Genomic DNA, 144179 nt, shown 5'->3' with positions numbered 1-144179 from the left:
ATGTATTGATAGCTTTGGGTAGCAATTTTTTTTTAAAGTTTAGTTACTAAATGTGGTCTAATTTATCAAAAAACATCTTACTGCCATATGTATCTGTATTTGCACTAATTTTGTCAAACCTCTTGATCGTTTCACTAGTTTTCTACTTTTTCTACCTTTGCTTACTTTTGGTTAGAAGCAGTAATAATGAGAAGTGAGCACAAACAAAACTCTGAGTGCATGAAGAGCGTTATAAAAAGCAGTGGGGGGAAAGCTAAATATTGGCTGTGTGACTCCATACTGATCACTCCTGTGAATGTAGGCCTTTGTCTTTTTCTTCACCAGCATGTGGTCATAATTGAATTGTAAACAACACCCACCATGTTATTATTTACTGCGCTATGCTGCTCAAACCATTCAAGCAGCCACAGCCTCTGCCACCGGAGCGGATCTCTGAGTCACTTTGACGTGTTACCTAAAAGGCAGTGAAAACAATAAATGGCCAGCTCATCCATAAGTCATGGCATTTGGTGCAGCACCGGTGCATCCAACAAAAAGGGGCTTTATGAATGGCACCAAGTCTGTGAATGATAACGGTCATTAATATGTCCATTGAGGGTCACCACATTCATGCCACATATCAAATCCCCTTTGAATGAGATCAGTTCCCTCCTGTCAGAGCCCATTAGATCCATCCCACAGCCCCAGTGGCCAGCTGACAGGGGAGAAACCCTAGCCCCAGCCTAGCACCATTAGCATTAGAAAATGAGCAATCAGCTGGAATGAAGCGCAAGAGGAGGGGGGGGACTCGTCTCAACTTTAGTAATGATACTCGGCAGATACTACGCAAAATGTAACACCGTGTCAGAGAGGCATTGTGCTCTACAAACAACCAAAAGAGTCTACTGCATTTATGTGTTAACTACCATTTTTATTCGTTTTAGAACTTTTTTTAAATTCAAATGTTTGAAGTTAAAACATCCCTGAGTTCACTGCAGGCCTTGTGGTTGGCTGCGCCTCTTCTAAAGGCTGCAGAATTCAACTACTTCCCCTCCACTGAAAATGTTCCAGATGCTCATAGAAAATTGTGTTGAACCTCTTTGACTTTGTGAAATAATTGAGTTAAAACACTCGATAAAACATTAATTAGCTTAGCAGTCTGGAGCAGATAACATAGATAAAACCCTATGTAATTCATATTGATTAGAATATGCACATTGAGCGTAACCTCTTAAGACAAGTTTTCCTTATTAAATGGACACAAAGCCGAGGTCATTATTCGTACAAAGAAAGATCGCTTTAGATTTTATCTTTTCACATAAAAAGGTTTGATTGGATTTCTTTCTGAGGAAGCTGCACAATCTATTTTATTCTAGTTTGATTGTATTACCTCTTAATTAGTTTGTATATTGAGTAGAACAGGCCTTATTGATTTGAGGTGCATTCATTTGCATTGCAAAAATCCCCTTTAATCCAATATAATCTCATCCTTACTCAAACGCAGCAGACTGCATCTTTGAGTCACTTTATTCCTGTTTGCTTTCCAGCTCCTGTTTTTGGCTTCTCTCTGGGTTAATAGAACCTCTCGGTAGAAATTAGAGATTGCTTTCTGTGTTTGGAAAATCATTTTCCTAAATTTGGCTGTTTATTTAAAGGTAGTTACACTCAATTTCTGTGTATTTCATGTGGGGAATTGCATGTTGTGTGTGGTAATTTATACGTCGAGCATAATAACAAGCTGTAGTATTTTCATGTGGCTGTGTTGTGGGGTTTAATTTCGAGCTGTTTCAGTGAATGATTGGCGCTTGTAGGTGTTGTCTGTAAATCTGCTGCTGAACACCCGCGGAGCCCACGGAGCTGTGTCACGCAGAAATCAACATTGGAGGCGTCAAATCCCTCCCACCCGTCCAGCGCACAGCAGCAGGCTTAACAATTCTCTGTAATTAACCTCACCTGAACTTTAATGGCCCACCTCCGGGACCGAGGGCCCCGGCTGTGTAAAATTACTGTCGCACATGGAGCCAAGGGGGAGCCCTGCTGCGGCGGGTGTGTTCTACTCAGACAGCTGAAAGGGAAATGCACCCCTGTGTAACACCTAATACCACCAACACGACGTCAGTGCGCTCACAGACGTTTTGGGGGTGGAGAGGTGGGGGCTGGCTGTTTCGAGATGCTCGAGCACAGAAAATGCATCTGAGCATCTGAAAGTATCGGGGAGATAGAGTTTTATTTTATTGTTTTAGTCAGTGCTACAAAGTCATTGCTGCACTGTTTCTGTTCCTGTACATGGCACTCTTTTATTTTACTGTTCAGCTGTGGTGATGATTCAGGTTATGCTAACTATCCAGTTCTACTTCTTTTTTGTTTAAAAATGCAATTTCTGCTATAGTCAGAAACATAATATGAATCTCTTCACATATGTCTAAAGAAATTTTCAGAAACATTTTTTTATTGAATCACACCATGTCAATTAGCTTTTCATAGATGCAAGAGAGATGTTTACTTATTTCTTTATATTACATATATCTGTATTTTTAGAAATATTTAACCAGTGATAGTTAATCAACAAAAGTTATTCATCAGTGCCCCCCTTAACTCCTAGACTGATATGAGGGTAAAAAGAAATCAACACTGACTGTTGGTTGGAGACAGACCATGCCATCTTTATGTCAAAGACACTCACTGTTGTGGTCTTGGAAGGACAGTCATTACTGACACACCTGCAAGACGTTGCGTGTCAGAAAAATGCCAATATTCTGCAGATCATCAGTCAGTGCTACCATTTTTATGGTGTGAGGCTACAGGCACTGAAGACTTCTGCTCAAACTCACAGGTTTACACATGTAAAGTGTACCCATGGATTTAATTTCCAATACAGCAATTTTTAATTACATTTTACTAAAAATATATATATACATATGATGTGACAATATGGATTATGTTATACTTAATCAACTATATTTGACACTGTATGAGAGCAGTAGTAATAACAGAGCACCCAGTGTGTCCTGCTCAACGACACTTCACCAGACCAGATCAAAATCTTGTGGTTGAAGTCCTGCTGCTCTCTCTATCACCTTCTGTGAGCCACTTCAGTAGTACTCATACAACAGCTGCGTGCAGCTACCGAAACGTCTGGCAGTGTTAACATGTGCATGCTGAACACTGATCTGAATCCTGTGTGTGGCACGTCTGAGCCCTGGGCTTTGGCGGAGCAGACGGGTGGGGCGCAGGGTAGATTTCTGATGGATACAGTGAGTCTGAAGTCATCCAGTTGCCCCGTGGTACGCTGGAGGCAGCTTTCCGGCAGGGATGTTCTCAGTGTGTGTGTGTGTGTGTGTGTATGTGTGTGTTCATATGACCAGGGGCTGAAAAGCACACAGAGGGGTGAGTCACAGCCACTATCCCAGGATCAAACACTTCAAGTGGGCTCTGAGTTTACCATCAGGCCTGAAGTTTTATCAGCACTGTGGTCCTCTGCCATGGCTCAGTGACATAGTGATATGGACAGTGAGAAGGCTCCAAACCCTCTACGTAGCTGAGTCATTTAAACTTTTACTTCATTGTGTTGCATCACGTTAGAGTTGTTCCAGATGGCAGCCAAACATTTTATACGAGTGTGTTTCCTGCAGTTTGCTTTGTTTGGTCTTATACAAGGCCATATTGAATTTTAGTTTTTTGTGTCTTGTTTACAGCATAATACTGTAATTCAGTAAGCATAGATAATATGATAATCTAGCGGGATTACAACAAAAATGCTGATGGAAAATTATGTATAAATTAGAATGTTTAATTCTCAACTTCTATTCGGTTTTTTAACTTCAATTAAAGTACACTAAAATCTGTAAGAAAAGACAGACATATGAGATTTTTTTTTTTCGCTTTTTGTCACTCGTGTCATTCGAGGTGGTATTTTAAAATACTTAAAGCCTGCAGATTAACATAAATTGATTTGCTGGTGGGCAGCAGCGGAGACAGCTCCGTCATACACATCAGCAGTATATGCAAAGTGACAGCCTGACAGGTCTGCACACACAGACACACACACACACACACACACACACACACACACACACACACACTGTGAGCCCCTCTCACCTCACCCACTGGCTGCTGTAATATCCCCCGAGCTGCTATCTGTCTGCCACTTGTATGAAGGATAAAGAGACAGGATGTGGGGTGGAGGGGCTCGGGCCTATGACTGAATGCACCATCAATGGGCTTATTTTCATTACAGCCAAACAAATGTGTCACCCCAATCATCACACGGCTGATTTTATCCTTCTGTTACTGTAGCTCCACAAGCATTTCCTTTTGTGAGCGCTCGCTCCTGATAATCCTGCCCCGACAAAGGGGCCATGTGCCACCACAGAGTTCCATGACCAAAAATGTAAAACTAGTCGTTTCCACTTACATACTTTCTCAGTGATATCATACATAATGAAAGAGTGTTTGCAAGCACTTTTGCCTGTTAAGTAATTCCTGTAATCCCATCTGTTGCAATAACAGGTATTTAGAGGTAAAAACTTACTGGAATTCACTTGTTTATGCAGATTGTATGAGTTAGAATTAAGTAGTTATTTAAAACGAACATCAATTTACTCCACAATATTCTTCGATAGCTTAAAGAGTGATCTTCCAGATCAAATCAAATGTTCAAATGCAAGAGTTAAAGGATACATTTTCCGCTGTAGATGAAACAGTTATATGTCATCACACAAATTAACTGAGCAGTGTGAGTGTAACTCACAGAGGCACAGCTCTCTGTGGGACGGGGCCTCAGTGCTTTCAGCCAGGCCTCCTAAACCTGAGAAACTCTTTTATTCCACCCTTCACTTGCAGACTGACTCCAGCTTTACTGAGCTGGCCAGTCGTAAATAGGACTGGGTGTCTTTTTTCTTGCTGCCTCGGCTGTACCAGACTGGGCTATGGGGTAACCTTACCAGGTGAAAATAGTATTAATTGCTGGTCTAAAATCCACACAGCAGCAGGTCTGCTGCATGGCGGCCTCTGTTGTTAATTTCTCACATCTGGAGGGCAGAATGAAATATTCATTACAAGAATAAAACTTCACCATACCTTTCTAACACAAGAAGGACCTTGTTAGTCAGTTGTCTTGATTAATAACTTTTTTGCATGACATGTTAGGTGATAAATATGATATTGACAGTGGTATAGTATAAAAAGCTTCCAGTGGCCACTTTGTCCTGTTTAGCTGAACTGTCGCACTGGACAGATAAATGATAAATGAATAAAATAAATCAACATTTAATCACAGTTAATTCTTATTGTTGTAAGTGCTGCTGTATTATTCACAACTGTCTTTCACAACTGAGTTCTCATCAGACTTTAAATTAATGATAAATCTGATATTTAAAAAAAACTTGTGCTGTTGTTACTGCTGCTGTTATTCTAATAATTGGCATTTTAAGTAAATTCTGACAATGAGTGATGATGTCATCACCACATTAGTTTGCTTTATTTATTACTTATACATTATTTATTCAGCAGTTTTTATTAGAGATAATAGCATCAGTATATCAGTATGACATTTGTATTTTTGTCTCTGTGTTTTGTTAAAGTTGAAAAGCATAAGCATATTAAGCATATTAAATTGGGTTTAAGTAGGATGCAGAGTTTTCATATATGTATCTATATATGGTTTACCCGTGTGTGTGTGTGTGTTTGGAGAAACAATATTATATAATATAATTAATTGTCACACATTTCTTGTCAGCAAGCTAAAAGCAAAGCAGACCGTCACTGACATCCTTTTTACAAAATGGTGACTCACTTGTACTTCCACCCTGCCAACTTGACTGACTTTTAGCAAAGATGGGTCAAGCATCGATCCAAGGTGGGGTTAGTGAAGGTGATGGAGGAAACGCTCAGAGAAACAAACTGACCCTCAACGGCCCCTGTAACTGAGAAATTCAGTGTCATGACCCCAGTGGCTTCTGTCACAGCAGGTGCTTCTCCTCAGATGTGTAACTGAGCCACAGCGTAAGGATACACAGAGATATGATACTGTTGTGCGTCAATAATTGGACACGGGTGTATTTGTGTTACTGACAGCTTCATATGCACTTAATTCAGCGATGCATAATGCAGACTGTCACTTGACATGGCAAAAGATATATTCGGGATCAGATTCAATATATATTGCTCTCTTTGTAAGGTTATGAAACACAGCTGAAATGTTTGAGCCAATGCATCACCTCCATGAGTGACGCGTGCCTCAGGTCTGCCGTGCTATCCTTCTGAAGCGGGTATCAAGTGAGCACTTACTTGCAACCATGAGGAATGTGGCACTGTGGTGTCCGGCAGACTGCGGAGTCTGGAGGAATGTGCCAGAGTATAATCTGCTCTCCCCTGTCGCAAGTTCCCCCTCAAAGGAACCTGTTAGGCCTTTTCACCGGCGTGTAAATACACAAACAGTTTGTTTGTCAAAGTCTGGGATAACCCATGTTCCAGTTTTTCTTTGAGCTCTTACTGAAATTGCAGGAAAACCGTAACAACAAATGACACTCTTTTGTGTTGTTAAAAATAACAGGGCCATCAGTGTGTGAGTAAGGCTGCAGTGATGCTGCAATAAAAGCTGCAGGATAAACAGCCACAAGAAGGTGCTTCTAACAGGGAGAAAACACAAGTGCTAAATAGTGAGACAAACGCCATCCTTTGTTATTTCACAATTTAAACAAAATATTGCAGGAACCCAATATATGTACAGTATAATATGTACGAGTGTGCAATCATGTAATAAATAATGTAGCCAGATGCTTGTCTTTACTACTTAAGCAGTGCTATGTAAAAACCTAACATTAGACATGAATAAATCAAGAGGGACTTTCAAAAGTCAGGTTGATTTCTGGAGGACAGTGACAGGTTAATGAAACATTACTTGAGCCATTAATCTGCTTTTGTTGTATTTCAGTTTATTGATTCATTGATTGGTATTATTCATTTACTTATTTTGTTTCCTTTGCGTGGATGGAGTTTAGGTTTTAAGACTGTGTTATTTGATTTCATGTTACATGTTTCCTGTCTTTTGACGTCTTGGGACAATGTTGGAATTACAAGTTATACAATGCAGGTATCTACTGTATCAGATAACCTGCTAAACTAAAAATAAATGAATAAGTTAGTAAATATATCCCACTGTATATTCCTTCATGTTTATAGACAAGAAAGACATATTTTAAATGTACAAATTGTGGATTTGCTGCAGCAAATTTTTAAACTTTCCGCAATTTAATAAGATTTTGATCTTTTCATACTGGTTCACCTGTGGCTTGATATAAGGATGGCCCCACACTCTCTGAATGGACACATCTATAATGCGCTACAACCATACTGTGACAGCTACACCTGTGCATTCATGCCCACAGCCTTTTCCTCTGTGCCTAAACACAAGCCTGGATTTTAAAGTCTTTATTTGCACAGATAATTTCTATTTGTTGTCTCTGACTTTAAGTATCCAGATCTCTGAATGCTGCTAAGCCTCCTGTCATTACTTGTCGCTTGAGGGACGCTGTGATTTATCGACAAGGTAAACAGCTTATGAATGAGGCCTAAGCTTTAGTTATACAGTTTACAACATTTGAGTAACCACGGGAGGTTTATGTATACACACTTTCTCAAGGCTACTGTTAGGGGAGAGAATGAGGCTGCCAGCCTCATCTCATGTCGAGGTAAATTCCTCAATGTCTTAATTGTAAGCCCGTAAGATTAATTCTGCATGCACAGTCGCTTGTGTAAACGTTTCAGGGTGACACTGAGACATTTTTAAACAAGGTTCAAACAGCGTGAAGAGTGACGGCAACTATTTACACCAGTACCTGCAGCTTTTTCTGGGTCACGGCCTTGTCTCTGAAGCTGAACGTCCTGACCATAACTCAGGGGGAACTGAAGTACAAAATTAAATGCAAAATTGTAACACTTTCAGGAGAATTTAACAGTTTTTTGTACTAGCTCCTGTAATGAACTGTGTATGAACATTTTTTTTGTCATTTTGGACATTTCATTAAGCAGATATCCTGTTGTCCTGCAGCAAATATTAATCGCTTTCAGAAATTATAAATCTTTTAAAACACTTTTGAATCGTAAGCACCATCTTACTTTGAAGACAGCAATAGGTGCTGTACTGGGTAAAGAACAATAGTGTTGGTAATACGCAAGTAAAAAATTTAGGTGCACTTCAAGGATTTTGCCAGTCATCAAATGAAAATAAAAACAAAGACTCAATCACCGTTAAACATGTTTTAGTAAAGGATTTTTGTCTATTATATTCCTTTCAGACTTCCACCTTGGACATTACAATTAAACTGGGCAATCTGAGTTTTTCATTTTGAAGATCTTTCTTTTTCTCAGCTGCTTATATTTAATGCATCGATTTGTGAAAGGAAGAACTTGCTGTAAAAGAGAAATACAGTGTATGTAGTTGTTTTTGCTCCATTGCTCAGTGTGTAACCCGCATGTGTTAAAGTGCCTAAGGTAAGGCAGAGACTGCTATTGGCTAATGATTGACCAGTTAGAGCTTTTTCCATGTGCACATGGGAAGCAGACTCACAGACATGCAGCAGAGAAAAAAAGCAATCACAAAACAGAAATGGATAAAATATACCTGAAAGACAAAGAAACATAATTTAAAAAGTTTGGTGTTGTAGGAGTGTCAAAAGTGCACATGATGTGGACACAGCTATTATGCAGAGTATTCAATAAATTATAAGGGAGTACTTGTTTGTTTTTCTGATTTGTTAACAGTTAAAGGTTGAAAATCCTAATACTCTTGTGTGGGGATTGATATTTCTCTCGTTGTCTGCTAATGTGTAAATATAATGCTATTTTGCACCAGTCCCTGCTGATACCACATCTATCTGCTCACAGGCGTCACTGAATTCTTGCACATATTTAAACACAGCTATTGTAAAAATGGCCCTCTTCCTGTTGTTGTTTTGTGGAGACTTGATTTTATTCAAGCCTCAGGAAGTGGAATAATTTCAATGCAGATGTTTTTCACTGTAAACAGCCGTAGCAATCTGGGGGGAGTCAGAGGATGAAAGCGGGAGCCTGGGAGAGTGAGGAGTGTTTTCCAGAGGTGGAAAGCGTACTGAAATATTAAGCTCAAGTGGCAGTGGTGTAGCTTCATTTGAGTTCTAATTAAAACAAAGTAAGAGAATTTGTCTACAACCAACAAAGTTGCATAATTCAAAACTTGATCCTGTGAAATGTCAGCTTGCTAACAGGCAAAGGCTTGTGAATGGCCCTAACCGACCAGGCTGAAGTCTACAATGTTTATCCCAAAAAATGTTAACTTTGTCAATCATATTTTACATTTGTGATTTGAATATTTGATATGAGGTTCTAAGCAACGATGGCAACATGTTGCGCACATTGAACCTTATAATTCTGTCAATCATGCATTGCAAAGCTTAAAGATGTGCCTGCTGTGGCTTTTATGGGTTTATGCTAATGATATTGATACATCCATTCACTGGCTTTATGAAAATGTTCACCTTTTGGACTTGCAGACCTCATGGACTACAGTCCTACATACTTTGACATGTCAAGTCTGAGATGGCTGAATTGCAATAAATTGCAAGTAATTATATCATTGAAGTCTGGTGAGGTCTGCACCCCAAGTGGACTCTCTGGAAGTCTGCAGAGAGTGAAATGTGGGCTTGAACAACCCTCTGCACAAGCTTCTCAGGAACCTGACAGCAAGATCTGCGAGTCTGCAGGGGCAATGAAAAACCTGGACATTTTGATGCAGCTAATAAGTTGAATGTGCTGGATCAGTCTTGAGTAAGCTTTATTCTTACTGTCAGTACGGACAAGTTCAACTTGACAAGCTGATCAACAAATTTCAAAACCAACGTGCCGCCGAATGTAAATAGTGTTTTATGTTCATATCAGTAATAAGAAAAAAAGAACTTTATGGGCAGCTTTAAGTGAAGCACAGTTGGTGGCTCTTGTAAAATGAAAAATGATGCAGGCTTGTTTAAGATTAAGCTGGAGTCCAAAGCCATTTTTATGTGCTGAGGTGTTGTGGTTAAATCAACAAGCACTAACCAATACGTTGGCCTAGTGCAAACAGAGCAGCAGACTCATATGATTAATGAGCTGGCATGATGTAACTACGGGAGGAAATAGGTTAGTGCACCTGGTTGTTTACACAGTTTTTCATTCGCGTAGAAAAATGCTGTGTGGAGGGAGCAAAAAAAAAAAAAAAAAAAAAATTTTAAATCAGCCAGTACTCGGAACTGTAAATTTTTTGAATAGCTAAATGATTGAGTTTCTGCTAATCCTGGCACTGCCTTCTCAATAAATGTCACTCTTTTTGACAGAAATATAGCTTATAGGTCATGGCCTACTGGTGTTCTGTGTAACACTCACAGACACACACACACACACACACACACATACACACTGTTTGTTTCTAGTGGTGTGCAAACACACATGAACAGTTGTGGAAGATATGCATCCCTTGACATGCTACCCCGTGCTGTGAAGATGCATGGTGTTAAACCGCCGGCTAATATCGCGCTGTCATATATTGCTTTGTTTTTGTCTTCGTCAGTGGCCATCAAAAGGTCAGGGAGGTGACATGAAGTTGTAAAATGGCCTGAGTGAGAGTGACCTATGGCTGCCTGAGCATCCCTAATGCAATGGTGAGGCCCGCAGGCCTTGCCTGCCAATACCGGGCTGATTATAACGAATCAGGTCCCTCTTAACACAATAATGTGATCAATTTCTCATTCCACTGAATAAATAACATGGCAGATAGGGAGCTCTGTGTGACCTGCCGTTAACCCCTTGCCTCATTATTCATATCCCTGCCTGAAAAGATAGGGGGGCAGAGGCAAGGAGAGAAAGGAAGAAACAGGTCAATTTGAGCTAATTATTGCTTAGACAGAGCTGCTTTGCTAAATGCTACTGATTGGATGAATGTCCTGGGACTTTTTTATGACATCTGCTGTGAGTAAGGCCAGTGAAGCCCAGGACCTGTTTTCTTTCCTTTGACGATTTAAAATGGGCGACAGATGCTTTACTGTTCCCCAGTTAGTGGTAGCACTAGCCCACACATAGATCCACAGCAGCAGTAACAGAATAACACAATAAGCTCGCTTTGACTGCTTTCTCCCTGCTGGGTGCTTGTTCTGTCCCGCTACCTGCTTCACCAGGTTTGCCAATAAGTAGCAACACGAGCACTGCTAATGGAATCGTAATTAGCCCTGTCAGTCCTGCATCATACATAACAAGACTCTTCCCCGACACATTTGAGCTCCATAAATCTGGACACGTCTACATTTACTTCAGGTAGGTAGTTACCCTTGAATCTTTGTTCCGGACTCAGTAATAGAACCTAGTTTGAGTAGGCAGGATTTCTCTGCATTGTAATCAGAGGCCCTGCGCATGTGGCAGGGCCCATGTTGGAGCATACGACACTCCAAGGCGAAGCTTTGAGCTTTACACGATACCCAGTCGAGCTCGACCAGGAGGATGTGGCACGGTCATTGCTCTTCATTTATTTACCTGTGGGTTCTTTTTTTTTCTTTTTTTTGTCACAGCCCCATTCTGAGTCTGTGTGCGCTTCACCTGACACCCAATATCTAGACCTATTGCTTTCATCTCCTCAAGTATTGGTCTTCACTTATCTCACTCTCATCATCTAACTTTAATCAAGTAAATGGATGCATTTAAATGTTGCTAATTTCACTTTGGTAATTGCCTGTGTTTAATTGGGTTTGATCAAAAGAGCATTTTAACTAATTTGAAGTTACCGGTGCAAAGTTCCCCAAAGTCAGTGCACATCTATAAAGACCTTGACATGAAAAACAACCTTAAACCTCTGGCTGTATTGCATTTTTGCTGCGAGGCCCTGGAGTGGCTTAAAAAGGCAGTCACCCCACGGATTGATCACAGATTTTATGTTGTGTTTAACAATAAATATTCAACATTCTCACAATGTGCCAGTCACAAATATCATGTCAGCTCTTAAAATCAAATGAAAATGTACATTTTGGTTATGATTGTGAACTGGTGAAAGCATGGAGTATATGTATTATGTATGTTTTTCTCATTTCATATTGGACTTAATCTCATCATGCAAAATCACACCAGATGTCTGCATCCTACCACTTTATATCCAGCTCTCTACAGTAGATCCCTCTTTTCTCTCTGTTCACACACAGACCTGATGGCCTTAGCATCTGGCCGAATGGCTGAATCTCTCTATATCTCGCTCAGTCGACCTTTCTTTCTTCACTTTTCCATTTCCATATCAGTCTGCGTAATTCTGAACTATGTAAAAAGCCTGAGTGACGGTGAAGAGGCCCCACACAATTTTATTTAAGTCATTACAGTTCCTGTGAGCATATCAGGGGATGTTTGGTGGGGGGGGGGTCAGTTCCGCATGAGAGGACTTCCTCCTCAGCAGGCAGTGTTTAAAGAAGAGCAACAGGTGGCTGCTGGCAGAGGGAACCTGAGGCTAAGTGGATGTCAAAGTGGAATTGCGGCTGAATCACGGCTATTTATTTGACCCTCCTCACATCTGCACTCTTCCCCTCTGAGTAGGAAGAGATGGGAGGGGAGACGAGCAGAGGGGCATTTTGTTCAGCTCCTCTCCACGAATTAATGTGGGGCTGGGGGATGTCTGGGGGGTAGGGGAATAAGGGAAATTGTACATGGTATTAATTACAGCCCTGTGTTCACATGGCTTCTCCCGCTATGTGTTTGTGTATGGAAGTAACATCATGTGCGCACAACATGAAGAGGGTCAGCGGGATGGAGGTGTTTTTCCACGTGGCGAGTGAACACATCCTATTAATCCACTGCCGTCTACATCAAGCCGATTGACCTGCAATGAGTTGAATTAGGGTTTTTTTTCTTTCTTTTTTTTTATCAGGAAAAGAGCAGATGTGAGAAGAAGAGTTTCTTTCCTCAAGCAGATCTCTCTCTCTTTTCTAAAAGAAAACATCTAAAAATAATTATGATAAACAATACACATAAGTTATGAATTAAAAAAACACAACACATCTAGAAATATAAATTTTAATTCTGGAATTTAATTTACTGTGATTATGGATCTAGTTTCGAAATCATAAATTATAAGTGAAATTGTGACTCAAGTGTCAACTTGAAACCTTCGCTTTACAGGGCTGCTTAATTTTATATTTGTGTCTCTTTTCAGTTTCCAAAACTGATTTGCGGTATTATGTGGTATTTTATTAAAGAAAATAAAGAAAAGATTAATGAGGGACTCATCATGTGACAAGAAGTGAACGCAGCACGGACATATCAACAGCCTTCCAGCTGACATGGAAAACACGTTAGCAAACCATTGCCTAATTATAAATCCAGTAGTTATGGAGCAACATTGGCATTCATTTGGAGTCATGTTTTGGCTGCTTCTTTTTCTTCATTTTTTGGTCTCTACCAACACCCGTGGGAAGTATCTGGCACATTAACTGCTGAATGCTCCACGTTCACCAGCTAGTGACTGACTGTATCTTCTTTTTTGTTTCTGAAAACAGGGTTAGGGTTAGGGTTAGCCTAAACGAAACAGTAAAGTTGCAAGCCGGCATTCACACAACACCTTCTGAGCTCGCAGACGTTCTAAACACCACTCCACCCACTCTGATGGTTATTGGCAGTGAAAAGAGAACAGTGGCCAGGTCTGCGCAGGATCCCTGTGTGTCTTTCCTGCTGGCCTCAGTTTTTCCATGTTGTTATCAACCCAGCTGATAATGCAGAGCTCCGGGCTCTTTTTCTCAGGACCCACAGCACACTGCCACACATTCTGATGGCATGACACAGACCTTCACCACAGAGCCCCTCTGTCTGAAGCAGAGCACACTGCCAGGCTGAGGCCCGCAGCTGGTTTGCATATTGGTGAAGGGCTCTGCCAGTCTGACCACTATTACTGATATCTGAGGATGCGCATGTGACTGCCACCCTGGTTGCAGGGTTCAAGAACTTCTGAAAATGCTGAAAAATACTTTTAAATAAGCAGACAAGTGGAAGGACTTGGATCAGGTGCAGATTATTGCAGTAATATGGTAGGAATTAAATAAAATGTGAGTAAATTTTATGTGTATATATATATATATATATAATGAGAGGAACTGTATTACAGAAAAAACTGTTTCTATTTACATCTCATTTGCATTTTTCATTTTTATGTGGATCAAATCACTTTAATTTAGTTTACTGTGAAATCATTTTAATAATTTATAGATGCTATGTAGATGCGTTGTGACTGCTAGTTAAAAAAATTTGTACCAGTATTTTTGGTCAAGTGTAGCAATATTTTGCTTTTTTGGTGAAAAGAATGGTGATTGCTACATTTTCGTGTGTACCACATGGGTTGGCATGACAACCAATACATAACTGCACAACACATCTTGGACCAATCAGACGGCTTGGTTGAATCAGATTACTTTGTTGAAAACAGTTCTCGTAAAAAATGTGAGGCATTACAGCACAGCTCAGACGTATAAGCACATTATGGCTGGGTTATTTGAGACTGTAATCTGAATATTCTTTGCTATGATTTATATGAGCAAAATCAAGAGTTTTAAAGGGGCATGTTTATAGATAATAGAAAATGTATTAACTTGGTTTGTATTTAATTTAATGTTTTTCTCATATGATTAGAATTAAAGAATGCAGAAGAATGTGCTTTACTGTCTATGACTAACTGGTTATTGATTATATGGTTAAAGTAATATATATATATAGTGACTATTTAATTGCAGAATTAACAGTGTTAATGAATCATTCTCCACTGCTACGGCCCACTGCCTTCCCCTGTGTCTGTAACTAAGTGGGAGGTAGTGCCCAGACTGAGGCACAGTAAAGTTTATTAAACACATCAGCTGCTTTGCAGCAGACCATTACTGAAATGCTATATTCCAGCAATAAGAGATCAACAAATAGGTCTGGGAAATAACAAGCAAGGGGACTTTGGTCTTTTAAACCAGAGAGCATTATGCAAACTTTGAAGGAGGAATTTATTAAATCTCTTACAACAACTAAGGGGCTCTATATTTAACTTTGCCAGAGCACTTCGGACAAGTATTGGCTATGGTTTCCAATTGGCTCTGAGAGCAGTCTGGTGGCTGCAAGGCAAACTTCTGGAGTCCCCGTTTCTTAAAATGAAACAGCTGCATAGTGTGACACACTGAGAGCAGTGGGGCGTAGGGAGGAGGAGTTTTCATGAATGAAGTCAGTGGGAGGGGGAGGAGAGCGGAAGCTATCTCGGGGCTGCATACTACTACGTAGGTGTGTCATTAAAATGGGGGAGGTGGGTTTGGGGGGCATGCAAAGTATGGGTGTGGACTCAGACATGGGTCATATAAGTTCAGTTTGATTCATAGTACAAGAGGGGAAATGGTGTTGTTGTTTACACTGGCTCAGGGTGCACAGCAACCCACTGTGTAATTTGTAGTGTAGTTTGCACAGATCTGCCCCCAGGGAGCCATGAGAGGCTGTCCTACATCGGCTGTTCCCCCGTCTGCCAGAGCCCTGCATGTCCCTGCACTGCACAGCCGACAGAGACAGAACAGAGCACCACTTGGACCACGCAAAGGGATATTAAAGTCCAACGCTTAAATTAAACTTCAGAGTTTCACTTTAGATGAACCTCCAAAGCTATCTAGCAGCCCTCTTGCACTCTGTGCCAGAACAATATCTGTATAATTAATAACCACAGGAAAAAAGAGAGCGAAATCCACTTTGCCAAGGCAAACCAGAGCCATGTGTATGACCGTATGGAGCACACACACATTGTTTGGATTGGTGAGACAAAAAATGCACTATAAAATACTTCCTGCTGAATCTGTGGAAAATTGTGGAGAGAAGCAACACGTTCTTTACGTCTACCTGTCCAATCAGCGTTGGGTAGCTGGGCGGGGATGGCATCCAGCTGGTGTTGGAGTATGAGTCACAATCACAACCAACCCAGTCTGGTGTGGCAGGATGCTGGTTGTCCAATATAATACTCTGTATTATCGAGAGCTTTCCTTCAGGCAAAAACTCCAATTCATGTGAAAACAAACATCTATACATCCGCTGTGGGTCACACAGTACTTTTAACTCATTCTGATTTAGACTTGTTCATGTGGTTTCATATACCAGAACCAAATTATTTTAACTCAGATCTCTTGATCAAGCTGGAAGCTCACAAGTAATTTCTTTGCACCTTTGGATTCCTGCAAATACACAGCCTCTCTCTGAAAGATGCCAAAATTCAACTTAAGTCCTAATGCAGGACTTCAGCAATGGTTACATCTGCATAACATATGCCAACAGTATTTTACAGTGGCGTGAGTGCATAGCTTACATTTTTAGGATGGGTGGTCTCAGTGGTATTTTAAACCATTATTTTTATTAACCCTGGCATTCTTTGCACCCTGCTTGATGCCCCTTTCTTCCTTAATTTCTGTTTTTTAAGCATCTTGTTATTTAGCTCACTTGCATACCTCTTGTTTTGTTGCTGCTTTTAATCATTTTAATATGTAAAAAAAAAAAAATTAAGCTTAAATTATACCCTTCAAATGCACTGAGCTACACATGAACCTTCTCACCCCAACCATGTGTATAAGATGCTTGTGCCGTTCTTGTGGGTGTGTGGCTATCTACCTCACACCCCTCCTTGAGCTCTCCTGATCAATATGGTGAGCCAGTGGTCATCATCACTCACTATGAACTGACAAACACAAGTGCATGTGTATGTATGTTCTCAATCACATACACACACATGAAGTGACCTTTTAAACCTCCGTATCTTTTAAAGTAAGCAACAGGACATAACCCAAAGAGCAAATAATCCATCTGGCTTTGATTAATGGATTTTACATCCATTTTCACACCCGTACAATGCCCCTGTATGAATTTTATCAGAGTACAGTGACAAATAGCAGTTCTGTTCTCTGCTAAGAGCCCTCATTGTTCCTCTAACGAGGACTCATGCAGATGTCACCGCCTCGGTCAGGCTGCCCAGTGACTTGTTTAGAAAATATAAATGTAACGGCCTGTAGTCTGACATCATTGTCTTAGCAATATAGATGCCTATTTTGTCAGCACATAATCGGTATAAATGTATGACTTGATACTATTTTGCCAGAGCATAATATCCTGGCTGTTTGTGCGGTTGTGGTGCAATAGTGCATGTGTTTTCTCATCAAATAAAATGTCAGCATTTTCTTTAAATAAAAGATGTAACTAACATGACTTTGCTAGTGTTATTCCATTCTAGATGCAGACATACCACAGCGCCCAAATACTTAAATTAAATTGCATGTGTGCATTTAGTTGGCATCCTCTCAGCGTTCATTTGGAAAGCTGCAGAGTTAGGCATGGCGCTGTCTGTACCATACACAGAGTCTGTTGTCTGTAATATCAGTAGGCTATGAAGCATTGATCAGGATGGCATGACTGGCTCATGGACCTGGGTGTCCTGGCACTGAATTATGCAGCTTTTTCCTCTGAGGCCCTGTATCTTACAGGCCCTGTCATTGAAGATGCCCTCTCGTCTCATCTCTCACTGACACATGGAAATGTTCTCAAGTAAGAGTTTACATCACTCTGAGAGGCTCAGTGATGAGTTTTTTACAATGGTAAACTGCCTGGCCTAAGTGGCGTGCGTCTCCCTCTGAGTATGTCTCCTGACTGTCCTCCTAATGACTCAGAAAATATGCACACCGCTCCATTTATGGGCAGTAAAAACAGTCATCCAGCCGCATGCTAACAGACTGTGAAGAGTGCCATAAAAACTGTCTCCGTCATATTCAGTTACAGCATAGTGCAGACTGGCAGCTCAACTGGCTATCATAACATCCAGGAGGACCGTCACTGAGCTCGGCGGTACCTCTCTGCTCATCACAAGCAGCCAAACATGAAGTAAAACAGCAGGCGTGCCCTCCCCTGCTACTGAGGGTGACATGAACTAGCAGCCCTGCACATAGGAAGTGACATAAACAAGCAGGCCCCAGAGAGGAGGGCCATCAGTGGTGATGATGAGCGACTCTTTGGATGCTCCATGACATGTGTGGCTGCAGCAGAGAGGGGGTGAAGGGAGCAGAGGAGGGAGGCACCGGGTGTAGGAGGGAGGAGGTTGGTGGTGAAGGCGGGTGTAAGCGGTGAAAGTGTGTGCACGACTGCATTATCCGCCTGATTTAGTTATGACAGCTGGTGCCCAAGAGGAACCCAGCAGTAGGGGATAGGATCGCCCAGGCTGCAGACAAATGATGATGAAGAGATCACTTTAAAGAACAATCTCCATAATATTTCATGCTCACTCGGCAGCTCCCAGGCAGCCCAGGCTGCAAGGCTAACTGCTCTATCAATTGATTTGATTCACTGCAGCAGCTACTCCTCGCACATAGTATTTCAAATAAATGACACAGCAGATAGGAATGATATCTACATCAATATTAACCATGAAAAGAACTAATGGATGCTGGCTGCAATTTGCACTATATCCTGAGTAATGCATGGGAGGCAGAAGGCAGGTGATGGAAGAGTCATAACTCAGGCTTTTCCTGTCTGCCCCAAGGCACAAGAGGATACAATTTGACCTACTCCCATCCCACCCAACACAAATATACAAGCTACATCTTTCCTCCTCCCAAGGCAACCATTTGTTTTTTTATTTATAAAGCACATTATGGCAAACTAGCCTAAACTAAACCATCTCTCAGGCTTGTGGAACACAAAAGCAGTTTATCAGATAAATCACCCTTGACCAGTTAGCTATTAGAGTAGCCAGGAAGTGGAGCCTGGGCACGTATGGTGCTTATAATGATAGCATAGTTGCCTTTTATTAATGCGTGGACATGATGCATGCTCCTGTGTTGCAGTGGTTTAACATGGCTCAGGACTCTTTAACCTGATCCTGCTTACTAACCTGCTGTATTATGAATTCAGATCAGGTACAGGGATAGATATACAGATTATTCCTGATAAAGAAGACCACAGAGGCTTTCCATACAGGGGCCATTACTGTTAGACCAAGGTAGGATGCATGTCATAGTTCATGTTATAAATTTGTTCAATAGCTATAAAAATGTGCTAATTAATTAATTCATTAATTATGTTAATTGATTTATTCATTTTTTTTATTCACCTTAGATAATTTTTGTTTTAATTACCATACACACAAGACAGAATATGTATTGTAAGACACATCTATAAGGTGTTTTATTCATTGCACAGATGACATATATTTAGGCGGCAACTCTTGTGTAAAGGTGATGCCAGAACATTCATTAGCATGGATGATGTTCACTGAGTAGCTACTGATCACTCCTGTCTCTGATATCTGACCCCTGCCCTAGAAAGAAGAGACCTCACAATAGGTTGGTGATTAATCACAGAGCTTGTGAGAATGTGTAGGGTTTCCATCAGTGATACATAATGAATGTCATAATAATACTAGCATCTCTGATTGCTCAGGTCGGCAAGTGGTGGGCGTGTGTGGTGCAGGGGTGGGGGTGAAGGGTGGTAGGGAGTTTGAGGTTTATGTGTGTGCATTTGGGGGCAGTAGGAGGGAGGCTGCGCCTTAGTCCAGGCCCCCACTACTGAGCAGTCTGCTAATGAGTCCACTAGAGACCCACCCAATACCTTTGATTGTGATGCCATGGAAGAGAGGGGAGCAGTGCAATCTTTAGCTGGATTAAGTATCTCTTAAAGAGATCTACTTCCAGCCACAATGTTATCAACCCTTGAGTGTGTATTAATTAGGCCTATTGCAGAGGCGAAGCGGACGAATTTGCAGTATTCCCTCTACTCTTCAGTAGACACAAATACACACACGAGCACACTTGCAGAGTAATAAATTCACGTGATAGCCTCTTACAGAAATTCACTCCTGTCGAAACACAAGCCTCCTGTGCTGTGCAGTAGTACAGTTTATTTTAAAAATAAACATGTGTTGTTGTAAACATATTGTTGTTGTGTGTTTAATCTGACACCCCATTACATACCCTCCTACATGTTACATCCACACATCTGTATGCATGTTTTGGTATTGTATACATCATCTTGTTCTCATTAGTTGTGCTTTTGATAAGAAGTGGTGCATCATGTGCACACTAGGCAATAGTTGATTGACTGTGGGCCGATAATACCGTTTAGCCCCACTTAGAGTGGCCTGGCTTTGATGTGAGTACATATTTCCTGCTAAAGTGGTTGTTAGAATTGCAAACATTCACTGACTCATCATTAAGGAGGACTGACATTGTTGTGGTTCACTTCCCTTTTTCTTATCTCTTACATGTATTTCCTGGATGTGAAATCCACCATTTCCCCCTTCCCTGCAAGTCATCAAGAAAATGTCTGGTAACTTGCAGGCAGGTATGTTGTTTACCTTGTTACCCGGTATGACTAAAACCCTTCAACATATGCTTACAGAAGGTATTGCACAAAGCATCGATATTCAATCCAGTTAACCCCCCCGCCCCCCCACCCCAACTCCCATCTCAATCATAACCCGGATGTTTAAGTACCATGTCCAACTGGTATGTTTTGACTTGGTTTAAGTGGTGTTTAATGACAGTGGACTGGCTATTCTGTTCCGGAGCTGTGTTAAGAGTTTCTAATCAAACGTTCTGCTCCATCAATAATGCAGTGCCTGGGATCCCATGGAGGACTTAATTGTGGGTGTAGGGCTGATAGGGAGAGCCTTGGCTAGGGGTGTCTCGTTGCACTCTTTAATTAGAGACCCCCGTCATGTCAAGAGTAGGAGCCCTGGGTGTTTACTATGCAGCAACGTGCCCAGTACTATTTTGGCAAGAATCCTACTGTAACACTGCCATCAGCTATTGTTCATTGCTGGCTCTGCCTGGAAGAGCCAGCAATGAAGAGCCAGGTGGGCAGAGGGGCAAGAAAGAAAGAAGCAAATAAAGAAAGTGCACAAATGTATACTCTCTCCCACCACATGCTTGCTACAGTTATTGAGTTTTACTCTTTTATAATTTTTATATACTTTGAGTCAAGGCATTAATTTTTTGATATACCTTTGAAACACTTGGCCATAGCTAAAACTATTATTTTGCAACAAATGTTAAATACAACAAGACATTTCCTCAACATGTTAATAGTGTTGTTATTATGCGACTAATAAATAGCAACTATCAGTGATAAAACATTTTGATCGGCGATCAGCATTACCTGGTACTGATCCAGGCAATCAGTGATTGGCCCCCAAAATCCTGATTTGAGTACCCTTAAAATTATTAAAACAAGGATGCTCCAAAGAGACATTTGTAATATCTCTTCTTCTGAGGGTGTCTGGTCCAGATGTGTGTGTGTTTTTTGTCTGTCATGGTTATTAGAGCAATTATTGATAACAAGCAAACATTCCACTTCTGGAGTCCCATCTTTGTGTTTCTTATAAAATCAATATGACCCCCTGGCCCTTAGGTTCTATCCAAAAGAAAAATGACAGAACGAATTTGCTGTATGATGGATGATGGCAGCTTTATGTGGCTCATGTAATGGAGCTGATGATAAGGAGCTGAGTGGACTTTTAATTAGGAAGCTTCTCTTATGTTGATGGGGATTATTGCGTTGTTTGAAATGGTGACCTAGCTTCATTGAATTGGAAATCCTGCTCCACTGAAATGAGTGACAGAAAAATTGGAAGCAAAATGAGGGAAAATGGAACGACATGGTGGTTATTGAATCCTTCACTTTTAATATGTCCTACACCGAAACTTGTCCTGATTGTAGCTGACCTGATGTTCAGATGAAATGCAGAGATATTTGCAGTGAGAAAAGTAAAACAGCAAATTACATAATTTGTGTGTTATAAAGCAGTCCAAATCTTCTCACTTTTGACCTGGTGGCTGTAGATGCTGCGATCCATCTTAATAATGTTTACAAGCAGTAAAGTGGTCAAGATAGAGAGCTGCAGAAGAAGATATCATTCTGTGTCTAATCATTCCATCAAGCCACGATCTGCCTTGTGTTTGTGGGGTGTTGGAGGTGGAGGGAGACCCTGGCCAAACATCAGGTGTCACATTCAGCGCCAATGAATGGACAATGGCTATCCATCAATCTTCCATGCCAGCTTGTCTCACAGCCTGAAACCAACTACAATGTCCATCTCAAAGCAATTTGATCCCTTCAGCTGACTCATTCATCAGCCTGACCTCATTTGCAATCCAGACTGTTTTCCTGAAGAGAGAAGACTTGGATTCAAACGAGAGGATGAGTGCAAAATATTGAATTTGAGGAAGCCAGTGACCAGTAGTCCAAAATATTGCTTGGAGCACAGTAGGTGAGCGATGGTCTTTATCTCAGTACCATGGTGGCTCATTTATTTAGATGATGGATTGTTTATCAGTCAGCCCAAACAGACACGCATCTGAGTAGCTGGAGGGAAGTTTAGAGGGCTTTTATTCAGTGGCGCTGTATCACAACCATGTACATCCCCTTCAGCCAACTGACCTCGTCGGGTCATCAGGACTTAAGTAAGAGTGAAAGTCGCTTTAAATGGAGCGAGGCTCCCAGGGACCCCGCCTTGACTGAGCAGCAGCTGCTGCTGGCCGTTGACTATTACTTTTCCAGGGGCTGACTTTGATGTTTTAACAATCCATACATATTGATTCAGACTGATAATAAACAATTTGATTAGCCTCTTTCTATAGGCTGTCATTTCAATCACTTTCAGAGCTCCAATGGAGTGGAAGTGAGGGGCTGTGGACGGAGGGAGGGATGAGGGGAGGGCAACAGAGATGGAGAGACAGGGAGAGAAGCCAAAGCTGAAAGAGAAGGTGGAGGCTAGAACCCCTCCTTGGACAGAAAAAGGAATCCAGCCCTGATTAGGCCTCTGCCTTTGGTGAATTGGACAAGACAGCTGAGCTGCCAGGTTATTAACTCCCTCAGAAAATTCTCAGCCCTCTCTCAGGCCAGCCTGAATACTGCGATCTGGATCGATAAGCAATCTCCGGTGTGTACCAAATGCCTGCTGGATTCATTTGTCTCCCAGCACCCTCTCCCTCCACTGGACAATACACCTGCACAACTGAGGCCCCTCCACCCCCATGCTTCTCCTCCTCCCCCCCTTCTTCCCTGTGTGCTGTTCAGACTCTCTTTCCTCTCCCTCTTTCTTCACCACTCTCCCTTCCTCACCTCTCTCACATTCATTCACTGGAGTCTCTGTCACTTTTTAAATAATGACCCTGGGGCTGAAGGAACAACTGCCTACCTCTATTTCATCACAGTGAGACCCTCTCCTGCAGGCCTGGGTGACCAAGCTGTCTGGGGGGGAGAGAGACAGAGAGACTGAAAGAGAGCGAGAGAGAGGAGCAGTAGAAGGGGGTTTGCCCACGGCAATGGGGAAGGTGGGGGCCGCAGCAGCATCATGACTGACAGAAGCACAGATGTCACCATCAGAGCTCAATCTAAGCATATAAATGACCAGCTCATGGCAACTTTCTTGTAAACACGAAAAAAAACAAAGTAGATGTTCTGATTTTATGGTTGCTATCGTACACACAGAATAAACATCTAAAGGCATGCTAGGTGCTCATTGTGTGACATTGTGCATTACTTCCTTTCTATTTGTCTTTATTATTGAGCTGTTTTGTGCTTCCAGTGTGGGAGATTGTTGATTCCAGTGAGAATATGTAGCTCCTCTGAGGAAGCAGCACTGTGCTGAGAACTGTGTTCTGAACCATATACTTTAATGTGATCAAGTTCAGCAGCCAGCCAGAGTTGCCAATATTGTCCATTTCTATCACACATTTAGCTCTCAAAGAAAGCAGCTTCACTCATGCACAGAGCTCCCTTACACTCAAATCAAGCCTTTCTTTGTGAAGGAGAAGTAAAGATGGATTTACATAGTGATTGTGTTTGCTGATTTGGCAGGGCTTCAGCTGATAACTTTCAGTGATTTGCTGCAGCATTGATCTCCCAGATAGATTTATTGATGTGGGTAGGTGGCTGAAGGTGGGGGGTTGTGTTGGTGGGAGAGGAGGTGGGGGTGCTGCCGAGGTGATATGGGGAGAAAATAGTAGATAGCCACTCAAGTGAGGTGGACAGTGGATGAGCTTGATGTTACCTGCCTTAGCTTGTTGGCAGGGTTTTTCCCCCAAAGGAGTTAAAAACCATGTTGTTTCTTATAGCTCATTTCTGGGGTATGTCTTTTCTATTGTCTTTCTATTGTCTCTGTGTGGCTGCAGCGTTGCAAACCCAGAGGGAATTGTCTGTCAGCATACAATAAAGGCAAGGCCTGCAACTGAGGACTCCATTTCTCAGGGCTAATTGTCAGAGACAATGCATGCTACTGAAAACAGCCTATGAAGGATAAACCTGGCGGATGTTTAGATTTTCTTATCACTCTAATCTCTCATGGAGCAAAATCAAACTTGGAGCTACAGAGATGCTTACAAGCAGCGAGACAGAAAACAAAACCTGTGAGGGAAATGCAGTTATTAAAAGGAGCTCTGTAAATATTTTGGAGGCCTTTAATGTAACAAATAGAAAAACACTCATAGATTGCTGTCCATAGGCAGGGATGTGGGACAGACCAAACAGGAAGTGCCTTAAAAATGTATGCTGGAGTTTTTAATCAGTCAAAGATGGCTTACTCATCAAGGGTTGATTGCAATGGAACAGTTTTGGTTCATAATGTTTTTTCCTTTGAAAGATCACAGGCTGCGATATCATCAAAGAAAATTTGTAATGATGTCATTTGTCTGATAACATGATACAGAAAAACAGATCTTTTGATTGGTGTAATTGTAGTCCTGCGTAATTGTAGTCCTGTGTAACCACAGCATAATCCCTGACATGTGATGAGTCTCATTCCCAAGTAAGCACCTTTCACCCAATGCTGTTCTCTGTGAATACAGCTAGCTTTGTACCTTTACCAACCATTTTAAACCATTTTAAACTCCTCTGTAACTCTATCCCAGCATGCACTTTTTTCATTAGCATCTTTTTCCCATGCTTTTTCAAGGTCATTTGTAATGTGGAATCTATAAAATTCTCAATGAAGAAAGTTATTTGAATTCTTAGATTTTAATGGCTGAGCTTAAAAATTCCCATTTCAGACCTGCAGTTTTAAAATGATCCTACAATGTGTATGTCAGCAGATGAAATTACTGAGGGTAATTGCTCTCACACCATGCCTCCCTCCCTCTCTGTCTCTCTCTAACACACACTTACAGTACAGACACACATACCTTGCACTCTCTCGGGTACATTTTTTCATATTCATTTATGAATGAAAGTGTATTTATTGCAGATAATCTTCAGTCTCCTTGAAAGTTTGTTGTTTGACTCTGTTGAACAGTTGAACTGAATTCGTTTCTCATTCAATACCTCACAAAAGGCTTTAAAACTGTTTCCTCTAATCTGACACCCCTATCAGCAAGGCGATATCATCTCTTAATGACTTCCAAAATGGTTACAGCAATAAAACTATTTTCTGCGGTGTGGTTCAGGTTTAGTTGTGTTGAGAAAGAAAGCAATTTGGTTAGAGGTAGGGAAAGCTAATGATTTAGGTTCAAATAATGATGTGGTTAGGGTTGTTTTGTAGGAAGGACAGTCTTAGTTTTAAGAATGATATGAATGAATTTTTGGATATAGCCTATGTTAGAGAGTAGTAGATTATTCCTTTAATGTGATATGTAAGGCAAGAAAACTGCATCTGGTTCACAGGTGTTGAGAGTCTTGTTCCTTGTGGTTACCCTAGATGAAGACACCCCCCACCCCCAATTCTCTTCTTCTCTTCCTCTTCCTCTTCCTCTCTCTCTCTTATTGTCCTCTTTTGACAGTGACGGTAATGTGTGAGTAGGTGAGCCGCCCTCAGGGCTCTGTACATCCATGTCCACCTCAATATAAATCAGCACTTGTCATCACAGTCTCATATCACACGCACTGATCTCACGTCCCCTCCACAAACGTGCAGGTTCTCGCTTGTTGTTCGATACCGTCCGAGGCGCCAGTGGCCACAGCATTAAACCTGTCCAGTCTCACCGGCAGTGTCTCCCTCTTTCTGCATCGCTTTGTTTTCTCCCTCCTAGACCTGTAGGTGCTGCCACATGGTGAAGTTAAGCAGATGTGACTGCATTAGATTCAGCCCGGACAGCAGCACACCTCTGCTGCCCTGAATGCATTCTATAATTATCTGGCACACCTTGTATCAGGAAGCCAGCTTGTGTCAAAAGTGCAAGTGAAAGCTAGGGTCACTGTCAGGAAAATGAGTCTGATAGTGACAAGAGCCAAAGCAGCTGCAGAAGAATCAAATAAGATTTAGATTGTGTCTGACTGCAACAGTACCATGTTGGCTGTCTTTTGAGCCACTGCACGTTGAATTTTTACTGTAAAGTATGTCTGACATTGTGTTTTGGTTTTGTACTGTGATATCCTGCTGACGACATTGTATCAAGACAGTTACTACTGTGTGTGTGTGTCTGTGTGGGTGTGTATGTATGTGGTGTGTGTGTGTGTGTGGGTGTGTGTGTGTGTTAACCTTCAAAGATTAGATGCTAACACACACTAACCTGAGAGCACTAAATAACAGATGAGAAAAAAAAAATCATGTCATGTAAATCTGTCCTCCTCATTCGATTGCAAATCCAAGCACATGGTTTACAAACAGGTTGGTAAGCTGTCACGCTGTCGGGAATTGCATATAACATCTACCATGTTCATCATCTTTGGGATGAAAGTCATTAGGCCTCATCCTACAGGGGCAACAACTGTTGTCATGATATATTTCAGTCTCGGTCAAAGTCAAAGTGCTGGGTGGACCACCATTTTGCCATCCTTGTAGCCTAGCAGCTAGCACAGTTAAAAACATTTCATTACTTCATCTAATGATGGTGTAATACACAATTTGTGTTGTGTTATATGATTAATGAGTACAGTTACTGAAAACTGTGGCTTTTGATGTGTTGTTCAAGTTAAAAAGTGTGCATGTATTTTGACTTTTACTGCACTGTCTGGATGGAATAAATTTAAATACAGTTAATTTCAAAATATCAACCCAGCACACATAAGGAATAACTATCTGTTGTACTGGAGATGCATATATCATCTATATTAAAATTCTTTATCAAGAATTAGAATTCATTCAATGCATTAGAGATTATTTGATAAAGGAGGAGCAGCTGCCTTGGCCTGGATTCATCCAGCCACTCTGATTGTGGCCACTGATTGATTTTTAAGTTAGGAAGAGGCAATCAGTAAATACCACCCAATCAGGGGCCAAGAGCATAGAAAAGATTAGACAATTTGCAGTAATCAATGAAAATATTCTCTGATTTGTAGGCACTCAATTACTGCCATAAATCAGGCATCGTAGCACACAAGTTAGTTTGCAATAAAACAAAGGCGAGCGACAGGCAAACTATAAGAGATGAATTAAAGGTCCAGAGGAGGAAGTGCAGACTGGCGTTGTAATGAGACAGAATTACAGGCCTCAGATTCCAGCTTGCTTCCCTTGCAGACGTTGTCAGCAACTAATGGGCTGCACCGAGAGCTCCTATCTGTCATCCTGCTTCCTGTCCACATATTTACGCACTTATTTATCGCCTTGATGCAATATCATCATTTTTTAATGTTAAACACCCTTCACTCCCAATAAACAGACTTCTCCAGTGCACAGGATATTTCCCTTGGCAAGTCACCTCTAATTTACATTTGAGAGGGCTGCCATTCTGGACCTTGGTCTTAGTATAAACAAAGGTGATACTATATCATATTGGGTGACAACATTTTTATGTTCTTTTTTTTTTTCTTTTTGTATCAGGAGTGTAATTGACATAGCGATACCAGGGCAGGGCAGCCTTATGGTTTGAGGGGCCATCACATCGCCAACAGGCTACAATTTCTTTCAGCTACAGAATGGTCCATAAACAAGAAAACACCAAATTCATAACCTCATCCATCCCTTGGTTAAGACTATTTGCTGAACTGTAGACAGTAAATGCCTCATTTTTTTGCCCCCCCCACACCTTGTTCTCACAGAGGATGTTTCTGCTTAGGATGCTTCATGCTGTCTTGGCAGGGAGTCGAAGCCCCTGCATTCATACTTAATGGACTGACTAGACAGATGATCCTGACAGCGACCCACGCAAGTGCTTTTGATTCTATCATCCACCATGGGGTCGGGCTGCTTTATCAGAGGAATTACCTAAAGTGCCTCTTATTTCATCATCCAGAATGTCAACGGACGGCCTTCTTTTAATTTATACACATCCCAAACAATCACAGCATCATACATCAGACAACTGCTGCTGAAAAAAATCGTTGTTCAGAGTCCAGGCCAGGTGCAGAGTCATTAACCCATGCCATGGTTTTGAGAGCAAGGTCATTATGGAACACTCCTGCAACGTTTGTCTGAGAGCAGCTTTTGTTATTTGACCTCTTCCCTATAACACTGTCTACACAGACGGAAGCATTCATTGATAAACACATTTCCTCCTCCCCCGGGGCAACTACGAAGGGTCAGGGAATGTATTTTTCAACTATAACCCACCTCAGTTCAGCATCATACATCTTTAATAGTTAACTGAATTAGACTCACTTTTTTCCCTCAAGACTTCCTGAAGTGTGGTTGCTTTTGATTGTACCATCCTTTATCAAAGTTTTTTCCTCACTGTTTCTAAGAGTTCACTCCTTAAGAGGATATGATATAAGACAAGGGAAATACTTGTTACAAGTCCTCGCTGTAGCCCACTTGGAGTAGCAAGTGGCGGTTTACAATAGGTTAGATTGTATCAGATGGGTGTTCGGTCATGTAAAAGTCTACAAAATTTGTTACTTTTTAAATCAAGTTTGAAAAAATCTAAGTAATGCATAATTAATTAGAATTTTAAAATTGAAATAATTTAATTCAGTTTTTTAATGACCTGCTCTCACTTCATAACTTGTCAAATGTCAGATCACTGTGCTGTTCACGCTTCACATTTTTCCGTCTTGTAACCGGGAATCTTTAAATCATTGTAGGTTGCGCACAATGTGATGAATCAGCAACAGGGGGTCACTCATTGCAAGATCTGTCACCTGGAGGATTCCAACAGTCTGTCTTTTTTCCAAACTACCTTCTGTCACAAAAAAAAAAAAAAAAAAAAAAACAGATGGGAGAAATGAGGCAAGAAATTAGTTGTTTTGCAGTGATTTCAGCAAAAAAAAACAAACAAGGAAGACAAGAAAGAGAATATGGATTGTAGAGTTGGAGGTAAATAAATATTTTTGCAATGAAGTTCAGCAGGGACAACAAGGTTGCAAACACTGAAAGGTTTTTTTGCATGGTTCTCCAACTTGTCCCCAAAACGACCAGATACTTGCCTGCATGATATCTTTTGGCTGTCATTGGTGAGCGCTTGGATCACTTTTTTGAACGGCTCACACACAGCAATCGGCTCTCATGGAAGTGAACGCAAATTTGCCTCCGACCAGGGGCTTTTGTCAGCAATCTCCCAAAACTGTCTGCAAGTGTAAAAAAATCTGAACCAAGTCCTGTAATGTGAGTCTGGCATGATGCTCTGTTCTCCCTTCGAATCATATAACTGCTTTTATACAAGACAGCTTATCATAGAGTCATGTAACTTCAGCAAGAAACATGAACGGAAACATGGACAAGTATATATATATATACATATATGTAACTATATCACACATAGTGCAACAACACTATGACATGTGAATTGATCATGTGGGTAGAGGCATGTGCTGGTACAGTACTGACTGCTCTGACTTTGCTTACCCTTGGAAAGCTTTCTGCTCCCTATGATCCAACATCTGAAGAGCTGATAAAAACCCCTCAGTTGCCTCAAAGCAGCTGTGAGGCTTAACATTGTCAAAAAGGGGGTTTTATTTCCCTACCGTTTCGACCTCCTGTGTATATTTTATTGAGCCGTTCTCATCCCACAGCGGTGCGCGGCAGCCATAAGCTGCCGAAAATGTATTTTGAGGCTCATTAACACAGGACGTGCATGCTTGGAACATGTTGCATCCTTTTTCAGAGACACTTGTGAAAGAGTGTGAAGGCGATGACGGGGAGCTCAGAAATCGTTGTTTTTGATATTCAGTGAGCTTTTCATCTTTTTTTTTTCTGCTGCAACACCACATGAGAGGATTAGGGAAGTTAATGAATTATCCACACAGGGGCCAAGACAGTATGTGCAAGCTGCACTATCCCACGTCTCATAACATGGAGCTGTTTGAATTTATTGAACTGAGGGCTGAATTTTCCCACACTGATCTGCCCCAGTTCAAGATTATACCCAGTCCCCTCTCTCTGTAATCAAGATGACAATGTGAACGTCTTCTTAATCTTTGTAAGTCAGAAATTTCATTAAACTCACTGAGAGTGAAAGTTGACTGCATAGTGTAACCTCACTACTTACTCTTCAAGTTGCCTTATGTCTGCAAAAGTTTCTGTGATCAAATCAGGTTCTTAAAGTGTGTGTCTGTGTTGGTGGGGGCTGGAGATGGTGGCTCCCCCTGGGCAGCCAATCTTGGAAATTGTATGCTTCTGAACTTCTGTTAAGTGAAAACAGTCCACAAAAGTGAAATATCACCTTAAGACGTCGCCACTCGTCACTGGCGTCTGTTTGCTCAACCCTCAGAGGCAGCCCAGTATCAAATGCACCAGCACAAATGATAATAACACAGCAAGACCTTTCTATTTTTCCAAATTAGGTTGAGCCTCAGATCAGTGCCCTTGAGGCCAGCACAAAGGCTTTAATTCTTCCCCAAAGATTTTTCTCTTCAGTTTTCTATCATATAAAGCAAATATCAAAAATGTGATTTGAATCCTGGAAAAAATTAAAGCTGAAGGGCACCAGAAGGAGGATCAGTGTAGTGTGGTGGATGACAACACGCCGCCTCACTTGTCCCTGTTTTACAGGCATTGATTGAGTCTGTTTAGCTCAGTCTTAGATGGCTACACTGTGAGGCAAAGCCTGGAGACCTTGTGCCCACAGTCACAGAGCTGCAGACCAAACTGCTTCAGGGGTTAATTGAAGTCCCTCGAGTGACTCAAGTGCCCTCTCTTTAATGGGTCGACCCATAAAACGACGTATTTCTTAACAGCAGAGGGAAAAAATGTATCCTGTTATGGTCCTTTTTCTCATCATTTGTACTCTTGAAAGTGGGACTCGGATATGGCTGGACTTGAAAACACTTAACTTCCTGAACCTGAATAACAAAAGAAACATCTTGAATAGGGTTAGGCTGGTAACTGTCTCTTGTTTCCTGTGATTTTTTTTTTCTCTGTTACCACAAGTATTTCTTTAATAAGGCCAAGTAGATGGTCCTCACTCAAAGGTCTGAGCAACCATTTGTGAGAACAGCTGAATACCTGAGCAGCCTGGGAAAATCATGGTGAAACTTGACCAGGACTCTTATTTCCCTAAAAAGTTTAACCATTTAGTATACACTTGATTGCTGTCTTTTTGAGAGTTAAATGACAAGTTTGATAACAATTTTATGGCTGTGTTTAAAGTACAGAGCTAGATTTGGAATGCAGTTAGCATAGCTGAGCTTTCAGTCTCGAAGCAATCTCTGTGCTAAGCAAGGACACAGCCGCAAAAGTAGTCTACCAGCACCTCTAAAGCTTACTAATCAACACATGCTATGTCATTTGTTCAATTCATACACAAACATAAATTGAATGTAAAAACAATAATGTGTCTTGTAACGGAAATTTCAAGCAACTATTTCGACAGTTGACTGCCGTGGCTTCCGGATGCAAGTGACCTTTTTTTTAAAAAAAAAAAATGACAGACAGCTTAGGCATCACGGTGGTGCAGTGGATAGCACTGTTGCCTCATAGCAAGAGGGTTCCAGGTTCGAATCCTGGTCTGGGCTCTTATGTGTGGAGTTTGCATGTTCTCCCTGTGCTTGTGTGGGTTTTCTCCAGGTACTCCGGCTTCCTCCCACAATCCCAAAAACATGCACATTAGGTTAATTGGCTACTCTGCATTGCATTGGGTGTCAGCCCTGTGATTGACTGGTGAGGGTGCACACTGCCTCTCACCCATAGTCCGCTGGGATAGGCTCCAGCCCTCCCGCGACCCTGACAGACAAGCAGTATAGAAAATGGATAGATGGACAGACAGCTCATCAGATGAGTAAAATTGGAGTGTAAAATTAAAAGACCATGATTGGCTCATATGGCTAGTTACCTACAGCATTAACTAGCTACTTTGCTTTGTGTTGTATAAAGAGGTTTATTATTTCTATAGTGAAACATTTCAAGAATACTGATGCTTTACTTCAGTTCACATGGTATCAACACCCTGGACAACTTGATGGTCTGTAAGTTGATTCATAAAGATATATGTAAGTATACATTTTCAGATCTATTATTTTATTAATATAAATAATTTTAGACAATAATAAATCCAAGACATAGACGATGTTGTTTTTGTCTGCTGCATTGCCAAACATATGTACAGACATGTGATGGTGCAGGTTGATCCAAACAAGATCTTTTTATTCTCTTTTTATTATCTCTCCCAGACCTCACCCTCTATTGGATTCTGTGGGTACAGTGAGTGTAGCCCAATGATTACTCACCCTGCTGTAACCAACATGGGCCTACAGACTGAACTGGACCAGCTAAGAGTTAGCCACCACAGCCCACTTACTTCCTCACAATTCAACCCACCTTAGCAGAGGAGTAGCCTTAGCTGAGCAGCAGCTGCCTTGACTTGATTCAGTTTAGCTCAGCACATCTTTCTGTGTACTTTTCCTCCTTTTAGCGTTGATGAATAATTGTTACCATGGGGTGATTGGTGATGTATAGGCTGCCTCCAAAACGTCACCAACCTCCAGCTCAGCCACTCACAGAATCCAGTTGTAACAGGAAAATTCAAATACTTTCTATTTAAATTGATTTTCAGTGGAAAAAAAGTGGTTTAGGGGGTTAGTTACTTAATGTTAAGTGTTACTGTATGACACAACATGTGTGTCCAGTTTCACATTTCACTTAAAGGTTAAAAACGTGCACTGGGAAAATGTGAGGTAAATACTGTTCCGTAATGAAGCCTGGCTTTGCAGTGTCAACACATTTTACACAGCCCCACCATCTATCAGATTCAATCAACAGTGAATCCCTTTGCTACACTGAATCAGAGTATCTGCAAATGAAATCTTTAAACATCTTAAATCTTTAAAAACTAATTTGCTTAATGTCTTACCATTCCCGATTAAAAGCTCTGTCTGCAATTATATTAGGCCAGTGATTACCATGTTCCATGATTTACCTTGCAACTGTGTAGTGAATGTGTGCATCTCCTTGTGTTTATGCGTGTTGTGTATGTTCCTATTAATGCAAGTTATGCGTTAAAGTGGTGAATCATTGTGTGAGAATGTACTTGCAAGTGTATGTGTGTGTGTGTGTGTTTAGTGGGATGTTAGAGAAGAACAAGATGGTGAGAGATGATTTTATTGACCTGCATTCAGAATGCCTTCCTTGCATCTCTGTCATTTGTTGGAAGACAATCTTGCCATTGATTTGTAAAAATGCTTGAAAATAAAATGAGAGTCTCTCATCCCACTTAATCAAGAGAGCATATTGATCAGGTTTCTAATGAAGGATCATTCAGATAGGGTGGAGAAGAATACGCCCGCGTATCATATCATGTCAAGTAGTAATAGGATGTCTTTATCTGAAGATTCCCGGATATCAGTAAAAGCAAACCCTCTACATCTTCATAATGGAAACCAGCTTTGCTGTCTCATTATCTAATGTTCTCTGCTTAAAGGGATATTTCAAATATAATATGCTGTGAAAATAAAAGCAAAGCCCCAAATTTTCTGTTAAGGTTTCATTTGATCTCAAAATCAGTAGAAGTTTGCCCATCTTTTTTTTATCACTAAACTGTGATATTAGAAGACTGAATCAGTATGACCGACAATCTATGTTGCCCCAAATGCTAAAGAACATTTTTTTGACAATATACCACATGGTCTCATACTGTACATGTGGTGCAGGCCTGGACTGAAGACCCACCACCAGCTCATTCATTGTCTTTAACTCTCAAGCCTTCATGCAAAAACCTGGATGCTAACCACACTTGTAACGGACTTATTTAGCTCTATTTGATCAAGGAATTCATTTTGTTCACAATTTAAGCATGTTCCAGTAAAATCTAAAGCACCAAATATGAAATGCTTACAACACCAGCTTTAGCAATTAAAATGCTAACAGACAATAAAATATTGCTTATAATAAGCACTTCTAGTGTTAGGAGCTAGAATTAGGGCTAGATTGATTATGATACATTTTGTTATTTCTGACCGAGGTGGATTATAGGTGCCAGAGCCATGCTCAACCTGCTGAGCAACACTATTCTGCTACCAGAACCTGCCTCAGAACAGTCTAATGCTGTACTGTGAGTATGACATGGAGTAAACGTCTTGGCAGCAGGGTGGCCATTACACTGAGCAAACTGGGTGACCTTCGTCTTACAAAACAGAATTATGGACTCATCACTTTTTCTGTTTGTTTCTAACATCTTCTCACATGTCCTTGTAACCCCACTGTTGGCACTCTTACCCAAAGTTTAAATCTGTAATGCATTTCCCATAAAGGCCAAAAGAGTCATTCACACCTAATGGTGGCACGTTAAAACGCAGTAAGCACAGCCTCCAGGGGTCCATATACTACCCAGAGTGCACTGACCACCGCAACGGCATCCAGAAGGGCACTGTGTTGTGATCAAAAGACAGCAGTGGGGATGGGAGACCAGAATCAGCTCTCCTTATGGCTGTGAGACATCCATTTGAGCATTTTTAATATGTGTATCCTATTAGGCAGTTTAAGTGCTTTTTGATAATTGTGCTTTGTACTTTTACAGCACTTCAGTCTATTCCCAGTTCAATTTCCTCTTTTATCGGACATTTGAAATATTGATCTCTGACAGATAAAAGCAAACACCATAATCTCACTCGGGTGAGCTGGTGAGTGAGTGAGCGCGCAGTGCGAGGGGAATACACCGGGGACCAGTCGCTCCTCCAGCCCCTCTCTCTTTTATTACCTTTATTTGTCAACAGTATTTGCTTACTGCTCTGGGATGTTTATGTAGAGCACCTGCACACTGATGGGTGGTTGATATGACCATCTCTCCCAGCCCCCCCCCCCCCCCCCCCCTTCCACACCTACAACCCCTACCCCACACCCAGTCTTTCTGCCAGCCCACCCGTCTCCTCCCTTTCCATCAACCTCCCCATGACATTTTGCAAAATGCAGCGCAGGGGCTCCCGAGGTGCTTCTGATGATTGCTGCTGCTTAAACTGCTGTCACTGCTGTCAGGATAACAGTGATTTATCTCCATAGCACTTTATGGAAGTTAGTGTTTTCTGTTAACCTCAGCCCTGAATACTGCTTGGTGCTAGCTTGCAGTCACATTAACCTGAATCAATCACATCTTGATTTTTCCATAAAAGAAAAACCCTCTGTAAATAACACTCAAACGATTGGTGCATTGAATACACTAAGCCCAATAGTAGCCCTGCTGAGCTTTGGCTGATGCGCAGATATCATTGTTACCTGTTTTCAGTATCCTCATGCCAACGCAGGGATTTGATGCTTTGACTTGTGAGCATAATTTCTTCAAATGGAGCAACGCTTAATACCAGTACTGCCAAGAGACACGCACTGAACCTGTGGTGTAAAGTGGAGAAGCATGAAAAAAAAAAAGTTTGAAATCACAATCTTGCAGCAGTGAAACAATAATGCACATTGATTGTGTATGAAGCAGTATTTTCTTTGGTCTGGGCTGAATCTGTTCAGTTTTAGATGGCAGGTCCCTCTTGAGATAATAGAAAGGGCTGTTTTGATGTTTAAAGCATTGCTAATCTCCTAAAGCCTCAGACTACTCATCCCACTGCATATTTTCAGGCCTGTCAGTTTGAGTGGGAATGCAAGAGAATGGTCCTCTGAGCAAATGTATTTTTTTTTTGCCTATTTTTCCCTTTTTAGCTTGGCAGACACTATTTGAGATTTACTGCAAACATTTGACCACCAGCCTGGTGTATTGACTGCATTTGACAAGCGTAATCCTTTTCTTCTTTCCAGTCACTTCCATTCTGCGATCAATCAGAGCATCAATGCCCTGTAGGCTGCTATGAAGTGCAGACGCAGTGTTCGATCATGAGCCAGGCACCTTGTGGACTTTCACTATAATATAGTGATTGATTCATCTTCAAAGATATCTTAAGTGGTAGGCTGGGCACGGTATATAATGCCTTTTGTTGACTGCAGCCTTTTCCTTTACCCAGCTTGCAATCCTTTAAAACAGCAACACAAGCACACACATCAAAACTTAGCCCAAGACAAATACACTGCTTTTTCATGTGATTCATTGCCACTCGCTCCTTGAATTTCTCTTGTGGGACGGAACGTTGATTTGAAAAATGATAAAGTGTCAAGTATGGTACAAAAAGAAAATACACTTTGAATCCCTTTGAAATTTACCATCACTTTCCTGTTTGAAAATTGCTAATTTCAACCCGAATCGCAATTGAAAACTGTTCCATAATAATCTGGCAGTAACCCTGTACTTTAAGGGAAAGTTTCACGAGACCTATACTTTGAAAAAACACAGAATAAGGCCAAATAATAGACTTTCAGGTTGCAGTGGAGACCAGACCAAACCCATAGGTCTGCAATAGCTTTTATGTCTATTTGAGTTAGTGTGTGTTCAGGTCTGGTTTACTTATTTCAGCTGTGATACTCTTGATCAACACTGTGACCTGAAGTATAATGCCACAAACCAAAAAGCTGCTACTTCTGCAGTCAGCGAAGTGGGAAATGAGGATGGAATATGTTTCCTAGCATGATCCAGAGGTTTGGGTGAAGGGTCACAAAACCTGCTCTTTGTCAACAAGATGAGCTCATTAAAAAGCTCAGTCCATAGAAAACGAAGACAGCATTGCGCTCACATGATACAGCTGTAACGTGAACACTTTTTCTCTTACTGATATGTTCATGTTCATTTGGAAGAGGTGTGAGTGTGTGTGCTGGGGGTGGTGATGGGAGTGGGAGAGCAGTTGCATTGCAGAAGTATTAAAGGAAGTGTAGTAATTACAGCAGAGGCAGTGTCAGTGACCTCTAGATTGCACTATCTTGTCTCCTTTGTGCCTGCCTTTGCAGCCCGCCTCATTGAGTGAAATTGTATCTTTTCACTTTGGCTCTCTTAAAAATGTGCATGGTATTGGGAACCAGTGAGGCGTGATGGTTTTTTTTTTTTTTTTTTTTCTTATGCCTTGTCTCCACCTCCTCCTCTCCACTCCTCCCTCCAGCCTCCCCCAGCTGCCCCGCTCCTCCATCCTCACTGTCTTACTGGGAGGTATTTCATGAACAGCTGGGTCCCGGGAGAGGAGAGGTTAGTGAAAGAGGCGCACTGTGTATAATTCAATGATTATCAGGTGTGTGTGTGTGTGTGTGTTTATATATGTGTGCGTGTGTGTGCATGTGTGTGGCCCTCCCCCTCTATTGGCAGGTGTCAGGTGACGGGCAGGCCATGTCACTGGCTGTCAGCTGGCTTTCTGTTGGAGCCGTCACACTGTTCACAACATTACCATAAGCTGATGAGGAACGTTCAAGCCTGTCTCTGCGCACACACTCTGATCTGAAGCTCTGATGTCACACGGGAGACTCAGGCCATGTCAACACCAAAGCACATTAATCGGAAAACCCATCTTTTTTACCCCCTTTTGGGCCTTCATTCACTCCATCACAGGGAATCAAACTTATCCAGAGTAGATCAATTTTGAAAATTTTGGCATCATGTCATTGTATGATTGTGACTTTCAACCTTCCCTTGGTACTTCCTATGGTAGTATACTTGTTATTATGTACAGCATTCTGTGATCACTTGTTTTGTATGCTAATGTAGTTGATAACACAATATCAGACAACTGCAAAAATATAAAGTACTGCTCATAAACTACTATTTTGGCTAACGTGGTTATTATTTATGGCTCCTGATCAAATATTTATTTTAGGCCTTCTTGACTGATTGACAACAGACACTAAGTCAATTTAAAAAATAGCATATATTATATGTTTAGCTCTAACAAAACAAATAAGTAACAGCAGAGAACAGCAACTGTTTTGATAATCAGTTTATCATTTTAATCATTTTTCAAGCAAAAACTTTCAACTTCATTTTCTGTTTTCACTTTTTCCAAAGTGATTAGTTGGTGGTTGCAGGTTTTAATCATTTCAAATTGAAAATCTGAGCACATCTGATCTGACTCTCTGACTCTCAGTTAAGCACAAGTTAGCCTCCAAACTTTGCTCACTAAACTCCACACGCTCGATTATCGTGTGTAAACACAGAACAAATCTGCCCATTACTATCCTTTGTAATGGGCAGATTGGTTCAGAGGGGGTTCAAAGACAGTCTCACATTAGTGCTACCTTTAGCATGCTAATAGCTATTCTTCTCCTCAGTGGAGATCCTGTTTGAGATGGAAAGGACATGTGAACCGTGCTGTACTGTCAACATGCTGGGCCCAGAGGAGGAGAGGAGAGCTGACACCAACAATAGCCAGGGATCTTTAAACCCAACAGCTCTCCTTTCATTTCTCCTCTTTTCCTTATCTTAGCTGCTACAGTGATTTGAGAGCTGGTTCTCAATGGCTGTGTGCTTTAATAACCTCCTATGTCAAGTATATATATCACAAACATGCAAAGAAATAAATATAAAAAGAAAGAAATAGAACTGACTTTATGTATGCGCTTCATTTTTTACACTACCAATTTTTTACAGAAGTCACACTGCCAAAATCTGAATTCTATGGTATGTATTTTGTACAGTAAATCTGAAATTAATGCCATCTCGTAATTCAAATATTAACACAATTTCTAAATGCACAAAACTGTCTTTAACAGTAACCCATGAAAGGATTCATTAAACTTTCACTGTGGTCTGTTTGTAAGAAGAGCACATTCTCCTTCCAAGGGTGATTAATGCCTCTAAAACCACATCAGGCACTTTTGAGGCTAAATGGCACACACAAAAAAGAATTTGTGTAAGTTTTAAAGGGGGCATGGCTAGTGTTAGCTCTGATCGATAGCATTAGCTGTGACAAAATACATAAAAAAGGGAATCAATGCTAATAAAGTGAGCTCAGCCTTGCAAGAAAGCCTCCGCCTCCTCCATTCACCTCCAGATTGTTGTCCACCTTGTCCAGTCTTATGAGAGACATGGTCAACCATCAGTGACACAAGGACCAGGTCAGGGATCACATCTATTAACAGTTATTAATGGCCAGGTTCCAGCAGAGCAGCAGCAAATGAAAAGAAAACAATGACAAAAACCCTCTTTTCAAATTAGAAAAAGGAAGTAAATATAAAACTGTGATACAGTGCATTGAAACCAATGAGAAACAGTGTTTCAACACATGTTCACTACAAAAGTGTTTTGCAAAATTAACAGTTGTCTACAGACCTGATTATTCTTTACAAATCATACAAATCTTTACATAAAAGAAGTAAAATAACAATATAATCGCAAAACAGCTGTAGAAAAGTGTACTGCACATTGATGAATGTTCCATCTGCTTGTCATGGTGTTATTCTAGTGCTAACAACAGGAACTTCATTCTACATACCTGCGCTAACCTCCGCACTGTAACCACGTCTCCCCCTCTTAAGTCTCAAGCATGTGTTAAACTGGGAGAACACTTGACTGCATGACTGTGTTCTTAAAAATATCTTGCCAGCTTGCCCAGAAAAGCACAGAGTCATTGTATGCGTCAAAAGAAGTTTTATGTTTAGAAGGAAACTGAAAAGCCAGAAACTGTGCTGGTAATGTGAATCCAGAAAAGAAAGCTTGGTTTGCTCTTACACAAGTCAATGTGGATACACTCTCATTAATGTAAAGCAACCTGTGGAGCTTTTCCATAAAAAATATATTTAATAATGTTTTGAAGAAATACAGTTTCATCTCATTTAGTTTTTTGTCATTTAAGTATTCAATGAAATATTAAGTCTTATGTAACCATATGGTGTTTGGTGTCTAGTTTACATGTGCATAGTACAGTCCTACAAGGACTGCACACAGAGGTCGAGTTACACAAGGTCTGTTTGATTTAATCTACATTCATGGAAAAATGTTCGAGGAAATGAAATGAACTCTACTTGTTTTCATAACACTGAAACTTGTGATTTTACATAACTGGAGAGCAGGTGAACCTTAAAGCTTGTTATAACTTCAGTTTCATCATGCTTAAATACAATTTTTATAGTAGGTTAATTTTTTTAACCATGACAAGATTGCAGATAGCAATTTCTTACATTTGACATGTGGTTTGATATAATATCAAAGCAAGAAAACAAAGAAATAACAGCATCAGTAATAACATCTTTCTGGTAACATCATGTATTCCAGCTCCATCTAGAAGCAACATATCCAAGGAAAAGACAAAAACTGGCTAAAATTATGACCATAACTGTATGTGTATGCATGTGTGAGTGTGTGTGTCATTACCACACAAAAAAAACGTACATCCCGGATGTGTCTGTGTATTCATGTGAGCACTGTCTGATTGTGATCTGGAGCACAGCGCCCCACAGTGGCCCAGGTGGGAACGGTGAGCTTCACTGCATGAGCCTCTGCTTCAAGGTGGACAGCATATTTACATAAAGGTGCAACTCCTTTGCGCCTGTGATTATCAACACTGTTTATCATTTGATCAGCTATGATTGATGCTATGTTAATACAAATTCAACTTAGCGTATTTTCCCTGCCAAGGGACCCATGAAGAGGTTCAATTACAGAGCAATCTCATTAATTCGAGAGCTTGTTACGAAGAGAGGACAGCAGGCTTTCTTTTTTTTTTTTTAATTCTGGAATGCAGATGTGGAAGGGACATAATTAGTAGATAAGAGTCCTAATTGGATCCTGCTGTGTGGCTGCAGAGGGTGTAGCACTCACTATGTTTTACAAGTTCCACGGTGTGGAAGTACACTTTTTTATAGCCTGCTCACACACACGCACCATCCGTCACAGACAAAGTGGGAGGGGGGGTCTTTTGTGGTACTGTAAGTGAGACTGTCGCTCCAGACGTATGGTACTTGATAAACTTTGCCCTTGGTAGTGTGACAGTTTTAAAGTACTTGTATTTTATGAATTTTATTTACATTTAATAGAAGTATGATTTGTTTGGTTAAGTTGATTGACATGAGCAAAGTGAAAGGAAGCCCAGTACAGACTCAAGAGGACATGTTTCTTTTTTGTTTTTTTTGGTTGACTAAGAATGCAGGGTGAAAACATCAAACGTTCCCATGCATTGGCTTCACAGCACTGCTGTAACGTTTTTATGACACAGGTTCTTTTTCCTGGCCTTCTCTCCTTGGTCATGTAAAATGTCAGCGAGGTGGAGGGCTGAGCGAAGCCACAGGGCCGCTCCACAGAGGCATATCAAAAGACAGACCACCCTTGGTCCAGCACAAATAGCCAGCTTCATTGCCCTCGTTAGATGGCCGTGTTATTTAAGCACGCCTGTCTCTTGGCATCTGTGGGGGAACCTGCTATGTAGAGACTGTGCAACGCATCCGCCCTTCTCTTAGGGCAGATACAAGCCTGTCAGTACTCATCACAGTGGTCCACCCACGTGTGGAACTCCCACACTCACCTCCCCTTCTGTTAGGAGAGAGTGCTGTGCAGCAGACTAAAGGCTCAGGTCCAGCAGTGGCACAGCAGGATGGGGAGGCAGGAGTACTGGGGGGAGGAGGCTGCAGCTGGGTGTGGAGGGGGGGTGTAACCCAGGCTCTGGGTGGCGGATCTCCCCCAGCTGTGCCCATCTGAGGGGAAAAGCGGCCCAGAGGAAGCTCCATTAGTTCCAGGGGCAGCCCTGAGTAGCTGATGGCAGCAACAGAGCAGAAACACACTCTCCCTCTCTCCTAGCATTGGCAACCCTCCACACTCAATTACTTCTCTGGGAAAGAGGTCTATGGACAATGAACACAGCCTCTAGAGCTCTGATTCATACTTTACACAAGTTCTTCATGTTCTCGATGAAACAAGCTTTGGGAAAAAGGTGCGTTGGAATTGTACCTGAGTCTTGCTTCTAGTGTGGCCAAGGCCCTGAGAGCGTTTTATAGCATGTTACTCTTCGATGCAGGCTGCTGACTGTGAACAGTGTCAAGCTTGTACGTCGTTCCAACTATTGTATCAGCAGAAAAGCAATCAGTAGAGAAAGTCTTACCACATGTCATGTCTACACAACATGGACGAGTAGAAGCTGAACTGGAAGTATCTGATGACTTTGTTCTGCCTTCTGTAATGCATTGTCTTTATAATGAAGCTGATCCAGGATCAGGATAGCTGTATTAAGTGTGAAGCAGCTCTATAATACTTTTTTGTCCAAGCATTTGAACAAAAGCTGGAGCCAGAGAACAAAAGTTGTGCAGGACACTTTTATAGAGAAGGATCGTGTTAACATCAAAGTCAGACATGCTCTCAGGAGCTCCTCCCCGCCCTGAGTGCTTCAACAGAGGTTGATTCATTCACATCGGGGTGTTTTTACTAAAATGGAACAGAAATGAAAATCTGTGTTTTGGAAGACGAGACTCAGTTCTCAGGGAGGAAAAAGAACATCAGAAAGAGCCAGTTGGCAAATGAGGCGTTGGTTGCCTACTGACCCATATCGCTGTTAATTACACATGTAGTTTGTCTCTCACACCTCCAGTTCTTACAGTGAGGCCACTTCCCCCATAAAAATGAACAAGGACACAGATTTGTGTCAGCTCCGTGCCCTCTCTGTGACACACTCTTATCTCGTGTCTGTCTGTTCACCGGGGAGATGCTGTTTTATGTGACAGTGACATTTGAGAACATGTTTCCTTCATGGTAAATATAATTTTTTTTAACCTGACGTTCATGATTCATTCCTGTTTTTCTTGAAAGAAGGACATTTTGGAAGTCTCTGTGCGTGCAGCAGAAATTGATTAATTGTTTCAGTACTTTACATGCAACCAGCATTATGTCAACATCTTGGTTTTCACAGATCAGGTTTTCTAAACTCTATCCTTGTATTCCTTTGAAGGCAGAACACTTAAGTCATCTCCCCCATCTTCCTGGTTTTATTTGTCTGTTGCTCCTTTTTTGTAGCTGATACCACCTACTTTGGCTTTGTGTCTGTGTCTCCATGTTAACTTGGTTTGTGTGTGTTTGTTTATGTGTCTCGTAAGTCTTGGCCAAGCAATCTTGGCCTGGTTGCCTGCTGTGCTGTCTGTCATTCTTGCTTCCATTGACATTCAGACTGAGCAGCTGTGGCTCTTCATGTTTTTCAATTAGACATCACTTCAAACCAGCCTGTTTGGAATTTAAAGGGCTCGCTCCTTGTTTACACGCCCTGGGAACACAGGGAATAAAAATCTGTGGAGAGGTTTTTTTTTTTCTGGAAAAATATAGAGGATAAATATGTAGACTTTTCTTGTGTGTGTGACCTTGTACTGTACTCAACTTAGCACCTGTGATTTTTGTGTACGGGAAGACATTGTGATCCTTTGGCTAGAGTGAAAGAGAGTGAGATTCACATGAATTCAGCAGCAGTTGAAGGCCTGCTCTGTTAATGGAAAACAAATGCACAAGATATGGGATTATATTTTGAAAGGGTAGTAGCAGTAGATAATCAGGCTCAGGCTCATCTCAACAGGTGTTCCCTGTAGGCTCTGGGAAAACAGCAGAGAGACCCAGAGGTTGAACTAAATAACCCAAAAGGGCTTGCATTTTTCCAATCACAACAGAGGTGTCATTCACGTCCCCGTCACCAGGCGTGACCTGGACCCAGACTGAGCCCTGAGGAGACACGGTATTGATCCGCACAGCCAAGAAAGCCAGCTGCCATTAAAGCCATGACAGTGGAACTGTACAGCATCGATCGGCAGCTCCGTGGCCCCACCATATTATTTATAGAGGAGAGCTCAATCCACTACTCTCTTATGTCTGATAATTGATGGCAAGTGGGGCCTTGCTTCCTACCCTGACCCCGACAAACTGAAAGTCAGATGGATTACATCTAACACAATTATGATTGATATTATCAGATTACACCATGCACGACAAGGCATGCTGGGCGAGCCGAGCTGAGGTATTCACTCTTTTGAGTTGTCTCGCTTAATTCCTCCAGTGGGAAAAATGTCTGTGGTGAAGGCATGATGGTGCATGTGGTTGTGTACAGTGTGTGAGTGCGGGTAAGTAATGAGTTGGTGCACTTGTAAGAGACCCCAAAAAATAAATAAATCTCATAAATAAACCTTATCAGCTTTTAAGGATGGAGGATATCCAACATCCCATGTATCCCATATCCGTAAAGCTCCTGCAAAAGATGCACGTTACCACTGTCATGTAAACAGGGATAATAGAGTTTCTACCTTCTCTCTCCTGCAGAAGGTGTGAAAATATCCTTGCGGTTAACTTTGCTTGACTCAAGTAAATTAATCGGTTTGCTGAAATCTATGTTGGTGCATTCCCTCATTGATTTATTTCCACCACATTTATATGAGCTTCCCAAGTGTTCCCAAGTGTAATGATTGGATTGGGCACTTCACATTTTCTTCCACCTCAATACATTAACATTGTTTTATGGTTTTGTGGGTTTCCTTTTCTTTTGGAAACAACACTTCCTCTGTCTTTTGTCTGTCATGAGAGTCGTATTTAAATAATGAAATCTTTCACTTGTTACATCATTTTCTAATGGTACTCTTTCAAATTCACAAGGATAAATATACTGCAGATTCTGCTCTGACAATATTAGTTTAAACTGGAGTCAACTGTGAAGGAACACAGTTTCTCACAGGCAGAACCTGAAGCTGACACATAATTTAGCATGTTTTTTACTTGCAGTTAAAGTTGGCTTATGTCTGCGTGCATGTGTGAGCGAGCTTGTCCATGCTCATTCGCCTAACTATGAAACCTCTATTTTAGACAAGGCAGGCTCAAAGTGCCACATTCAGAAAGCTGCTGCAGCGTCTGGCACAGACCCTTCCTGTTCCATCAATGACCAGCTTACTGTTGTGTTATTATTATGTGGTTCACTTGCATTTTTCCTCTAATCCAATTACCCTGGCTGACTATAATGCAATTTAGGCATTGTTTATTATTCAATTACAGGACATATCTCTCTTTCTCAAACATGCAATGCTTGCCCTTAAAGCCCCTCTTTATGGTTCAGAAGTCTCTGTGTTCTGTGGAGATCATCATGATCGGGAATTGAATTAACGTGACAGAAGGGTTAGCTCCTTATGATACTTAAACTGTAACGAGAAACTCGTTAAAATTCATTTTCTACTCTGATTAGATTTAGTGCTATCATCAGTGCTTCACAGATATGTCTGTTCTTCATTCATATTTGAGAGGGGGAAAAGGCATAAATCTCACAAATTGGTTCCTGTCTCCTCTTGTTTAAACGATGGAGATTTATGGCTCGGCCACAGCACAAGGTCTCAACCACTTGCCTGTCCTCAACATCAACTTCATAAATATACCAACAAAAATGTTTCACTCTCCAATAGTCACAGCAATTGTACCAAATTAAATTAAATCTGCATCTGTCTCCTGTTAGATTTTTATGTCCAATTAATTAGCAAAACTAACATTGTTAGATTAGATACTGAGAGTGTGTGTATTGCACAGCACTTGGCTAAATGTCTGCTTAGTGTTTTAGTAGAAAAGTGTAATAAGCACTTTCAATAAGTGTTGGCTTATAGACTGTGTGTGTGTGTGTGTGTGTGCGTGTGTGTGTGCATGTTTTAAATTTTTACGCTGCTTCCATACGTATCTAAGGAGCCAGTTTAGATTTTGTCATTAATTTGGGGGAGGTCGACTTAAAGTTCATATACAAATTGTGCATGTAGAAGAGATGATTATATGGTTAGTGTTTATGGAATTAGCGTGCATGTGTTTGGATGTGTGTCTGTCTATGAGGCAGCAAGCAGACCTGGAGCTCCAGCATGAAGAAGTGGAGGAGGTGAGGAGGAGCAGTCTCGCTGGCTGACTCTCCTGCCGGTCTGGCCGGCCTGCTGAGCCAAGTGCGTTTTAACACCTGGGGTCCTGGCAAGGTCCTCTTCAAGCACCGTGCTATAATGACTATAAGGGTCTCAATAGAGGCAGTTCACCTGATGAAAAAGAGAGAGGGAGGAAAAAAACTATGAGATATTGAGTGTCACTCAAACACAAAAATGTCTCATTCAAAGGATGGTGTGCGTTTCATTCCTGCTTGTCCCTGTCATCTTAATTTAATGGCCTCTTCTCATTTGTGATATTTGATTTCATTTTTCACTTTGGTAAAGAGAGGAGGGCCTATATGTATGGTCGACATATGGCACATATTAGATTACCCATATATTGTGTTTTGTTTTGGCAGTATCATCTTTCTCACTCAGTGGCTTCATGCAACATATGTTCTCTTCCATTCCTCATATCACACCAGCTATTGAAGTCTGTCTATCTGGTATCTGATAACAGCTATTATAGTATTTTATATCTGCATAGTAATAGAAAGCTCTGGGTAATTGTCAGGCTTTTGCATCCCTATTATAGACAAAGTGCAAACTTGTTGTGAAAATGAGGACTATCTGCAACACCCATTCACCTTCCTGCTGGAAATTTTGGCAAAAACTAGGATATTAACTGGAACCACTGGGGCTCTGTGCCTTGCTTAATGGTCCTTCAGTAGTAGCTGTTGAAGGAGAAAATCTTTCTAACAGCTATTCATACCATTTACAGCCACACTTGCAGTTTTGTTAGGCTTAAGGTTTGGTGAATCCAACTTTTAACTTTTAACTTTTATTAATAAGCCTCACGGATAAAAGTGAGACAAGTTTAGGATAACAATTCAACAATCACGAGGCCAAAAGTTTAACATCTTATTTTAGAGTGCTGACATTCACTAATTAGTACAGTTGGAAGTGTGCAGGTATTTGGATTTGATGTAGATTTATTTTCCCAGGGAGAGATTTGTTTCACAGCCAGTACTACACAGAAATATACAGATTTGTCCATAAACCAAATTGTCAAAATGGCAAAATCAAATGACCTGATGACTGTGCTGTGAAGTTAAAATGTTCAAATTCATTATGAAGGGGTACATCAGTCTTATTAAGAGCTAGAGGAAAAGTCATGACATCATCGAAATCAGAAGGATTTATAATTCAGTGATCATGAATGTGAAATTTCACTGCAGTTCAGAAGCTACACTGAGCAACTGACATTGCCTCAGCTAAAAGCACACTGAAAACATAGCATGAACAGCAAGAAACAAAATCTCACTTGAACATCAGTGTAATTTAACTGATAAGGTTTAACTATTATTGCATAGCACTGCATTGCTGTTATTTATTGTGTTGTGTTATATTTATGCATTTAATGTTGATGAAAACAGGTTAATATAACTTTGTCTGAATCTTAACTGACCCAACTGACTGATGTTTTTAGTTGCTACCTGCAACTCACACACTCACACGCCCACACACACACACACACACACGATGCAATGAAGCAGCAGCAGAGACAACAGAGCAGTGGAAACATTGGCATAATGCTTTGCTGAAGGGAGAAAAGTGACATCATCCTGGACTCTACTGGAAACCACAAGCTTCCTGTTTTTTCCCATCACAAAACATAATGGTGGTTTGTCTCTCTGGTGGTATCCAGGCTTTGTATCTCTCCTCAGGAACAGGAAATCCACGCTGAAGGCAAACTGTGGCACTCCAAAAGAAAGTGAATGCTTTTAACATAAATGCTGTCATACATAGCTAGTCATGTAGAACTGCTGTAATGATTTTGCATCAGGACAAAATCTAAGTTGTCTACCAGCATAAGTTAAAACACTTTCATTACTCTGTGATTTGTTTGAAATATTGGTATTTTGTGAAATTCCGCGCTACCAAATACTTCTTTTTATAGGCTGCTTTTGTGAGCAATAACATAATGTTGCTGAGAAGAGATTTATTTTCTTTCACCATGTTCACTGTGGCATCCCAAATGAATCATCAATTGTCTCATGCCTCTGTCTTTATCTAAATTGTATTATAAAGTCAAAACGCAGTACAATACATCTTCAGCACAGCTATCATGGCAAGTAATTGAACATATCAGTTCACAGAAGCTAATAAGACCTAGTTTTGTAATGTAGGAATTGTACATTGACAAACGGATTGCATTTACTTCTTCCTGCCCTGCTTATTATCAGGAACTTGTAATATAAATATGCAAATCTGCTGCTTGAACTTTACAATCCTCTGTTGAGGCTATTCATCTCCTTTAAAGTGTTCATTTACATGTGGAGAGGCCTCATGCATCAAGCTGTGTCATTTTGAAAGCAAATATTAATCAATTTTGCATTGTGGATTGCCCCAGAGCAGTAATACATGTGGTGTCTTTGCCAGGATGGATGTACACAGACGCTTCTCCACTCAAACTTCTGATGATAACTGTGGAGAGGCTGCACTGTCAAGAGGACTCAGTATTACTAAGCTTTATCATATTAGTTGCACACATGCCCTGCCATGCCCCACTCTGGGTCCTTTTTTAATATACATCTTTACCTAACGTGGAAGCAGTTTTTGCTCTAAGGCTAATTTCCATTATCCCATCTAGATACACCCATGTCAGGTGATTCAGTCTGGTATCATTGTGGAGATAGCCTGGCTTCTCCTTGCTAACATTAGAGAACCTATTTTCCTTTCTTGCTTTAGAGATTTATTAGGAACTACTCAACTCAAAGTTTCAAAGTTCTAGATATGATCTTTCTAATAGATGATTACAAAGAATCTGTGGAGACAGCTGGCAAGTTGGCCCACTGGCAGTGGCTCATGTGTTAACTGACACTAAATCATCCATAGCGTCCAATTAACACTCTGCCTGTTTAGTTCATAATGCCTACTGAATTACTCATGATAATCTTTCATAAAAAGGCTGAAGTTTAAGTCTGAGTCATGCAAACTGGTCTGTTTCAGCCGACATGGTCCGTTAATGTTAATACCAGTCAGAACTCATTAACCTCGTTCCACTGGGCCGCAGCATGACTACTCTGTTTCACAGGAAGCTACATCAGTTTCGCCCGAGTGTAACTTATTGGAATAATACTGTGATTTCCTGTGCTCAGGCACATAGCCCATAATTTGCTTCTCTGCATTAATATGTTTCACTAATGAGTTCCCAAATTTGTGTTGTGTTTTTATGTGGTGGGTGCTGCTAATATCATCTGCTGCTGATGGTGAGAGACTGTCTTTGGCCTTGTTACAGAGCTTTAGAAGCTGTGATGGATTCAAGGCTGTTTGTCCATCTGCTGGTACCGTATGACTGGTATTTCTGTTGAGATTTCAAATATTTTAAAATGTGGGACTAATATTCTTTGTATGTGTATGCAGGCTTCAAAGTAAACTGAAAAGTAAGGTCGCTGTTTCTATGCAGCATGGGAAACCAACAGAAATCATACACACAGCTGCACAGCATCTTTGACAATTAAGTGCTGTATAATCATATGTTCTGATTGTATGTAAATTTGCAGCCAGGCCTTACAGAGAAGCTTTGATGTACTGCCACTGAGGCCTTGACAGGTCATCATACTGAATAATACCACATGAGGCCAGCCTGCTGGAATTTGGGAACCGTGAAGCAAACCTTACCAAGCAATTTGACAGGCTGGAACAGCAATCATGATAAAGCCAAGATAGCAACTAAGTATAAAAGGAGCATACAGCAAATACAGCAGCCACCCCCATTTCCCAAAGGGCTCCCTCCTATTCAATCGTGTCAGACACAGCAGACAAACGATGATAAAGTGATCCTCTCATGACTTTGACAGGCACGACAGACAGCAGCAGGGCTGGCCCACGCAATAACACCAGTCAACCAGACTCTCACTAGAAGCACAGCACCGAGGTACATGTTTCATCTGCAACAACGCAGTCAAAGTAAACACCTGCACTCACAGTCACGCTCCTAATTATTGCTATCAGCTTGTTAATAAATAAAAGCATATTGCTGCTGTCAGACACACCTCATTATGTCAGGTTTTTATTTGAGTTTCAGATTAACAAACGTGCATTTCTGATATGAGTTATGAAATTTGTTCTTGATGTTCAGTCACCTGGAAACTCAAGTAAAAACAAAGGTTCATTCTATTAGAGACCTTAACTGTGCAACATACACATTATATAAATTAGTATTAGTTGCCAACATAGCATTTACCTTCATTCTTTTAGGGATATTTACAGATGTTATTGTTTATCAGATGCACACACACATACAGATATATTTTTTTAAAAAAATAAATTTTGGAAATTTTTCCCTTCATTTGTCTCTGTGGGGCTTCTGGGCCAACAGCCACAGTAAAAACCAATGAATTTCTGACAGTAGAAATCTTTGTAGATGTTGCTCAAAGTGAAATACAAGTAAATGAAAATAGTGTTTTTAGTCTGTACCTGTGTGGCTCCAATCACTGCCTTGCTTGGTCTGCCAGGTGATTTTAAAGCACCTGAAAGAACCATATTTGATTTGAAGAAGCTCAGGAAATACAAAAAGGCCACAGGGAGAGTGGTAAAGTCGAAAGGTCAAGCATGTAATATCAAGAAGACAGCACACTTGTCTCCAATGCACAATAGCCTCCGGGAGCAAAGAGCTTCAAGCCATTTCAACATAAGCCATCCATTTCTCTGTTAATTATAGTCATATTGCTGTATTGAAGTCCAGCGTTCCTTAACATATTCTTTGTTTTGAGTCCTTTTTGTCTCAGGTAATGGAATGTCAGCTTGGTGTGATTCCCGTGTAGTGCAGAGTGTTGATCAAAGTGACCTCTGTACCCCTCTGCTCTTGCAAATCAATACACACAGTCAAAAGGAGCTGACAGAGGCAGGCACAACATATAATAAATGACAATTCACCATCACAATGGCAAGAACATATCTGACAACTACTGCTCATGGCAGTAATTTTCATGTGATGCCAAGCTGTTATGTTCAAAGTGGGATTCATTTGCCAGGACTGTCTCACACAGATGCTGATATTACAAGGCTGACTTGTAAGCACCTCATCCCCCAGTCATACGTTCCTACAGAAGCTGTCCCAGCCAAGTGCTGACAGAGACAACAGCATTACAGTTGTATCTTTTTATTGTTGTTGTCTTTCAAACGGAGCTTATATTGTGAAAGCAATTTTCCTCTTAAGGGAGCAAATTGTTCACAGAAAATTGTAACTGCCATCGCTTGGAGATGATTGGCTGCATCTTTTGTTGTTGGCAGCCAAGAATGGAAGGATTTCATATGCGGGAGGGGAGAGGAAGAAAAAAAGGGAGCAACACATATTAAAAGATGTGTTGTGAAAAATGAGTGTGAAATTTCACACGCTCCGGATGATGAAAATGGCTGCTGTTTTTCCAGGTGGAGGGGAAATAGAAATCTGATGCGTATTTCTTGATGTGCAAAGAGGTGGAGGCAATGTGTTGTGGGGTTTGGAGGTGCAGGTTTTATTATAAACTACACTGCTGGCCCATCAGAAAAACCTGAAACTGGCCATCTCCCTTCATGTTTTGCAGCTTTGTAAGGATCAAGAGGATTTGTTTCTGCTGGCCACTTGCCCGTCACCTGAAACAGAAAAGCCAATTAAAGGAAAAGGACTTCTGGGTTGTGTTGTAGCCAAGTTGACCACCACTAATGCCAAATGTCAAAATCTGTCGTTTGGCTTGGGTCAGAAACAATTAGACAAATGTCATATGCATTATTTCATACATTTAGCTTTTTCTTGTAATGGTGCTCTCTTAGTGAGCTTATGTAGTGGCTAAGTACATCATTCTGTTGACATCTGCATTGACCTTCTGTGTGAATACTTGCCTTGTATTATAAAACACACAGAATGGAACATATTGTCCTCTGTATTAAATGGGCTATCCCACAGTAAGCCTACTGTTTATACCATTTTTTAAATACAAGTCAAACAGTTGTTAAACTGTAAAACACAAAGTAAAACTGTAAGTTCTCACTGCCAGAGCTCAGTTAGTCCCACTGTTGTTTCTGCTCCATCTCTGTCTATTCTCCAGTAAGTCCCCCCCACCATCCAACAGGTCTCTGCAGCTGCTGCTAATTGCCCAGATCCTGACATTTCTCTTACTATAGACATAATGAATTATGAAAGTGTCAGACCAAGCCCAACATCCCTCTGCACACACACACACACACACACACACACACACACAAACACAAACACGTACACGTGATGCACACCTTCCCACATCTCCCAATAAACCTATTTGCTTTGGGCTGCCTTGCCCCATCCATTAGTTGTTATTGTTTTCTCTCAACATGACATTGATTAAATTTACCACCAATCAATTTCAAATGGTTCTGACATTCAGATATGACCTTAAAGCCAGTCAGACCAAGAACTATGATTAGGATTAAACTTTTGTTAATGAGGTGATTTCTCTTCACACGGGGGCGTGTGACACGACCCAACAGAAATGGTCAGTAAAAATTAGATCAATTATTGTGAACGAAACCGCTTTAACTTGATTACCCTATGCACCCGCTAGTTTGTGTAATTAATAACCCCCTCTCAGCTGCAGAGAGCAGTTTATTAATAATAGTCTATATCTGTGCTCCTTAATGAAATGACAGGGGCCAGGCCATCCGTTCTGCAGGTAATGTCATAATCAATGGTGCTCAACACACATGTTAATTACCACAGTTATTAATTGTTACAGTTGGACTTGAATACTACATGCTGTCAGCTCCTTTGTCCTTCCATGTATAGCAATCAGTGGATTGAAAATGGCAAATCTAATTAGCCATTCAGCAAGCAGGCTGGGAATCCAAATGAGACGGTATCAGCCCTGACAGCTGGCAGCCGAGGCGCCGTTCACACTGGGCCGTGAACAAAACCAGCATTATCCAGTGCCCCGGGAACAACAGGAAAAGGCATGTATCGCAAACTAATAAATACATTCACAGCAGCGGCCTGCCATATCACACAATAGTCTAATGAAATGCCTGCTTGATGCCTTTGTTTGGGTACAAGGAGTGTTTATGCATTTATCTGTACAGGGTGCACCTCGTCCATCCAACAGGCCTGCTGCCTGCTGGATGTCATTTTAGGGCAACAGAGAAATTCTGCACTAAGTGCTACTCCTGATAAAGAATATTAAGCTGTATAATAACATGGACATATGAGAAAGGGTCAAATGATTTAATTCATTTGCTTATATTAACTATTTTATTTTTATTTACTGAAGAATGTCCAGATAGGTATTAAGATGTTCCACTTCAATGGCACATTATATACATTATTACATTCATGGCATAATAATAGTATATAATGTAAATGATGTTCCAAGGCTAATAAATTAAAAGCCTAATGTCTGTTTTTCCATCTTTTTTCTATTACATGATACCTAAAAAAGAAATAAAAGCTTTCTACTTTAATAATCACAGCTAATCATTTATTGACCTTTGATCATCACATGATCATTTGTTTCAGATAACTACAAGTCCCTTTGAACATATCTACCCAATCTGACCATTGTTGCTTAGTTTGTGAGAGGAAATTGTGAGGGAGATTAATGAGGATAACACAACATACTTTATTTAGCCTAATCTAGCCCTCACAGTCATTTTGTACTCATTACAGTAGATGATAGTAGTTCATGAAAGAGCACAACATTTAGCATCTATAAAAGGTTAGCCTTTGTGTTGTCTTCAGAATAGCACACTCTGTATCTTGCAAGAATTTTATGTATTGAAAAGGAAAAGAAAAAAAACACATGAAATGTGATTTTTACAAGTGAGATCCAGACTAAATTTCAAAACCCCCAAATGTGACTCACACTGTTTTTCTAGAGATGTGTCTTAGTCTAGATGCTCTGACCATTCAAATCAGATTTCAACGTATGTTTGAAATTCATTCACTAGGCAATAAACAACAATGACAGCAAAGTGGTTGAGCGGAATTCATGCTGCTACCAGCATACAGTTATGGCACATAACACATAACACTTAACACATAAAAAAAAGGTCCTTGGACAGACAATGAAATAAATTGTCTACTCAAAGACTTGACTTTGCAATTGGTTGGACGCTAAGATGATGGATCTACTTTTCTCCATCCCATAAGTAGTTACTGATGCCTACCACAGAACACATGCATATTGCAGGTTAGTGATTTATGGACACACAAATATGATCTGATCACTTAAAAACAACAATTTGAACAGTCAATCTGAAGAGGAAAGTCAACTGTACACACTCTATTAGCTCTGTTTTAGGTCTGCACCAACTCCCGAGAGAATTTTTTTGTCTCTTTAGCCGCTAAATGACCCTCTATGTTCACCAATCAGTTATTAACTGTGTCTGACTGCAGCTTGGTGTAGAGCAGATTTTGGTGCATTGGTTTTTTAGAGCTTTTTCTTTGTAAACAACTGCCTTCTATGAGACCAGTGAGAGTTCTATTTAATTAGCAATATGTGAACATAGAAACAAACAGTTCTTAACAGTAGTGTTGCTTAAAGCACATCAGCTATGATTGACAAGACAACAAACATTTAAATAATTGAACTCTCAAAAGTAGATCCAAACTAAGCAGAGTGAGTTTTTGAAAAACTGAGGTTTCTTTGGTGAAAAACTTCGTGATGTGGATGGAAGGACAATATGTATTAGTGTGGACCTGGTATGACTCTGCGTCACTCATTTACAAGTGTTCACACATCCATATTTAAAGCAGACAGCAGCTTGCGTCGCCATCCAGAGAGCACCTGTAAATAATGCAGTGTTAAAGGTGGCAGCCAGGAGGGAATTAGAGGGTAAGCAGGTGGATGAACCCCCCCAACCACCACCACTACCGCCCTCCACCTATACCTCCACCCATGCACCAACCCCACCACGACACACAGCCATGCCAAACCTCAGTCTCAGTCACACCATCCGTAGTCCTAACACCACAGGTGCTGAGCCCAAGCACGGTTGGCCCAGGGGGCCCCCGGCCTTTCCTCATGCCATACTCAAAGCAGTGATGGGCAATAAAAACACTTCACACCTTAAGTGAAAGATACAACTTTAAATATTTTACACACACTCTGCATATGCAATTTATCCACACCTGGCTCTTAGGAGCAACAACATCTGGTAGCTGTTGCTTTAGAGGCAATTAATTCTTCATCCAAGCAGCCAGGGTCCTTTCTGGAAATGTGGGAGAAGGACTAATGTGTTACCTCGATGAGTACAAATGTTGAGATTACAGTGTGTTTTAGTAGCATCAAAATAATACCCACTGGTGAAACAACGTTTTTACATAAATACATGCAAAGAGACCAGAAAGAATTAGGACATGGCACTGAATTGCTGTAAAAGCAAGAAAAACTCAAATTTGAGAATAATGTCTTGCTGTACCTAATTTATGAATGCAAATGAAAAACACAGAAGCATAATCAGTGAAAATTATTATTAGTTAATTAAATGTTAATCTATTTAAAATACAATGGCATTTTTCCACTGGTGTTGTAGAACTCACTCAAAGCAAGAGACAACAAAAACAGGAGATAGTAATACCAGTTTTGTGTCCTGACAATATTAAGGCCAGAAGTATTTGCATCACCTTTCTGATGATTTGAAGCAATGATTAGGCTACATATCTGATTGGGTGTAATTTTAGAGGCACATGTGTCCAAGAAAACCGATCAGGGTAATGGTGAAGAAATGACTGCCTAGTGAGGTCAGAAAAAAAACCTAAAAACCTAAAATAACGACCTCAAGATATCTCACAGTGACTGAGTAACTGCTGAGTTAATACTTTTGGCTATAAACATTTAGGTTGATTACACTACTTTGACTTCATCAGAAACTGACCTTTGAAGACACTAAATAAAACTGGTTATCATGATGGAGTTAAAACAACACCTAAGTGGTTTATTGAGTTAGGACTGATTGGCTTAAAACCATTCATGCTCCACTCTTTTTCATCTTTAGTGCCGGAAATCATTGCTTTCCTGTTGTCTTAATGGCCTTAAACATTTACCTTCCTTCTGCACTGATAGGATTCCTTTGTTTAATACTGTCTTTTCCCATGGGAATGAAAGTAGATGTGGAGTTCAGTGCTAAGTAAGAATTGTCCTGCATCTCCATGTACTGTATAACAGCATGGGGATACCACAATACCTTGTGAGATGATGTTTACTGTGATCATACTGAAACCAAGCCCTGTGTCCGTGGCATGGATGTGAGAACCAAAGCAATGAAAACTTGACACGGTTATAAAAGAACAAAATAGTCCTCTGTCAGTGAGAAAGAACAGGGAAGTCAGACATTTCTAAATCAGCAACAAAATAAGAGTTTCTGTTTTGAGAGAATTTTATAGTTTAAGGTCAAGGTGGTAAAACAGCACTTGTGCTGGTGGAGACAAATGATTAAAACTCTTCACAGAATAGGTGAAGTCACAATGTACTTCCTGTCTTCTGTCTATTTGGGTTTGCCTGCTGTTTGGGTGGATGGAGAGCTGAACCCCAGAGCAGGTGATCTTACACCACTGTAATCTCCTCTTACTTTGTTTGGGGGGTGGGGTTAAGGTGTTAGATGGACACTGGTTGTACTGGCTGTTTATCATAAACACAGCCTAGCCCAGAGAGGTCCATCTGCTTTGATTTTATTTAGTGATTCCCCCTAGGGGCACTGAGCTGGAGCGAGAATAACAATACTTGAGCCCATCTGTTCCTGCAGAACCAGCCCCGGCTAAATTACCACACACTATGAGCGGCTGGCATATGCTGTGGCATAAAGCTACAAGAGGGCATTGTGTGCCAGCTGTTCTGTTGACAAATACTTATCTGGCACTTCTGAAGTCAGCTTGCTAGGCTGGTTTCAAGTTTGACTTAAAACTAAACAGGGTAAGGTGTAGAATAGAGTTCCTGTGGGGGAGGTGCATGTACAGTACGTGCTGATTTGTCACAGGGTATCATTTTATCAGAGATTGTCTTGGGAATTGGGTCACTGGACGTGGACTTAATCTGAACATATAGGACAAATAGAAGGCTAAGCGGTCAAAACAGACTATACTTACTGTAATCTCTCTCATCCTCCTGCAAGCATAACAATCTGTGATCATATTGTTGTTGTATGTTTACAAGTCAGCAGATGATCGTTGTATCTGAAGCCTAAAAGTGGGCTTGATCATAGTAATCCTATCAGTGAAGAATCAGATCTTTGTAACAGAGGCAAATACACGTGTAAAGCACTCAAAAACACAGCACAAAGTCTGGTTTTACAAGGCTTTACTGTTATAGCCTGCAAAAACTCACAGACAGGAAGAATTATATGATAAGAAGGAGAAGTCATGTTCTTGAAAACATAAAGCAGCCACTGCTTACACTCTGCTCCCTATAACTGCTATGTTATCACAAATATTACAACACACTGTCTCAAATTTTCTTCAGCATATAATATGATTTTCTGGCCAGGAAGTACAATAAAATGCATATCTCACAGGGCTTGGCAGTTTTGTGCTACACTATGCAAATTATAGTGTGGAAAAACTTTGCGTATACGGAAAATGCTAGATCACACAAAACTCTGCAGTACATGCTGTTTCTGTACTTGAAGGTGTTTCTTACAGTTTCTGAGGTAAGTTTAAAGCACCCTGTTTTCATGCACAACATCCTGCTTTAGTGGAATAAATAACAAAATCAGACTTCACAGCCTTCAGTGAAACTTGCTGCAGCATAGTGTATAGCTGAGAAATAACTCAATATCCTGCTGTAACTGCTACTTACGAGATCTCTTGTGTTGTTCTATGTTTATTTTAGCAGGCACTGGTGTCAGCACTTGAGCTGCAGAAAAGACCAGGGAGGCTATGACTCCCTGCCTTTGACCCATGCAATGCACATGAGTCAGACAACCACTTTCATTGAAAATAAACTGTGCATGTACATGAAAATGAAGTTCAAACTTTCTCAATTCATTAATATGTGATCGTGTTGTTGTGTTGTACATTTGGGTGAGTCAACATTCAATGAAAAACTCAAAAACTGTGTTTCACTGCAGATCCCAGCTAGTTATTTCAACTATGTTGCACTTCTGACCACACATCACACTGATGTCATAAGGTACTGATCAATGCTGGAAGAAGTACTCAGATCCTTTCCTTACATAAAAGTACAAATACCACCATGTAAAAATACTCTACCACATCCCAAATTCCAAGTTGTGCTCAAGTATTATCAACGAAATGTCAAAAGTAGTAGTTGTTACACAAATAAAAATATCCCATCACAGATATTATATATTAGATTGATAATACTCATTCATAACATGGGAGCAGCTAGATAGGTTCCTGACTTAGCAGCTGGGATACCCAAAGGATCACAACAGAAATCTGAGGGGCTGTGAGATGAGAAAAATCAAATCAAATAAAATAACACATTTTTTAAACTTGTCTCTAATCTTTGTGAGATATTTAATAATTTGACCTCTCTGGGCTCATATGTTAACCTCATTTGTTCTATGTTCACACAAAAATAGGAAAAACATTTATATTTATAGTATTTTATAAGAATTTAAAAAAAGGATAGATATGTTTATGATGTAAAAATAACTAGTACTGTCAAATTAACGTAGTTAAAAGTATGAAAGTATATCAAAATCCACCACCACTGGTACTGACACACTGTAGAGTACTCTTTCCTTTAATGTGCTGCATACTTACTAGTGTGTTTGTTAAAGCAATATAGTGCTTGCATATATTGTAGAAATTACAATGAGCACTTTTTCTCTCTCTTTGGGACTTGTATCCACCTATTAATAATCCACTTTGTGCTACATCACTCACAGAACATGCAAAATCATCCAGTAATATATGCTACCTACGCTAAAATTAGTGAAAAAGTGATGTTGATTTCCCTTAACAGCGTACCACTTCCTGAAAAAAACAACAAAAAGAATCTGCAAAAGTATGTCCTCGGGCCTTGATGGTTACGTACTCTGGCCTCACAAAGCATGCAGGATCTGCCATGACACCACTCAGAACATGCAGTGTGGCCTTCAAAAAGGGGCTTTATTTTGTTAACATTAACAGGAACATCAATGACATTAATTTCCCACCTGTTACATATGTCTACACTGTACAGATGCAACAGAAAAAGAAAAAAAAAAAAAATCAAAATCCCATCCTCCGCACTGAGACTTCCCTCACAGAGAACAAGGCTCGAGTCAGTGACAAGCTTCAACAGTGCAGAAAAAAGTTCACACAGGAAGGTCTCCTGTCAGGATCCCTGGGACAGTGGAAACGACCACAGAGCAAGATGGAAGTTGTCAGCTGGAACCTAATTTATAAAATATCCTTACACACTGATTTTATACTCACAACTAAATCCATGATTAGGTTGTGATTTAGGAAACATATATAATGCTGATGCCAACGTGTGCAGTTTGTTGATTTTGTTCAATATTTCGTTATACATTATGTTATGTTGATCACTGGTATGATTGGTTTCCTTTAGGTCTTTAAAACTGGAACATGATAGACTGAAGGGTCTTTTAATTGTTTTCTCTTTAAGTACGTATATATGGTGCCCAAAGGTTACCAGCATTGTTCCTTATGTATTAACCATCCTTTCACTCTACACTGTTCAACGAGTCACTATTAACATTCAGTAGTTGCTATGAGACAGCGTAAACTGCAAGAACTCACTTCAGTATACAGTGAGAGAGGACTGCCCAACCCTGTATCTTCTGTCCTATTTCATTTTTGTAACAAAGGGATGACATATGAGTTTGTAATATCATTAGAGTATAATAAATAATAATATTTGATCACAATTATTTTGTTATCTGGTGCATGGCTGGAAACATGGCATGTCGCATCTTCATGGAAGGTGGTGAGAGACAGTGTTTGCCATGATGGACAGAGAAAAGGCTTTGTAAACATAAAATAAGATTAGACTTTAAAAACCCAGCATGTGAATTTCTTCACATCCAACTCTCTTACTTTAAAGAAAACAGCCACACATTTCCAGTATTTCACCTCATTGACCCTATGAATGCATGGAGTGCTCCACCATCCAGCCTTACAACAGGAGCCATTGTACAAGTCTCCCTTTATGCGTTTATCTGGCATCTACTCTGCATTAGCAATGCAGAGCATTCTTTACAGCTACAGGGAAGCAAATTTGTATTCTGTAACGCAAAACTCTGATGTCTCCAAACCAACAAATTAGCACTCACTGTGACTTCCAATGGGGGGGGGGGGGGCAAAAGCTAAATGTTTCCTGATAGGTCCACTTGAGGGTAGAGCAAAAGTGCAGCATTGGTTGAGAAAGTATGCAGTAAATTGTGAGACTTTTACAATGGCTACATCTGTTTCTGCAAAACATATACTGTAAAAGACATTTACACAGCATGATGGGGAAATATGCAAAGTGTTCACAAAGAGCAGAATACTCTTAATGCAACTGCACAGTAGGTTGACATCTACAAGTATACTGTTGATGTACTACCTTGAGAAATCTATGCTACGAAGAGATTTTACACAAGTTTTTAAAACGGCACACACAGGTTGGATGAGGATTTGGGCACTGCATTGCTTCCTTAATGTGGCATTATGAAAAGCTCCCGTCTTTTACAGTGATTAAGAATAGCAGGACTCCTCTTTTCTTAAGGTAAATGAGGTGGCCAAAGTCCTCCCACTAGCTTGTGTTGTTTTTGTTCCACGCTTTGTCCACCGCGACATGCAGTGCTGCCCATCACCCATCCCTCCCTTCCTCCCTGAACAGGGAGTGAACCTTCATAAGGCCTACCTTTGCGTCATCATCCACAACCAACACTCAGCTGTGAAACATAGGGAAGCTACATAGAACTACATGAAGAACACAACACTTCAACTAATGCACAGTGCAAATAGGCTTCTTGGCCTGTCCTCCATCTCTCCAACCTCCAGAGACGGGCAGGCGTTAAAGAGAGGTGGGGTGGAGAGGGTTAACTCTGGACAGCACCCCTGCTGGCAGGCAGCCTTTCTTCTTTCAGTTTATTTTTTATTTTTGGTCTTTCTGGGAATCTACTGCCCTGGGAGAGGGGGAGGTGGTGTGGCTGAGGGGTGGAGGGGCTGTCGGTTAGGAAGAGGATTCTACTTGTACAGGCTCATGGTCGGACTCTGGTACATGCACATGTAGGCATCACACAGCAGGCGTCTGGCCTGGCCCTGGATGCTCTTAGGATCCAGGGTGTGCAGCTCCTCTGGGGTCATTTTCAGGTAGGCCTCCACCTCTGGACAGGGGGACACCTGGGGGATGTTGAAACCATTCTGTCCTCCTGCAAAGCCACATGCACAATCATTACAAACATTATGATAATTTGTGAGATCTGAGCCAGAGTCACATCTTATTCACAACTTAGGACTGGTGCTTGGAATACTACACGCCTTAATAATTTGATACTGAATCAAACAGTGCCCCAGAAGTAGCCAAAGGCAGATATGAACACAAACTTGTCCAGCACTCATTATGTTTTAGAAATAACTGCTCACTTTTTTGTCCTCAATGAAATGAAATAAAAATGACATTACATTAATCAATAAATTGATCCACAAAACATATTAAGAAACTCCAGTGATGACTGACTAATGGCATCATTCTTTTTAAGGAAGAAGGTCCAACACTGTGCTTTTTTCTTTTGTTGATTAATGTGAGATTTTTTTGACACTTTATTCAGACATTACACTTTTCAACTAAACAGTTAATTGCAAAATTAATTAATCTGAAAATTAATTCATGAAAACAATCCATAGTTGCAGCCCTGTTCGCAGTTTTGCTCAGGTCACATTGGAAATAAATACAGCAGTACTTATTGGTCATGGCAGTGACCAATAAGTGATGTTTGACATCATAGGAAGGAGTCTTACAATATGACAAACTTTGGTTCAAAATGAATGTTTTCTGTGTAGTCATTAATTAATACAGTGCATTCTTCACTGGATTTCTGAGGCCCCATAATACCATCTGTGTCCACTAAGCCCTGTAGAAATCTCTCAACAGAGCTTCAGAAACTATTTCCTGTACATTGCAACATCTTTTCAAGGATCAGTTTGATGTCATAACAAGCACAGCACCCAAAGGCCATGACACCTACCATCACGGTCAGCCATGCTGTCGAAGAAGAGCCAGGCAGAATCTGCGCTGCCGTACTTGACAAAGGCTACGTAGTGACTGGTTTCAATGCACAGCACGGCAAACAGCTCCATCCTCTGGCGGGGAAAACTGCCCTGCCGCCCCGTACCGTCTTGCAGCTCCTTGGGAACGGACAGTTTGCCGTGCCGATGGGTCTTTCTCCTCGGATGGAGGTGAACCTAAATTAGTACAAGCAAGTACACACCATCACAAAGACTCTTCGTTACTATGGCCTGTTGAGGGTGAAATAAACATGTTCAACTTGTTCCATGTAATGTATAGACTTAAAAAAATAGAAGAAGAAGCAGCTTTATTGGCAGTATATATATTTTTACACACACGCACTGATTTTGTCCTCTGCATTTAGCCCATCCTTAGCTGAACACACATGCAACACACAGCAAATTACATGCAGTGATACATGATACATGAACACAGGAGCAATGGGTTGCCACTGTCACGTGCCCGGGGAGCAAGCTGGGGGTTAAGTGCCTTGCTAAAGGGCACATCAAAGGCTCAAGGCCACCCCTCAATGGAGGGGAGGAGCATTTTCTCATTAATCACTTCACCACACCCAAATTTTTCCTGTTCGTCCAGTGGGGGAATCGAACTGGCAACCCTTCGATCACAAGCTGCTTCTCCAACCTCTAGGCCACGGCTGTCCCCAAAATGAGGAGATCAGATCAGAAAATCAAGAATCAGGAGAGCGCGAACGCAGTCCTCCACTACCAGAAATTACGCAGTCGAGATTCCCACATTTGGGGAATTGGCAGGGGCCAGCACAACCTGAGCACAACGGCCTTGCCCTGGGTGAACCACCTTCTTGATCATGGTATCTCCCCTGGTAAGTATAGAATTGACACTTTGAAGTACATTTAAAGATTCATACTGCCAGATGGATATTTTAGTAAATGCACTAGAGTTCTGTCAAGTGAAATGAACAGTCCATGTGCTAACATCTACTGTGGAAGCCACTCATCTGCAGCATAACTTCTGCACTGACACGGTATGATTCCTTTGGTTTTGGCGCCACCAAATGGACAATCTGGACTCACACTTTAAAACTTCTTATTTGATGAACTGTTGCTGCAATAACGCCCTCTGTTCTTTACCTGTGTATTGCACTTTTCACAGAACTGTTTAATCTTGCCAGCTGTGATATCCCCGTCCTCGTAACAGTCTCGACACTCGTAGAGAGCCAGGCCTCCGCAGATTCGACATTCCCTTGGAGCTAGATAATGAAAACACATACCTTTATTCTGGCTGACACAATGCACACAAGTGTAGTTCTTTAAAAGAGTTGGTTTGAAAGCAAGGAGAAAAAAGGACTTCCTTCATCTCAGTTGAGTAGCAGTGACAACACAGTGGGATTTCATTACCAAATGCCACACAGCTCTGAATCTCCCCTTGATCAGTGAAGAGCACATCACACTTACACACTGGAAGAAATTATTAGCTACAACTCACTGTCTTCAAGAAGGTCTGTGATGTCTAACTCTAGTGAGGGGAAAATTTTGTTGAACATTTTGAAGTCTTTGCCAAAGCGGGGCATCTGGATGATAAGGCAGGAGGGAGCCTGGGGTTCAGAGAAAGAGAAAATTTCTATAGTCACCAACAAAACAGCATGGACACATTAGCAAAGCTCACAAAGTGAAAACCTGTGCCAACATATCACAAGACCTTAACAATGCTTTAAAGGTAAACAGCGATATACAGACAAACTTTGAAAGGTTATACTATATAGTGTAATTAAACATAACAGCAACAAGAATGTCTCATATTTGGGATGTGACTATGTGTGATCTACATGTGTTCTACACTCTTTGTTTAAATGAGGTGTCTGGTCAGCAGTGGAAGCTAAAAGAACATGGGCATAAGCCAACATTCTCACGACTTCTTCTCGCTCAGTCACAACTTAGCACAGTGCATGGGCCATGATGGGGGACATTAGATAAAAACTCTTTCTGTCTCAGGCATTTTGTTCTGCTTGGCAACACTGAAACAACCCAAAAGTGTCTCTAACATTAAGAGTAATTTAGAAGGGGAACCATAACTAAGACATGCATGTACCCAAGTAAATGGTACAAATGTAGTTCCAGTTAGCAACAATGAACATGCTGCAGATTTATGCAGTATGTGACACCCTGAAGATGCTAACAATATTTTCAGATAAATTAAGGGCTCCAAAGGCATCCCAAAGTGAACAGTACATTTCACAATATGCTAATGTTTATAAATTATTTGAATCTACCCAAATATCTCACACTACATTTACATTCACCTGGGTTGTTGTGTGTTTCTAGTTGGAAAAAAGGGTTAAACTGTGAATGGTAATCGATACTCACACTTATAAAGCAACCTGTCAGAATATACCTGAATATGAGATTACAGCAGCATGAAGCATTAAGTTTTGTTATGATACTTCTCAAAGATCTTATGACATTGTATTGCATGCACTAGTCTAATTTCCCCAATTTGATCAACATCATCAAAAAATTGTTGTGCAACACGAATGGTGAAAAAATCTTGGGTGGTGTCTAAATTTTCAACTGGAGTGTATTTCCTCAGGTTTGGTTCAACGACTTATGTGATGAGGCAATTTGTGAGCTGAGAATGGCTGTAGCAAATTAGCGTCTATGAAGCAATTCAAAGCCGCCCCAAATATCACCGGTCTTTCAACTTTACTCAAGCTGAAAATTCACCTCTGCAAACTTTAGGTCGCTGTTAATGAACGACCACTCCAAGAGCTGCTGGATGGTGGGAACTCCGACCTTGTCCTTCTTGTCCATGAAGATCTGGTAAAAGTAACAGTCCTGGACCTTCTGTCCTGCTGACCTGGAAAACAACAACAAATTCTTTGTTTATTTATATTTTTAAGTTTTCTTCGCATCCTCCTTTCTCAGGGGATAAAGGTAACAACTGTAATTTGTGCAGATGCTGAAAGCACTTTCCATGAGAAATATTTATCGTAACTAAAAGCAGAGCTGCTCAAATGCTTCCTGAAAAAAACAAGATTTTGTATGTTTACGTAACTCTAACACTTGAGGCCAGTTAACAATTATATGACAAGTACCTTATGTACTAATGCACTAATTACCTGTACCCTGCCCTAACCCAGAACCACAGTCAGAAACCATGGGTACCCTTAATTAAATCTGTTAGCAAAGGGTCAATATCATTTTCTGAAAAGTATTTTTTCAAACATAGTGAGGACTTTTCTACAGGGATGCACAACATATTTTTTTTCCAGCCAATACCGATAAGGTAACCAATAATTTCATGTATTTGTATTTAAACAAGTTCATAGCCTCTATTTAATGCACACCAGAGGGTAAGAAATGATCAGAAGTAGTTAGCAAAAATGGACAATTTAATGTTCTACAGCTATAAAAGGATCTGTTGCGTTAAAACTTTTTCCCTCTTCTTTGAACCCTTGATGAACCTGTACTGCAAATTGCAATCACGTTGTCTTCCTTTGAAACTGCAAAAAAATGTTCACAATGGCAACAACATGTTTGGCTCTCTAGAGTTCACGGCATGGTTCCACATAGGTGCGGTAGTTTCACGTCATGAGTGCTACAACAGCATGCTGCACTTTTTTTTACCTACAGCTTAAACCATTAAGCCCACAGTGTGTGTCAGTCATTCTCCAGTGTAAGCACTGCCGCAGAATTGAAACTTTACGCGACTTTAAAATCTACACAGAGCACATTTAGACAAGCTCTGATATATTCTGTGGTTCAGCAGTCATGTATTTGAAACTATTTTTGCAGAGTGAGCAGCAACAATCAAAGATGCCCATTAACTCACGTAACACAATTGTTGGTTTGCGTGTGAAATGTAATAACTTTATCATGATTCAACTATCTCAACACAATGTAATAAACTGTTTCAGTAATCACAATAATTTTTGCTTTTGTGTCTTTATTGCCTTTGGGCACTATTGTAGCCAAAGAGATTTTGAATTTTTTTTTCCAAAAAAACAACAGGCCCTTACCTTAGTTTCAGCAATGGATCCACCCTCAGTATGTGATGGAAAAGGATATTGAGGAACTCTTCAGGATCTGCAGTAAAAGATGTGCTTAAATAAAATGTAAGGTAACATTCCTGTGTAAATGCTGCCCACCAGTGCAGGCACTGTAAATCCCCTCAAGGGGAAGCTGAACTATAAAACACTACCAGTAAAAAGAAGTTGAAACAATCATCATGATACAGTCAAATTCGTGATTATGTGCACAATGCAAATTTATGAGAGCCACTTGTGTCTTTCGTCTACCTTTTTCTTCAGAGGTAAATCCAGAGGCAGCTTCTACTTTCTCCAGGATCCTCCTTAACTTCATCACTTTAGTGGCACAAACATACCCATGACTGGAGTACAGAGAACGAGCAAATCACAATCTAGCTGAATGACCACATCTGGTTAATGACATCAGCTCTACTACTGAAATCTGCATCAGATGTTAGGTGTGGTGAAGTAAGTAATGCAACCAATAATATTCCAGATTCAAAACCACATACGTGTTTCATTTATCTGAATATAAATCACAATTTTAAAGTCCTGCAGGAACTTAGGTATTTTAGTCTAGAGCAGATTTTAGAGCAGCTCTTAGCTTTCTTTTCTGCAAACATGCCTAAAACAGGTCATGAGAACACAGAGCCAAAAGACAAAAACCTACAATATGAGTACAATAGCATAAACCCACAACAGACTATGCGTGCAATATACTATTCCAACTTACATGCGCAGGGGGTTGACTATCTCTGTGCGTAACAGCTCTTGAGTCTCCCTGTAATACTCCACATCAGTCTTTGAACGTGGTCTCAGCAGAACAGTGTCAAGTACAGAGCTGAAGGAGAATAGACTGCGAGGAAAATACACAACCAGGGCTTCAGGTTAATATTCATGCACCCTTTACCTTATTTTGACAGGATAATAGATAATTAACTGTGATTTTGGGGTGATTGGCTACATTAAAAAAAGATAATCCTCAATGTTAATGTTGTATGTTCATATGATGGCTATAATGCAGTTTGTTCAGTTACATTAGTTTTTACTGAATAGGTGTAATAGTGTACTTATAGTTGTAAAAGTACTTTCTATGGATTGCCCTTAAGCTGAATTTTGCATTGAATCTACAGTAACTCACTTGATGATGTATTTTTACTATTTTCTGAAATTAGTCAAATTTAAAGCAAAAAATTCAAAACTCCAAACTGGTCAATACTCAAAGCACGGGATCTGCTGCAGTTTGCTGAAGTAGTTTGGGTTAACTGCTTTGTTCAATGGCACTTTGGCAGTGTTGGCAGAAACAAAAGATCCACTCTCCACCAGCCTGCTCACAGCAGAAATACACCCTTCTGTTAGAGCCAGTGGGCAAAGTCAAAACAGTTTACTAATAAGCCTCTGCCTCTGGGCAAACACAGCACTGCCATGTGAGGAAGCACCATACAGTCAATCAACGAAGTAAGTCCAGAAATGTTAGTTTAAAAAAACTATAAACTGTAACTGACACAGCATTTTACTGATAGACAACATAGTACTAACCAGAAGAGAGTAGAATCCAGATAGCAGGAGTTGTAGTGGCCCTGGATGCCTTTCTTTTTTCCTACCATGACATCCAGACCATCATTCTCTGTGCGGGGCGGCGTGTTCTCATGTACTACCTCACTTAAGTAACCGCCAAATGCTGCATAAACATAGTACAGTTGTAAAAACAAAGCTTTTTGGGATAAACATTTGGTGCTTTTAATACCTGTTCCTCATATGAACTCACCGATGGAGTTGCATCGCTCTATGGGGTTGGAGGAGTGATGCAGGGACGGGAAGCGGGAGTCAGGCCGGCAGCACTTGAGCTTCACAAACAGAGCCTTTTTGGGTGGACAGGTGAAGTACCGTGTACCTTTGAAGGTGCCGTCAGTGCAGCCAGGGCACTCTTCCTCCTACAAGAGAAGATCAAGTTCCTGTCATCCAATTTCTGTTAGGCACTGCAAGTGTGTGGAATAAAAAGACTTTTCAAAATACCTTAGGTTGTACTTTTAGCACTGCTTGATCGGGTATCTTTTTTTTTTTCTTTTTACCAACATGTATTTTAATTAGACCTACTAAAAGCGGCACATGGGCATTGTGCTTAAAGGAATACTTTACTAAAACATGGGGGAAATGTGTTTATTTGCTTTTTTGCAGGGTGCACAGACTTCTTGTCATCTTGTTGTCACTGTGAGGTTGCCAGGCGACCAGCAGAGAATTCAGGAAACAGGACTATTTCTTGGCTGGGGGCAGTGACTTGCCATATTTACACTTTGAGTTTTTTAACAGGATTACACTAACATCTAACATATTCTTTCAGGGAGCCAGTAGGTGGACTTTGTTACCGTCACACACAGTGAGGCTAGCTGTTTCTCCCTGTGTCTTTATGCTCAGCTAAGATCTCACCAAGATAGCAACTATGAATATTTCCCAAAGCATTCTTTTGCCAAAAATCGTTTATTGTTGAATCAGTGTTTGCAGTGTAGAAGTTTTTACCCGTTACAGTTATGATACGTTACTGGGAGCAACATAATCAGCATGATAATATAATACACGATAATATAACTATACTATCCAGCTCAACGTGCAACATGTGGATGATCAAAACAAGTTGAAAGAATGTTTGGCTCTCACCAACAGGATACATTTAGCAGTACAAAGTCTAATACCATGAAATGAATAACATTGCAGTGTTGTCTCACCAGTTCCAGGCCAGCCAAAGGCTCCAGAAGGCCAGGGGGCAGACCCACCCAGCGGATGACTCCACACAGAGGGGGGTTCTCCTTCACCTCCACCAGAGAGCCCACCTCCAAACCTGGCGGTCCTCGGGGAGGGGTGGGAGGCCGTGGTGTGGGAGGGGCAGCAGGTGACGTAGGTTCGGGCTGCTCTCCCATCACTGACTGGACAGAAAGGGAGAGGGGCCCATGACTCATGCTGTCAATGGGCCCAGTCTTCCGGTTCAGGCTGAAGGGCAGAGAGTGGAACTTGTTGTCACTGGACAACGAGGCAGAGGGTGGGGCTCTGGAGGGTGGGGAGGCCTGATTGAAGTCAGGGGGTGTGTCAGTAAGTGACTTTGCGGGGTCCTCCCCAACTGCAGGAGAGAAACCAGAAACCAAAACTCAACGTCCATTTTACAGTGATAACATAGTATTATGTGGGCTGTCTTCAGTAATGTACAGATGTCTCTAAAGAGTAATGTTGATACCATGCTGAAGATCCCTGTTTATTTAAGTCTTCTGGTTGAAAGTCTGTTGCAATGTAAACTACTAGAGGTCAGCAAAAACAAGATTTTGAAACTTAAATAGTATTTCTACCTAGGTAATCACAGCATTAAGTTCAAAGTTTGAAAGTTTGAAAGATTTGGGGGGAAATTTTGGGGCGTCACTGGGATTCAATATCCAGCGCTGCTCTAAAAATAACTTTTTGACAAGGTTTTCGATTTTTTGTGCAAGTTCTTAGGTCTTAGAAACTTAAGTCTTAGAAACAGTCGCAAGAACTTTACACATCACTGTTAGCAGAGGTAATGAGATTGTCTCCCATTTGTCATCACAATGTAAGCAGGTTCCAGTGAGAGAGGTGCATTTCTGCTTCTCTTCCCATTCTGTTTAAATTCATGTGTGAAATTACAGACATAATATAAAATCTGTTTACAGTTTTTTTTTTTATTTACAGTTCAGACTTCAGACACTATTGTCATTTAGGACAGATGCTACACTGCAAGATCATCATGTAACAGACGGGGAATTCTGACTCAACAAAGTGATGACAGTGTTCACCGTCTATGAGAAGCGCCTGATTTTGTAAACCAGTGCCATCATCACAACTTCGTAGCTGTCTCTCTGAATTCTAACTGTGAGAAAGAGTGATGCAAGATCATGAGTATTGACTCAACAATCGGACAGTCGTGTTAATTCTTGAATGGAGATGCATTTGCCTGGATGCTTGCATATCCACACTCCCAAACTATTCTGTTGCTGAGAGAACCGTAGGAGTTTGGAGTCTAGCCTGGTGACCTCTGTGTGACAGAAATGAAAGCACCATAACCGCAAAGAAAAATAACCCAAAAAAGTGACACTGAGGAAGATGAAAATGAATACGCATTTACAGGATGAGTAAGCAGTTGTGAAAACACAACGTCAGCCGTTTCAACATTAGTATTAAAATATCATAGCAATCATTCAAGTGTTCTGTTTTGCCTTGGCAGGTGACAGCACCACAATCATTTCACAATGTTCATTTTATTTTTTATTATTAATTAACTAATTTCACAGCTTGCGTATGCTAGTGTATGACATGTTCTGCTTTTCATTTTTGGTTTATTTCTGATGTCTCCAGATTTGATTAAAAAAAATGTAAAACACACTCAGCTACAATCTGTCTCCATCCTCTTGACTACAGGAGATGTTATTTGATTTATATAAAACTCAAATTCCTCACAACTGACATGTGTTGGTGATGACATGTGCCATGTCTCTCTGATAAAGAAAATTTAACAAAAAAAAAACCTTGTGTCCCCAACTTAGACATTTAAAAAAAAAAAAAAAAAAAAAAAAAAAAAAAGAAATTGACACAAGTGCTGAAAGACTGAATCGGTCAGCCCTAACATGAGAAATTAAGGCTTTTAATAATGTTTTCACCAGTTGATAGTATTATACAGAAATGTGAATCTTTCAACTGTATCTGCAGCCAAAACAAGCTAGAAGACAACAGCTAAGGAGCCATTTGCGGCACGGAGCATTATTAAAAGCCTTCGGGGAACACCAATTACTCCATGCAAGTGGAAAATCACACTGAAATGATGATGAAGGACAAGACTAATGGAAAGGTCTTTATAGCAAGCTTCTACAACAAACCACTAACTGTTGCTGAAAACCATATTTGGGGCATACGCTTACTTAAAGCCTGTTATAACAACTGATTAAGTTGTCCTCCTAATGCAGAATTAAGGGGGGCACATTTTGTCCCAGAATTCAGTAATTATAGTACACAGTCTACATACACTACACACCGAGACAGCAAATATGGGAACTCCATTTCTTCCACTTGTTAAAAAAGTGAAACAAAAACGCCTGATCACACAACTTCTCATTTTTCCTTGATCGATCATAACCATTTTCGTCACTCCATATTCATACGCATCCAAGATGTGTGTTCATACACATTCAAGATGTGTGTGAATATGCAGCGTATATGTTATGTTTTTTTGGGGTTTTCTATTTTGTGTTACGCAGCTTGAGAAGCAGGCAGTCAAAGCACAGTTGTGTTGGTGGTATTTCTTATATTAGCCAGCGTGGTGAAGACATTTGACTGCTACTGCAGCTCTGAGTTCTTGCTGAAATTATATTAGGAAACTCACTGACTAAGTCAACTACTGGACAAATAATATGCAGTATCTCAATTTTTTTTCTTCTGGTTATTAACAACCTGCACACCGTGCTGGTACACACAAAAAACAACTTTACTAGCCTACTTTGACCATTAAAATAAAGACTCTGTGCTACAAGTTTTTAGCAACTGAGAGAAACAGGTTCCCATACACAGCTTTTTCAATGGCTACTTTTAGAGGACATTTCTCTTTAGAGCAACCCATAGTGCCAGAGTGTAAATGTCTTTTAATAGAATGGGAAAAGATCCCCTGTTCCTGTCGATTTTAGTAAATTGAAATGATGCAGCACCTATAAAAGTCTGTCTTTGTGAAATAGACCAGTATGTAGCTTGTTGTAAACAGTAGCTTGCTGGTAAGATGGTTGACATCCCTTGAGGATCCATGTTTTACCTTCATCAATGTACCATGTGCTTTTGGATTTGGACTGGGCTGGGGGATCAACAGAGCTGCCATTTAAAGTATAGTAAAATTCAGACTTGCTTCTACTTCCACACTGATGACCTAATCCTGTAAATAACACAAGTACACGAAAAAAAAAAAAAAACACACAGAGATAAGCAGTGTGTGTGTGTGTCTGAGAGCATGTTTTTGCCCTATTTTTCAACAGCAGACCAGTACATTAAGTAAATAATAGCAATTTTCTCCATGAAAGAAACAAAAAAAAAGAAATCAGGGCATTCTATTCACTTCAAATCAACGCAGCTGCAACAAGATGTACTTTGCGTAACATGGAGTTTATCATGCCTTCTGTTATTATCTATTAAAAGGGACTTTCCACCAAAAGAGACTCATACTCATTTTGACCGAGGTGTTTCACAAGAAAGAAAAAAAAAAAAAAGAAATGGTCTCAGAAAGGGTCATTAGAGTTTTGTGAACCAGTATCAGGTCAAATAGTTTGATTTTTTTTCTATTTCTACAGTCACAATCAGGCAATTTTAATGGAACGCCCCTTTAAGAATCATCGTCACACCAAGCCAGGGGTACATCAGTTAGGTTTGTATCATAACATCAGTGCAGTACCTTTGCTCTTTGGTTTGCTTTGGCCAGAGGACGACTTGTCATTGTTGGTGCCTCTGGGGGCAAAACTGTGCTTTTGCAGCCTTTGGTCCTGCATGGAATATTCTGCACAGCCCAGAAATACATCCACATTAGAGGCACAGCACCCCTATCAGCCTATATTAAACTACCAAGCACTTAATGTCTTCCACAGCACATTTACAGTGACCATCTGTCATTTACAATTTATCATAGCTGTTTGTGTTTATCAAACACAAGATTAACAAACACAATAACAACTAATTTTGTTGAACACACTAAAAAAATGCTCTCTGTATTAAGTAGTTTATGCAAGGCTACCACAAATCTTTGTCAATTTTGCCAAATTGTAATATTTGCAGCAGTCACTCCTCTCTTAAAAAGCGATACCTACAGGCAGTGAATCACATCAACAGCAGGGGACTGGGGACAGGGGTAAGGACTGATACGGACAGACGTCTTTGTTCCTGACTTTTTCTAAACTTCACTCATTTTTGAAGTAAGGAACATTGTTTAGTTGGGCAACATTTCAGATTTGTTTCCAGTAAGATATTAACTGCATATAGCTTTTCTAGGCCACACCAGGGACAAACTTTAAAGTGGCAGTATTTGGTGACACTCAATGTAGCTTGTTTAGAACGTGCAAAAGGAAGGGTTTCAAAGATAAGTAACAAATTTGAAAAAAAGAATGACAATCTTCAAGATTTCCTAGATGCAAGTCTGAATAATCACAGAGGCAGCAGTAGCACACATAAACAAATCAATATGCCAGTGTGGAGAACAAAGGGCCTGAGTATGTCACTCGACTTTGAAAAACAAGTGAGCCATGTGCACAAAAGGCTCTCTGTTCCCGCTGCAGGCAGAATACAAACTCAAACCCTGAGAAGGCCTTCAGAACTGGCCCAAGAGCACAACTGAATGTTTTCAAAAAAACACAAAAAAACTAGGTGACTCACCTGGCATTACGTCACAGATGGGGACAAGTCGAGTGTGCTCCAAACTGGCAAAATTACACAGCAACTTCCCGTCAAACACGCCATCCCAGTCCCCAATAGGATTGTCCTGAAAGAGTTAGAGACATGAGAACCATATAACCCTCCCAGGTGTTCTTTATCTCAGTAAAACTGATCAAACTGGTGCCACACGTGCGTCTTCCCCAGTGTCTTCCTGATGACTAATGAGATCTGTTGTCTTTTCACTAAAAATGATGCTTAAGCTTCATTCTCTGTATCCTCTGAATCCTCATCTTGTCCGCCTCAGCAACAGATCCTTCCACCTGAGTGCTCTACTTTCTGTGTAAGCATAACCATGAGATTCTTCTTCTTCTTTAGTTTGGAGTCCAGGATTCGGTTCCAGCAGGATAATGTAAGATAAGCGTGAGGCCAGTGCCACTAGCTGGAGAAGGCAGGGCGAGGCTGGATGGAGAGTGAGGCAGAGCAGTGGGCTCTACTCAGCTGCTTGCTGGCCCCTTGCCACGCTGTTGGGTCATACAGCACTAAGTCTTTACCTCACTCCCCGCGTGACTGCCTTGCCTTTGTGTGGGTGGCTCAGATGCACTGAGTGGGCTGCTGCTGCTGCTGCTGTTGGTGCTGCTAACGATCAGCAGTCAAATGCCTCAGTTATGTGTTTCATTCTCTCTATGACTACAATACAACTCCCGCCTGACAACAGTAGCCATAGATACCAGCTACTGTGATTCCAGGCAACAAGACATGTTCCCTCAACATACGGAAGATCAGTCATGAAAAATAAGAAGAAAAACACAGGCAAGTCATGACAGAGAAGCCGAGGCATTAATTCTGGTGATATGACTCTCTGTCTTACAGCTGAAATGTGGAACTTTTTTGCATGCTGACACCCTCTACTGAGGCAAGGCGATTTGGTCATGACTGAAATGTTATCTCACTACATTATAAAGAGCTATCTGGCTGAATGTAAATGTCACACTGACCAGGTGTTAAATTGAACCCTATTGAAGAATGAGAGGATACAGATTTTACAATATGGGAGTAAGTTTCTCTTCCTACATGACATCTCTCGTTGTGCTTTCAGCATTTACATTACATGTTACCCAGCAGTCATTCCCAAGTAACTGTAATATTTCAGTCAACAGCCCCACTGTGTATTGGGCTGTACTGGTATTGTATGAGTTTGAGCAAACACAGACAAAGTTTGAGGCAACTAGTTATTTTCTGGACTTGGGTTGTTACAAAGCTCCTGACTCTAACAGGCTGTCTTACATCGTTGTTTTGAAAAAGCTCTATTCACACCATACACTCTGAAACAACAATCCAGGATTTTAATATTTATATATTCTGGAGCCTGCTTTGTAAACGCTCCGTTTTAGTTTGGACAGACGGCTAAAACGGGGAAAAATGTGTTTACAAATAGAGCCAGCTTATTGTGGACATACTCTTAATCCAACCATAGTATGTTGAGCCAGTCAGGATCATTCCATGACATAAATTTAAGATGTTCAAACTATACAAAGTTACATTGTTTAACTTAAATGTGTAAATAAAACGGTTTGCTGAAAGACGTGCCATAAATGACAGGACCAGTAATGAACTACATTTAAAGTAAAAGTCTGACATTTTGGGAAATTTTTTTTCACATTTTTCAGTTAGTTTGTTCCCCATTCCTGTTAAACAGGCCATCACATAACTTCCACGGAACAAGCAATTTGTCAGTTACTCCCTCGAGATTTCTGTATGGCTTACACACACAAGGTGTTAATCAATGAGCTTAAGAGGAGCTGTTATGCAGAAAACGAATAATAAAACGATATCAATCTTCTCTCCCAACTCTCTGCAGGAGAGCGGGTAATTGTAATTCACAAAATTCTGAACTTTTCCTTTGAGGAAAACAAGTCATAAGTCAAGGAAAAAATGCCTTAGATCTTCCTTTAATTGCTAAGTGATTGACAGCAGCAGGAGTCCTAGATTGAGAGCATTTGTCTATTATTTATTATTATTATTATTATTATTATTTATTAACTGACTTGCTGATTATTTTATCAGCATGCTAAGTCTAGTCTCTCTCTCTCTCTCTCTCTCTATACATATATATATATATCAGCAACTAAGTCATTTCATGCACCTGTCTACATGTACTCTATCTATTTAGAGAAAGTCTTACTTACCATATCAACCCCAACATAGAAGCCCAGGCTCTCATTGCCTGGCAGCAGGTCACAAAAAATGATAGTGCCTCTCTCTGGTCCTTCCCTGGTCTGCACCAGGACCCTGGAGTTGATCTCCAGTGGTGGGAAGTCCTGATCATCTTCTAGCAGACTGTCGTGGTCCACCTCCAGCTTTCCCAAGGGCTCATCATCATCGTCCTCCCAGAGCTCAAGTTTGTCCAGGGCTACAAACACACCGCACTCATCCTCACAGCGGAATAGTTGGCGGCCCTGATAAGAACCCTCCGTGAAGCCCTGGCCTCGGCCATCCTCCTGGGAGGCAGAAGGAAGGGAGAGATAATGACACGAGCATAGAGAGCAGGACAGAATGAGAGCAAGTGGGATGAGCAACTTATTGTCACAACAACTAGGGCAGGTAGGAGGCTGCTTGCTCTGCATGCATCAGTAAAGGGAAGTCAACATCATAGAGTTGTGAGTGCAAATAATGAATTACCGTATTTTTCGGACTATAAGTTGCACTTTTTTTCATGGTTTGGCTGGTCCTGCGACTTATACTCAGGTGCGACTTATATAATAAAATATATACGGTAATTTCACATTTTCACACTGACAGTCGCGAGGGGGCGCTCTAGGCTGGTGTGCCAGTATCTGCTACGCTCCTGTACCACCAAAAAATTTAAATTTAAACATAAACTTATAAAGACAACTGAGAAAGACTGAACACAAATGCCCCAAAAAGAAAATCATACTCTGCAGATTACAAGCTGTAAGTAGTGAAATATGCAGCCAAAAACGGTAATGGAGCAGCTGAAAGAAAGTTTGTAGTTAGCGAGAAACTTGTGAGGGACTGGCGAAAAGCGGAGGATACTCTAACTGCAATGAAGAAAACCAAAAAAGCTAATCGCGGGCTAAAAGCTAGATGACCACAGCTAGAGGAACAGGGTTTGGTAAACTTATGTTGTTTATGTTATAGTTATCTGAATATCTGTTGATGTGTTACATTAACATACCAGACACCCATTCAGCCCGTTGTTCTCTAATCTATTGTTATTACTATAATTTACCGTTCAAGATGTAATGTCTGTTCTTGATCTCTGATTTTATAAAATAAATTTCCCCCCAAAAATGCGACTTATAGTCCAGTGCGACTTATATATGTTTTTTTCTTCTTCATTATGCATTTTTTGGCTGGTGCGGCTTATACTCCGGAGCAACTTATAGTCCGAAAAATACGGTACAGCAGCAAGAATATGACTGGACTTGCTGCAATGATAAATACATTAAAAAATGTCAAGGACAGATACCGGATGCTCTCACAAACCACAATCTAACATATTTTGCTTCTTTTTTCACATACAAGTTTAGATATGAACAAGTGCTAAATTACTATTATTGCTGACATATATCAGCAAAAGGAACACAGCATTTAGTAAAGACTATACAATCAGAATGTTATCTGAAGCATATGTGCAAACTTTGAGGCCTTTATATAGAGCTACAGTCTGAATGCTTGAGCTCCATCAGCCCACTCAAGAAGACCAGAGCTAGAATAAAATCAACATTGTGTTGCAATGAACAGTCCTTTGTATTTTGTTATTTACTGTTCTGTACATACAGTACAGAATGAATGCCATGACATCAAATAACCAGATTTACTGTTGAGGGCAGAAACTGAGCATAAACTTTACACTTGAGGAATATAACAAGGAAAATAATATAATCATGTGTTCTCCACAAGTCACAACATATATATGATACACAAGATTTGGCATTCTCATAGAAAATGATAATATTTAATATTTCATTGTGGCTTGGCAGCCCTGGCTTGTGCTTCAAGTTCATACCATCACAAAATTGCTAGAAAATATTCAGCGAAAACTTGTTTCCATGTTCCCCGTTTCCATTTTGTTGCTTCCAAAAGTGTTACATTTACTCCTTTCATAAAGCGGAAGCTGATGAAACACACAGGAAACCCGCAGGAATATTACATTTGTGTTCAGGGAGGATTTGGATAGATACAGTACCAATAAAAAATATTCACTCCTGATCCCTTGAGCAGTTTTGCAAAGAAGAATGGAATAAAACTGCAATGTCCAGATGTGCAAGCCTTATTGAGACCTGTCCACACAGACTCAGCGCTGTACTTCCTGCCCAAGGTGCATCTACTAAATACTGACTTGAAGGGGGTGAATATTTATTACATTGTTTTTAATCAATTCACATTGCTTTGTAGAAATCTATTTTCACTTCGACATTTTGAAATTTTCTGTCAAAAAAGCCAATTTATATTGACTATGGTTCAATTTATAAAAGCAATAAAAGAGAAAAACTTCCAAGGGGGTGAATACTTTTTGCAGGTATTGTAGATTGATGGTGTTCATTGCATTTTTTTCCGCTGATGACCATGTGGCACTTTGAATGGTGGCTTCTGACATCAATGTATGAATGTGTGTGTGAATGGGTGAATGCTGACTTGTGTTGTAAAGCACTTTAAGTGGTCAGTCAGACTATAAGAAGAACAAATAAATGCAGTCCATTTACCATTAATGATATAAAAATGTGTTCAGAGTCAGCAGTGTTTGCTTTTAATTTGCTTTTGATTCTGTACTTGTTACATGTTGTTCTTGAGCTGTTGTTTGTCATGTTATTACAGGAGTAATTTGAATCAATCTTTAAACTCAGTTTTTCATTTCTAAATAATCTGAGATGATACAGATCAAGGTTTTACTTTGCACTGAAGACAGCAGACCTCACACGCACAATGATCACAAAGGAAACACAAAACAACCATGTTACTCTCTCCCAACCCAAACCCAAAAGAAACAAGAGTTCTCACCAGCAGCTCTACTCCAAACCAGATTCCAGAGAGAGCTCTGTCAGGGAGCAGCGAGCCCTTGAAGCGAACCACACCAGGAAGAGGTTCATCTCCTGAGCGCAGATGGACGCGCACTTTCGAACCACAGTCAATATCACGCACACGCTCCAGCCGTGGCTTGTTGCAGAGCAGGGCATATCGCTCCTCACAGTTGGTAATGGGGAACAGCAGCTCAGCCAGCTTCTCATCCAGCTCCATGACGTCCCGCTCGTCCAGGCTCAGCACCACGTTGGTCTGGTCCAGGATGCGGAGACTTTTCTTGCCCTTGCATGGCGGCAGTGTTCGTCCCAAGCTGTTGCGCTCCTGGCAGGCCTGACCGAGACTGCCACGGGGGATCCTCACGGTCTTCTGAGGAGGTTTCTCTGTCGTACACTCCTTTATGACCATGTAGAAGCGCCAGTCATCCCTGAAGCCCCCACTGGGCTTCTCCTGGCTCCACAGGGCAGAGCTCATGGCTGCATGCTAGACAGGAGTTCCAACATCAAGGCAAGCTTGAGTTTCCGTCTGCAGGAAAAGGCAACAAAGCAAAAATGAGACATACATTTGAAATTACGACTGGATGCCTATTTAAAATATTTTATTTGATAATTAAAACACAGTATTTTGCAAAATCTCACATCTTATACATGCAGAGTTTTCAACTACTAGCTTGTAGTTCATCTATTGGTATGTTAGGTATGCTAGCAGCCCAGAACCCACGCAGACTTACAAACATGGGTCGTACGCATTGGCCAGCTAACTGTTTAACTATAAATATTCAGAAGATCTGAATGGTCAGAGCATCATTCAGAAATTCACAGTTACACTTTGAGAACACCCTCTGAACAACAGTCCGGACAAGGAGGTCAAGTCAGATTGTTGGCTAACATTAAACACTACTAATAACCCTTCTGCAATGTAAATGCTAAATGTTAAAAAAGTCACTGCACAAATAAGTACCAACAGCACTAATTATTCTGTGGTATGGAAAATCAAGCATTTCTATACCACAACAGTTTAAATAGAAGCAAAAGTGCAACAATGGATAAAACAATGCACCAGGCAAAATGTCGCACGCTATAACTCTGAAAGTAATACAGTACACACACTATTTCAGTTCGTACCGGGCATCTCATTCTTAAGCACAGCCTGAAACAAAGTGGCTTTCACATTAGTTGAAAGCTCCTTTTATCTAAAAGCAGTCCATCAACAAGTGGAGAAATCTAGATTAATAAGTTGTACATAGATTGCTGATGATGAACCATAAAATGGGAAATAAGAAACAACTAACTGATCAAACAGTTGTGAAAATGCCTTCATTGCATTAAGATGAAGGGAAATATTTTCTGAATAATGATCGATGGTGACTTCCTCGTAAAGATACACAAAAATAAATTCAAATATAAAAGGAAACTTCAAATCTTAATTTGATGATTACTAGTCTTTAACTAACAGATTTCAGATCCTATTTGCTCGTTTTGGTTTGTTGTGAGAAATCTAATAACTTAACTCATCGTGGTCTCAGCTGTGTATACTCCCTGTCTAGTGCCCAGTCATCCCTGTGCAGTACCCCAGCTTTTCGCAGGACATCATGTGATATTACTCATAAGTACCAATTTGAATATTCTAAAAATAGACGATAAGCAGACCGTTGACACCCAGAGCAAGACTCACATACCAGGCAAGTGGATTTCCCCTGATGACACTTCAGATACGATGATAAACTACCCGACACAGTCTAGAGCACATCATACCACATCCGTCATTTGTGTCAAGTATGATACGTACAATATTATCTCTGCTGTTATACAGTTAGTTTCAATAAATATTGTAAGATCTGCGTAACAGCATATTAACATTAACACAACGCCGTTATGGCTTACGCCATACAGGGCTGAGAAGCAGCACAGGTAGAAAATTGAAAGTAATTTCAACCTGACACAAGCTAACGCTGACCTGCTCATACATCTATTTAGCGTGTTCTTTGAAGTGACAACCGCAAACTTGATAACAATTTTGCTTATTCTAGAGTCGGCGTCACTGACAGCAATATCAGGACTCGTTTTCATTAACATTTTCCCTGACAACCAAAGCAGCGGTGTGTCATCACCAGGCAAAAGCTGTCAAAGGCCCTTTAAGAGAGGGAAGTAGCTAACGTACCGTCAGCTACAATGCACCAAACAGTCATTTACGTTCTGTGCTAACGACATGGACACCTTACCTTTGATACGAGTCAGTTCAGTTAAAAGCAGCAGATGACTGTCATTTCAAATGCCCAACTCAATTAGATACAGGCCTCTAAAAACAAGCTGGCGTTAGATTTCTCCCGTAATAACCTCTGATTAGCCAAATGACTAGCTAATGTTAGCGTCCTAACAAGCTAAGTAGCACAACAAAGTTAGCCTAGCGCGCTGGTCGACAGCAAGCAGGCTGGCAGAGGACTGCCACCCTCTACAGTATGCTATCAGCATTTAGATAAAGCTGTTCTCCATGGGAAATGCGTGAAATAATACAGTGTATAGCTACAGCTATTAGATACATTATTTACAGTAGACGACCTCACGAAAATCAATGTATGACATCATTGCGATTCCTGACAGGCATTGGTTATTCGATTCTTGCTGAAGTGCTTATTGGCTGTTGATTGTCTTTGTAACCAAGTCCCACTCTGTGGGGTTTTCCCATGAAGGCATAGTTAGGTTGAAGCGTAGCTTTCAGCGAAGATGATTTTGTTAACTGACTGACTTTCTGGTCAGCCGCAGGCAGTGGTTGAGGGGCTATTTACTGTAAAATATTTCGTTAAATAAATGTAATTAAGTATTACTATATTATAAAAAATACTCTATAACAGATAAGCACTCAAAATTGTATTACACTAAAACTACATTAACTAAAATTAGATTATTATCAACAGCATTTATTTAGAATCAAAGTGCTCATTATGCAGAATTAGCCCCTTTCAAAGTGTTACATATGATACATTATATAATGTTCTGTATATATTGCAGGGTTATTATTAATGATTTATTCACACACAAAGCATTTTAATGTTGCAGCTGCATTATACACTGTTGAGGTTTAATGTATACCAATGTGTCATATTGTTTTGAATGAGAGTGTTACTCTACAACCCATAACTGTCAGTTACTAGGCTGCCTCAAAATGGTACTAAAGAAACTTGAGTAAATTTGTTTAGTTAATTTCCACCACTTACTACGGAGACAACGTTATGTGATGCTATCACCACCTTCACCTACATAAGAACCCCAAAGGTAGATATAGTTTGTGAAGGCTACTTGTGTAGTAGATTCTTAGTTTATTCTTTTGACCCTCTAAACAGAAAACAAACACATTTTACATTTCACATGTTAATATTAAATATTTTCTGTAATAAATACAAACAGTTCTTGAAGCAATAAACAGTCCTCAACCAATGTAATGCAAATCAGAAGATCAGTCTTGATTCACGTTGTGTCATCTCCTCTACTTCCTCCAAACTGAGGTGATTATTTCTCAACCTGCACAGCCAGTTTGGAAATAGAAAAGAAGTTTAAGGCAAAAATAACATTCTTGTTTTATCAAAATAGGATGCATGTCATCAACCACACATTTTCCTGGTACTGAAACCAACATAACCACCATGCATTGCCCCAAATCCAGGATGCAGACAATAGCTAATCACATGTATGCTTACTACCCACATAAGAGACAGTGATAAATTTTGTATATGTGAGTGTATATCTCAGTGTTAATCATGTACCATATTGATTTCACATGAGTGTTATGTTCTAGGGCTTGAATCAGATGTTCCACCCCAGTTCTGGTTATGTAGTTCTCTGTCAACCTTTTACAGGAAATAAGAGAGAGGGTGGAGTCCTTTAAGCACAACTGCACAGTGAGTACTTAAATGTCAGTTCAGCCATTTCAGTCATTTGCTTTGTTAAAATAAAAGTAAATTGTTTCCAACACTTACCAAAGGTCTTCCAGTGACGTACTGTTTTTGATAATGTTGGCGAGGGCACATGCGCCAGCGTTCCCTACACCATTGCCTACCATGCTGCCATTAAATAAAACATTGCACATATAAGAGTGGTCATTATGTAACCTCACACATAAGCAGAAACTGGTATTTGTAATACGTTTTCCATAATGTCTTAAGTAAATATGAGTCAAGCGAATATTACCTAAGCCAAACCAGGGATTTGCTGCTCTCTAGGGCACTGGCAAGAGCCTCTGCTCCTTCATCACCTATCGCATTGCCCCAAAGCCTTGCAAATCAAAGAGAGAGCAGTTAATGGAAATGCATCAACAATAAGGTACATGGAATTTTGCAGGAATACTTTTACCCTAAATACTGCAGAGAATGGTTGAATTTCAGTCCCTCAGCCAGCTGTTTTGCTCCTTCCGCAGTTATATTATTGTTGCCCAGTCTGAAAGAAAATAGAGAAGTTAATTTGCAATTGATCTTACACAGCACACACAGGATTAGGGTTAGCAGTTAACCTTAACCTTAGAGAGAGGAAATCCTGCTTGGTCTTCAGAAGATGAGAAAAGTGCTGTGTGCAAGCATCTGTTAACTTGTTGTTGAAGAGCCTAGAGAGAGGCAAAATGATTATAAAAGGTAATTAATCAGATGTTATTTTTAATTTCATGATAGTGTTAATGATCATCTTGACAATACTTACGCAATTTTCTGAAAGTTTTCACACTGTATAACTTTGGCAATTAGTTTGCGGATCCCCTCATCCGTAATGTTATTATTCCTGAGGCTGATGAAGGGAAAATATACGCACAACATGTATTTTTCTGGTCTGTAGTAAATGCTACTGGGGGAGCTTAGATCACTATAATGAATGGATGGGAGGAAGAATGTAGCCTTTTCATACTTACTATAGGGAATTACAGATGTGCATGCAGGGAAGAAGCTGCTCCACTCCAACATCACCTACAGAGTTGTTGTCCAGCTGGAGGCCTACAGGATTTCTTAAATGCTGGAGCACATAAGCAAGTGCAGTGCACTCTACAGGACCAATGTCACAGTAGGTTAGTTTCAGGTGGTCCACCTCCACCTTACTCATGGCATCTTTAGCAATCCTGTTCTCTTGCATCTCATAGATGCATTTGATAAGCCAGACGAAGCCTGGCATTGCATGCATGCTCTTCTTCTCCCCTTCTACAGGTTGAGGGATAGATCTGAAGTGTTTCTGCATGCCTTTGGAGAGACATTTCACCACTTGTTTGACCTTCTTATCCATCATAGGAGTGGGGCAGCAGTTGAGCCATAGGCTTTGGTGGTGCTTTGACAGTAGTCCTGACACAAAGGTGGCTGTGATTTGTAGATTTGGTGTTTCAGCTGCTGTAACACCCCTTTCTTGTTGGTGAGTGGCAGGCAAGCAGGCCTCAAAGCACGGGATGCTCAGACCTGTCTCCTTCATGTCTCTCAGCTCAAAGAGCTTAGGGATAGTTGAACGATCAGTGTCATTTGACAAAACAATGTATAGAGCAGCAAAAAAACACTGCATAGTCAGATGAAGGAACTCATAGTGTTTACTGTGTGTGGAGGACATGTCTTTGCTTTGAATGAGAAAGCCCATGCTGATATCCTTTTCGGTTACACCACATGTCTCCAGGTCTGTACTGGAGAATATGTAACAAGTGGTTCCCATCCCCTCAAAAGCAAGCTGCCCAAGACACAAGATTGTTTTTAGGTGCTCCTGAAGCCAACTTGACCTCATGTTGCTCTTCAGGGAACTTTGGTGCTGGCAAAAGTGTTGTAAGATCATCAGGTACACATCTGTGATTGTTCGTGGGCTGCCCTCTCCACAGTCTAGCAGCTCCTTATGGCAGTGTGAAACAATCCAGCAGAGGACTGGACTATGACAAAGTCCAAGTAAAGCAGTGTTTGTCTGTAGGGACTCCAAAACCTTAGTAGCCACAGCAGGGTCACTATGATGCTTCCTGACAAAACAGTCAATCCCACTTGGGGAAAAGCCTTTCAGGAGGACCTCTTTGCGAAGGTATTTCTTTAATACAGGGCTCACCACCTCTGGGCGACTAGTTATTACTTTCCGCACTCCCTTCATTAGTGAACCCTGGATTAAGTTGAACAATAATATGTCAACAGGTGCACGCTGGGTGGGGCAGCAGAGCCTGTGCTCATCTGAAAAGCTCTGTTTGAGCTCATCCAGGCCATCAAAAGTAAAGAGGATGAGATGTGGGTGGTCCAGGATGAACTGGAATATCTCCTCCTGCTCCCTGTCTGGCCAGCAGCAGTGCTGAAACAGTAAATCCTGGACAGACAGCTCCCTGTGCTCTGAGTTCAAAATGCGACAGCTGAATGGAAACAGAAGGAGAAAATCCTGAAACACTGCCCCCGTGGCCCAAAGTAAGTGCAGCCTCTGGAGTAAGGTGCTCTTCCCACTGCCCGCCTCCCCAGACACTAGCACAGTGTCAGCCTCCTCATTCACTGTACCAGCCATACCAACTATGTCCTCCAGGCCTAAAGGTCCATGGGCAATAGTACAATCATGAGGTAGCTCCAGTTCGCCTTCAGTGTAGATGTCATCCAAAGACATGTGGCTGGTCCCTCCATAAGTACTGAGAAAGCAGGACTGGGCACATACAGAACTGCTGAGCTTCTTCTGATATTTTATGAATTCTGTGACAGAAAATACACATATGACATTACCACAACAAATACACAGCACTGTAAAATGATACACACTATATATTTGCAATGAGGCATGCAGATAACTAAGCTTTTCACATTTGCGAATGAATGTCATTTTTCAACCAAGGTCTATTTTGGAGGTCCACCAAGGAACTGAGTAAAATTTTGGATACTTCAAACTGTTCGTAGAGGTTTACATGAGGATGTACACCTCCTATTTCCTATTAAAGTTGTCTATATAATTACATTCTCAAATAGTTTTTGTCGCATAATAATGACACACCTTTGGAAAGAGTCAGTTTGTCCTGGTCCACTGGGGATCCAGGTTCCTGTTTTTGCTGAATGTACTGCAGCACAGCCTTTGCTGCTGATTCCCCTTTTGATCCAACATGGTCGAGCAAACGCCTTGCCTGATTAGCATGTGAATGGCAACAGATCAATTGTTACAGTACAACATTTTTAGAAATCTCAGTATTGGCTTTCATGCCAAAAGTTGGATGAGATGATGATACAGTTTTCATGTCCATAAGTATGAAGGTGGCACTCAGCAGCTTAGCTGAGTGCCAAAAACTTGATATGAACGTGGAAAAAGGATAAAAAAAAATCCTACTAACAGGATAAATTTATTTCAGACGAAATTAAGCAATATTGAGCAATATTAGAGAAATGCGAAACCCAACTGTCAGTTTCATTCAGACAATTGAATAGTTAAAGAACAATAACGGGAAGTTGTAAAGCCATAAGTTTTATAATGTGCATAAAATGTGAGTGATTTACAGTACCTGCTGAGAGGGGGTGTGTATAGGTAGGCGCACCTCATTGCAGTCTGCTGAGGTGAAGTGCCCTGATATCACAAGAGCTTCTAGAGCGTCATCAATACAGTCTTGTAGCTTGCTGACCAGGCTGGGTCTTTGAGTCAGAAGAGTCTGAGCAGATGTGTTTTGATATTTATCTTTTTCTTCTAGTTTTAAATAGCATTCTGAAAATAAGAGACCAGCTGTCTGCTCTTCAGGTAGGACTTGTTTGAGAGCAGCAAGGAAGCTTTCACAAGCATCAACACCCTTTGTGTAAACCAGGTCGAGCAACTGTCTGGCATTGCTGTACAGCGCCCTACCCGGTACTTGTATGTTCTGGTAGTCCTCCCACATGAGCTCCCCCTGGCCCAGCAGTATGTCCAGAACCTGTTCCAGATGTTCAGCTGACCCACTGCTGCAGAGCGCATGCAAGATCTCTGCCCGTCGTTTCAGCAGAAGCTCCTGAGCAAACATGCTTTTTGCATGTGAGTGCGTATATTCAGGGTCATTCAGCGTGTTCTTATGCTGCTTCCAGCATCATAACCTGGCACAGCAAACACCCATATATCATCATGGCACTGCTAGTCACCACAAATTAATCATAATTGTCATTAAATACCATGGGATCATTGTCCTCACTAACACCATGGCTTTTTTGTTTCTGATTCAAATGTTACATCCACCCTCATTTAACACATGTACAAACACGTTAAATCAACCTAAGGAACTTTAACTGCAAAGAAATGTGGTACTGTAACGGTACTGAAGGTTATCACTCACATGAAAGTATCCCCAACAGAGAGCTTTCTTCCCACCATCTGTCATTTGGGTAGAGACGCTGCACTATTTTGGACTTGCCTCTTCCTCATTCCACAGCCGAAAGCGAAACATGCTCTGCTACCAAGTCCCTTCTATAAAAAGGGAAACACAGCCTTGCCTTCCAGCAAATGGAACAAAATGAAACTTTACCAAACTATAACACACTGTAATATGTGTGTGCACATAATGATATAACAGTAAATTCACTTACCCGAATTTTTTCAAAACAGAACAAAAGTGATGTTTCAAAGTTGGTTGATAGCTATTCAGAGGAGTTCATGGTCCACCACACATTAATACCCATTGTTCATCGTCAAGCGATGACACTTCCAAATCCCCTTACGAGAGGTTTTCAGGGTCACGGTACTGCACTGAGAGAAATTATAATTTTTCAAAGGCAAAATTCTAGTACTGATAAACAGTTCATTTGACAAACAGTCTTCACAAAAGACGCCACCTTAAGAACTGAAAAGTAAAACTGAGGTCCAAGTTGTTGATTCTTTACTGGCTGCAATTTTGTTATTCAACCACATGATGGACCTGTTGCATTAATAAACCAACAGGGCTTGTTGAAGAGGCTGGGACTTTTATTTTCTTTGCTTTTGACATATTTCTTTATTCATCTTTATAGTCTCATTTCTTTCTTCCTTTTTAGATCATAGAGACTGACATCATCTCTTCATCTTATGGGCACCCAAGCCCCGTCTTTGTGCACAATGTACAGCTAATTGGAAATAAACATACAATGTCATAATTTTAGTATGTTAATAATTCTACAGTGTTGCAAAAGTAATAATATTGATGCTACTGAGAACTTGCAGCCTAGCCAGCATACTGTGTAACTGATGTAAACTTCAAAAAGTTCATATAAAACACATCCCTAGAAACAGCTCACAATGTGATTGCCAATAGTGTTTTTGCTCCTTTCACATTCTTTGATGACAAGATTTTTTAAAAAAAAAAACAAAAGAAAAAAAATGGCCATTTGGACAGTCAGATAATTTATCATTATTATTATCATTATTGTTATTATAGCTCCCTCCTGAGTACTATGATTACTTTTCTGTGTTTCTTCACTGTGCCCTGTGGTTGAAAATCCTCAAACACACAAAGGCAGGAGTAATCAAAGACAGACTGGAATAAAACTTTCTGAAGTGAGTTTCTTTTTTCTTTTTCTTTTTTCTTCCTGTCTAAGAAACAGTCAACTTCACCAAGGGGAGTGTAATGCAGAGTACTATCTCTCTCTCTCTCTCTCTGTCAGGCATCCTACATGGAGCTCTAACATGGAGTTCTGTCATCCAAATCACAGTAGGGGGTCCAAACAAGTTTGGATGGATAAGAAAGAAGGTATGACATTGTCAATAGAAAAAAATACAGGTATAATCCCAAAAGACATGTTTGAGTATTTCTGTCCTCTGCTGCAAGAGAATTCTTAATGCCTTATGCCAAAGTCAGGAAAATATGTGGCTGCAGTCCGCCCATTTGCACTATATAACACTCTTCGTTATTAATGAAGAGATCTCTGGATCTGTCAAGCCTAGATTAGCCAAGAAACACAATTTTTCTCTACAAATGCAGCCAAAGGCCATAAGTCATTAACTTTGGATGACTAACAAGCAAGCTTTGGACAAAATCCTCTTCATGAATGTTTGGATAGTCTGACATCTTGCTGAAAACCTCATATTTTCAAATAGTCAGCTATCTAGGAATTGAGAAATCAGTTTGAAGATGGGTTGATGAAGATCAGGCTACTATGCATCACATTCAGGTGCCATTGTTTTGGAGCAAAATGAGGTTTTATTTTGTAATAGCATTGGGTCAAAGGCTGACCCAATGCCCTGACTGAAGACTTTCAATTAATAGTCATCAGGCCTCCACTGTTGATTTTTGTCTGTTCTCTACATAGATTTGTATATATATATATATAGAAAGAATTATTCTGGGTGTCTATACATTGGTTTAAATCACTTTACAGAACATTATGGTAAGACAGCATTCATTTTTCTGCCATAGACATACAGACAGACAGGTTGACTTAAACTTGGTCTGGAGGATCTATTCCTCATCTCGCAGTTTACTGGGTATGAAAGTTAAGTCTTGTTCCATATGGAGTCAGTTCAGCACTGTGTACTCCAATAAAACTGCTGCCCAGCACTAAATAACCTCGTCCACCCAAGTCAAGTTTTAAACTGTATGTCAATGAATAACAGAGCGGTTCAGGGGTGGATCCACCCGTCTCCTAGCAGAGATGGAATACTTTGGCTCCAGTCATTTCATAGCTGTGCATTCTTTCTGTGCAGATATCAAAAGCACATGTGGTGAGCTCAGTGTTGGGCCAGGTGCACTGATGTACTGTGCATGTGCTGATTGGTTTGCCAGAGACACAGAACTCCCAGATGCAAATCAGCACATCTCATCCACTCTAAATTCTGAAGTAAATCTACATGCATGTTGTCATATGTAACCAATTATCTTCATGTTCAGAAATAATTATTCATTTTTTGATACAGTGAACTTGAAAGAATGCAAAACTATACAACATTAGTCTAGTTACACCAGATAACAAGAACAAAGATTCAATTAATCAGCGAACACAAAACAAAACAAAACTAATACTTTTTATACTAAAATTGGATTTAAGGACTGTAGAATTTGTCCACTATTGTGTGAAATCGAGTTGGAAAGGGATCTTCTGTGAGGTGGAGGAACAATTATTGTATTATTTAGCAATAAAAGAAAGTTGCACATACAGTAAGTGAAGGATAAATGGAAATTTTATAATCATTATTTAAACCAATATTTTGTTTCACTTAATTTTGCTTTCAGAGATCACTTCTCAGCCCTGCGGTTGACTGGCGACCAGAGGTGTACCCTGCCTCTCGCTTGTTGTCGCCTGGGTTAAGCTCCAGTTCCCTCACACTATCCTGACAGATAGAGCGGTATAGAAGATGGATGGATGGATGGATGGATTGGGATCCCTTTTCATATCCTCAGAATAAAACACAGGTAGGATTCTGAGAAACTGGATATCAGAGGTGAGCGTCAGTGACTTGAGCTGGGGACTGAAACCGGATTTACTGTTAGGAACTACTAGCTACAAAGGCACAGTCTTGTTAGATTTCACACATTTTGAATGATTCTACGATACATATTCATTTTTCGGTGAGTAGCTACAACTTATAATGTTTTAATTAATCAACATTTACAGATAGGTAACGCAAAGCCAACAACAGTTGGGATTCCAAGGCAAATCCTAGCAAATGCAACAAATGCAACTACCTCATTACCTAAAATGTCCTAAAATGACTCCTACATTGGAGGGTTTAATCTATTAATAGAAAAGGCCTCCTCAGGCCAGAAAGAGGGGTATTCAACAGAGGAAGTGGATGGCATCTCTTCCAGAGGAGCACGTGTACATGACCATGTGTGAATGGGTGTGTGTGTCAATCAGGATTTAATTGACAGGAAGATTAAAGCTCACATCTGAGACCCCCCCGTTTTTAAGGAGCCAAGCTGAAGGAGTCTGGTCTCCAGCGTCTGCCCAAAGTTTGGGGTGCTGTGCTCAAGGATAGTGCAGGCACCCTGCTGAGCGTGCGCTGTCTGAGATGGGTCCTACTTGTTGGACATTCATTATCAAACTCTGTTTGCTCCTTTCATCTGCAGCTCTCTGCAGCACTCAACGTAAACTACAGAGGCACCTTGCAGCTTGACATCTCTCCATTCACTCTGTACCTTAAACAGCATGCTGCCACATCAAAGAGCTGCGGCTCCCTTTGATGTTGCAAAAAGAAAGAGCTCCAATGATCTGCTAAAAACCAATGCAACTTTCTGGAGCCTTGTTTTATTCATTTGGTATCTCTAGAAGTCTGGAGTCAGTCTCCAGAAGTCCAGACAGCACTTTTGTGATTTGCAAAAGTTGAACCGTGCGCTTTGAAAAATATAGTGAATGAAGAACTAGTGTAAAGAGAGTCTTCTACTACCTTTTAAACTGCCATGTTGGGTTTTGCGTTGTCAGCATTATATTTCCTGCAGTGGCTGTCATATCTTATTAGGCTGAAGAGTACTGTCATTGAGTTTCAGCCATCAAGTAAATGGCTAGGCAAACACAGACACTCCTTACTGTTGACTGTGACTGTTTATAAGAAAATGGGGCAACACCCACCTTTATACAGGCTATCATATTAATGTGTGCATCAATGGATGAAAATGAAAACCATTACATTACATTACATATATCACGTCACCAAGAACATTATGTTATTGATATAATTTGTATCTTCTTATTCGGGCTCTTGGGTACTTGGAGGATAAAGTTAGTGTTAGTCTTTATTTTTCTGTAAACAAATCTCATAAAAGAGCGAACAGTTTCTCAGTTTCCCTAGTCCCTAGTTTGTTTGTTTGTTTGTTTTAAAAGGCTTAGCAATTCCCTAAAACAACTGGACACTGCAGTTGCCAATCAAATGGTGAATAAGCTACTCTGTAGGGTTTACATGTTCGTAAATCTGATTGTGATGAAGTCAGTGCCTCCCCAGCCATGAACCTCACCGCACGTCACTGCACCAAACATATTATTTAATGAAAAGGGAGAAAGCATGAACAAGTTGTTAAAAAGTATGGACAAATTTTGGGGGGCTTTAGGATTTAAATTGCCCTTAAATTACACCCTGACATGTACAAATAGGTATAAACACATAAAACTTGTCCGGTCTATCTTAAAGTAATTATCTGTCTTTTTATTCTCAGTGCTGAACTATTTTTTATTTTATCCTTTTATTCCTGCAGACAACAAATGGGTTTTTGCTGTGCTTTTCTGATACAAGCGGTTGGTGAAAATAACAGAAGATCCGAACTCTCTCCAGGACACAAATGGCTCTTCTGTGGCTCAGCAGCTTGTATTTAATTTGATGGATCATCATCAAAATAGGCGGCAAAAGCTCAATTCAGTGCTTGTTACTTGTAGTGCATACACTGCATTGCTCCATTGTGTTGTTTATAGAGTGATTTCTTTTTAAGTGAATATGTTTGGGGCATATTTAGAACACACGGTATTAATGGTAACAACAGCTGTCCCTAGGCCCCGGCCACTACAACATCAGAGCTGAACAAAGCAGTATCTCTCTGGTGCCAGCTTTGTGATTATCGGGTTGATTTAATCCTGTTAATTATAAATTCATCACATTTAAGAAAGAAATGGCGAGAGGGAAAAGTGACATTTAATGCACGTGGTTACTGGGTTGGGTGCACGTAACTTCAGTGCTTTGTCAGCTTGCTTCCTAATTGAATGAACTTGACAATAATTGAAGTGTTTTATTTTTGCCCTTCTTCCCACACATAAAAGACAGCCATGCCAATTAGCTTTAATTCTCCCTTTCCCATCTTTCTTTTCATGCTCTTGAGTAGGCAGGAACTGCTGTATTCTGATCATTTGCATTATCCAAAGCAAATCTGCTTTGAAGTTCTGAGATACTGTAAGAAAAAGGATCCACTTATCCCACATGAAAAAATTTCAAAGCTCATAAATTCGCTAGAACAGATGTATATTATCATTGGATTTGCCTTTTCTCTCTCTCTTTGCTTCTCTATTGGTAATAGACTACCTCATGTCCTTCTCATACTTAGCGTTTAGCATCTTGTCTTTACAGAAGCTAGCACCCTGCTGTGCCAATCCACACTTCAAAGCTCTCTGTCTATCTGCTGGAAACAAAGCACACAGAACATATTTTGGTCTCCTCTTATTTCCCCATATTTAAGTCAATCTCACTGCTTATTTTTCAGTGGCAAAACAGAGATAGGGTTTATTTCTATGCCAAAAGACCATTGCCTGTAACTCGGTCTCCAGATAACACAAACAGAACACAGTACACATTCACAGAAAAGGTTTATTCCCATTTAGCTGCGTCTAAAGTTGAATTTTTCATGGACAGTGACCAAGTTGTCCATAGCTCTGAATAAGGAAAAGGTGTGGCTATTATTATTATTATCTGAAAAAACACATACACATTAAATCAAATGCAATAAAATAAATTATTGATGATTAAACTAGTCATCTATTCTTTGATTTACTGTACAGCAAAATCACGTCTTGAACTCCTTATACCTTAACAAACTTGTTAACATCTGTGCATACCATATAAATTAATGTCCAGGAGCAATTTCTGGATTGTTGTCTTAAATACACTATAAGGAGAAAAGTATTGGGACCTCATTATTATTGAATTCGGGTGTGGTATGGGGCTGTTTTTCAGGGGTTGGGCTTGGACCCTTACCTCCAATGAAGGGAAATCTTAACTCTTCAGCATACCAAGACATTTTGGACAATGCTATGCTTCCAACCTTCCAGCAACAGTTTGGAAAAGGTCCTTTTCTATTCCAGCATGACTATGCTCCAGTGCGCAAAGCAAGGTCCAAAAAGACATGGTTGAATGAGTTTGGTGTGAGGAACTTGACTGGCCCACACAGAGTCCTGACCTCAACCCCATCCAACGCTTTTCAGATGAACTGGAACAGAGATTGTGAGCCAGGCATTTTGGTCCAACATCAGTGTCTTACCTCACAAATGCTCTACTGCATGAATGAGCAAAAATTCCCACAGAAACACAGCAAAAGAGTGGAAACTGTTATAGCTTCAAAGTGGGGGACCAAATCCATATTAATGTCTATGTATTTGGAATGCAATGTTAATAAAGTCTCTGTTGGTGTAATGGTCAGGTGTCCCAATACCTTTATCTATATAGTCTACTTTTGTGCTATGCAGTACTAAGAGATCATACCTCATTGCTGTTTTCTATTTTCTTCAGTGTGACAGGCTTACGGCTCTTGAATGATCATTCTCTGAGTGACTGCTCACTGTGTGGTATAGTTAAAGCTCATCTATAAATGATCATGTACCCTTTACTCAGACAGAGACTTCCCATGTTTCAAGCTATTGACCTTTGTTCACATTTCTAAGAATTAAGGAACCATCAACACGTATAGATCCTTTATTCTCTTTATATTGGGAGCTTTAGGCCCTTGACCCCTATTGACATTCCACTTTGAAGACATATGGAAGATAACAAAGTGTGAGGAAGACCTTGACTCTGTACTGTACAACGCTTTGAACTGGACTGTAGCAGCTAACAAAAGACAAACTGAATGATAACATAACAATGGTGTCACAATGCTCAAAACTCACCTCTCTGTTGGCTGAAAATGTAAGAAATAATGAAGACTCAATTTTAACAGCAGAGGTGGAAACAGTATTTAAATGTTGTGGTCGATAATGTGTATCATAACAAAGTATCAATGAGAATGTGGAAACAAGTTAAGTTATTACTGGAATCTGCAACCCCCCTTCAGCTTTATGAAGCTTCACGGTAAGTGTCCCATCAAGAACTTTACTGTTTTGTTCACTCTCACCATTTTCATAGCCTTGCCATCACAGCAGGTTTTCAGCAATAAAAACCCGCTGTACACTACTTGCTCTCCACCAAGCAACAGACACAGTCAATGACTACTGTGTGGACAGCTAAAAGAACCAGATAGTTGTTAGGGACCAAAGAATCAGAAGCAAAAACAGAGCTGAAGTTTCCCTTGCCATCTGTCAGTGGATCAACAGCTTCCTGACAGACAGGGAACAGCAGGTGAGAATGGGTGAAGTCACTTTTGGAACATAGTCAGCAATGGCACTCCCCAGGGATGTATCCTTTCCCCACTGCTCTTCTCCCTGTACACCTGGGACCGTATCTCCAAGGACCCAGATGTCAAACTCCTGACATTTTCAAATGACACTACGATCATTGGACACAACTGTGATGGCGATGGCTATGCTCATTGGCAGGGGGTTGAACTGTTGGTGCTCTGGTGCACTCCAAACAACTTGGAGCTGGATTTTAGTGGACACCCTTCAGCACAGTTCCCCATTACAATATCAAACAGCCCTATGTCTTCTGTAGAGACATTCCTGGGAAGTTCATGACCTGACTACTGTTGACTGTGACAACTGTTTAGTCATAATTTATTTTAATTCTCTTACTACTCTGTACAGCTACTACCAATATTATTGTTACTATTATTGTTATCATAATCGCCGTAGTACCTTCTGTATACTTCATCGTTATCATTATCTATAGTTTCAATACTTCTGTGGATGATCTGCTGAGTGGATGTGTGAAAGTGCAGTGTTGTATAGTATAAAATAAAGATCAGAACTATAACTAAACCAAACACAACATGTGGAGGAGAGTCAGCAGTGGAGTGAGAGTGAGGAAGAATGGAGGCAGCTGTTCCTAAATGCGTACTGGATGGACAACCACAGTACAAGATCCCCGAAAATGCACTTAAGTACATTACCTGAATAAATGCACTTTCGCCAGTCAGTAGTAGTACAGAAGAGGCTGAATACAGTGACTGCTTGACATTTTTGCACATTTGTGCATTTCATACAATATGATTTCAGATTTTGGTGTTATCTGGTGAGGGACTGATCCTCTCTACTTTTAGTAAGGTTATGCTACAGTATGCTAGGGTTACACTTTTTATGCAGCTGCAGTTCTTACCTGATACGCTTTGTGGCTACCACATGATAAGCAAGCTTATCTGCCAGTATTGTGTGTGTGTGTGTGTGTGTGTGTGTATGCGTATTCCCGTAGCTGTGGGGGAGAAAAATCTGTTTACACCGTCACATTGTGAGGATCTGTCTTATGGGGCAGAGACAAAACGCAGATCTCCACAACATAAATCATTAAATATTAGGGTGAAGACTTGCTTTAAGGTTAGGCTGAGGTTAGGGTTAGGTTAAGGTAAGGGTTAGGGTTTGGCAGGTAATGTTTATTGTTATGGTTAGGTGGTGGTTAAGCCTCCAGGAAATGAATGGTAGTCTGTGTAATGTCCCAAAAATGATGAAAAATGTATGTACTCACTTACAGGAGCCTAGACTGGGGAGATTAAGGTCTGCTGTACTTCCAGAAAAAAAAAATGACTGATATAGTGTGAAGAAAACCATTTATGTACAGTAGTATAACGTTAAAAAACAGTAATCAAGTAGTGGTTAAAATGTAATGTAGAAAGCAAGCCTAGACATGTATGGTACATTTCTTCACAACTTCAGAGCAAACTTTACCATGAACTTGTAAAACATGTTCTGCACCCCTCACTCTCTTACCTGCCACACTTATGAAGAGTCCCAAACCAAAGAGATTGAACAGCAGAGACAGGTTTATAGATGAGAAGAAGGGCACTGTCTCCAGTGCTGTCATTTCAAAAGGCGTGAATGCATTATCCAACCGTTACTCTGCACTGGAGAAGAAAATCTCCATGAACACCAAGGCTATTACCAACATACTGTATGTGAAGAGTTGAAAGGAGTGCAGATCAAAGTCAAAGTATAAAAATGAAGAAAATGTCAAAGAAGAAGTCTTATGCCAGGCTACAGAGGAGGATACAGTAGGAATAGGCCCCTTTGGCTATATAGCATCTAAGTCTTGCAATGAAGATGCAAGGAAAGAAAGTTTTTGAACATTTCAAAGATCACTGCAGAGGACAAAGACAATCCCAGGTTTGTAGTGCACAATCTGCATTTCATACAACAATAAAACCACGTGTCACCAGTTCAATATGCATATGTCATAATCTGTGATTCAGCGAGAAAACATGTCATAAAGAGGGTAACTAATTACTGTTTGAGGTTTGAGAATTTTTATCTCAAAGTTTCTTCTTGTTGATATGTCAGATTAGGACTGCTGTTCTAACTTGTCTTCCTCCTGTAGAATGTGAAATATGAACATCTGATGCTTTTGACACCTCAAATGGGCTCAACGGCAGCAATGATAACATGGGAAGGCTATGTTAGGATAGAAACCATTTGTAATGATGATACAAGTTCTGCAGGTTAGACTGCCTCGCTTAGACAAATAGCTGTATTCGGTTCGTGAGAGGAAGGTGTATCACATTGCCAAGAGGCAGGCTCTCTGCGGTTGCCCCAACCAGAGATAAGCTGCTAAGCTGCAGATGAAAGTGTGTGTGCATGTAGAGAGTGTGGTGTGCCGAGCAGCTGTGGTCAGCCAGATTTGGGAACCCTCTGTGACGCCACTACTTCCACATGCCCTTCACGTCAATCCAGCTGACTTCTTGGAAATTATAAATTAAAACAGATAAGGGAAAAAATGCATGAGAAACTTGATCAGCATTGGAGATAAAAATCTTTTCAGTGATAAATGACATTAGAATTTCTTCTGGTTTTAAAACGGTACACCAGGAAGCAGTAAATATGTTGTAAGAGACAGAACAGGCCCTCTCTTAGCCAAATCCAGTGTTATCTTGTTGTGATCCCAAAGACCATGTATGGCCATTGGGGCTTCTCTGTGTGCATGTTCTCCCTGTGTCTGTGCAGTTAGGTGAAATAGAGGTTCAGTGTCGATGTGAATATGCTGTAGTTTGAGAATGTTGGTTGGTGAACTCTGCACATGATAAATATGGTTACAGATTGATGGCTGAACCTATATATTTGAACTTGTATAAATCAAAAATAGAAAAGATTGCAAGTTAAGGTCTTGACTTCATGAACCACAAGTTTGTGCCTTTGGTTGTAAATTTAACCCTTGCTGTTTGACAGAATTTTACATTTTAGTAGAGGAAGAGTTTAACATTTTGGAGGATTCGTTTATTTGTTTTCTTGCTGAGAGTTAGTTGAGAGGATCTATACCATGATCAAGTCTGACTGGCATCAAACCTCTCATCTACAAGTAACTCTCTGCAAGAATGCCACTGAGTGGATTTTCAAAAATGAAAAATCTGGCAGCAGATGTTTTTTCTCTTCTTCAGTGCAATTCAAATGTTATGTTTTAGCATTAAGTGTTTGTTTATTCTAAGTTTTATGTTTTTTCAACTCAAACACACATGTACTTTTGCAAATCAAAAAACAGTGATATGCATGACTCACGGTAATAAAATAAAATGACCCCAGAAGTCCATGTGTTTATAAGGAACAGGTTCATACTTTAATAAAAGGGTATAATCCCTTGGCACAGATCTGCTATCAAATAAATAAAGCAATTAATCAAATACAATCTATATAAACTAAACCAAGTCATGAAAAACATTAGGGGAAGAGGGGGGAAAACAGCTAGTGCTAAAGAACTTTCTTTTATAACAAACACCAAGTGAAAGTGTGTCTGTGTGTGGAGACTGAGAAACAGCTTGTGTTGTTGACAGATAATTATTCCTCTCTGCTAAGTAGGTAGGACTGGCGTGGATATTAGCTGACAGTAGGCAAGTGAGATAGCTTGACAGTCATTTAATTATAAATAAGCCATATAATGTTTCTACATGATGCTGGTTTATCCTTTTTGCAGTCCACTATATACATCTGATTTTTCAAAACGTCAATACATGAATCTAACAAAGCAAATTAGTGGTGCAATACATTGTGTGTTAAGATGGAGGAGTGGCTCTGGACACTCGAGATTCTATACAACAGGACAGAGGATCATAAATGTAGAGAAGTTTGTACATGATTTGAACCGTTTTGATTTGCTGAAAGGCCATTGTAAATTGACATTTGTTCAGTCTGGTAGATTTACATGGATAGCTAAAGACCTTCATACTGTTATTTTAAGTTTATTTCCGAGAGCATCTGGTAAAGTCTGTGTGACAAAACTGAGGAAAACACTGCTTTCCCAACTCTCAGCAAATACTATAGAGGTGCTCTTAAGCAAGGAAACCGCAACCACAGGTGCTCCATGCTGCTTTGAAGTATGAAGCATCAACAGCTTTCTGGTAAGAATACGGGTATGGATGTGAAGAAGGGCATTAAAAAAAGTGGAAGTCATTCTGTTCAGTAAAACTCTCTCCTTGTAAAAGAAGTTTAAAAATTGCAACCTGGCTGTGGGTCTGTCCAAGCCTTTTCACCCAAATTCCTTCAGAAGCTCTCGCTCACCGTGTCAAATCGGACCACCCTGCAGGACGAACAGTCGCCTGTCAGTTCGCAAAACCAGACCAACATTTCCACACTACTTATGTTTGGAGCGTCACACTAGTATCACTGTTTTGGGTGAGGGGAAACCACTGACAAAGAAGTTATAGTGTTATGGGGGCTCCAGCAGCAAGGACCTGTTGTCCAGGAAAAGCAGCATGAGGTGACGAAGCTGAGGGATGGAGCACAGCTGTGATCCCCCTTGGGAGAATGACGCCATTTCTACCACCATGTCCCATGAGATGACCCGTCTGACTGGTGCCTCTGCTAAACGACTGCCTGCAACTGTGAGAGGACACCACAGGGCTCAGGGCAAGGCTGCTCATTGCAAACACGTACACATGCTTACGGAAGACTGAACAACCAAACATGGTGGATATAGTTTGAACACTGGTGGCGCCCATTGTCTCTGTATGAAGAGGGCTGCTTTTAAACCATAACAAAAGACTGGATGCATGATTCTTTATAAACATGATGCTGGCAAGGGCTGAAAAGAACATGTGCTCACCAAGGACCAACAAGGTGACCAGTAGTCTTTCATTAGCAGCTCTCAGTTTACTGCCTCGCATGTCAGTGTCATTCAGCTCTTGACATACAGTGCATGTTTACAGCAGAGCCTGTTGAGCATCATGGATCAGGATGAACAGTCAGTCCCTGGTGCTGGCAGGAGATCAGCAGTGAGTTATAGGTCTAGTGGAGACTGTGGGCTGGTCCCAGTGTTATCCCGTACCAGAGGAATGGGACAGCTGAAAGGGCCCTCGCCCCACTGCACCACAAATACAGACTTATTGGCTGAGCTCTGAGGCCACATGGCAGCATGGTGAAAGACCTGCTGACAGCTGGGGGACAGGGAGCTGCCATGGAAACAGAGGGAGCGTGAACCTAGACCAGGCCGCGGCCTGGATGGCACAGCTATGAGTTAAGTAGAATGCTAGCAGAAAAGCAAATTCCAAAAAGTAAACAGCAGATCTGAAGTAGGGCGGTGGTGAAAAACGACATGCATGCTCAGCAAAACATTTCCCAGCATAAATAACTGTCCAAAATACTCTACTTAAGGGTCAAAGTCCACACTGATGAATGAATACACCAACTTCAAAGTGGCTGAATGAAGCAGGATTTCAGTTGCATTTTCAAAAATACGTGCGGATTTTTGTACGCTGAAAAGATAAGTTTCTTATGAAACAGACTTCAGTAAATTGCTTTGATATGTATTCTACATGCCAGTCGTGTATCTTACAAATAATTTTGTTTTCTAATGTTTTCCTGGAATCAGTACTTGGGGCAGCCAAGCATATAAATGCTTGTGAGTGATGTGAGGTCGAGCTGCTGAACAGCACTGTTGAGAGTTGGGATATTAGTCAGGTTATCTAATCAAGCGGTAAGACAGATGAAACAGGGAGAATAAGAGAGTGCATGACACTGAGTGAGTAATACAGTCGTACTTTGTCTAATCAAAATGAGGCTCCTACTGGTCTTATAAAATGCGTCTGTGAAGAAAGACAAACAAAAGCTTCAGATAGTGAATACAAAGATATCACATTATCAATAAAGCTTATAAAATTGATAACAATATATACCTTATGTACAGTAAATGTTAGTTAATAAAAGTAAGGACCTTTTCAACACTTCAGTACTGCAGATTTTGAGATTTCTTTTCTTTCAAAAAAGTTTCGAAGTAATTTGAAAATAACCTCTGAATGCTTAGTCAAAGTAACCACTACAACATTTAGAGCAAAATTAGAGGTAGCAGCTGATTTGGGATCTCTGTTCTTGTTACTTTTTTACTTTTCAACATCTTCTTTCCTATATTTGCTTACAAGGTATTGCGTGCTTGAATCAGAATCTTCATTTTCATCTTCAAAAATCTGCCTCACAGCCTGCTTTAAATACTCACGCACCCATGAGCGCACTTCAAGTGGTTTTCAGTGTCGTGACACTCGCACACACGCGCTCACACACACACACACACACACACACACACACATATATATACACACTATGCCCTGCTCTCCTATCACTTATATTCCTTCATATATTTTCATCTTTACATCACAGTCTTTCTTCCTCTTGTTCCTACTTCTCCTTACAAACCTTTTGGCTTAGTGGTCTGGAAAGATTGTGGTACTGGTTTAGAGTCATACAGTTCATCAGGTAGAGGATAACAGGATCTGGGGGAAAGAAACTTCTGGGTTGTCCCTCCAGCCCCAGCCATGATCTTAAGTTCTAGTCTTGCTGTAGTCCTGAATCATTATCCTGCTGCACACTCAAGCTTTTGTGTGTCTGACCAACCTTTATAACACTGATAAATAAGAATACTGAGACATCCCTCTTCCACCCATGTCCTATGTCCACTACAAAGCCACTGCAGTGTTACACAATGTAAGGTAGGTCAGCATTTGACCGCTCTCTGTAGTCAGTGTCTGCTGGCATGGCTGGGTTTTCTGGGGCTATCGGAGTCTTCCCAGGCAAAGTGGAAATTCAGGACTGGTAAAAGTGGTGGTAGTGGTGATGGTGTTCATGGTGGTGGTGATGCTCATGCCGCTGCACCACTTGTGCCAGCCCCCCTTCATACAGCAGGACACTGGGCAGCTCCCTCACATGCTCTTTCTCCACCACCGGTCCTGGTGCTGCCAGAGAGCCTAAAGCCCTGTAGCCTTGGCTCTCTTTGGACCTCTGCTTGTGTTTGCGGTAGGGGGCTGTGGACTGGTGAGGGGGGGTCTGGCTGGGTAGCGCCGGGGGAGGAGGGACACCTCGGCTTCTCATCACCCTGCCATTGATCTGCGCGGGAGGTGTGCGGCTGTGGGTCTTTGGAGAACGGAGGGCATGCTTCCCTGAGTCCTGGCCTCGTGTACGGGGTGTGGGGTGGAGGCTGTCTGCAGCAACGCTGTCCAGGACAGTCTGCAAGCGGCGGTGGTGAGAATGCGATTGGCCATTTTCTGGTTCATGGGAGCGAGAGCGAGTCTGGTTGGACGACCGGGTCTGAGGCTCGGCCTTCGGCGTCTCTGTGGCAGGGGCTGTGAGCGAGACAGACACACAAATTTATTATAACTGGGAAAGCAGCAGCATCACCAGACTAGTCCTGGAATAAAGGAAGAAAAATAACCCATTATGTGGAAATTATAGTGCCAACAGCTAAATGGCTCTTCGATAAAATTCTGGCAGTTTTACTTCAGGTTCTTTCTTCATACAGATAACCCTAACACAAAGTGACATAGAGCAGATCTCTGTTAGCACTTTCCTAACAGGGCCAACATTAAAATAATCACATGTCATCACTGACCATCAGATCAAGGCTGCTCCTTATTGGACCTAATATTTCACATCATAACAGCCCATTCTGTTGATGGCTTTAGCCTTGAACACATGATGTATTGTGCTTGCCTGAGCCCAGATGTTTGTACTGGCGAGGAGCGTAGTGGGCTGGTAGTTCTACCTAATGGCTCCAAGCAGGTGCCACAGTAATGAGGGCCCCTGGACGCAGCTTCAAAAGGCCACAGTCTGCGTTTCCCCCCCCTCCACCTCTCCCCTTTTACACCCCTGGCCCCGGTCCACTCACCGGCTCCAAAGCGGGAAGTGTAGTTTTCGATGCCTGCCAGATCCAAATAGTGGTTCCTGCGTTCCAGGTTCTCATCCACACAGTGGCGCTGGCAGCCCGGCTGGGTGTGGTGGTCACTGTGGTGGCGCCTGCGGACACAAGCGACACCTCTCATTAGGTAGCAGTTTGGACCAGAGAGGTTCAGTATGGTAGTGTTTGGAGAAAGTAAAACAAGTGTTCCTTATGATCGGGTAGCGGCAGCAGAGTAATTGTTAGAGAAGTGAGATTGTGACTGGAAAATGACAGGTTTAAACCTCAATTGGGACTATTTGAACAGTGCAGCGAGAGGGCTGACTCTCTGCACCACTGTTAACTCCTCTTTACTACAGTGTAGGTATATTTGATCAAAACTAATTAAAAGAGTAAAGGATGACTGCAGCTCCCAAGTGTGAATCCTTCCTCAACCACAAGTTTCTAGTTTTCTCTTTCAAAATGTTGGATGTTATAATCAGTGATAATAAAAAATATGCTAATAATAATAAACTTCAGTCGTCTTCTTCTTCTTCTTCTTGTAAACATCACAAGCTTCAACAACAGAGAGTGTGCAGGGGAGGTGGGTTTACCTTAGGAGTGCTCGAGTCTTCTTGTCTGCACTCTTGGGGTCCTCTATGCACTTGTCATTTTTCTCTCTGGGGTGGGACATGTCTGTGTATGTGTGAAAGACAGGAGGCTATTATCAAAGAGAGCTCTACACACACACACACACACACACACACACACACACACACACACACACGCGACAACAGTCACACAAGCCTCAGAAGAAAGCAACCTTTGTTTTGGGGGTTTTACTTTGAAGATCTATAGAAAAGGAAAACAACAATGCTTCATTTATTCTATTTTCAACTCCCAGCTTCTTATAAGGCATGGAATGAAATAAAAAAAAAAAAACATGCAGACTTCAGAAATAGTTTATTAAGGACGCGAGATCTGATGCAGTTTCAAATTAGCATGAAGGCAACCAGCCTTCATTTTCAAAGCTGGCTTTGTTTGAATCTCTTGATGGATATTTATAGCCAAAACAATAGGACACAAACACACAGGAATATATACTTTTTGAGATATTTTTCCCTGAATACTTGTTTACCAAGTCGTCAGTGAGAAAAGTTAAGTTGAACGCAAGCTATATTTTCCCGCAGCTCTGAGAAGGGGGGGAGGAAGAGAGGGGGAGAAGAAGGGAAAAGGGGAACTTTAGAAAAAAGAAAAACGGCTGTGGTTATCAAAAGGACTCGGCACATCTCTTAAGGTTTCTTTCAGAGTATTTGAAGGTGCTGAGGGAGGGGGGCCCTCTCATAGCTCTGTCACTCCCTCCATCATTAAAAATGAACCCCATTGAGTGGGAGAGATAGAGCGACGCTGAGACTGCGAGGAACAAAGCTTTGACAGGCCTGAAGCAGACGCCTTTCTGCATGACAACAAATACATCTCTGGGTGAGCTGACAGCAGGCAACTCAAGGGGGGGACCCCAAAATGCCCTCTCTCCTTCTCCGCCCACACCCGCTGCGTAAATGCAATCTTTACCTGCTGCACCCTGCGTGCAGCTCCTCCACCGCTGGCTAGAGTCGGGAGCCACTGAGAGCTTCACCCGCAATGTCTTGCTGCTGCTGGGAGAATGGTTGACGGAGGCGTCCACAACCTCATAGATGGTGTGGAGCAGGCTGGTGATATCCTGCAGGACATGGAAAGTGGAGGTGAGTTTAATATGGCCTTTTTGTTAACACAGCTTTTACGTTAGAGAGATGAGAATTTCATAACAAAATATAAAAAGATTCTTGTAGATAATTGGGGATGGTGGTGCAGAGATTGATTTCCTAAGCAAATACTTGACAACAAGAAAAAAGGAACAGAGGAGACTATTCTTATGACTATACTGCTGGAATTCAGTATTCTGTAGCTTTATGCTTTAAAACTCTGCATCACAAACTTCATGCTAGCTAGGAATTTAAAGAAGTGACTCAGACAACGATGAAGACAGAAACGCACTGATGTCAGTTGTTTTAGTTCAGCTTTCCAAGCGATCAGACGTGGTGTAAAGGCAGGTTATAAATTCATGAAAAGGAACGTCTTGGCAGCAGCAGCAGAGTCTGACTGGGATGTCAGGCCCAATATGAGTTGTGTTACAGCTGTGTGAGCTCCACACTGTCTCTATTAAAGCCCTCAATTTCTCTTAAAATCACATGTGCATGGGAAGCAACGCCTGTGTACACTCGCTAACAAATGCACAAAAGCATATATACATCAACCTAAATCCACATTCAGAGTAGAGAACCTTGCGCTACACCTGCGTACATCCAAGCATGCAAAGACGAAAAAATGAACAGATTAAAAACTCAGAGTGAGGTAACTGCTTAATTTGCATATAAAATAAAGTTGTCTGCTGTGGCTGTTTAGAAGCTATATTTTGCATTGTCGAGTGGTTTTGTGCACCATACTGAGCTAATGACTCCCTCTTGAGTGATAGCAACTGTGCTGGCTTATTTCATAGCAAACCAAATTCTAATTGTCCACAAAGAATTTCACCTGGTACGAATGTAAAATGTACTAAGACGGCATCTTGTTAGCGTTTTACTTTATAGAGGTAACACCGCTTCACCATAGAGCTCCTGAGACAGAAGTGCTGAGAATTTAAGCCACAAAAAAACTTCAACAGCATGATTTTCACTCACTATACTCTGACTCATAAAGGCCTATTATGAATTCTTCAGGGACCGGTTTCACATACTGGTTTCAGACATAAACACAAAAAGAAAAAAAAAATTGAAAGAAAAAAGAAATAAAATAAAAGCATCCTGTGTCATTTTTGGTTTCCTTCTGTTTTTTATTTGTGTGAGGGGATTAAAAAAAATTGTTGCAGAAGAAAGCTTTTCGTTTCCCCTCCAAGCCGCCGCCTGACGTCTCATGAGCCATGGAGCCACAGGCAATGCCAGAAAAACTGCACAGCCAACCACACAGAGGACAGCTCCAGTCTCTTTGCACTGTTTCAAGTTGTTTTCAAAAAACACGGGCCTTTCTGGATGTTTTCTCAGATCTGTACTAGGCAGACACAAGCCACTAGGTACCTTGCAGGAGTGGAAACACACAGATGTCACTTTGGGCATGAGATTGGGTTAGAGGCTTGTGATTTCTTCTCATTTTCTGGGGCACAGTAATTCCATAATAAGGCAAAATTTAGATGCAATAAAGCTGACTAAATATGCTGTTTGAAAGAATCAACACAACACTACAACACTTTTGACTTGGTAAGGTTTGCAACAAAGTAAAATAAATACTTAAAGGTATTAACACTACGACTGTGTGATGTTTATTTGATGTACGTTTCATTCATATAAGCTTTATTCCTCCCGACTGATCACTGCTCAGAGCAGAAGATTATTACCTCTCTGGTGACTTTGCCGTTGTTGTCAAAGTCATAGAGGGTGAAGGTCCACTCCTGCCTGTTATCCTCCTCCACAGACACAGCACACTCCAACTCCTGGAACGGCACAGCGTTGAACTATCAGTATCATCCAGTGTGGGTATGTGGTGTGGGAATGTGGTGTGTGTGTGTGCGCGCGTATGTGCATATATGTGTGTGCGTGAATGTGTATTTGTGTGTCCCACCACTGGCCTAGTTTCATCCAGAGGGGAAGTAATAAACGTCCTGTTCGGTGTTGACACTCACTTCAAACTGGAGCTGTTTCTGTGGCCCTGCGGGAGATTGGCTGTCCCTCTCCTGCATCTTCTCCTCCACACAGCAGCTGTCTGTCTTCTCTGGGGGTAAAGCCACTGCAGTGACACACAGACACACACACAAAGATAAAAGAGAAAGCCTGAGGATGGAAGCGTTGGGTGCAGTCATAACCTGAGGATACGCTGTTGCCTTCAAGTAGTGCTTGTAAGCTCCTACTTCCGAGTTTGGCATTCGCAATTAAGATGTGTCACACATTCAAGTGCTCCTGGTTGGAAATGAACCTGCACAGGCAAACTCCTTGCAGTATTCTGAAATTAATTTTATGTTAATATAAACATATACATTAGTATGTCTTATTATGTAATATTTTTAAGGCACTGCTGTGTTTTACATAAGTACAACAATACACAGCGCCACCAACTTGTTGGTCATATTTATACCAAGTTTGAGAGATGGCATTCTAATTAAACTAAAGATTACTTTCCAAAGCAATGATATCAAGACAGGAACTGAAATCCAAAGTGTCAGTCCATTGCAAAAAGAAAACTGAAACTGTGACAAACTGTGATTCTCCAATGGCAAAAGATGTCCCATCTGTCACACATTTAGTAATAGTTTTTAAGTTCACAGCTACAGCATATATACTCCTCTGGGTTCATACTGAGAGGGGATGTCAAACATGAAAATCGAGACATTAACATGTCTAAAACATGACATGAGTATTAGGTGACATTTGGATATAAAAATGGTGCATCACTAAGAACAAGTGAACATTAAAGGGCTTATAGAAAACCCCTGAGTCCCCTGGCTCAGTGTAGCAGAGCTCATCATTACATGGGATGACATTACCTTCCAGACATACAATACAGACAGACAGTCCAGAGGGAGTACTAATCTGTCATACAGACTTAAACTGAGGACATGTGCACTGCTTGACAACATTTCTATAGCATAGAAGTAAGTGACTGTTTCACTGTACTATGCTCTGGATGTATTAATGCTGGGTGAGACTTCATAAGGGAAGCATTACATCTGATATAATTCAATATGATAATCCAATTAAGAAATCAGTCTTTAATTGTGACTGAATTAATCAAAACTGCCATACAGAGATAAATTCACTATATGTGCCACAGTGAAGACTGGTGTATTTTTGGTCCAGTGTTTCAGTTTCAGAGTTGGATTTCGGCCCAGGTGAGTAATGCTACTGGATATCCTTCTCTACTTTCCACCATTTATTTGACACATGAGACCACAGATACACACACACCTAACTGAGATATGGGGCGTGTGCATGTTGGCTCGTTTATGAGCCTCACTGAGTTACAGTTACTCAGACCCCCCTTTCTCATCCTCGCATGCATTTAAATGTATTTTCACAGCAAGCTAGTTGTGCTGGTAAGCTGGTAATGGCCTCAGTCGCAGGTTTGTTAAGTTTCAGTTCCAGTCATTTAGCTTTGAGCATCAGTCCCCTCCCCATCCAATCAGAGTTCTGCAGGCCGCGCACACACCCATAAACTCACACAGACCACACCCCTCTCTCAACCCTCTCCCCTGCTCCCCGCTCCTCCCGCCACACTTTGAAGTCCCATTCGCAAACCTTTTGGAAGAAGATCAGACCGGCTGTAAAACAGAATCACTAATTAATTAAGCCAAGTCAAATCTGAAACACTGTTTGTTTGCTCGCCAACGTAGCAGACACAACAGCCCAATTTCTTTCCTCCTGATCCAAAACAGATCAAAGCAGACCTGTCTCATCCCTGGGTAGGGGAAAATGCCAGAAATGAAAGGCATCATCCCAGGGAGCTTTTACCAACTTTTTGGAGAAGAGCAGCATTTGGGGTCCCACTGTTTGATCATCTGAGGTGCTCAAAGGGAACATTGTGTGCAAGGGCAAATCTGTTCCATAGCAGGCTCAATATGGTGGTGAGATGCTTATCTCGGAGCTAATGAAATGCCGGGAGGAGTAACAGTAATCTGCTATCACCCTCCTCCCCCTCTGAACCCCCCTCCACCACAGACATAAGCCGGCTCTTTACGAGAGAAGCTGAGCCAGGGGATTGGCTACACGTCAGGTCTGAGGGGCAAGACGAGGGCAGCCGAGGCGGGCACCCTCCAAGCCAAGCCTGTGCCAGAATTCACATCCACAAGCTGAAACGGACGCAGGTTGGGAAAGCTGCCACACACTCTGAGAGCTCACCAGCTAAGCTACGCTACCGTATTACGCTCATCTGTCCCGCCAATAAATTCATACAGCTAGGTACTGGGTGCTAAGTTGATTTTGGGATCGTCTTCCACTGCTACCACTGAACTACTCATGAGCAAGACATTGAATCACCCAGTGGTGTGGTTTAGCTACTTCTTGACTGATAGTCTTTTCTTGTTAAATGTGAACTTAATAAAAAGCCCTTGCACGCTACTGTTCATGCATGTTTGCAGTATCAATATGCAGTATCCTTTCATCATCAAGCCCTTCTTCTCTCCTCTGAAATTGTTTCCTTTTATTTCCTTAAAAGGAGTTTATGTGTGGTGGTTGTCTTTGTGTGATCATCTTTCACTTCACTGATTTCTCTCTCATTTTTTTAACTCATCTTTGTTAGGTGTAAGTACAAAGGATCTGATCACAGTAAAAGCAGTTCATGCAGAGGACCATCATAAATCCTCCACAGCTGTCTTTATGTGACTCTTGGTGTGCCTGAAAAGGTATAGAATGGTATGTGAAATTCATTCCAAAATAAAGAACTGCTTAGATAAAAAACTTGTTTTCATTAGAGCTCATTCACACAGTAGCTGAAATTTTAAACACTTGACAGTTTCTCTGGAGGAGAAAACAATTTGGATGCATCCACGTCTGGCCCATAAACTATCACCAAACCCTGAGACCATTTTCAAAAGAATGAGGTCTGCTGGTATGACATGAAAAACACCTCCAATCAATTTTACTCATCCCATTTAACCCGCTTCAGTTGCTCCACCCACAAATATGATACACTTGCCTTTCCTTGCTAGCTGTCAGTTTCACTTAGAAACTTGAACATAAAACATTAAAGTATTTGTATTATGGAAAAAATTATACTTAAGCTATTGAATATTGTATTGTAGCAAATTATTTAGGCCTTCTCCTTTAAATCATTGAGAATGAACAGAGCAGCCTGTTCTAATGAGCAACATTCATCTTGAAGGGAGGACAACCTCAACCCACACTCATTCCACTGACTAAAAATCATTTCATGCTCTCTTTCACTTTCACACTTTCATACTCATTTATTAGTTGTGTTATGGCATGTCTCTCTACATTGTCTGTTATACAATGAAGCAGAGCTGAAATCAAAGTTATTATTATATCTAATTCTGTCTCGCTTCCAAATTCGGGGCTGCTTTCCTTCGATTCCTCATTTTAGCCTCCACCTCACGTCCGACCCTGTCTTTAAATGGGAGGGAGGGACTTTTTCCTCTCAGAGCTCTTAATCCAGGATCACATCACATCAGGGGGAAAAAAACATGGAGGAATGAAGGCACTTTGCAGCGCACTGTGGGGGAGGGGCAGATGAGAGACGGAGGAAGTAGAGAGGCGGGAGGCAAGGTAAAGAGGTCCTGATCAGCACATTGTTGGGTCTTAGAGTACGGGTGTGGAGCAGAGGGGAAAGGATGAACGACGGAAAAAAGAACCACACAAGTACCTGGAGGGCAAGTGCAAAAACTATTTTTGCGGACTGTCGTTCAAATCAAAACAAAGGGGAACAAGTGAAATGAAATAGTGATGAAGATGATGAAGAGTAAGCTGCCTACCTTCTAAACGGTACTGTTCATCCCCAATCCCTTCTGCACATGCCTCATCCATGGAGTCCTGGAAAGAGAAAAGAGAGCACAAGGCACATATATCACTGTTTAAAGTCATATAAAGCAGAAGCATCATATTTTTGTCACATAAAAACAAACATCTTTAACGGTGCAAATCCACAGCACAGCTTTCCAACACAGAGTGACATGCCCAAATCAAAATTACAACGTTTATACATCTATATATGAACAAAGTTTGACAACTGTGCTCTGAGCTTAAACAGCAGCGGAAAGTTTAAGAGGATGGTAATTGCAGGACTGAAACAAACTGAGCATAAGACTGGCAGTCAGAACTGAAACTATGAAAGAAGCATCTAAATCGCTGCCGTGGCCCTGCAGGGAATTCTGAGAAAGAGGACTGGTAGTAAGGCTATTTTGGTGGCAGGCTATCGTTGCAGCGATACGTTCAGCGGCATGTTTTTATCCTAGACTGTTCTCACTCGGGCCCCCTCTCCTGGCAGCTCGGTCTGTTAGTACATACCACAGAGACTGGAGGGACTGAGCTTCACTATGGAAAAGTTTGGCTCAGGTATCCATGTGGCATTACAGTCATCTGGCTGAAAAACCATTAGTCATGGGCTGACAAACGCATATATGTGCACACGAAGGTATACACATAGTCGGCTGCATACTGATACCCACGCTTTCAGAGACCCACCCCTGGCCTCACTTCAAAGTTTTCCACTGCGCCCAAACTACCGCAAAAACAATTCACCAAAATACTGGATAACACAGAGACAGAACATATGATCAGTCTCATCATAGGTGATGATTACCTTAATAATTAATAAATAACTTCACAAAATTCCTCCTTAGAGTGTATGTTTATTGTATACATGCTGGTGTGTTCATACATCTGTATGTGTGTGTGTGTGAGCGGGTGCATGCATGCGTGTGTGTGAGAGAGGGAGAGACAGAGGTGAGGCTGTGACAGCGTGAGAGAGGGGATTTCTGTGTAATTCAGAGAGGCAGAAGGTCAGATGGTGTGATCCTACCCTCCTCAGAACAGTGTCGACCGGGCCACAGCGCTGTGGGTGGCCTCAGGAAGAGAATACAGGAAGCCACAGGACTGACTAACTGGCTGACTGGCTGGCTGACCCCTGGTGTCCCCAAAACAGGGACTAGGGGTAAACCTGTGTTTGTTGTCGGTATCAACACACGTTCTAATCTGGCTTCATGAGCCTGGTCCCGAGCTGGTTTTAATGTGGTCTGCTCAACTTGGGTGTGACGAAGAGGGAAACAGCAGTTTGTATGAGAATTGCAGAATTACATTGGATTTCCTAAAGATTGCAGTTTAGTTTGTAGAATTTTGAACTTTTACAAGCTCAACAATATTTAAACAGAAGACAGATTTCTTAACAGATGATGTACTTAAGCTTACGTATGATTTGTATGTTTGTGTTCATTTTCCATGAAGAGCTAATTTTGCACATTAACAAGCTGAATTGACAGTTCAGTCGGAACTCGGAGATCGGTAAACCTCCAAAGCATACCCACTTAACGATCAGTTAATTTATTTAACACTGTATCATTTTCAATGGGAAATTTATTCATCTCAAATGCAAGAAGGCTTCAAACATTTGTAAGGTTTTTAATACTTGCCAGCTGTTTGTGTATTGATAAAAAAAAAAATCTAATCAGAGACCTTCCAGACTCATTTTTTATGAAAACTGTGTAATAGTGAAAGAAAAATAAGCTAGAAACAATTTTATTTTTTAGGCATTATTGTAACGGTTTCAGCATGCCTGGTTCAGTTGAATTTACACGTTACACAGTAATCCAAAGTCCTCTGACTAAACAACTGCTGAAACACTGTTGTTTAGTGATGTTTCTGATTATAAACCTTAAATTTTGCGTTAAGAGAAGCCATACAACCTGGACCCATTCCACAGACTTCACAGAATTACATTAAAAAACTACCAGATAAAGTTACTATAAGTTTTATTACATACATAAGGTTTATTATAACTCACATTCAACCCAGTTCAGCTGGATGGTCATGAAGGAGGGCTGGTTGGTACGTGTTGACCAGTTCCCATATGACCTGTCACTGTGTCAATCTGAATGGGGTGTTAGACTGTGAGAACATCAATGCTGTAGGCTCACAGAAAAATAAAATCACTCCACAATAAACATTCCTTCACTTGCTCACACACAAAGACACATATGCATGTGCATACACACGCAGATACCGCATCATGAAAGGATTTCTGTTTTTTTTATTTTTTTTTTTGATGAATGATCCAAAATTATTCAGGGGTTAACCAAGAACATGAGAAAAAGGAGGAAGAGGAATGTGCTAATTGGTTGTTGTCCCTGGTGATGGATGAGAGCTGTATTATTAGTCCGCTAGGGTTACTCTGGGGTTTGCTCTGGTCAGTGTATAAAATATCCCATGTTTTTTTTATTTTTTACACTCACAGACACACACACTCACACAGACTTCCTCTTTCTCTCGTGAAAAGTCTCTGGCCACAAAACAGAAATGGACATACAAAAATTCTGGGGAAGAAAAATTCACAAAATCTTTCATCTTGTGTAAGTATGTTGCATATGTTGTCTTGCACGTAAAATGCATAAGAATATTTTCTTGACTGACTGTCTATTTCCTCAGATAATCACCTGATCTGACATACTCATCCTCATGATCTGCTCTAATACAGTTTGTGAGAACAGAGTGACAGAGCCAATGACACTACCCCCTTTGAGCTCAGTCTTTCTAGTTTCTGGCTTTGGCAGTGATTGATAAGATTGTCCTGTGCCAAAAAATAACATGTAGGAGTTCTAAAAATAAGCGGCGTTTGTTTCTGAGTTTCCTGTGTTCCCACCAGACAACTGGTCACAAGAATAATGAGGAACATTTCTTTGCCTGGCTCCAGAAAAGGAAGATTTTAGTGACAGATGTAACAGTTCCAGTTATACTATTTAGACCCATGAGAAAGAAATTATTCTGCTCAACCCCACCAGTAACTTCAGTTATACACTGAACAGATCTGTCACTCCAACTGTGGAGGGTTTGGCAGCATTTCAGGTCTGGCTCTTCTCAGTTTACAGCTAAAGTCTCCATCCCTCCTTGTTTGATTTAAGAAATCGCCTTTTCTATGTTATCTTCGTATAACAAATGAATCAGGTCTGGTTGTACATCTTCCATCTTCCTGACACCTTTCGGTTTCATCCACTGGGACTGAAGTGATATGAAATGAAAGAACTCAAAGTGGATTTGACCAAAACTACTCCAACTTTTGGTCTTCCCCTACCCAAAGTGATTTTTCAACTAATGAGCAAATACGAGGCTCGGCTGATGCAACATTTGCAAAACGTTAGTGAATCTGAAAACCAGGTCTCATTAAATTATAGCACCCATAGTGTGCGTGCCTAGTCACTATTATCTATAGCATCTTTAACACACAGATTCTGATTCACTGGGATATCACTAATCACATATGCAGCTACAATCAAGAACATTTCTGTTTTCTGCCTTTTCACACATCATGGCAATGACAGAATAGACTGGGCAGAGGGACAGTCTGGCACCCGGCAGTAATAAAACAATAAAACTCAACAGTAGACGAATAAGATGGGACAAAGTCAGATGTACATGTATGCAAACGAAGACGTCTGTTATTATTTTCATGAATGTAGAGGGCAAGGAGCTGTTTTTGTCTGTCGTCTGCTGCAGTTCAGATTTCCTTGAATATTGATCCCTGCTCCCATTCTTGCATGGCCCCGTGCAGGCAGTGTTTCTGAACATTTCAGGGATAGATTGCATGTGTTTAAATGTATATAAAACCTTATTCAAGGTTCAGAGGTTACTGTAGGAAAGCATTGCAATGGCAATTTAAAAATAAACACGAAATAATTCAAATGCACTGCTGACTGAAGATGATATATGTTGTCATGTTTGTATGTCTTGTTGCCGCTTGTCTCTGTATAATGGGGTCCAAAATCTACAATGAGGTGTCACTTCCCCACATCTCTGCAGGACTTGGTCAGAGGTGCTGGCCTCAGGGCACAAACAAGCATTTTCTACTGAACTTGGGACCAGCTAAAACAATTTTCCAGACATGATCTTAAATGTTCTGTGAAGACCAGCACATAAAGCATTCCACTTTCAACAGCAGCCAGGTCCTTCAGAGCTTCTTTGGGGCCTTTAGGAAACAGGATTGTATGGCCCCTGTGTGTTTTAAAGTTGAAGCTGCCTCACAGAAAGTGATTTATTACTGGGCTATAACGCAGAACATGGTGTCCCTGCCGCCATTACAATATCCTATTTAGGCCTGAAAGCCTGTTTGCTTTGGTCACACGAACAGTTTGTCAAACCTCATCAATGGCCCACACTTTAAGAAAATGAATATGGATATACCAAAGACTGATTAGCATATTTAAGTTAGAGAATAATAATGTTTGGTGAAAAAGCGCTATATCAAATGATTGCTTTAAGAATGGTAGCCACTCCACTCCATTTCATTTCACTCTTCCATCCAGTTTGACTTGGTGTGACATATGTAGCTCAAAGATATTGCAGGAGCATATAAAATGATAAAATAAATTTCACCCAGTAACAAAAATGCATTGTAAATCACTGACATGCAGTGAGGATGAAAGAGCAGTAGACAATCAGTCTGCGGCCACATTCTTCAGGAAGTTCAATTTCAAAAATGCAACAAACACTGGCCATTTTCACCTGCAAGCTAAACATTGCTGGCATAACGGCCCTGTTAAGGTATCTAACATCATAGAACTAAAAAGAACTTCAACTTGTCAGTGGTTTGAATCGTCACATTTTCTTCAAAATAGTGTGAGAACCTTGATCATGATGAACATAAATGATGAAATCATTGATTAAAGGCATTCTGACATAATGTGGAGCTGGCTGTAGCTGAAAGAGGCACACTGCTCAGCTAGACTACCTTGAAAAATTCTTAGAAAGTTAGAAAAGAGCATCCATATTGTATGGTGATGTTTTTGTCTTCATTTTCGAGCTAGAGAGCGAAAGGGATCGAGAAAAAAAGAGATAGTGATCCCATGCTGGCACATAACCGACTTGGTGGGTTAAGACAGAAAGTTGCCTCCAGCATCATCCTTATTCTGGCTCCGCAGGCATGAACCCACTGGGCCAATGTTTTTTTCTGCTGTGAGTCTGTGCTTGAAAGCAAAAGGGTATATTAAAGTGCAAATAATATGTACTTGTATGTGATTGTGGGAAAGTCCCACAAGGTCTCTTGGTCTCTACGCTGTCTGCCTCCACGACCCGCCACACAGGCTGACAATTTATGCGGCCGACGACAGCTCCCCCTGATCGCGCGCCAGGGCTCAGTGGAGGCCGGCCTCTAGAGCAATGGCAGCGCTACTGGCACTCCATCAAAACCCAGGAAAAATCTCATTAGGACTGCGGCTGGGTGCCTCCTGCTCTGTCTCCCACCCATTGCAAGAAAACACCTTCAGGAGGAGCGAGGCCAACTTGAAGTAGGGAGCGACACACATGAAAGGTCATTTTGCCAAGTGGGCAAGACAGGCAGAGTGACAGAGTCAAGGGAGAATGTGGGAATAGCAGCGGTGCTTCTCCAAGTACGTCTGCTCCCCCCCTGGGCCAGGAGACGGCTGAGGTCACTGACACTCACATAGAAGCCACCTAGCCTTGGAGAGGTTGAGCCAAAACATTACTTAAGTGAGAAGGGATTATTCTCACTTCATCACAGCTACAAAATGTCTAGTATCTGCTTGTAGATTGATGGGTATAGTACGTAGTCTCATGAAATACAAAGTCCTTGCTGTCCCTGAACCAGTTATGTTGAAATACACTTAACTTGTCATCATGTCTCTGTTCTTTGTCACATAAATGTAGTGCATTTGGCAAATAAAATGATTCTGACAGAGTCCATCCAGCCTGGATAGTGGCCATTAGTTAAAGTTTATGAATTGCTAATGGTGAAAACAGCTGTGCAGCATGGGAATTTTCAAAAGCTCTAGTCCACACACAGCCCAAATGTTGAAAATTAAGCAGTTAAACAACAAAAAAGAAACTCTTATTAGTTTTAGAGCTGCAAATTAGCTTGTGAGTGTAGTGTTACTCGCAGGAGATCTTGAGAGAGGAAACAACCCCCCCCACACACAACGTCCCAAAGAGTAAACTGAGATACACCGGAGGCAGTTTCAAAGGACTGATCAACACAACTCTTGCAATCAGGGATAGTGCCTATCCTGTGTGGTAAGTGAGGCGGTGCTATTGGAGGAAAAAAATATACATGTAAAAGCTGAACAAACCGCCAGTCACCATCAGACAGCAGTTTATACCCAAGTCCAGTCTTTTGCATCTCTTGACGATGGAGTCCTCCTCACCTTTCAGCAACATTAAACAGTCTCATTCAGAACCCCATGTAGCAGTAAAACATGACGCCCCAAGATGGAGCCAAGATAGAGAGTGTTGATGTGAGGTAGTGAAGCACTGCACTGCCTCTGAGTGAGGCTTCAAAGGGGATCAGTTTCCACACATGAAAAAAAAGATCTCAGATAATCATATAGCATAGCAAAGCTGATGCGAGACAGTACCATTTATGGAGGTAGGGGAGATTTTCACACAATGCTTACAGACTGAGAGCTAAGGGAAATTAATGTGTCTGCATTTCTAGGCAAACAAGATAAATCTATTTGTGTTTTTCTTTGTATTTTTTACAAACACTGTATCAGACCTTCATCATATGATGTACTGAAGTGGTTTCTTGAATTTGCTCCAGTAGAACAGATGTCTTCTAACATGTCCGAGCCTTACAACAAACCGAACAAATGCATAAAACTGATCTCCTGAGCAGTTTGCACTGCCGAGAGGAAGTCATATCTGCTGTGTCTTACAATGCAATTTTATGCCTTTGATAAGAAACTTATTGCCTTTCCAGAGGTCACAGACTATAAACCTTTTGATGCTGAGCCCTTCTCATGCACCACTAGCAAACCATAAGCAATCTGTTGGATGCTTTTAATCAGAAGCAACATGCAGTGCATTGAGTTTTATTTTTCAGTACAAATGTTACACTGGGAAACAGTAATATTGCCAAGTGAATTTATGCAACAACAGCAACGAAGATCATAATTTAAGGGATTTGTGGGGAAAAACGGTCAAATATCATCGAGTGATTACAAAACCCAACTTTAAAACCAGACATAGGCCCTAAATGACCACTTAAGCTTTCTCTTTTGCCTCATAATCATTTTGTTTATCTTGATTTTTCACCATCTGAGAAAGAGCAATACTTGAGCGGACAACTAGATAAATAATTGGACAAGTAAGTCCTTTAACTTAGGAGGCTAGCGTGTAATTTGACATCTCAGAGTGAGCATCAAAGACAGACACCTTCTCACCAGACGCTGCGGCCCCATGCCTGACACCCTTCACTCACAGCACACCCATTTCTCTTCCTGCACCCCAGGAAGGAAATTATAGCCATGGAGTTGTGATCCATCACCAGGCAGGCTGGAGGAAGCTGCTCTATGATTAAAGTGTGCATGGTCAGCAACACCAAGACCGGAGGGGTCTGAGGAGGCGGCACGTATGCCAGAGGGCTTACCGTGTTAACTCTTGTTCACCACACAAGTCATGCAGTGATTCTCCACACGCATACACACACACACACACAGACAAAAGACACTATAGTGAGGTGGAAGAAAAAATCCTGCATGCGGAGGAGGTATGGTTCAGTGGAGTTTTTACTTTTGTATTCTATATTAAGTCAAATTATGCGGTATGTCTGTGTAAATCATCTCTGTCACTGTTGGGTAAGAGGGCACAAAGACACGTGTCTGTGCGGTGTGTGAGCACGTGTGTACAATCGTGTGAATGTTTTGCACACATGTCGTTTGCTCTCTGAATGCATTTCTTTTCGGGATTTTTTTTACTTGTTTGTTTGTTTGTCTGTTTGTTTTATACAAGAGCCGTAAGGCCTGTGATTGGATGCTTTGCTTTAGCGAGCGATAGTGCAGAGCCACCACTCATTTCTCCACGTCAAATTTACATTGCAAACACTGCTGGTCACATTACCTCACCCACATCAAAGGCTGCCTCCTGAAAGGCTCAGTGGAATATTAGTAGAGATTTACAGCCCTCATCTCAACACTTCAGAAACATGCTGATCTGAAGTAATCTCCCTCCCCCTCTCCCTTTTTGTGTTTTATGTGTGAAGTTGGCCAACACTTTAATGACCCATTTACAAAACTTTTACACCTGCAAAGATAAGCTTTTAAAACTGAGCCAGCCCCTCAGGCACTAAACCCTACCTGTTACTCAAGGTAACAACCTTTATTAGCTTTTGAAAAATATAACCACAGCAAATAACATTTATCATGCTATTTATCAAAGCCTTATCTGAGTGGAGAGGGGGAGAGGGAGAGGATACAGGGTGTCAAGATCAAGAGTCTAACTTCATGATCACCCCTCCAGCAATTTAGAGACACCAACTGCAGTTTCTTCAACAAGAGAAACAGGAGACTCAGTCACAAATGTTCTCTTAAATCTGTGTGTAAAAACTTAAAGAGACAAAAAAAAGGCAGTAGCTTGCAGGCCCTGTAGCTGTAGACACTTCAGAATAGATTAGACCAATGCTACTAGTGTTATTATATTTTAATGTCATTTTTGAGTCTTGTTTGGTGATCTGGCAGCAGCTGAACTTGCATCAATGTTCATAAACAGTCACACACTAGGCATTATATGTGAGGAGACAGCACGAGCAAATGTACTTCTGTTTTAGTCCTCAAGTTTCCTTAGGAGTCAGAGAGTTAACAGGGAAATTTGAGCTAGAGGTGAATCCTTAAAGTACATTCTCCACCAGCCAATGAACTCCACTTTGGGACCTTGCAATCCCAAGAGGAAGCTATGGTGTGGAAGGGAATGGAGACAGCCTGTCGCTTGGCCTTGATTTACAGGTGGTCTCCGCCTGCCAAGAGCAACAAATCACAACATTATGGCCCTCTGAATTCAGAGCAAACTCAGTTCCAGAGAATGACAAAAAGAGAGGAGAGAAAGAGAAGCGAGAGAGTCTTATGCAAAATGACACACCTCAACTCCAAAAGCTTATGCGGTTAGAACAGCAATAGGATATCTCACCCTTCATGAAGGAAATTAGTATGCTCTAGAACCTTTTACTTCCTTGGCAAAAACAAGCAGTGCAGTCTTGAGGTGACATGGGCTTACAGGGTGTGTACATGTGTCTCAGTCGTTACGGCAAAAACTGGACAGATTATACATTGAAGACAACTGGTTGGCAACATGCTTGCTGCCATGAATGTTGTGTTTAACAGTGAGTGTGCTCCACTGTGTCTAGAGGGTTTAGGCAATTAGTGAACGCTCTTGAGGAGAGACAGATCTTCAGTTGTCTGGGTGGCTTCAGACGCCAGCCTCAAGTGGTGCAAAGTGCATGAGGAACAAAGTTTTAGACAGTCTACCTTGAGGGCAGCAAGAAAGCGAGAGCCACTACAACCTTTAACCACAGTCAAAAGAGAAAAGGCATTTGTGCGAACTGTCACGGCAGCAGCAGCAATAGCTTAATGATAAGCAGATAAATGACGTTTTCACAATATTTGTGTTTAAAAAAATTTACAAGATTGCGTTACGTAAAAAAGGTTTACTTTAAAAGGTACCTCAGAGAGAAGACAGTAGACTTGAACAAGCCCTCAAGTTCAGAATGTTTCCTCTGATCTAGCCAGGACATGTTAGATTTAATGCTGGAATGCACAAAATAGATAATGGCTTTTGCTCACATTACTATCTGAGCTACTGAACCAGTTCTGTGAGTTGTCATTTTTGCATTAAGAGTACAGCTAGGCAGTCAGGATGCTATACACAATGAAACAAATACACACTGTGGATGAGGAAATGTCATAAAAGCTCATGTTTTCTAATCAGACCTCTAGAATTCCTTCAAATGACAGCTGTCAGTAACATCTATAACTATCAGGTGGCACGTGCATGCTGGCGAGATGGATTTGACCTCAACACCAAGGTGGCCAATCATGCTCTAGGCCCATGCACACATGCCCGCATACTCACAGACCCAAGCTCACACACAGACACACACACAGCATGTTGGGAGCAGTCATCCTGCCAGCAACAAGCCACTACCTCTAAACATCCCTCACATCTGACCTTTTAACTGTGGACCTAAAATCTCTGTAATTACAGAGAGTGTTTCAACTTTGCAAGTACACAGAGCAGCAGAAATAGACACTTCAACTACTATATACAAGTAGGCTGGTGCCAAGGGCAGGTTTCTATTCATAGCTGACTGGAATTAGTGGCTTGTGTCACTGCTCACTATAATGAACTTGAGGCAGAGCTGGTTACTCAGTTGCAAACTTCTACCAAATTCTACTACTGATACACACAAACACACAGTGCACACATATAGGATTGGGTTGGTTTCCGGTTTTGTCTCTCCGGTCCAGTGTACAACCTTAAACCTGTTTAATTTTATGAAGACCAACTGAACCAAAATTTGATAATCTGGCAAATTAAAACGTGGAAGGAAATATAACTAATCCGTGATATATAGCGATAAAAACTGAGATACAATCTCAGCCATGAGGTTTGCACCTGCTCTATTCATGGGCTTTTACTATGTTCCACTCCGGAGCGTGCAATACAATCCAGCACAATGTATGAATGAATTCAATTCAGTCAACAAGGCACAGCCCTTCTGTTGGTTCCACTGTATGTGTCTTAAATATAAGTGAATAGCGTTGAGCTTTTTAACATCTTGTTGGGAAACAGCACATGGACGGGAAGATTTTGCAACACTGGAGCACTTTACAGCAAGCCTATGTCAAAAATGTCCTCCAAAGACTTACGGAAATCCTTGTCCATGGACACAGTTTTGTCAAACATGAGTGAAACTGAGTGGGGGAGTGGTAGGTTTGATGGACAGTCCAACTGGTCTTTAGGAGAGCACATGGTTGGCCTGCTTCATTGAGAGTCTATAGGGTGAGGTTCTCTTTAGGTTGTGGCACCTGTGGAGAATAAACACAGCAGGGGAGGACAGCTTTCCTTTCAGCAGGGCTGCTCCACTGTTTAGCTTTCCTTCCATCAAAAACATCCCCTAACAGACAATCCAGACCTCCTCCAGCCGTGGCGCCACAGGAAGAGCTGAGAAGCCCTGGAACCTCGGTCTGTGGGAGGCACAATGCTCTCCCAGCTCTGTTTACCTAAATCCACTTCCTCCATTCCCTCTACCTCAGGTGGCCTTGGTCACAAAAACTCTGTAACACAAGGAGGATAAATACAACAGCAAGGCTTATGGAGGCTGTGGAGTCCCTGCAACCAGTTGGTAAGAAAAACAAGTGGAAGGGAATCACGCTGGGAATCTGCCTCTGTTAGCAGTGATAAATGGATTCACATATTAGGTTAAACAAATGGGCATGTGTGCATGTATATCTGTGCATGCGCACTCCTCTGCATATACGTTGTCTCATGAGAGCATGATAGCAGCTTTACGGAGATGATCTTGTCCTATTTGAGAGCCACTTTGAGTGCTGAGTCAAATTATTCAGCTCGCACTGCGCAGGCCAGAGCGCAACCCGCAGGGGAACCTGATAAACAAATAAGAGAGAATTATTCAGGGTTTAAACACTTAAACACCCACTTCAACAGAGCCTTTTAAGTGGGTGATTAAAATGGGCACTGAGCTCCCACAGAATGCTCAGAGGAGCTCAGCGCCACCACAGAAGCCCAAGTCACCTAGAGCTTCTCTCAGCCCCACACACACACAGCCCTGTCAATCCCTATCTATCACATTTCCTACATTCAGAGTGACATGAAAATATCCATTATCTGTCAGCTAAAATATTCCACAATTAATTGCTCTCCTTTGTAACTTGATATTTCATGTCAAAGTGGAAAGGAACACTTTCCCAAATCTTTTCAAAAGTCATTACTATGTCTAAGGCATACAAGCACATCAAAAGGCTGGAGATACATAAGGGTGCTCCAGTCTAGGATTTTTGGGGCCAATCACCCATCACTGGAAGCAGTATCAGCTGAAGCCGTTAACTGGGACACAGAATTAAGCTGTAACACCGAATCAGCGAAAACATTCTGTGTCTCAGTCCCAGCTGTCTTGGTCTTTGTGTCCTGAAAGCACTCTTGGTCACTGCTTGTATCTGGTTAGGTTTCAGCTCTGGCAGAAGTTTGGTAAAATGTACAACAATGAAAACTTTGCATGTTCAAACTTTAAACTGCAGTTCATGTTTCATGTTCTCCTGAACAGCAACTCAGTCCTACTGTGTGATTAGCTCTAAGCTACTGGTTCCATTATTTGTTACCTCCTTGAGCCAAACACACAGCAAGACTCTGCTGCTTACCAGCCACCAACAGCAAACAGCTAACTGGTTCTCTTTCTATTGATTTCAATACAGATTTGATGTGCCATCTTGATTTAACTAGTGCCACATATTTGTGAGGTCCTGCCAGCTGGCCAGCTGGGAGAAAGTGACCAGTACCATGAGAACATTTAATAAGGCCTCACGCTGGGTAGCCAGCAGCCACTAACAGTAACTATAGTAACAGCATGAGAAGACATGCTCTGATACGCTCGGAAGAGTTTGTTAGATGAGCTAAGTGAAAGCTGGTTTGTCCCAAATACATTTGTGTAACTGGTTAGCTAGTCCTTAGCCAAGCCAGTCCCAACCAACAGTCTGAACGGCCAGAACGCCATTCAAGCCCTGCAGTCTGCTAAGTTATTTTAGCGGCACACAGACAAACTGCCTTATGTGTTTATCAAATTGGCTGTTCTGATTGCCATTTGCAGAGATCACCAATCAAATCATTTGTAACGAATACCAGCTGATAACATACTCGCAAAGACAATGCTGTAAGTTGAATGAACTCTGTCGTCTGCACTCGGTTTGTCTATACTATTTACTAGGCACATACTTAAAAGTTGCTATCAATAAATCTGAGGCTGAGTCCAGTTTTAAAACAAAGGAGAAAAAATTTGCCTAACATCCCAAAAATCCAACAAATTGTGAAATAAATGCAACCCTCAAACGTGAAAAAAAAAACCTTCTAGTCTAAATCTCACTGTGAAAGGGTGGTGAGAGACACTTTGATCAACAGCTATCCGTCATTCCAAACTGAGCATATATTTGGGGAAACAAAGCACAATCTCAGCTACTAATCCCCTGAGACTTAGAGCACATTCCCCCAGAAGCCTTTGATCTCTGGAGTGCATCCGTACAGCTGAGCCCAGACGTACAGCACACTGACACACACATGCATGGAGAGATTTTCACATACCTGAGCACAAATTCTCTTACACTATTAAAATGACAAATAAATGGTTTTATGCTTAATGACACCTGCAAGTGACCGTTGATCATTGCTTAAAACTTTAAACATATTATGGTACTTGGTAAGAATTATATTAAGAATCTACAAATGCAACTGATGGTGATGGAAATGGTGATGTAATGGCCATTGTGAAATGCTTCAGCACAAAGAAAGAGAAATGTGGATGAACCTGATCACAAGTCTACATGCCTCTAGAGCTTTACCTTACTCTAAATCACTACCATTCTTTCACAGAAAGCCTCTCCAGAAGGCACCATTCACAGCAACGGAGAGTTATCCGCTCTGCTTTGTCACAAAGGACAAACTCCTCCAGCTTTTAGCAGTCTATGTGACATACAACGCCGGATGTGACATTAAAGCCACCTGGACGTCCTCAAACCTCCCAGTCCCCCAGCTACATTGACGTCAGCCCAAGACTTCCACTTCATCTTCTCATGGGAAAATTCAAAAAAAAAAAAAAAAATCACAGAGCCCCTCTACGGCCAGGTGCTACCCCTCCTCCCCAAAGGCTAAAGCTTTTCTTCTCTTTAGAGTGTGGCTCCAAACTTCTCTCCCAGCCTCTTCAAAGAGCAACAACAGGCCCTTGGTCCCTCGGGAGCACAGAGGGGGTAGAGCCCGGTGGGAGAGGGGCATACGTCACACAACAGCACGCACAAGAGGCCAGCCGGTGGGAAAAGAAAACGCGCAGGGAGACGACAGAAAAAAGAAGAGAAAGACGAGGAAGAGTCTGCATTTGAAAGGTGCTTTCAGCTTTTAGACAAGGGCCCTCGCTTTGTGAGAACGACAAGGAGAGAAAAAGCACAACAGCAGAAGCGAAAGACGAAGGGAACGCAAAACCTGCCATTTCTTTTATCAGACTTGGAGGCTGAGGGAATGTGTTTAAAAGCTTTGGGCCTACTTCCAAAAAAAACCTTTCTACTTCCAAAAAAACCTCAAAAAAACAACAAAGAGCCGGGAACCAACTGCGAGACAAGGGGGTTGGGGGCATAAGTTTCACCATGATTCACGTTTGAGTTGCATTCTGTCATCAGATGTACCTTTTCTTTTTTGTCTACAGCTCCATAGGAGTTGATGAAAACTCAGTTTGAAAAAAAATCTCTTAAGCTTTGGATTTGCGAGAGCAGCAGCTTTGGAAGACTGGAGGTGGCGTTTGCACAGAGGGTAGGGCTTTGGAGGAGGAGCCATCAGTGTCACTGCAAACACCTCCCTGAATGGCCCACTTCAAATGCAGTCTCATTTCATCAACCACAACATCACAGGGCCACAGGGTAAACTCAAGAAACAGATGGAGGCTAGGAGGGAGGCTAGGAGAGGGAGGGCAATTTTTGAAACAGAAAGGGGTAACTTTGTGATAAATAAACATTAAAATCCATATTGTGTTTAAACAAATTGACTTTTCTTTCACCTAATGCCAGGAAAAGCAACCTAATAAAGTAATCAACAGAAATTTGAACTTCCAAGTTATAAGCTGTGAAAACCTTCCTCCCTATCGATGTCTATGTCAGCGACATAATGCTACAGAGTGCAAATAACATATCAAATTTACGGGTGGGTGCAGACACCATGCTGCACACAGGGGAGAAAGTGTGCCGAGGCTCACATGACCTGGACGTCATGTGTCGAGAGCCACAGATCCACCTGCCTGCACCACTCACTCGCTGTCTGTCAAACAGTGCACAGGATTGCAGAACTCATGAATGGGTGTAGAGCCGGCATGGAAACATCATTAGCCCTTCAAGTGCATCTTCATGTTTCACTTTACCTGTGCACTCCAATTTCAATTCTAAAACCATTAATGAACACAAACATGCACACAAACTACTAATGTGAGCTTTCAAACTTTGTCTTATCTGAAGCTCCTCATACAGTTAAAGCCTTTGTCACGGAGGGCTATAGATTCATTTTAAAGAATAATTAATTATTCATGAACTGACATTTTGTTTGTTTGCTCAGTCATTATTTTTGGTAAAATGAGTTTCACATATGAATCAATAAAAAAAATGTTTTTTAGGCTTTAGGAAAGTCACTCACCGCTACCAAGAGCTACAACATTTTTGGTGCAACAGTATTCTATATCTCTGCAAGTCATTTATCAGTTGTGACACTATGACACTCAATACTGCAAGAAGCCAGCAAATGGTTTAAACTAAAGAATTAAATATTTAAAATTCTTATTTTAGTTCATAATCACAAAACAAAAGGAAAAAGCACCCAAATAAAGACTGATGGTGGAAACACCTTTCTTCTTCAAAGAGTCCAATCTTCCCTCTGAGCCATAAATTCCATTAAGCACAGAGACCTGAATTACTTATACAAACGTACAAAAGCATATACAAAAGTTCCACTAACTCAAAATTTTCAAAACGTCCAACCCTTTCAGCAGGGGCTCCCGTTCCATCCTGGGCCAAAACTTCACACACCACTGTTGTTGGGAAATGAAGCACATGAATATTTCCAGGAACAAAGTAATGAATATTTGTTTTTGTGGTAATAATGACTGGTAATTGCAAGGCAATAATGTGGTTTTAAATGCTTCAAACGATATGAACTCTACTCCAACACATAAGCAACCATGTAAATTGCATGGCTTTTCTGCTGCATGCTCTAAAAAATAAACATAGTTTCATGTGTTTCTCATAGAGCCAATCCCCAAAAAATGGCCCAGAGACACAGAGCCAGCAGTGAGGGGGACCATGTTACCATATGAAGAAGTTTACTGCCACTGTGGGCACATGTCAGGATTATAAACTCTGACACATGAATGTATTATTTAGATCTGGATATGATGGAACCGCTCAGTCTCGCTTCCAATTTTGCCCAGTGGCCACTCACAGCACTGCAGCTAAAAAAATTCCCCAGTGACTCAAATAGCATTTTTCCCATAGACCACCATTACATGAAACGTCTGTAAAACTGTTAACAGGACTCCTCGATTTGCAAACAAGGTCAACTATGACTCTATTTATTAAGAATTTTTGATCAGTGGAAGTTTTACATCTGCAAAACCTTCTTCAAGCCGAGAAAAGAGATTTCAAGGGCTGAGCAGGAACACATGAGTGAGAAGTGCACCCAAAAGTTAGAAAACCTTTTTGGCATATGTGCCAAGTTCTCTTTAACTACATGTATACTCTAACATAATGTGCAACATGCAAAGTAAACAGATGAGGACATTCTTAAAAGAACCACAACCTCTATCATCACTAACGCACCACGCAGCACTATGGCTGCCCTTCAGGCAAAGCAAAGCTTGCCTTGCAGCAGAAGACAAAACAATGGTGCACTTTAGACTTGTTTTTTTTTTTTTATTTTAACTGCCTTAGACTTCCTTGAATCTTATGTTTGCCTTCTCCTTACCAGTACGCCAATAAATCCTGAGTATGTCCAATTGTGTCTTTCTTGCATGATAATCAGTTTAAATGTGCTGTATAGCATGGCCTTTTCACCATAAATGCCACTTGCCGTAAAAACACATTTAACTGTCATAAAAAGTAAATGAGAGAAAAAAGTTCACCAAGCAGCCGCATGCTAGTAATGACAGGACTGTAGTTTTTAAAAAAGCAGACAACTAAAGAAACTGTCAAGTATGGAAAAGGAAAAATCATGCCACACAACATCACAACATAGTATTTAAGTAGGTGCTAAAATGTGTTAAAATGCAAGAGATCCTGAATTCCGGGCTGCATTTAATAGATAGGTGAATTTCTGCTTTAAGTGTCTGGCTCGTGGGTGGAGGAACTGATTTTCCTTTTGTCTTAATGGGCTCCAATTCCTCAAACATGCTGCCTTTGAGGAAGGCATCGCTAACCAAAGAGGCTTAGGCTCCTCTGAAGCATTTCCAAAGGATTTCCTCACTTGACAACAACAGCACAGGGTTTATGGCAATGCCAAAATACAAAACAAGCATGACCTCCACCATTTCTCCCCAGCCTTTACAATCCACGCTTGTCACCGGACTGTTACACTGCAGTGCTTTCAACTCAGGCTTGATCTATTGTTATCTTGATGAGGTCTCATGAGTCCCGGCTACTTTTTTCATGTTTTTAAATTTTATGCAAATTTTCAGAAGAATTAAATCAACTCACAAGGCTACTCTACTACTACCATCGTTAAAAAAAAGTTTGTCCACCGGCTCAAAGAAAGTTAGTCAAGACATGAGTGCATCAGATGATCAAGACTTAAATAAGAGACAAAATGTAGCCCCGTGTAAGCTAAACCTACCGATACGATGAAAAGCCTTGCAGCGCACAGCTGAAAAAAAAAAACTAGTCCTAATTTGGCAAAATACAAGAACTAAGAAGAGACCATTTAATGGCCTTTCTAATACACTGGGCTACTTCACCATAAATACGTGAACCTCGTGTAAAACGTCGTACTCACCCGTGCAGTCAAACCGCAGTTATTCTTGTGGTGACAGTCCCGTTGCTCGAGGCGAGAGCTCGTGCAGTAGTATTTCTGCTTCACGAGCCAATCGTCGATTCCCTTTCTTGCCAAACAGGCATTGACTACAAAACTGTCGCCTGAAACAAAGGAGCGCATTATTAGTCACACCATATATGTTCTCGCGCCACGCTCATGTTTTCCTTAAGCGGTTCATCTTCAAAGAGTCGTACTCTGCGCTGTAATGCTGCTCTGAAAAGCTGAGAGCTCACTCTGTAAACTGTTCTGCTGTTCACAAACTGAGCGAAACCTGAGATTTTATAATATGTATACAAGAAAATGAGCGCGCTTACCTTCGGGACTCTCCCTTGGTTTACAAATAGCGGCTTGAGAGAAAGAAAGTCAGAAGACAATGAATACTGTTACTCGAAAGTAACGTTATTGCAGCAGAGCTATAGCTGTGATTTCTCCAAGGAATAAGAAACCTTACCATGTTTCGAGTGCAGTTTACCCATTTCTATGCATCGAGTTGGAGTTGAAAACCATCAGAAGAATATAATCCAAAGAAAAAAGAAACAGGCTACGATATCCAGACAGAAGAGCGTCCGTAGAGACCGAGAGTAGACTGCGCTCAGCGCAGGACCGTACGACTGGAGAGCCAAACGAGCCTTTGATCCAGAGCGCCGCTGCTGACAAACACACAGGGCGCTATATAACTTCCTGTCCACGCTTTCAGAATAAAACATAACCTTCACCAGTAAAATGAAAACAACGCCAAGGGAAAATATTTTAACAGAATTCAGAATTTTCTGTTACAAAAGCAGAAAAAAATGTTCAAGGAGTCTGTTCTTAATGCCTTTAAATTTGTAAATTGCACAATGGCATTTAATGTAACCTAAGCTGCTTACAGTTAAACAAACAACTGAAACAACCCAATCAAGTGGTCAGAAACAATCCCAACGCAGCCCATTCAGTGTCAATTTAGTATTTCTACTTCGTGGTTTTATTGTGAACTTTAACAACACATTGTCCGGTGTTACTTGCCTTTTTCTGTGAGGCTTGACGCAGCTCACTCAGCCTTCTTGTTTCTCCTCAATGAGGAGAAGAGGAATCCAAAAGCTTAGTTTCAACCAGTGGAACATCGGGATTTCGCCTACTCCCCACCCCAAACTACAAGGAAGTGCATTTAAATGCACTTAGAGTGGTCTGGAAAATTGAGGTACGGGTTCCGGCTGGGGTCCTAGGACATGAGCAGGTTAAAAGGGAGCAACCTCAGCTCAAATTAATTCAAGTCCCACCATGTAGTATGTAACATCTTATTTTAGAGCAAATAAAATAAACACGACGCCACATAAACTTACCAGGATATTGTTAAAGGTATGAATAATGAATTCTCTCTGATTAATCAAAAACTTACATCACACAGAATTAGCTTTAGTTTTCCATGCTTGAACATGAATTAAATGCTGTCAGCAATAGAGCATGCCAGCAAACAGTTAAATGACTGTTTGGATCTCCTGTTGACCTATAAAGGTATTAATTTTAGTAATAAACCATAACAGCATAATCCACTCAAATGGCCTTTCAAGGGACAAGCTCATCTTGGGTTCTGGGGTCAGCGTACATGTTTTTGTGGTCTTTGACATGATAATAAGGTTTAAAAATCGCAGTCTTATTGGACTGAGGCAGCAGATGAAAGTGGGCTACAATTCTTTTGAAGTTTTCAATAATATCCTGAAAAACAGAAGCCACTGTGCCCTGTGTCACACCAGGCTCAAAACTACAGCACTACGTATTCATTCATTCATTCAGACTGTTCTTTTTCTGAAATGCAGTGTAAGCCGTCAAAGAGAAATTTCATGCTATGAGACTGGGAAAAGACGCGTATAAGAAGTATATTTGTGAACTAGAAACCAGACAAAACACTGATCTGTAATATAATATTTATATATAATATAATTTATAATATTTTTTCCCCTCTGCCTCACTGACTCAAAGCAAAACACCAATTTCTCTGATTCTTAATGCATGTCTTTGATTATTTTTAAGTCAAACAATTTCACAGTACTGTTAAAAATGAAAATAAATATATCTTTTTGTCCTTCGTGTGCTGTAAAATTACTGCACTCATTTCACATTGCAGTGCATCTTCAAAAACAGTATACTTAGATACATTTAGATTCTAAGCTTAGCAACAATGTCAGCTATTGGTTAGTTGGTAGAATTGCTTAAAAGGCAGTGGATTTTGTGTTATCAGTGTCACAAAAAATGTGCCATGTTTTTCAAACACTTGATGTCTAATTTTAGATCAAAACTTTTCTCTTGTCATTTCTGTGTCATGGTGCATTTTTCCTTTTAAGTCTAAAAACAGTAGATTTAAATCTTTGCTGTGGAAGTTCTGGTCAATTTCAGGAGTTAATCTTAAAACTAAACATCCATAAAAGTAAATTAACTTGTTGAAGTACTGGTTAAAAGGCAAAATATATCACAATTTAAGTAGATTGCTCCCATATGGTTGGGTGAAATGGCCTCAAAATTATCATGGACCTCTACATGCCAGACTGTATTTAAGTTTATAGGTCTGGTTTCCCCTACCTGTATCTGCAGCTTGGTCTATCTAGTCTCAGCAATTTTCCACATTGGCATCAAATACCAACAGCAGTTAAACCTCCAGAAGTCACAGCAGCAATTTGCCAACGCAGGACCTTCTATTATATACACACATAAAACTCCGAAAAGTGTCCTTGTCCCTAGCGTTACTACTGGGATAAAACCTAACAGCCAACAAATGTGAGAAAGTGCAAAGCTAATGAGAAAGTCACAGTCATTGAAATAACTCAAGTGGGAAGTAGAGTATGGCCTCAGCATCTGATTTCACCAGCTCATAGCGCCACCGCAACACAAGATGGATGCGTCATGACAGATCAGTTTATACGGAACTTTGTAATATGTTTATTATTTAAATGTATGTGCTATGTATATCTCACAGTAACTTTTTTATTTTGTTATACAGACCAGCCACACGCACATGCACTTACAGAAATGCATTAACATTCAGTTTCCATTAGGAGACTGCCATTACACCACCATGTTTATGTTCCTGCCTTCATTATGACAGACATTTAGGCATGAGCAGCTAAATTACTGAATCTTACAGACTTGACTCACTTGACTCAACATGGCGTACTTGACTTACAACGTGCTGTTGTCTTTATTATCAGCAGTCTCACCAGCATCAGAGAACAAGCAAGCAGTCTAAGATGACCAGTCACAGTTCTAGCGTCCCGCACGTGGTGACTCCATAGCCGCCATAACCCCAGCGTTGCAATATTTTTGAGGAGGAACACGACAGTTGCAGTATAGACTATAACACAGATAAGGACACTAAACGTATACACTGTAAGCTATGTAACCTCCCAACGCACAAGTGTGAATCTAGCTCGAGCCTTCATAGAGTTTAATACACCAACTACCTGCAGAAGAGGTCCCATAAATTCCTGCACATAGTTAAGCAGCTAATAGCCAAAGGTGAAAATGCAAATATACTGGTAACTGAGTTGAGATGAAGTCAAGATCAAATATGCCATCTGGCCCCAGTCTTCTGAGAAAAAATTTCACATCTTTAGGGATGCGACTATACACATGTCTCTGATGCAGACCTCCAGTTGCATTTCTACTAAACAGTGGTTTCCGCATTCTGACTCTATCATCGCATGTTGTACCAAGAGGAATCAGGCTCCCCTTTGAACTAGTCTGCCACAGACACACAGATGAGCTTGTTATTATAGCAACTTGCCTGAATTTGCTGGGAAAGAAGGCCTGTCCCTCTGACACACTTCCTGTCCTTTGAAGAGGCCAACGGAGAGATGGCTTTGCGGGCCTTATTTCCAAGTTTCGGCTTTGATGCCTGCCAGAGAGGAGGTGGTGGGGGTTTAAAGTCAAAGTTCCCTCTCATGGACAAAAACCCCCAGACCGCCTATCAATCGCCATTATCGTGGAATATAGTTATTTTCGCCTTACACATCATCAAAACAAAGAAAAAAATGAACTAAATATTTTGCTCTTGTTGAGGTATTGTTGAGGTATTTGTCAATTCCAGTAGAAATATCCTGCCTCCTGATTTCTGTTGTGTTTCTTTTTTTGTTTTTCTCATTTCTTTTTTTGGAAAAGCTTCATGGAACAAAAGCTAAATTCTTTAGGCACCTGTCTGATTGATGTAGGTATTTATGGACCTGGGGGAGCTCCTACCTTGGTGGCCAACTCTAGCTCATTCCATCATAAAACTCAGCATTCTCCCTGGAAACAGGCATAATGGGGGGGGTGGGGGAAGGTGGGGGATTCAGGGGGATCCAATGGTTTGTCTGTGTTTATGTCCTTGTAACAATGTTAGGGGCCTGATGCCTGGAGAGCCCACCGGAGGGAATGCTGCCTGTTGGTGAGGAGGGGGATGTGAAACATATAGAGGGAGAGAAGAGCAGCTGCTGGGCGTTTAAAGCTCAGACATGTGACTGTTGCCTTTATCTTGAGGAACAAAAGGGCATAGATGTTGTAAAGGGCAGAAGACAATTGTGACTGAAGTACAGTGTTGATTCCTGCAGCGGCGGTGACTCAGCCCATTGTGGTGGCCCAGCGTGTGATGTGTCAGGCGACGGGTCTGCAGGGACGGAAAGACAGCCTGGCGTGCGTTTGCCATTACGCATATTGGAAGCAGTGCAAGTAACCTGGATTCAGGATGGAATATTCCTGGACACAATTGTATAATTTATTGTTTTACAGCAATGAGCAGAGTGGAGTAAAATGTTAAAGGAGATGCAAACATACACTGCTTATAACATTCATACAGCCCAACTGGCAGTTAAGTTGCTCTTTCCTTTGAGATCATTTGATGCCCCACATGAAGACCATTAATAGTCCGTTTATATGGCAGAAGAGAACTAATATGTACACATGTCACATGCACCAAGGATGTGGGTTAAAGATTTTACATTTGAAGTTGCTATCAAAATCTTTTTTGTTTATGCACGTAGTAAAGATTAAAAGCTGTGTGTATGTAAAATAGCGCAGTCTTAAACTCACCGACGCTTTCTGTCTGAAAAATGTGCCTACAGTAAAATAAGTGTGGTAAATAAACACACCCACTTTTGAAGACTTTTAGGTCATTGCTGACTGACTGGTAATTTTTCCCACGTCTAAAACTCTCCAAATTTAGGCCTGTATAATCAATACTTTCTGCTTCTGTACTTCTCTTTACTATCTGCGCTCGGCACTGACTGCTTTTTTGAAGCGGTGGGGGTGTAGCCCCATCCAGAACGAGGACACAATTAGTGTATTCAGCCGAAAACAGTGGGGTTCCCCCTTTGATGTGAGGATCAAATGAAGGAGCTGTGTGTTTTTGTCCAAAATGACAGGCTTGCCAGGTTTACTAATGGGTAGCTAATAGAAAGAGAGGTTTATGATGCACATTAATTACACAGTCTGTCATGTGTTGGAAGGATAGAATAGAGGAGATAGAGAAAAAGAAAAAGAGAGTGGGGTGCAGCAGAGGAAGCAGAAAAGAGTGGGGGTGGTGGTGAAAAGAGGAATGTGTGTACTCTGAGAGGGAGAAATAGGAAATGAGTGGAGTGAAAGAGCAAGGGCAAGGAGAAGATCTCCTAAGAGATCTGCACCAAACCTGAGATGATGGAAAGTGAGAGAGAGATGAAGAAAAAAAAGAGAAAGAAAGGAACAGGGGGAGATAAAATAATCCTTTTCCAAGATAAGAGCAGCCACCAAGACAGGAGCTTCAAAGAGCAGGAGACACTCTCATGGGAGCGTGCTATAAACCTTTTCCTCATCTTCAGAGAAAAATTCAGTCCCTGATCCAAACACGCCCAAGCTCTCAGCACCCACCACTCTGCAGGTGTCTGAGGCCTGGCGACTCCTGGGGTGGCATGCACACTTCCAAGCACTGAAGCCTTTGAACTGCTTGGACCCATGGCGAGTGGCGATGGTGATCTGCACATTAAGGTGCAAATGTGAATAGTTAATGAAGAGAGAAGAAAAGAAATCTGAGCCTGTCACTCCCACCGCAGGGAAGACTAGTGATCTCTGCTATCAGCTTCAACCAGCACAACTCCTATGAACCCTCTGCAGACGCAGTTTGTCATTTCAAGCTGAGCCATGAACAATGCCCTTGCCAACAGTAGCCTATCCTTTGTCACAGAGTAAAGGTGTGACTTGTGGGATGTTGCTAGTGGATGGAGCAGTGAGTGTAGGGCAAATGAGGCTGTCATTAACACTGAGTCCATCCAGTGACCTGTGAGAGACCAGACTGCTCTTGTCCCCATAGGACTGGGCACCAGTGGGGCCACTCGGCCAGACAAGGTTTATTTAGCTAAGCTCTGAGTCTCCCACACATGGAGGCCCGCACTACCATGGAATTCATTATGATGGCCCACTAACAGGCCAATCGTGTTTTGAATAGTTTCGGCACGCTTTGAAATTACACTGTCTGCTTGGGTTCAGTCGTAGAGGCCATGATCAAATTGCATTGAGCATTATATCATCTTCAGGGCATTCAACATGAGACTCAAGGCTGAGGTCCATGCAGGAAAACAATGGAAAGCAAATATTTAGCAGCGCTTTCACGAGCGAAGAGGTCTGTTTCCAAGAATAACAAGGCTATGGATGGCACAGTGAGCTTGGCTCTTTTGCAAAAATGCTTCCTGTCCACTGGCCTGTGACCTTTCACCTACAGATCCACAGGAAGTCAAGCAGGACAATTTCTCTTTCTTTTGGAAGAATGGAAAATCAAAACACAGACCTCTGCTGATAGAAGCCACTATGTATGACAGCAAATGCCTTTAAACAGCTTGACGTTGAGTATGCCATGAGTCATAATAAGTAAAGGTGAGTCCTTTTTGTAAATGAGAGTACTTCATGGAGGTGATGAAGCACAGCAGAAGCCATCAAGGTTGCCTATCCCAGTGCTGTATGCAGTAGTTCAGTTGATCTGAAGTTTTGGTTATTTTCGAAAGTAGACCAATATGGCAGCATTAGTGTCACCTGCACGGAGAAAACTGTGGGTCTCTTACAACAAGGGTGAGAAAGACACCTTGAAGGTTTGCACAACTTAAAATTTGTCAAGATAAATTGGTTTCACGTCTCCATAGAATACCCTCTTGTTTATTTCACCAAGTATAAAGTTCATCCCTTTAAGGAAAAAGAAAAAAACAAACAATAATTTAATGTAAGAATTTGATATAGCGTTATTCCTGCATGAATGAACATAACAAAGCACATTGCACTTCTCCAAACAGAACACAGTGTTTTTCTGAGTTGTGATCAGGTACATTTAAAGGTTCATGCGTTCACTGATCTTGCTCAACAGAAAAATACATCATATGGAGCGCTTTCTGAACAGAACAATTCCAAAGAGCATTTCACAACACACTGTTTTGACATTGTTCTTTTTATGTGTTTACTTTAAAAAAAATCTTGTAAAGCATATCATTTAACCAGACAAAAGCTGCAGAGTGCTGTCAGCAGAAGCAGACATGCCTCGAGCAGCATTGTAAAGCAAGTACTTAAAATAATTTTTCCACAACAAAAAAGCATTTCTGAGTTGGCTCATAGCCACCCCCACAGACTTCTGCCTGTAGCTGCTTGGCAAGAAAGCAGCCAGGACATTTCAGAAGAAAAGCAATAAAAGCAACACTAATTCTTTACTGGCTGGTTTTTACCTCTATAAAATGTTTCAATGGCTGTTTGTTACAATAAACATATGAATAACAAAGCATATTGATTTCTTTTATGGCCCTATTTCTGGCACAAGCCAAATTAGCGCCAGTTTCAACACTTGAATATGGTCCATCTGTAGTGAACAAAGTTAGACTTAAGTTTTCATCTCAACAAGATTCTTTCTTTCAAAACAACTTTTATGATTTAACATTGAAGCGATAGCAAGAATCAGTTTCTTTCCTATTACGCCTTGATTGCACTGGTCACGGATGCATTACATTCTGGCTGCGATGCATTTTCTTCCCTTCCTCCCAGGGGCTTCATGCTCCAGTCTGAGCATTTCACAAGCGAAGCAGTTTGCTTGCCTAGTTTTGTTGAATCGCTTCACATTTTGTCAATCCCGTCTTTTTTATTTTTTGTTTTGTTTTTTGTTGTTTTTCTTTTTCTACAATGGGTGTGTAGGTTACACTACCTGGTTATTATGACTATGTGGTATGTAAGTCTAATTATTTTGAAAACAGACAGGATTCTCTATGCTTTTCCTGTGTCTGACTTCCTTCCCGACTCCATCTGCTCTGTGCAGGCTTATTTGGCTCAGAAAATTAAAAAACAAATAGACTAGGTGCATATTCTTCATGGAGCACAGCGGTGAGCTGCTTCTGGGACTTGCTACTTGGTAGAATCGCAAGCATTTTGCACTCCAAGGAAGTTTCTCTTCTGTTTCTGTCAGAACTGGGCTCTGTTGAACCTGTGGTCACACAAAACAGTGAAGTAAGGATGCAGTGGCCACAGCCTGGGGTACCCACAAGGTTATTGGTTTAAATGGGCAGGTAAACTGTCTATGGTCACAGTGAATAAGATGCTGCTCTCAACTTTCCCTTGAGTCCAATATTTACTCAGACTGCTGCTCCATCCAGGATCAGTCCTCAGGTCCCTCCACATACCCTACATGGGTTTGGGTGTCTACTGCCTATTTTGCAAAAGAGCCTGATTTTCCATCCTCAGTCAATAAAGCTGACTGGACCTGACAGGGCAGGACCACTGTAACTTTTCTCTGTCCTGCACAATTGTGACCAAGGTCAGCTGTTAGTCTTCAGACAGACCACCATCAAAGATGTGAAATTCTGCTTATGCTAGTAAATGAACATTCACCAGTGCTTTTCATCGGGAGAGGAGGCATTACATTAAGGGTCACTTTACAAAATAAAACCAACTCAAAGTGCAGGAATTAAACACATACTCAACAGTATTGCTCAAGCAGAGTGTAGGTGAGAAAGTACTTGGCCAGAGAAACAATCAAGTAAAACAGTTAAGTAAAAAACAGAAACTTTATAAACATTTCAGAATCCTCTCTAAGGTGAACAACTGGTCCCTGGCATAATCAGTCATGTTTTACTTATATGAGGTGTCCACACATGTACACATATTGTGAAAGATGAACCAAGACTTTTTTACTGATGCTTGGTGTGGCTGTGAGAGGGCCCTCTGCTGAGAAGAGGGGGCAGTCATCCACTGATGCGTTACGTGAGATGCTTTTCAAACAGTGGGTGAACTGACCCCTGAAGCCGGGTCACCGTACGATGCCCCGATGTCCAGCAAGGCCCCACCCTCTTCTGCAAAAGGGGGCAGTTGGGTTTTCACAATAAGACAATTCATCTCTGTAATGAAGTCATGTTCCCAGAGAAACACTGGCCGGATGGTTGGCTAGCAGTCCAACAATTGGCTCTGGAGGTGGGGGTGGGGGTGAAGGTAAGGAGAGAGGGGTTGGTTAATCCATAGAGGCCATAGATGTCAGCCTGCTCGAGGTTGTGCCTTTTGTTGCCTACTGGTACAAGGAGAAAGGTTGGACTGGAATAGAAACTGTATCCATTGGCATAGCATTCATTTTCATGATATAACCATACAAGAATTAACTACAGCTTTAGATTGAATGAAAAAAAAAAAGTCTCTGTCTATCCTATGATGAATTATAAGGGGTGTGACAATTTTAAAAAACAAGTTCAAATTGACTTGAACATATGCATAATTAAGGCTATCACAATATCACAATTATCTTGGCCAAAATAATTGATATGACGTTATCATATGTGTGTTGTTAACATGATATCAAAAATTCAGTTTTAACTATCATGGTTACCATCATACCAGTTTGTCCATGACACCCCTAGTTGAATCATGTGGCAAAATAATATAAGCAGCAGAGAAAGGAGGGACACTGCTTGTCTGCAGTGTCAAGATCATGACAGCAAAGTGTTAGATTAAAAGCTGTTTAATGTTCTGTTGCTAGTCAAGCTGACCGTTACAGTTTAAAATGGAGCAAAGCCTGCAAGCTAGTTCAGGCATTCAATTCGAGCTGCCCTGCTCTACACGAGGTGTGCCTCGCTCTCCTCAGTCATCACTGAAAACATTCCCCATCTCTTCTTCGGCCTACCAATGCCAGTGCTACCCTGCATCAGTATTGCTGGCTGTTCTTTCAGCCTCACCGCCACCTGAGCATCCACCTGCAGTCTCCAGCTAGGAAGTTCAAGAGCGATGTTTGCTCATCACTCCCCAGTATCATACCTACAGGGTGAGGTGATGAGGTGAGCTTGTTTTTGTTCTTGTACTTAGTGAGATATGGATCTCCTGTACTGTGTTTAATGCAGCCCAACTGACAAGAGGTGTAATCATTTACATATTTTTTCTGTCTCTGTTGTAAGACAGAGTGCAGCTCATAAATACCATGTTAACCAGCAAGTATTACCAAGCTCCTCAGACAAAATCAACAAAAACACAGCAATATTTAAGTATGGCTAAAAAAAATCTGTTCCAACGCCTAAATGAGCTGCAGATGCATGTATTTATACTTAAAAAAGACAAAACATGTCAGCAAAACCGGATAAGTGGTATAGAAAATGGATGGATGAATGGATGTCAGCAAAACAACTCAAAACTAAATGTAGCAGCTGAAGAACAGAGGTTCGACCTCTGAAACATTTCCAGTGGACACCGAAACCATGACTGATGCGGAGCTTAGTGATGCTGTGTGTGTTCACCATAATACTCCACTGCCCACAGTATTTTTGTGTTCCGCCTTTTTGCTCAGCAGGCAAGTAAATTTTGGCAGGCCGAATCTGTGCTGACTGAGTTCTGCTCATTTGTGGTGACTCTGATGCCTCAGTTGACAGACAAGCTAACGTCACAAGGCAGTGGCAATTTACAGAGTCAGCAAATACACAGACTGCATTTTAGAAGCACTGTAAATGTGAGTGCAAACAGCAGCAAAGATTTGATTCTTTCACATATTCAAATGGCTGTTTGGTTTTTCAAATGAAAGGTTACAGTGCTAACATGTGTAGTTTGAAGCAAATCCAGATAGTGATGATTGAAAATATTTACTTTAAAAATAAATTTGTGGGATTTTTAATCTTTGGCAAAAGTGTGTGCTCTGTGAGTGCTTTGTAGTCTTCACATGTGTCATACTGGTGAGTGTAGCAGGGTCAGTTCTGTCTCCCTGTGCATGTTGGGAAACATCTGGAGTGCGTATGGGTCACAGCAGAACCTCTCACTGCAAGATTCTCAGTGGCAGTGACCTTCACAGTCACCTGTTAAAACACTGTGTGTGCCAGCTACTTAATACATATACTCCTATTAACTCAGTGACTTATCAGAATGCAGTGAGGACTCACACTTTCACTGGCTCTGGTTTACTCATTTTAAACACTTGGGTGGTTCCACTTTCACTGAAAGTACCAAATTCCTGCAGTGTTCAGTGTGCAATGCATTACCATCATGGACCATGATTTATAAAGAGAGGGGAATTAGTTAGAGTATGTACAGTCAAAAACATGCATATCTAGAATGTTTTTGTGAATACACTACATAGTCAAAGGTATTGGGACACCTGACTAGTACACTGAATTTTAACTATATAGATAATAATATGGAGTTGACCCCCAAACAAAAAGGCCTGGCTCGCAATCTCTGTTCCAGTTCATGTGGCACCAAACTGATGTTATTCCTGATTTGGCCTGATTTGGCTGTATATCAATGTAATGACCTGAATGCATGGAGATCGTGCATCTGACCTGTTCGAATTAGAAATGCCTTTTTATAACATAGTGTCATGTCAGCGTGAAACTGAAATGAAATGAATACAACAACCCATTTTATATCGATTGTATATGTTACCACACACTCCTGTTACAGTTATGCAGCAGGCTGCACCAGCACCAAAGTATGAGCTAAGATAGTTGATAAGTTCATGGCCTGTAGATGGAGTCATTTTTACAAACATTAATTTTTCAATATACACCATTCCTACATTTACGTCAGCATCTTGAACCTCCAGCAAGTGGTCCACAGTAGTAATAATGTCATCATCAGTGTCAGAATGGCAACAACTGAATCCCTTTGTCTTTGAAGATATATAATCACTTTGTCATGTCCATTCTCACACCTGTTTACTGGATTGCCTGGATTAGCAGTTTCCATATTTTTAGTTTGTGTTGATCTCATGATCAAGGGAGGATCTGTGATGGAATTTTTCTTCATACTTAGTTTGCAGTCTCTTCACTCAGCCTAACATATTGTGTAAAGAGCGTCTGTCTCCACAGTTTACATTCTGTTGCTTGTTATCTGTTCAGGAGGCTTAAAGGAGATAGGGAGTAGATTGTAGCCGGCGAAGGAGACCAAGTGCCCTTGTACAGAGAGGCTCAGTACAGCAGAGAGCAAAGAGATACGGATGTTACGGCTAAAAATCCATTTATCTTAGAACACATAGGTTATGCCCACAAGTGGAAAGCTCTCCTAACTTATATACACCTTTTTGGAGGAAGATAGGCAGAATCGGATGACATTGCACCTGTTGCCTTGTGTTGTTCTGATTCCTTTGGGAAACAAAGACGTGCTTCTGAAAATTTGATAAATGGCTCAGGATAAATCTGTGAGGATAGAAAGATGCTGACATTGCACCAAAAACAGCAACAAATATAAAATGGCCATTTGTGGTGTATTTTATATTTTCAACAAAGAGCTAAAACATCATCTGGTCTACTGAAGTCTTCCTTGCTTCAGCTCTCCTAGAAAAATTCTCATCATCCTCATCTTGGGAAGAGTTAGTAACCTGTTGCCACCAGGTCTTCATGAATCTCCTTGGTGATAAGTCCTTGAGACTGAGGTAGCAAAGGCTGCACAGAGTCTGATGTTGTCCATTTTCTCAGTCACTGCTGATTTGCAATTTTCAATTACCCAAAACAGAAATGGCACAAAACTTACTGACTTCAAACTTTATGCATAATCCCTCCCTCAGTTGAATGATATATGGATGGAATGAGAGCTGTATAAGTTGTCTCCCGCTGCAGCTCACAAACACGTGTCCACACAGAAAGCGTTGCTGCTTCAGCACTGTTACAGTCAGCTCTATCTTTCTACACAGAGTTAGCTATTGATAATACTTAGCAATAATCATGTGATTTTCCTTTGTCTATGTTCAGAGAGTGTGAGACAGAGGAGGAGGGAGGGAGGGAGGAAGAGCGTACCTGCCTTTCACCTGATGATTTTTTTATTTTTTGGTTGCATCTTCTGAAATCACAATGAAAAAATGATGTCAATGTAGCTGTCCACAAATTATTTTCAGAGCCGTTTCTGCTGGAAACTACATATGTGACACGATATACAGATAGACGAGACCCCGAATCTCAATAGAGTGCCGCTGGACCTAAACATAAGATGCGTGTGAGATGTGCTTGAGCCTTGCTACTCTAATCTGTTAACGTGGGTACTGAAGTCTGATATATCACTCTGCCCCCTTAAAATATTTTTGGTCAGTTATGGTACAGCTCTTACTGACTGTCTACACATCACCAGGCAACCTGCTCACACATTTCTATTTTTAAGAGATTTCTTCATTAGGTATCCTGATTTAATAAATAGTTAGTTTGAGGCTATAGTAGTTACTATGAATAAAGTTGGAAACAGATTTACCAGACTGTTGCAGGCCAGTCCTGAGAACCATCTTATTTATTTCTAGCTCCATTATACAGTATAAAAATGATTACATCTCAATCCAACTGTGACCATAGCAAGCTCAAAATGGGCATCTCACGGTATCTGTGTTGTTTCCTCCTTTACTGTATCTGACTGTGATGAATGATCACTGCTAGTGAACCTCTGAAATTAATGGTAGAGCAGCTTAATCCAAGATTAGGCATGTTTTCTCAGTACAAATCTCCCTCCATTTATCAAAGCAGAAATGCATTTGAAAAATTGAGAAATGGCTCAGAATAAATCTGTGAGGATAAAAAAATGTTGACATCACACCCAAAACAGCAACAAATATGAAATGGCCATTTGTGGTGTTTCATTTTTGATCTCTCTGGATGTTATAGCCTCCTATCTATTTGGCACAGGACAACCTTGAAGTTCAAACAGAAGTCAGTCAGACTGTCCAGTTTATTCTCAGACAAAGTCAGTGGGACTGGGAAACATCATCATACCCCCATTCTTTCTTATGGGGCAGCTGCATATCAAAACTTTGCTTGCTATCTCAGAACGTCTTACATTTCCACATCCACAACACTGCCTCTAACAATATCTTTTCGGCTTTGTTGATGCCTTACTTTGAATAAAGTGTCGGCAGATGATCACACATAGATCTAGACCTTACCATACCTGCTGTTGGCGAACTTTATCATTGCTATGTTTTCTCGCGGTCTCAGGTTGGTCCTCTCAGTTTCATAACAGTTTGAAGTCTTTTCCTTGAAGAAGTCTGCAGGGCTGTAATTGGGAGCAGATGAGGAGGCCCCTGCGTGCCTCCATGGTGATGTCAACCCTGTTGGAAGGAAAAGCATGGCAGGATGGGGGGTGGGAGGGTGGGGGGCATACATGAGCTAGAATGTTTGGGAGGTGGCCGGCTCTCTGCAGGTCTACAGGTGGGCAGAATGGCACCACTGCACAACACCGTCAAAGAGGAGAAACAATTTTAAAAAAGTAAAACTTTAATGAGATGGGTTTTTCTCAGAAAACATAAAGGTGGAAATGAAAATTATAGCCTCATTATCTGGTCCTGGAAATGGGAAAAAAAGATGTCTTTGTAATACCACCCATTTTAATATGCTGCACAGTGTTTTCACCGTCCATTATCTAATCAAAGAGACTTGTGAGGCCATTTTTCATTTTAAGCATTAGAGTGGCTGCTTTTTGTTGTGCTCAGCTTGTTGAGATTCTGTGATCTAAAATGTAAATTCGTTAAGCACTTTGCTCTTATCCTGGTACACACAAACTGTGCCCACCTAGTGCTGCCCTGACCCATTTCGCTGCATGCAGGACATTTGCATGAAAGGAATGAAACTCGATGCCAAAATAAACATCAATTAAAGCTGTCAAACACCACCAAAAACAGCTGCAGCTTTGAACAGCTCGACCAGCAGGCTTCAAAAGCGAGCCATCTTTAAAGGACTGCCTCACATGTGCGAAAGGCCAGACTGGAATTAGCATGGTCTAGGTTACAACACAAATTACCTCTGCTAATGAAGTGAGGCAAGATGATTTCAGTGTTATGAGAGCAATTCCCTCTGTCATTTACCATCTATTAAAAAGTGTATATAAAGAAAGGAGCCACAGAAATTGGTGCTGCAAAACAAAAGGAATTAAAAATGAGATCATTTTCTAATAGAGACACATTCATGCGTAGTGGACAAAATCAAAAAGGTATGATTGGTGTTCATGATGGTGGTGTTAAACTGAACTGGGGCAACAACTTTCAAGAAATATCATTTCGTGCATAACAGAACTTTAAAAGCACCACAGACACAGTATATGTATAGGTGAGCAGACTGGTACACAGCAGGAAAGCAAACAGGTGATTGTTCCGTCGTGGTGATTTTGCTGAAAGTTCATGAAGAGCCACAGTGGAGGTTTTTGTCTGATTTTAATCCATCATGGCTCCTCTCCTCTTGTCCATTTGCTCATACAGTGCTCACATTGAGTAACTGCCACAGCTCATTACTACTTCATAAAATTTTTGCCTGGACTGCTGGATTAGGAGATCTCCCTTGTCTTCCACTAAGCTCACGCTGCAATAGAGAGAGACAGAGGCTGCTGATAACCTTTATGAACAGTAAGTGAGATGAAGAAGACTCCAAACCTTGAAATCAGTTTCATCACAGCTTGGCAATTTAACCAATAGCTGAGATACGTCAGTCTTGCCCAACTCTTGGCTTAACCTACCAAATAGGAAATGCCATCCATAAAATCACACTGTCAGCATAACTATAAAGAGAAACAAAGGATAAACATTGAAATTGCGTTCCTTTTGCAAACTTTACTGTACTCATCTGTCTTCGGTCTGTCCTTTTTAAAATGTCCCTCCACTGTTTGTTTGAAAGTGTCCATTTAGAAGTAAGTCCTCTCTGATGTCTACAATAAAACATTTCTCACTCTGAAAAGTTTACACCATCACATACCTGGTGTGATATTGAGCAGACTGATATTCCGAGAGACCGAAAATAAATGTTGGATTCTTTGTTGTATTTTGCATGAAAAGCGAAGCAAAGGAGGCCTCTTGACATTACTCAAAACAGTGAAAAGGTAAACACACTTGCACCTTGCTACATGTAAAGCAAAGGACCAGCCAAATTACCAAATTAACACTGAGTCAGAGGAAGAGGAGGAGAAATAAAAGCTTCGCTTCACTTTGATCTGACATCTTTGGGAAGAATCTTCTCTGTAAAATGTTAATCTACCCTCTACATTGCAGATTACCCCCAACCCCTTTAAAATGTGACTGTTCTCAGATGGTCAAGGTAATTTTGACCCACTTAGGCTGCTTTGATCTGAAACCCCTTTTAACAGATCCTCCACACAAGAGTTCAAACCGATTTTGTC

At 41.0% G+C, this 144179-nt stretch overlaps 3 protein-coding genes, 1 long non-coding RNA gene and 1 pseudogene across 11 annotated transcripts; 1 reads left to right on the top strand and 4 right to left on the bottom strand.

The window, feature by feature from the left end:
* Positions 1–58981: 58981 nt before the first annotated feature.
* On the bottom strand, positions 58982–81303 carry cylda (cylindromatosis (turban tumor syndrome), a). 4 transcript variants are annotated; one of them, XM_046415206.1, is made up of 17 exons: positions 80772–81303; positions 78533–79075; positions 75697–76008; positions 73511–73616; positions 72540–72641; positions 71910–72026; positions 68836–69224; positions 67881–68046; positions 67652–67793; positions 66846–66968; positions 66383–66474; positions 66104–66170; positions 64809–64941; positions 63574–63682; positions 63219–63337; positions 62069–62285; positions 58982–61252 (listed from the first exon to the last, which is right to left on the bottom strand). In XM_046415206.1, exons 2-17 carry the CDS (start codon positions 79022–79024, stop codon positions 61068–61070), a joined length of 2871 nt encoding a protein of 956 aa, XP_046271162.1. In that variant the 5' UTR covers positions 79025–79075; positions 80772–81303; the 3' UTR covers positions 58982–61067. The 4 variants fall into 4 exon arrangements, with proteins under 4 accessions (XP_046271162.1, XP_046271248.1, XP_046271334.1 ...); XM_046415292.1 differs by lacking the exon at positions 80772–81303 and adding an exon at positions 80229–80749; XM_046415378.1 differs by lacking the exon at positions 71910–72026 and having other exon boundaries at positions 80772–81302.
* LOC124064585 lies at positions 62804–62958 on the bottom strand (annotated as a pseudogene).
* Positions 81304–81846: 543 nt separating the features above from the next.
* Positions 81847–87285, bottom strand: nod2 (nucleotide-binding oligomerization domain containing 2). 5 transcript variants are annotated; one of them, XM_046414906.1, is made up of 12 exons: positions 87045–87280; positions 86795–86951; positions 86003–86558; positions 85504–85630; positions 83441–85208; positions 83236–83319; positions 83060–83143; positions 82897–82980; positions 82735–82818; positions 82524–82607; positions 82311–82394; positions 81847–82068 (listed from the first exon to the last, which is right to left on the bottom strand). In XM_046414906.1, exons 3-12 carry the CDS (start codon positions 86486–86488, stop codon positions 81996–81998), a joined length of 2958 nt encoding a protein of 985 aa, XP_046270862.1. In that variant the 5' UTR covers positions 86489–86558; positions 86795–86951; positions 87045–87280; the 3' UTR covers positions 81847–81995. The 5 variants fall into 5 exon arrangements, with proteins under 5 accessions (XP_046270862.1, XP_046270693.1, XP_046270944.1 ...); XM_046414737.1 differs by having other exon boundaries at positions 86003–86925; XM_046414988.1 differs by lacking the exon at positions 82311–82394 and having other exon boundaries at positions 86003–86951; positions 87045–87283.
* Positions 87286–87875: 590 nt separating this feature from the next.
* LOC124057756 lies at positions 87876–91489 on the top strand. The gene is made up of 3 exons (XR_006843184.1): positions 87876–87987; positions 88095–88180; positions 89660–91489. It is a non-coding gene; the product is annotated as an uncharacterized LOC124057756 (long non-coding RNA).
* A 6295-nt stretch (positions 91490–97784) lies between these two features.
* Positions 97785–128289, bottom strand: nkd1 (NKD inhibitor of WNT signaling pathway 1). Its single transcript, XM_046414606.1, has 10 exons — positions 128086–128289; positions 127949–127981; positions 127596–127735; positions 109838–109895; positions 106040–106143; positions 105755–105850; positions 103900–104047; positions 102942–103023; positions 102340–102467; positions 97785–101797 (listed from the first exon to the last, which is right to left on the bottom strand). The coding sequence occupies exons 1-10, from the start codon at positions 128108–128110 to the stop codon at positions 101262–101264; spliced, it is 1350 nt and encodes a 449-aa protein (XP_046270562.1). The 5' UTR covers positions 128111–128289; the 3' UTR covers positions 97785–101261.
* Between the last annotated feature and the right edge of the window lie 15890 nt (positions 128290–144179).

The sequence above is a fragment of the Scatophagus argus genome, chromosome 1 (genome assembly GCF_020382885.2).
Source record: "Scatophagus argus isolate fScaArg1 chromosome 1, fScaArg1.pri, whole genome shotgun sequence".
Lineage (NCBI taxonomy): Eukaryota > Metazoa > Chordata > Actinopteri > Scatophagidae > Scatophagus > Scatophagus argus.
This window is presented reverse-complemented; position numbering and strand designations above follow the sequence as displayed.

Coding starts and splice junctions, on each gene's coding strand:
- cylda (XM_046415206.1), bottom strand. CDS start 79,024: ATGAGCTCTGCCCTGTGGAGCCAGGAGAAGCCCAGTGGGGGCTTCAGG. Junction 68,047..68,835: donor CTTTGGCTGGCCTGGAACTG/GTGAGACAACAC, acceptor CTTCTCTTGTAG/GAGGAAGAGTGCCCTGGCTG. Junction 61,253..62,068: donor CAGCATGGCTGACCGTGATG/GTAGGTGTCATG, acceptor GTGGCTTTGCAG/GAGGACAGAATGGTTTCAAC.
- nkd1 (XM_046414606.1), bottom strand. CDS start 128,110: ATGGGTAAACTGCACTCGAAACATG. Junction 127,982..128,085: donor TAAACTGCACTCGAAACATG/GTAAGGTTTCTT, acceptor CTTTCTCTCAAG/CCGCTATTTGTAAACCAAGG. Junction 127,736..127,948: donor ACCAAGGGAGAGTCCCGAAG/GTAAGCGCGCTC, acceptor CCTTTGTTTCAG/GCGACAGTTTTGTAGTCAAT.
- nod2 (XM_046414816.1), bottom strand. CDS start 86,488: ATGTTTGCTCAGGAGCTTCTGCTGAAACGACGGGCAGAGATCTTGCAT. Junction 85,209..85,503: donor CAAACTGACTCTTTCCAAAG/GTGTGTCATTAT, acceptor TTTCTGTCACAG/AATTCATAAAATATCAGAAG. Junction 83,144..83,235: donor GAAAACTTTCAGAAAATTGC/GTAAGTATTGTC, acceptor GCCTCTCTCTAG/GCTCTTCAACAACAAGTTAA.